Source organism: Saccopteryx leptura, chromosome 1, assembly GCF_036850995.1.
Source record: "Saccopteryx leptura isolate mSacLep1 chromosome 1, mSacLep1_pri_phased_curated, whole genome shotgun sequence".
NCBI classification, from domain to species: domain Eukaryota; kingdom Metazoa; phylum Chordata; class Mammalia; order Chiroptera; family Emballonuridae; genus Saccopteryx; species Saccopteryx leptura.
The window spans coordinates 90,324,866-90,447,946 of NC_089503.1; the positions used below are offsets into that span (position 1 = coordinate 90,324,866).

The 123,081-nt window shown below is 35.4% G+C and overlaps 3 protein-coding genes across 4 annotated transcripts; all 3 read right to left on the bottom strand.

The window, feature by feature from the left end:
• Nucleotides 1–47,445: 47,445 nt before the first annotated feature.
• Nucleotides 47,446–73,994, bottom strand: LOC136395960 (caspase-12-like). Of its 2 annotated transcripts, none has more exons than XM_066371570.1 (11): nt 73,734–73,994; nt 72,467–72,715; nt 71,203–71,268; nt 70,945–71,034; nt 67,416–67,501; nt 66,862–67,035; nt 65,862–66,096; nt 64,923–65,069; nt 59,260–59,369; nt 58,392–58,511; nt 47,446–47,919 (listed from the first exon to the last, which is right to left on the bottom strand). In XM_066371570.1, the coding sequence occupies exons 1-10, from the start codon at nt 73,738–73,740 to the stop codon at nt 58,413–58,415; spliced, it is 1,263 nt and encodes a 420-aa protein (XP_066227667.1). In that variant the 5' UTR covers nt 73,741–73,994; the 3' UTR covers nt 47,446–47,919; nt 58,392–58,412. The 2 variants fall into 2 exon arrangements, with proteins under 2 accessions (XP_066227667.1, XP_066227658.1); XM_066371561.1 differs by lacking the exon at nt 47,446–47,919 and adding an exon at nt 57,659–57,825 and having other exon boundaries at nt 73,734–73,993.
• A 4,372-nt stretch (nt 73,995–78,366) lies between these two features.
• Nucleotides 78,367–98,886, bottom strand: LOC136388949 (caspase-13-like). Its single transcript, XM_066360746.1, has 9 exons — nt 98,774–98,886; nt 93,311–93,559; nt 89,107–89,213; nt 87,074–87,247; nt 84,577–84,811; nt 83,131–83,274; nt 81,823–81,932; nt 80,208–80,311; nt 78,367–78,516 (listed from the first exon to the last, which is right to left on the bottom strand). The coding sequence occupies exons 1-8, from the start codon at nt 98,778–98,780 to the stop codon at nt 80,213–80,215; spliced, it is 1,125 nt and encodes a 374-aa protein (XP_066216843.1). The 5' UTR covers nt 98,781–98,886; the 3' UTR covers nt 78,367–78,516; nt 80,208–80,212.
• A 2,346-nt stretch (nt 98,887–101,232) lies between these two features.
• CASP1 (caspase 1) lies at nt 101,233–115,333 on the bottom strand. Its single transcript, XM_066360748.1, has 10 exons — nt 115,232–115,333; nt 114,365–114,631; nt 111,647–111,715; nt 108,363–108,478; nt 107,128–107,301; nt 106,131–106,365; nt 105,558–105,701; nt 103,110–103,219; nt 102,144–102,250; nt 101,233–101,345 (listed from the first exon to the last, which is right to left on the bottom strand). Exons 1-9 carry the CDS (start codon nt 115,236–115,238, stop codon nt 102,152–102,154), a joined length of 1,221 nt encoding a protein of 406 aa, XP_066216845.1. The 5' UTR covers nt 115,239–115,333; the 3' UTR covers nt 101,233–101,345; nt 102,144–102,151.
• Nucleotides 115,334–123,081: the final 7,748 nt, after the last annotated feature.

Sequence of the window (123,081 nt, forward strand, 5' to 3'; positions counted from 1 at the left end):
TTAGCCTGTAGTTTCTGCATGGTGATCATTTCAGCTACACTGACAGAGCTTTTCTCTTCCATTATTGTTATTTTTTTAACCTCTTATAACTGGTACATTGCTTTCTTTCTCTACGGTTTTAAATTCTATACAATGGGTAGTTTTTTTTGTATGTTCCAGTTTCTTAAACATATTATCTTATCTTAGTTTCTCCTAATTGCCTTCTTTGCCCAAGATGACTAATTAACTGAGTTTGTTTCTTGCTCCTGCATTTTATTTTTTCTTTAATACTTATATCATTAACTTCTATGCCCATTTTAAAAGGGTATTAGTATCATATAGAGAGCTGAGAAGGAAAAATGAAATGTTTTATCTTTTATTGAGTCATTTGTTCTTTTATTATTGAAACATTTATTTAATGGCAGTTATGAGCAAGGTCTTGCACATTAAAAAAGACATGAGATTCATTCCCTGTACTCCAACAACTGATAGACATTGAATAAATTAAACATCAGATTTGGAAGGATATTAAAGACTGTCTGGGTCAGAAGCTCTGTGGACAAGATACATCAGAAGCACCTCTACAGTTTTTTAAAAAATATATAATCATAGATTCAATACCTTATACACTCAGTGAGTATCAACAGGTTTAAAAATGTGTTTATCAAACATCTTATGTGACTTTAGAATGTCAGAATGACAATGAAGAACAATTTGCAGCCATGGATGTAATGCAATCTCTGATTCATTTCTTAAACTTCTTCTGTTTTAAAGTACATATATTACATAATATATAGCTCTGTATTACACATATCATAATATATATTTTAAAATCCACACCAATATAAGTATATTTGTATTTAGGAAGTCAGTAGGTCAAAATTTCTGACTCAGCATTCAAGTTTTAAACAGCTCTGATCAGTATATATTCTTCCTGAATTAAAACCAACAAACCAACAAACCAACAAAAAAACGGTCTCCTTATAACTTTTACCAGATAATCATATTTCTTTCCTTAACTGGATTAAAACTGTTGAACACAACAAAAAAAGATTCTTGTGTCTTTTTATCAGTTCTTTTTAGGTAAAATACAATATTACATTTAAACATGACACATTCCATATGCTTGCAGAATGTTAACAGCTTTTTGAAACTACTATCTAAAAATTACTGTTATTTATGATGAACTTTTCTCACTTATTCATGACTTTCTCTTGCTAATAGATAAGCTGCCCATTTATTCTGCCTAGTAATTCAGCATCTATAGTCATCTAGATGCTGAATTGCTATTATATCAATATAATAATAAATGTGTCACTATTCCCCAGCAAGAACTACATGTTTATATTTTCATATTTTATTTATTCCCACATTTTTTCTATTTTATCCACATAATACAATCTGCTTTATTCAACACATACACTCCTCACAGTTTCACTCAACAAACTTATATAAATAATAATATTTTCTCATAATATTTCAAAAATGTGTGTCTTAGAATTTTATTGGAAAGTAATATATATCTGTGAGTCAGAACAACTATACTAGAGAATAACCAAGGAATCCGACCTGACCTCCTCTGGATCTCTAGCAATATTTCACAACTTATTCAATGTTGTTTGAGTCTCCCTGAACTCTCATGGACAATGGGGTTTGGAGTTTTGTGTTTATGTTCCAAAGCATCTATGCCTGTTAAATACAGAGCTGAGAGTTGTAAGGAATTATGCTTTGTACTCAGACCAGATTTTGCTTTGGATATACAAAAAAAAATTATGCCCTAACAAATTTAAAGGCCCAAGGAAACCTTTCTAACTGACATTACCTTCCTATATCAGCCATACACTTATGCTGAAAATGACAGCACATACTTTTCTGCAGCCACTGCCTCATTTTGCATTCCCACCAACAGTGTTTTAATTTTGGCATATCCTCACCTACACTTCTTGTCTTTTGCTGTTGTTTATTTCTTGTTTTTGTTGTCCTTTGTTTTTTAGATAATAACTACTCTTGATAGTAATTAAGTGACATCTTTTTATGGTTTTGATATGAATTTCCCTGATAATTAGTTGATTAACGAGCATTTTTTGTACACAGTATAAAGACTCCTCAACAATTAAAGATATCTAGCAATACCGCTTTTGACTACAGTAGTACCTTAACACATGAGCACTTTAAATCATGAGCAATGTGAGAGACGAGTAGTCACTTGTGGGATTTTTTGCTTTGAGTCACAAGTGGATATTTAAATCACAAGCTTCCACCACCCTCCACTAGATGGGCTGCTGAATGTTCTGAAAGGGAGGAAGAAACAAACTTTCATGAAAGGTTTTTCTTGAAACAGCCTCTAAGTGAAAGCGAGGAAAGTGTAGAGAAAAAAGCCAAAAGTCCCTGAAGACAATGATGATTAAGCAAAGTAAAAAAATAGCAATTAAGTTTAACAATAAAGTAACATATCATAAGTAGTGTGTAAGTTAAATTTTGCAGTTAAATGTAATGTTAAGTGTGTAAAGAGTAAGTTATGTTAAGCGATAGTGCACAAAATGAAAACCTCTTCCGCCAGCATTTTTGCCTGACCTTGAAGGTAAATAGACTTCATAAACCAGTTTATTCATTTACATACTCTCTTATTATGTGTGTGTGTGTATTTGTTATTTATAAAGTACATTTTCTTATTCAAAAGCATATAAAACAAAAAATTCATGTGGTTTTTGGGAGCCGGAATGGATTAATTGCATTCTCATTAATTTAAATGGTGAAATTCAATTTGACACATGAACAAATTGAGTCACAAGCTCGGATATGAAATGAATTAAACTTGTTTGTCAAGGTACCACTGTATTTATCCCAAATAATTTAAATCAGGGTCACATTCACATTTTTATTAAAACGCCATTCACAATAGCCAAGATGTAGAAACAATCTAAAGGTTCATCAGCAAATAAATGAATGAAGAAAATTATATATACATACATACATGCAGTGGAATACTATTCAGCCTTAAAAAAAAATAAAGAAATTCGGCCCTGGCCAGTTGGCTCAGTGGTAGAGCATAAGGGGGGATGTGGGAAAGAAACTTACATGCTTCTTGTGCATGCTTGTAAAACAAAATGCTTTCTAAATGCCACAGATGACAAACCCAGCCTTAAGGACCAAAAGTCACTTATTTCTTTAGTCTTCCAATCCTTAATGTTTACTAAGTAAAATGACAGTGACTATTTTAGATTGGAAGCTGTCTTACTATATGAATGTGACTCATTTAGAGCATATGTACCTTTATTTTAAAAATATATCCTTAGCCCTGGCGGGTTGACTCAGTGGTGGAGTGTCGGCCTGGCGTGCAGGAGTCCCAGGTTCAATTCCCAGCAAGGGCACACAGGAGAAGTGCCCAACTGCTTCTCCACCCTTACCCTTCTCCTTCCTCTCTGTCTCTCTCTTCCCCTCTTGCAGCCAAGGCTCCATTAGAGCAAAGTTGGCCTGGGTGCTGAGGATGGCTCTGTGGCCTCTGCCTCAGGCACTACAATGGCTCTGATTGCAACAAAGCGATGCCCCAGATGGGCAGAACATTGCCCCCTGGTGGGCATGCTGGGTGGATCCCGGTTGGGTGCATGTGGGAGTCTGTCTGACTACCTCCCCATTTCCAACTTCAGAAAAATACAAAATAAATAAATAAATAAATAAATAAAAATAAAAAAATAATAAAGAAATTCTAATATGTGTGACAACATGGATGAAACTTGAGGATATTATGCTAAATGCTAAAAATAAACCAGACACAGACAAACAAATACTCCATGATCCCACTTAATGAGATATCTAAAATAATCAAATCTATTGAATCAAACAGTGGAATTGTGGTTGCTAGGGCTAGGGGAGTGGAAATAGGAAGTTAAAATCTAAAATCACAAAGTTCCAATTAAGCAAGATAAATTAGCTCTAGATTTCTATTTTATGGCATTATGCCTATAGTTAACAATAACATGTTATATACTTAAAAGTTTTAAGAGGGAAGATCTATATTAGCTGTTCTTAACACAACAAAATTATAAGAAAATGGAAGCACATAAATAAAGGGAAACATATGGCAATTAATAGTTTGATTTCCTTTCTACCAATTTTACTTTTTAGCTAAAGAGAATGTTTAAAATGTGTGTGTATTAGAAATTCAGTAAGAACAATTTGCATAACATGTGTACTGTTCTGATAGAATTAAATACACATTTGTGTTCAGGCTAAAAAATATTGGCAACTCTGTGTATGAGTAAAATGCTTTTATATTTGTATTTAAAATTAACATCACATAATAAACAATAACATTTATACTATTAATTCAATTTTTTCTTACTTTGACAATTTGTGATAAAATTTTTAATTGAACTTTTTATTTTGAACCTGACCAGGTGGTGGCGCAGTGGATAGAGCATCTGACTGTGATGCAGAGGACCCAGGTTCAAGACCCCAAGGTCACCAGTTTGAGCACGGACTCATCTGGTTTGAGTAAAATCTCATCATCTTGGACCCAAGGTCACTGGCTTGAACAAGGGGTTACTTGGTCTACTGTAGCCCCATGGTCAAGGCACAAATGAGAAAACAATCAATGAACAACTAAGGTGTCACAACAAAAAACTGATGATTGATGCTTCTCATCTCTCTGTGTTTCTGTCTGTCTGTCCCTATCTATCCCTCTCTCTGACTCTGTCTCTGCAAAATAAATAAATAAATAAAATAAAAAATAAAAAGTGCAAAGTACTTTAAAAAGCAGCATATTTCTAAAATGAAAACTTTTTATTTTGAGATTATTTTTATTCACATGCATTTTAAGAAATAAAACAGAACTCCTATATACCTTTACTCAGTTTCCCCAATGGTAACATTTTGCAAAATTATAATGCAATATCATAAACTGGATAGTGACATTGGTACAGTTAAAATATAGAATATTTCTTTCCTGGAAGATCTTAAATTACAGATTCAATTTCTTTTATAGTTGTAAGGCTATTCAAAGAATCTATTTTGTATTGAATGAATTCTGGTAGTTTGTGTTTTTCAAGAAAGTGGTCCAATTCATCTAAGATTTGAAGTTTATATGTGTAAAATGGTTTGTAGTATTCCCTTATTTTCCTTCTGATATCTTCAGGGTTTATAGTTATATTCTCTGTTTCATTGCTGATATTGATAATTTAGATTATGTTATAAGACTCTGGGTCTTATTTAATCTTGTTTTAACTGGACTCTGACTTTTTTGATTTCTGAGCATAGAGGTTTGCTCCTCATTTCTGCTGGGTATGCTGGATGGTGATCAGAGTTCTGGTTCGCTGTATGGTCTCCAGTAAAGCCATGGGATGTGGTTTTCCTAACTGAAAGAGCTAAGAGCCCTAGCTCCCCACTTGAATTTCTCTAGCACCAGTGTGTGTGTGTGTGTGTGTGTGTGTGTGTGTGTGTGTGTGTGTGTGTGTGTGTAGAAGGGGCTCCAATGGTGTTGGGACACTTTGTTTTGTTCTGTGAGAGTAAAAAGCTAAGCTCGCTAGTGGGCCTTTAATTAAAATGGGTATTGTTGAGGTTTAGATAATAACTGAGTGGTTATTATCTAAAAGTAGTCTGTTTTGCTAAGTTGCCCTTTCCCTGTCCTGTGGCTAGAGAGAGACTTTTTAAAAATATATATATGCCTTGTCATTAAACCAAAAAATTCAACATAATGTCTTTCCTCAGGTCTCACTTAGCTGAACTGCCTTCCTCTCTACCTTTCATAGTCTGTTTGTATTTGTTGAATAAGTAATATCCAAGGTTCTCAGTTATGCTTGGCAGGAGACATAGTGAAAACTTTATCTACTCTGTCTTCCTGGAAGCAGAAGTTCACAATAACTTTTTATAAGTGAAAAAATATTTTTATGGAAAAACTTTATGAATCTTTAGTAGTATTTTATGATTTTTTTTTTTTTGTATTTTTCTGAAGCTGGAAACGGGGACGCAGTTAGACTCCCGCATGAGCCTGACCAGGATCCACCCGGCACGCCCACCAGGGGGCAATGCTCTGCCCGTCGTGACCAGAGCCACTCTAGCGCCTGGGGCAGAGGCCAAGGAGCCATCCCCAGCGCCCGGGCCATCTTTTGCTCCAATGGAGCCTTGGCTGCGGGAGGGGAAGAGAGAGACAGAGAGGAAGGAGAGGGGGAGGGGTGGAGAAACAGATGGGCACTTCTCCTGTGTGCCCTGGCCCGGAATGGAGCCCAGGATTTCCGCATGCCAGGCCGACGCTCTACCACTGAGCAAACCGGCCAGAGCCAGTACTTTGTGATTTTTGACGGGTTCTTTATTTTCATTTTGCATTAGACCCTGAAGATGATATCGTGGTCCTGCCTGCATCATTAGCATAGACAGAAGGGATTTTTAAGAATCTTCAATATGCCATTTTGAATTTGAAGTATTGTAGTAGTTATTTTTAATTCTAATCTCATCATGTTACTCTCTTATTAAAACTAATGGTTTTTGATCACTCCAAAGACAAATTAAATTTTTTAACAAAGGTGCATGGTTTTATATAATCAAGACTCAATCACACTCTAGCCTATTTTACATCTATAGCTCATTATTCTTCTCCAATCATCATTCCATTCATCATAGCTCCCTTTTTTCCCACTTCTACACTTTGAGCATGCTCTTTCTCCTCTACTGGAAAACTCATTTCTTCCACTCACCTGGGAAATTCTTATTCATCCCTTATTTGTCAGCTGAAAGAATCTGTCCTGAGGGATGACTTCCCTATGTATCAAAATTAGATCAGGGCTGCATGATAACCACCCATGTCATCTGTACATCTCATTGTATATTTGCAGATATTCGTTACCTTCTATACTATAAGCTTTGGGGGCAAAAGGATCCTCTTTCTTTTTTCTCTCTCTCATGTATTGATGTTACTTGCAATATCTAATACTATGTCTATCATAAAATGGTCACACATTAAATATTTATTAACTATGTTAAATATTTTTAAGTGTAAACATAAAATTTACTTTTGAAGTAAAAAAAATATCCCAAACTTGCATTAATTCATTGATTTATTTATTTCACAACTACTTATTTGATACCCTATGTCAGGCACAATCTCGTTATATTGTAAGAGTTATAAAAGTGATCAAGAGAAATTCTACCTTATCTTCATAAATCTTGTATCATATCTTAAGGAGGTAAACAAAAAATACATAACAATAAGAAAACAAGGTCTAAAAAACAAATAAATGGGGTAATAAGGTAAAGCATGATTGGGGGAGGCTGCCTGGTCAGGAAATTAGGTGAAAAATATATTTTAGCTAGAACAAATGCAAAAGTTCAAGTTTTATTTTGCTGTTTATGTAATTTTTAACCGAAGACACTGGGTGAATAGTGGTGGTGTTACCAGACTGAGAATGATAAATTGATCAAGTTACATTGCAGTGACTCAGAGAAAGAAAAAGATTGGAAAATTAGAAATTCTCTTTTGAACATCTTAAATTTGAGCTTCCTATGAGATATCCAATAAGATATGTGAAGTAAAAAAAAATTGTGCATAAGATAGGAACTCAGCTTTTATGCAGTTCTATGTATCTTGTGAAGGATCAAGATACTTAAAATAATCTTCGACACACTTGTCTTCAGTATTAAAATGAGCTGAAGAGCCTGACCAGGCGGTGGCACAGTGGATAGAGCGACAAACTGGGATGCAGAGGACCCTGGTTCGAGACCCCGAAATCGCCAGCTTGAGCTCGGGCTCGTCTGGTTTGAGCAAAGCTCACCAGCTTGGACCCAAGGTCGCTGGCTCAAGCAAGGGGTTACTCGGTCTGCTATAGCTCCATGGTCAAGGCACATATGAGAAAGCAATCAATGAACAACTAAGATGTCGCAGTGAAAAATTGATGACCGATACTTCTCATCTCTCTTTGTTCCTATCTGTCTATTCCTCTCTCTTACTCTCTCTGTCTCTGTAAAAAAAAAAAAAAAAAAAAAAAAAAAAAAAGAGCTGAAGAGCTAAGAAATTATTATTTTTTAACAATTGACTAGAATAGTGCTGAAGGGAAGAAAGTTCTTCAAACTGTAATAAAGATACTAAATCTGTTTCATTTTTACATGGAAAATGGATATTTACTCCTTAAAAATACTTAAGTACCTAAACCTAAATTCTGTTTATTATAGCATTTCAAAATGTCGATAATCTATTGTACATGTCTTTGTTTTTCTAAGAAATCAATTAATGGACAAATGGCAGGTATAATATATATTATATATATATGTCCCCAAACTCTTGGCCATTAAAGAGGTTTATTTTTCACATTTTTTTTTTTAATTTTAAATACCTATAAGTATTTTACTGAATTTTTAAAAAAATATGTCATGATTAGATAAATTGCATTACATTTAAATTTTCTATGTTTTTCCATAATGTAAAATATTTACCCAAAATTTTTTCAGTTTTTATTAAAGTTGTTTTGAATCATTTTAGAAAAAGAAACTAAATGGGAAAAAATATATTTTTTTCTTTTAACTCATTTTAGTTTTTGCATTATTTTCTTCTTGATTATAAAAAGGTTGCTTTATTATTATGGCAGCTCAGTGTGTCTTTTTCATGTTTTCCATCCTCCCTCAGGGCTGGTGGGCCAGAACCTGAAAAAAATAATCTTATCATGTAAGCACATTTCAAGCTCTTTCTTGAATCAGTCTGTTAGTTATTTCAACTACAAAGAAGTTTCTATGGAAGACCAACAGTATGTTGGCCACACACGTTTTTTATCCTCTACTTCTTGAAAATTTGTCTGATTGACCCACCCTTCTGAACTAACTATTGTCTAAGCAACTTAACTAAAAATGTTTCATAACCATTTCTATAAGGTAAATTATTTTAATATATAATTTTTTCTCAAGTTTGAAAGCTTATACTAGTGATTCTCTCCTCAATTTTCATCACATGTGCTCTGTACAAAATCTTAAGAAAAATGAATTCTTGTTGTTGATGATGGAAATTATGTGACATATTCAAGATTTTTGGAATTAGATAGTTTTAGTTAGATACTGTTTAATATCAGTGTATCTATCAACATAATTACACAATCTACATTAGATGTGTGTTTAAACACAACTAAGATTTATTATCTTCTTTAAGCCCAAAGGCAGTTCATACAGGCTTCTTTCTGATCATCATCATTATTTAGATATGATAGAAACTTCATCCTGACACATGGTTTCACCACAGCAGATGTAAGGAACACAGCACATGGTGCACTGGCTCCCAACTTACTCTTTCAATTGGAAGCTCTCATATGTTACTTCTCCTTATCTTCCATTCATGAGAGCAAGTTATGTTACCACATCTAACTAAACTGGATGTTGAGTTATAAAATTCTAACACATTCCTACAATAACAGGATGAAATAGTATCTTTATTATATGTTTTATATATAAGAAAAGAAGACATAAGGCCGTAGATAAACTTCTGAAGCAACACAGCTACAAAGTAGCCAAGTAGCCAGTGTGGAATTTAAATCCGTGTTTCTTATATATGAGAAACTAAGCTTTAAATGATAACATCTCACTGGCATTCCACATGAACTGGGTCTCTGGTAGAGAATACATGCTGACAAACATTATGTCATATTCCCCTCCCTATTGCAATTTCTAGTTGTGATGAAGGTTGATACTATAAAACTAACTGGCAAGCAAACAAAAAAGTGCTTTCCTCATAGCCTTTGGGGTGTTCAAGTCCACTGAGAAATGAAACCATGACGTTGTCTTCTAAGAGACCTTTCCATTGGTAATAAATATACAGTGCTTGATCATCCAAGGTATTTCTATTGTCAGTGGAGATATTAACTAAGACTAAGCAACCATTATATAAATCCAAAATAGCATTTCCTCCATCAGAAATATAACTTTCATATAAAATAAAATGTTTGCATTAATATAACAGGGTCCTTTTCTTTCAGTTGGCTGGCCCAAAGTATAGTCAGATTTCTAAGTCAACAGAGAATCAATCGGCCTGACCTGTGGTGGCGCAGTGGATAAAGCATCAACCTGGAAATGCTGAGGTTGCCGGTTCAAAACCCTAGGCTAGCCTGGTCAAGGCACATATGGGAGTTGATGCCTCCTGCTCCTCCCCCCTTCTCTCTCTCTCTCTCTCTCTCTCTTCCCTCTCTATAATGAATAAATAAAATCTTAAAAAAAAATAATAAAGTGCCTTATCGCCCCTGGTTGGTTGGCTTAGTGAATAAAGCATCACCCTTGTGCACTAAAAGTCATGGATTCCACTGAGAAGCAATGAGTGCACAACTAAATGGAACAACTAAGTGGAACAATGAGTTGATGCCTCTCTCTTTCTTCCCCCCTCCCCAACTTCCCCCTTACTCTCTCAAATCAATGGAAAAATAAAAAGTGTCTTAACAGAGAATCAAGGGGAATTAGATCAATCTCTGAGTAATGATATTGTAAAGCCAGAAGCCAGGGCCACCATCACAGCAGCCTGGCCCATGCAGGTTTGCATTGGATTCGGACAGTCGGTAAAGAAACAACGGAGCCAAAAACTGATGAACCATCTTCTTTAATCCTAGCTTGCACCCGGCAGGCAAGTAAAAACATACACTGGGCTCCAAAACCCACTCACATTCAGTGCTCACAAAGCTACTGACTTATCCGAGTTTCCTAGAATCAAAGGTTTCTAGCTCACCAGACTTATTCACCTCTGTTCCCCATCTCCTTCCTTCTCCCTGCACAAACTCTGCACAAACTGGCCTCTCACTCAACACTCCACCATCTTGTTTGCTTCTCCTGGCCTCCTCCACGTGGCCTTTCTCTGCTCTCTGCTGTGATCTCTCTGCTCTCTCATGCTAATCTCAGGAGCCAAGAGCTCAAGCTCCTGTTCTGCCCCTATTTTATAGTGTAGAAATCCAAACCTTTAATCCAATATACAAAATAGGGAAGCCTCTAATACAAAGTCACTTCTCTGAGGCATGATTGGATTGTACCACCCCACATCAAAAAGGGTGAGAAAGGCTTAATCCCAAAACCAAACCCCAGGCTACAACGATCCTGCCTGCCCCCAACACACATTAGTATCACCTGGGCAACAGCTTCCACATGGGCAGCGTCATCTTTAACAAAGTGAGCATAATATATTTTATCTGCCCAACAGATATCAAGCTAATAATTCTAGTTTACAAAAGAAATATTCTTACTTATGGATAAAGCTACTCAAAGTTTGTTGGTTACAACCCTTTCTATCCTCTCATCATCACTAAATATTTTATAATTTTTTTGCTCAGGCCCTCTCTCACAGGACATAGAAAAATGGGTACTGCCACCTCTTGTCTCTAAGATTTTTGTTTCAATGTCTGTTTAGAAATAATTTCCTTAGATGTGTATTTACATTCAATCTGATTACCAAACCTATTAGGCTCCAGATTTGTTCTTTAATATCATATGTTATACTTTTGCACTATTATATTTTATGTAGTTTTTAAAGTGGTTTGCAGAAGTAAACGGTTTTCCATTAAATCTAAATTTATCTGTATATTCTCATATGTGATAACTATGATGAAGATGATGATATAAAACTAGATTTAAATAGTATTTCAGAACTACATCCAGGGACTTTTGATTTCAGTTGACAAAATATTGTGACAGTAATTGAAGTAAAAAATATATATTTTCCTCTAATTATTAAATCTGTAGTCTATTTACTTAGAAATTGCTTATAGATAGCTTACAAGTTTGTGAAAGATTTCTTTTAAAAGTAAGTCAGCATGTGAATTGGAAATCAAAAACAAAAAGAGAGAGTGTTAAGAAAATGGAGAGAAAGGGAGAGGAACATAGCTTTTAATCTTTTCAAATATTTAGCCTATATTCTAGTTATATCCTGACTATGATACTTATAAGTGTTTCATATTTTTTCCTGTTGCTATACATATTATCTGAACCCTTCTAAATTATAAGATTACGGAGGTGAAAGATTTCAGGAATCATGTCCTTAAGCACCTGAACCATATTTGTTCAGATTCATTGATGTGACTATATATCAAGACTATTTATTTTAGTGCATCATTAAAGAAGTAGATAACAGGGTAATTTTTTTGAGGAAAGTAATATATTTTTACTAAATTATTTTCTTTATTTCATTACATACCTGCTCTTCAAGGAGAAATAAGAAAGTATTGTTCTTTATTTTTCACTTTTCTCTTTTCAGTCTAATTCTTCCTTTCTCCTTGGACCACTTTACAATTATTCTGCACTCATTTTTGGAAGATGAGTGCAGTAAAAATAAGTGTCATTAAAGAAGAAAGAAAAGTCATTAGAAATGGAAACAGCAAAAAAGAGAAAGAACTAATATTATTTGAAGTCAATTGATTTGCACTTTCATTCCTACTTCTGAATTCCAATTGCATAGAACCTTAGGTTTAAAAATTTTGACAAACACTTGGCCCCACAGACCATTTCGATTTTTTTTTTTAGTTTTATTTATTGATTTTTAGAGGAAAAGAGAGAGAGAGAGAGAGAGGAGAAGAAGGAAGCATGAACTCATCCTCTTTGCTTTCTGTATGTGCCTTAACCAGGCAAACCCAGGGTTTCAAATCGGCAACCTCAACATCTCAGGTTAACACTTTATCCACACCACAGGTCAAGCAATTGGGGTTTCATATATGCCATTTAATGTGCTGTCCATCCTAACAGTTATCTTTCTTGGCCATAAATTTGACAACATAACTCCCTGTTTAATATCCTTAAATGGTTTTTCATTGTCCCCAGATAAATAACTTTTATGTAGTTCCCCAGCATACTTAATGTTTCCAATCATTCTCCATCTTTTGCTTTTCAACCATACAAAACATTTTTAACTTACCATGTTTCTCCTCACCCTCATTTTTATAAATACTTTTTCCTTTATCTGATTGAAATCAAGTTCTTTTTACTTGGATTATTTACACTCATTCTTTTCTGGTCTGACTGTAGAAATCACCTAAGAAAATGGAAATCACTAGGAAATCTTTCTGTTTACGACCAAAACACTCCATTCCAGAGCTTAACAGTCTAAGTAGTCTGTTTACAAATAAGTTCATGTCACTAGACTTTCAATTTTTTTTTTTAAGATTTTATTTATTTATTTTAGAGAGAGGAGAGAGAGACAGAAAGAGAGAGAAGGGAAGGAGGAGCAGAAAGCATCAACTCCCGTATGTGCCCTGACAAGGGAAGCCCAGGATTTCGAACCAGTGACCTCAGAGTTCCAGGTCAACGCTTTTACCCGCTGCGCCACCGCAGGTCAGGCTAGACTTTCAATTTAATGAAAATAGGAATTGTGTCTTATTTATCATTATGTATCTAAGACCTAGAACAATGTGTATAGAAGGTTCAATTAATACAATATATCTCAATAATGGATTCTGTTTGGGGAAGATTACAATTCTGGGTTTCTTTGATTAATTGATACTATAATAAATTGTATCTCAGCCTTAAAGAAAAAAAAGAAAAGAAAGAAAGAATAATACTGCCTGAACTACTCAGTTTGGGATAGCAGAGTTGTCCAATTGTTATGTATGTCATTGCAACATCTTTTTCTATCTCTGAAAACATTGTATTTGAACAGAATCAGATAAGACAATCTATAACAAAAACAATTTAAAAGCACAGAAAGAAATGATGAGCCTTACATGGAAAGCACTAGATAGAAGGTGCCAGGTAGGAGAATTGGGGTACAGTTAGAAATGATATACATTTTACTCCATTGAGAGACTTCTGAAAACATTAACTATATACCCGTCTACTCAGCTGTGTGCAGAGCCAAATGATAGAGAAAAAACATAGACCCAGATCAATTATTCTAGCTAAGTTTGATGGCATAAAGACTTTTTTAAAATTAGAATGGTCAATAATATCACTATTTGTTCATGTAAACAGTGCTGGAAACTACAGCATTAAGCCTCTTACAACCACGCATCCCTTAGTTCTGTATTCACAGGCATAGCCTTTATTAGATGGTGCTGTTGTTGATCTTACATTTACTCTTGCTTATGATAAAAGCACTTTGACATATAGGTATGTGTGTGTGTTTATGGTGTACTTAATGAAGAAAATGTTGATTGTCGAATCTCAAGTAAAATGTTGCATATTGGTACAAATCAAAAGAAAGCCTTCAAATGTCAATACTGAATCTAAGCTTTTTTCCATGATATTCAAGGTTTAACTGTGACTGCTTCAGAAAAATGGCTTTGCTCATCGCCCTTACCTTGTGACTGAAATTGAAATAAACTGCGTTCTTAGGTAATTAGAAAAAATTAAAGAACACAATAAAACACTAATGTTATCTTTAAATTACAATTGGGTTAATCAGAAATTGTTTACAGAGTTGATACTCAACAGTAAACAGAAACTTATTTTTTCTCTGATTTCAAATTAAGATTAGGATATCCATAAAAGATTTACATAAAGACAAGACCTCTAATGTAGTCACCTGTGTCCAATTACATATTTCACTTTTTATCATTTCTGTCAGGGTTTTTACCCTTCCCAACAATGTCAATCACCTTAACTGCTAAATTTTTTGCACTACCAATCTGCATTTTCGATTTAGTATCTCAAGAGAGCTACAATAATTTATTTTATATAAAAATATTTATATTATTTTTCTGCTTTAATTTGTAATAAACCCCTTTTAGAATATCTGCAAAATACTTTAAAAAGAATAAGGAAGAAAGAAAATACACTATGAGTAATTTTACTAGTTTTTCCTTTTATATTTGCATATTTTGTAATGATACTTTTTCTACCATGTTCTTTAAAAGTATGGGTATTTTATTCTTTTCTCTTTTAACTATTTTTAAAATTATAATTTTTAATGATTACATAATATTCTATTCAATGGATTTATTATATTTCCCTGTTATTGGACTTTTATATTGGTTCAATTTTTTAATAAAAAGGAGATTCAATAATATATATCTTTGTTATTTGGAGATTTTTAAAGGGTATATTTCAATAAATGGAATTATTCAACCAGTCTGTACGTATTTTAAACCAATTAATAAATTTTGCAAATCCCTTATCTTAAATATAATGGTGGTGGTACTGCTAACATTTATATATGAAATTGCCCAACTCACTACATCTTTCCTTATAAAAACTGAATATAAATTTAACTTTACTTAATGAGTGTGAAAAAATGCATTCTACCTTTTAATCATAATTCTTAATAATTTATATTTTCCTGTATTGTTTGTTTATATTTTGCAACCATATTTTAATTGGACTTTTATTTATTTTAATTACGTGAAATCTACATATATTAATACTATTGTTATGTGCTAGATTACCTACTGACAACTAAGTGTCATTTTTCTGTCTTCTACATGCCCCCTTGCTTCTACATTAAGGTTTGGAAGCCTGGGCACTATATTTCCCAAAATGCCTGCCAGTATGTGAATGAGTTGGAGTCTAGCAATGTGAAACAGTCACACAAGAATTAGAAGGTGGAAAAAAGAGAAGTCATTTTATCAGATATGATATTGAAAAAGATTCATACACCTTAAAAGCAAAGAACCAAAGAACTTTAACAAATCAGTAAAAAAGTCTCATAACTTTGAAATGTCTTAAAAATAAACAAGTAATTCATAGATAAATAAACACATTCAATGAATGTATAGAGAAGTTTAAATCAACTTTAGATTAGTAGTAATTCTAGTAGTCACAGCAAAATAATGTCAATCATACATTACATTATTAATATATGTTAGTCACCATGCTAAGTTATACCATTAAAATATCATAACAGGTTTAAGCATTATCGTAAAACCTGTGTCAGGCAGTGGCACAGTGGATAGAAGTCAGCTTGGGACACAGAGGACCCAGGTTCAAAACCCTGAGGTGGCTGGCTTGAGCACGGGCTCACCAGCATGAGCACAGGATTGTCAGCTTGAGTGTGGGATCATAGACATGACCCCATGGTCACTGGCTTGAGCCTAAGGTCACTGGCTTAAGCAAGAGGTCACTGGCTCATTCCAAGCCCCCGGTCAAGGCACATATCAGAAAGCAATCAATGAACAAGTAAGGTGCTGTAACGAAGAGTTGGTGCTTCTCATCTCTCTCTCTTCCCGTCTGTCTCTCTCACTAAAAAAAAATAAAATAATAATTTTGTCCAATAAATTGACAATACAATAAAAAATTAATAGTGTTCTAAACTGGCCAAAAATATGGAAATAAACCTTTTTTTTCACACTGTCAGGGAAAACTGTAAAGTGGTAATATAATAATTTTTTGGAGGTCAATTTAAAGAGAAGACATAAAAAATTCTAAAGGTGATTTTATTAATCAAGTAATTCCACATCATTTATAATCAAATATTATTACCAGCAAAAATATCAAAGATTAATCTAGAATTGTATTGGTAAAGCACTATTTATTAACAAGAAATAAATAAAAGCCAATTAAAATTAAATTAAGTATGGTTAAATGGGATATTTGTACAATTAATAATGTTAATCTATTCAAATTGTGTCTTAGAAAAATATTTATTACAATAAGTTTCAATGTTTTTATGAGAAAACATAATAAAAAATATAAACTATATTATATATTCACATGCAAAACACATGCATGATGCAAAAACTTGAACACTGTACCTTCAAAACTAATTGTGCTTATCCAAGAATGATGGCATTATAAATGTTTTATGTTTTTCTCTGCCCTTTTCTGGTGTTTCACTGAAGAGAGGGGTAATCTGAGATCACAGATGGAAAACAGCAATATTTGGAGGTGGTTTCATGGAGATTTTGTATATCTGAGCCTAGATTTTGAAACTTGTCTTGATTAGCTGTTTCATTCTCAGAAGCATATTCTCACCACATTTCTGCTTTGTTCAGTCCTGAAGGTTTCACAAGGATGCTTATTTTCTGTGTTTGCAAAGGTTTTCAATTTCTTGACTGTCTTGGAGAAAGCATGAAAAAGCATTATTTGCTATAAAAATACTTTTTGATAGCACTATTTTAAAAGAACTCCATAGTTATTAAGTAATTTGATTCTAATATAATCAATGTGAATTACATAGTGTAAATATCGTAGCAGCTATTTAGTTGCATGAAAGTCTTAAAAAATCTAGATGAAGGTATACAGTTGAACAAAGAATGCTGTAAAAAACCTCATCTGTGAGTGGGTCTGCTGGTGCCATTTGAGAAAAATTATCTTGAGTTTTTGATCCAAGATCTGTACTCCAGAAACTAACCTTGTCACCCTTTTTATAAAATTATACACTTAAAATTTATAAAATTTATACACTTTATAAAATGTATACACTTAAAATGGGAGAATTTTATATATGCAGATTATACCTTAATAAAGCTGTTAAAAGAAAAGAAAACTCTGGTTGTTTTGTTCTTGGATAAAAGATATGTGTTTGAGGAGGAGCAATACATTAGAGTAGAGAACATAAATTGACAACTCACTTATTTTAATCCCTCACAGGCTTCAATGCCAACAAAAGGGAGAGAAATGCCCAGACTAGAGCTATATTATAGATCTGTTTGTGCTGCTCCCTGCTTTTCACATGAGGCAAATTTTTCTCCATGATCATACTGCCTTCCAGTGTAAATTGCATTCTCACACTACTACGTGCCACTGAGAGTGAAAACCCTTGATTTATACTTATTTTGAACATCTGTGGCAGCTATTTTACTCAATAGTAAGCACCATAGTCAATCATACATAATAAAAGTGAAGCCTATAAAACTTAGTGAGATACAGTGAGAGCAACTCCTTTTAAGCTGACAGAGCTTACAAACAACTAAATGGCTGTCATTTTTGAATGGTCTTATATCTTAAAATTTATATCTTTCTTTAATATAAAAGCAGCCAAGGTACTTTGCAATGTTACAAAATTACGAGAATGAAGCGTGGAGGACCTTTTTGAAGTATCCAGTTTAGTGCTAGAGGCATATAGATTTTGGGAGAAAAAACATAGTCAATAAAAAAATTGGTGCAACTTCCATATTAGAATAGGAAAAATGAGTGAGAAGGAGGAGAAGAAAATCATCTGATGGGCATCCAATTATATTGAGATTCTTTCTCATTCGATAACTAGAGTATATATTTCTCCTAAATTTTTGTCAAAATTATGTAAAGTCATTTAAAAGTCTTTGTGTAAATTATAATGAAAAAATCTATTAAGAGCTCTAAATTCATCAACTAATCCTGACTGAACTATTATTGATATTTTAAATCTATACTAGGGATTGTAATACAGGCTGCAATCATGCCAGAAATTCATTTAGATCCTTGCCATTTTGTGAAATCTTGGTGGTCACAATACAAATTTATTTTAGATGTGTAAGGATACAAGTCCCAGCGAAACATAGGATTTAAGGTGGGCAATCACCACAAGCTGGGGCAATAAATTAAAGCTGCACAATAAATTACGGACTTCAAGCCATTTCTGAAAGGACATGTTGTATTTATACAGGAGGACAGGAGCTGAAGTAATTGGCTAGATATCTAATGTAAAAAGGAAAAAAATCAAACTATGTTTGAAACAGTATAATTACTCACTAAAATTCTGTTCCTAATCTCATTTCATATAGTATATAATGATATTTACATTTACTATATAACTAAACAGCATTGTAAACTTTTTATAATACAGAAGATTATCTCAGTAAGAGCATACCTTTACTATTAAAATGATGTAACATCAAATAAAAATTAATTAAGGGATCCACAATCTCACATCACAGATATATATTTTAAAGTACAATATTGAATATTAGTGTATACAGGTAGGATTCCATGCTTTTTATTATTTTTGGAAAATTTCTTTTTTATGAATGTTGGATCTCAAGAAAAGATTTGTTGAGAAATTAGGAAAGTGACTATTATGTAAGAATTAGAATTAAAGTTTAAAAGTCAACACAGAGGCATTACTAATTTGAAGGAAGAAAGCTGAAGTTCAGAGTTCGTGCGTAAGATCATCATTTCCAGTAGTAGACGAAGAGCAGCACTCATCACCTCACCAGTCAGTCTTGTCTGTAGCTTCGCCATGCCAAAGCGTGTGTTTATGACCTAGCTTTTGCTACGGTGAGTCATTCCTGCAAATATGGTGTCCAAGAAGTAACAAGTTTAGGAAACAAAATAAGGTCTTAAAATGACAACTTCATGTGATCCTATGTAGTGCTGTTAACCTTGCTAGGTGATCCTAATGTCACAGTATTTGAATACTATCTAGTATCATGAATGATTTTCAGTATTTGACTATTCACTCTGCACTATAGTTTCCTTTAAAAAATGATAAACTTAAATTTTCATATTTATTGAATAATTTTTTAAAAGATATCTATAATACGTAGTAAGGGGTAGTAAGGATTTTGTGATTATTTTAAGAATAACATAATTTCTGAAATATCCAAGAATTCCTGATAATTCTAAACTTTTGTTCCCAAATTCTGAAGATGGACAAGTGAATGAGACAGGGAGAGATTTAGAAACACTCTACCTTTGACTCTTATAGGAAACATTGTAAATGACAAAATTCAAAAAGTTTATTCTTGACATAGTTTCTAATGGTATGTTCCCGTGCATTATAATGTTATTTTTGGAACATAATTTGTGTCACTGACTCAATTTGAGTTCATTTTTGTAATTCAGCAAATGCACAGCGTTTCAATAGATACGCAAATAAAGGGAGATATGCAAATTGTGTGATTCTTGATCTCACAATTTTTTATGTATTATTTCATTACCTGTCTATTGCCATAATCAAGTTCCATTACATGACCTTTTTTCACTGAAAGCAATGTGAAGATCTAAGGGATAGTTTAATTTATCACGAGATGTTACATTTTAATCCAAATATGAGTTTTTAAGTTTAAATATATATTTTTCAATTGTCTGTTTGGAGATTTCAACATTATCAATTCACACATTATAAAAAGGTTTAGAAAGAGGCTAAAAGAAAACTCTAAGAATTATAAAAACAAAATGCTTTTTGATACATGTACAAGAATGATTTATCACTCAAATCAGGCTATATTTAATATCCTCGCTTGTCTTATAAAAATTGACACTTCATTTTTTTTTTTTTTTGTATTTCCATTTCCAAAGCCCTAAAGCAATCTGCTTTCAGAAGAAGGTCAAGGAGCAAGAATGCTGTCTTCAGCATCATTCTGATTTCAAACCTAAAATTACATCTGCCCTGGATTCTAGAAAACATTTCTTTAGCTAGAAAAATGCTTTATTTAGTAAATTTGCTCTAATTCCATGGTCACACTACCAATTAATATTAAGAAATTTGAGAAATTGTGAGTCACAAGTTACATAAAATGATACTTAATAATGTATATATGGCCCTGGCAGGTTGGCTCAGTGATAGAGCATCGCCCTGGCATATGGAAGTCCCGAGTTCGATTTCCGGCCACGGCACACAGGAGAAGCACCCATCTGCTTCTGCACCCTTCCCCCTCTTTTTTCTCTCTATTTCTCTCTTCTCCTCCCGCAGCCAAGGCTCCATTGGAGAAAAGCTAGCCCAGGCACTGAGAAGGGCTTCATGGCCTCTGCCTCAGGTGCTAGAATAGCTCCAGTTGCAAAAAAAGCAATGCCCCAGATGAGCAAAGCATTGCCCCTGGTGGGCATGCTGGGTGGATCTTGGTCAGGCAAATGAGGAGCCTGTTTTTCTGCCTCCCTGCTTCTCACTTCAGAAAAATACACCATATATATATATATATATATATATATATATATATATATATATATATATATATATATATTTTAAATATATATAGAGATATTATGTTAAAGTTTGTTAAGAGATATCAGGTTTTTAATCAACATGACTCATTGATTTACTAATAATTCACATGACTATCTCCACATGATCAACATGTTACTTTCTTTCTTTTTTTTTTTTTTAGCTTCTGATTTTTTTTTTATTTTTTTTATTTTATTTTTTTAATGGGGCGACATCAATAAATCAGGATACATATATTCAAAGATAACAAGTCCAGGTTATCTTGTCTTTCAATTATGTTGCATACCCATCACCCAAAGTCAGATCATCCTCTGTCACCTTCTATCTAGTTTTCTTTGTGCCCCTGCCCCTCCCCCTTTCCCTCTCCCTTTCCCCCCACCCCCCGTAACCACCACACTTTTATCAATGTCTCTTAGTTTTACTTTTATGTCCCACCTACGTATGGAATAATGCAGTTCCTGTTTTTTTCTGATTTACTTATTTCACTTCGTATAATGTTATCAAGATCCCACCATTTTGCTGTAAATGTTCTGATGTCATCATTTCTTATGGCTGAGTAGTATTCCATAGTGTATATGTGCCACATCTTCTTTATCCAGTCATCTATTGACGGACTTTTTGGTTGTTTCCATGTCCTGGCCACTGAGAACAATGCTGCAATGAACATGGGGCTGCATGTGTCTTTACGTATCAATGTTTCTGAGTTTTGGGGGTATATACCCAGTAGAGGGATTGCTGAGTCATAAGGTAGTTCTATTTTCAGTTTTCTGAGGAAACACCATACTTTCTTCCATAATGGTTGTACTACTTTACATTCCCACCAACAGTGGATGAGGGTTCCTTTTTCTCCACAGCCTCTCCAACATTTGCTATTACCTGTCTTGTTAATAATAGCTAATCTAACAGGTGTGAGGTGGTATCTCATTACAGTTTTGATTTGCATTTCTTTAATAACTAAAGAAAATGAGCATCTTTTCATATATCTGTTGGCCATTTGTACTTCCTCCTGGGAGAAGTGTCTGTTCATGTCCTCTTCCCATTTTTTTATTGGATTGTTTGTTTGTTTGTTGTTGAGTTTTATGAGTTCTTTATATATTTTGGATATTAGGCCCTTATCTGACCTGTTGTTTGAAAATATCATTTTCCATTTAGTTGGCTTTCTGTTTATTTTGTTATCAGTTTCTCTTGCTGAGCAAAAATTTCTTAGTCTGATGTAGTCCCATTCATTAATTTTTGCCTTCACTTCTCTTGCCATTGGAGTCAAATTCATAAAATGCTCTTTAAAACCCAGGTCCATGAGTTGAGTACCTATGTCTTCTTCTATGTACTTAATTGTTTCAGGTCTTATGTTTAGATCTTTGATCCATTTTGAGTTAATTTTAGTACAGGGGGACAAACTATAGTCCAGTTTCTTTCTTTTGCATGTGGCTTTCCAGTTTTCCCAGCACCATTTATTGAAGAGGCTTTCTTTTCTCCATTGTGTGTTGTTGGCCCCTTTATCAAAAATTATTTGACTATATATATGTGGTTTTATTTCTGGACTTTCTATTCTGTTCCATTGGTCTGAGTGTCTACTTTTCTGCCAATACCATGCTGTTTTGATTGTCGTGGCCCTATAATATCGTTTGAAGTCAGGTATTGTAATGCCCCCAGCTTCATTCTTTTTCTTTAGGATTGCTTTGGCTATTCGGGGTTTTTTATAGTTCCATATAAATCTGATGATTTTTTGCTCTATTTCTTTAAAAAATGTCATTGGAATTTTGATGGGAATTGCATTAAATTTGTATATTGCTTTGGGTAATATGGCCATCTTGATTATATTTATTCTTCCTAACCAAGAACAAGGAATATTCTTCCATCTCATTATATCTTTTTCGATTTCTCTTAACAATGGTTTATAGTTTTCATTATATAATGAAACTTTACATTCTTTGTTATGTTTATTCCTAAGTATTTTATTTTTTTTTTGTTGCAATTGTGAAGGGGATTATTCTTTTGAGTTTGTTCTCAGTTGTTTCATTGTTGGCATATAGAAAGGCTATTGACTTCTGTATGTTAATTTTGTATCCTGTGACCTTACTGTATTGGCTTATTGTTTCTAGTAGTCTTTTTGTGGATTCTTTGGGGTTTTCGATGTATAGGATCATATCATCTGCAAAAAGTGATACCTTTACTTCTTCTGTTCCAATATGGATGCCTTTTATTTCTTTGTCTTGTCTGATTGCTCTGGCTAGAACCTCTAGTACCACATTAAATAAGAGTGGAGAGAGTGGACAACCCTGTCTTGTTCCTGATTTAAGGGGGAAAGCCTTCAGTTTAGTGCCATTTAATATGATGTTAGCTGATGGTTTATCATATATGGCCTTTATCATGTTGAGATATTTTCCTTCTATACCCATTTTGTTGAGAGTCTTAAACATAAAATTGTGTTGTATTTTATTGAAAGCCTTTTCTGCGTCTATTGATAAGATCATGTGGTTTTTGTTCTTTGTTTTGTTGATATGGTGTATTACGTTAACCGTTTTGCGTATGTTGAACCATCCTTGAGATTCTGGGATGAATCCCACTTGATCATGATGTATTATTTTTTTAATATGTTGTTGTATTCGATTTGCTAGTATTTTGTTTATTATTTTAGCATCTGTATTCATTAGAGATATTGGTCTGTAGTTTTCTTTTTTTGTGCCATCCTTGCCTGGTTTTGGGATGAGGGTTATGTTGGCCTCATAAAATGTGTTTGGAAGTATTGCTTCTTCTTGAATTTTTTGGAAGACTTTCAGTAGAATAGGAACCAAGTCTTCTTTGAATGTTTGATAAAATTCGCTGGTATAGCCGTCAGGGCCTGGACTTTTATTTTTGGGGAGGTTTTTAATGTTTTTTTCTATTTCTTCTCTACTAATAGGTCTCTTTAGGCTTTCTGCTTCTTCTTGACTCAGTCTAGGAAGGTTGTATTGTTCTAGGAATTTATCTATTTTTTCTAGGTTGTTGAATTTAGTGGCATAAAGTTTTTCATAGTATTCTACAATAATTCTTTGTATATCTACGGTGTCCGTGGTGATTTCTCCTCTTTCATTTTGGATTTTGGATATAGTATTCGTGGCTGAAAGTTTCTCTCTTTCAGGACTTTAAATATTGGGGTCCACTCTCTTCTAGCTTGTTGAGTTTCTGCTGAGAAATCTGATGATAACCTAATGGGCCTTCCTTTATATGTTGTATTCTTCTTTTCCCTGGCTGCCTTGAGAATTTTTTCTTTGCCATTGGTTTGTGCCAATTTCATTATGATGTGCCTTGGAGTAGATTTGTTGAGGTTAAGAAAACTCGGAGTTCTGTTTGCTTCATGAATTTGAGGTTTTAGTTCTTTCCACAGACTTGGGAAGTTCTCATCTATTATTTGTTTGAGTATGTTCTCCATTCCATTTTCTCTCTCTTCTCCCTCTGATATACCTATTATTCTTATGTTGTTCTTTCTGATGGAGTCAGATAATTCTTGTAGGGCTATCTCATTTTTTTAATTTTTGAGTCTCTTTCTTCTTCTCTCTGTTGTGCCTCAAGTTGCTTGTCTTGTATTTCACTAATCCTCTCTTCTATCTGGCCTGTTCTATTAGCTAAGCTTGTTACCTCGTTTTTCAGCTTGCGAATTGAGTTTTTCATCTCTGTTTGATTTGTTTTTATAGTTTCAATTTCCTTGGACATATATTCTTTGTGTTCATTGAGTTGTTTTCTGAGCTCCCTAAATTGCCTTTCTGTGTTTTCTTGTATATCTCGGAGGATTTTTAGGATTTCTATCTTGAATTCTCTGTCATTTAGCTCCAAGGTTTCTAATATATTAAATTTTTTCTCCATAGATTTTTCCTCATCTATCTGTGTTACCTCTCTTTCTTTTGTATCCATGATATTCGATTTTCTCTTCCTTAATGGCATCTGAGGGTGGTTTTGTTGATAGTATTAATGAGATTTAATAAAGAATAAAAAGTTAAAAAAATAAAAAATCAAAAAAGTTGTTTTGCCCTGGCCGGTTGGCTCAGCGGTAGAGCGTCGGCCTAGCGTGCGGAGGACCCGGGTTCGATTCCTGGCCAGGGCACATAGGAGAAGCGCCCATTTGCTTCTCCACCCCTCCGCCGCGCTTTCCTCTCTGTCTCTCTCTTCCCCTCCCGCAGCCAAGGCTCCATTGGAGCAAAGATGGCCCGGGCGCTGGGCATGGCTCTGTGGCCTCTGCCTCAGGCGCTAGAGTGGCTCTGGTCGCAATATGGCGACACCCAGGATGGGCAGAGCATCGCCCCCTGGGGGGCAGAGCACCGCCCCTGGTGGGCGTGCCGGGTGGATCCCGGTCGGGCGCATGCGGGAGTCTGTCTGACTGTCTATTCCCGTTTCCAGCTTCAGAAAAATGAAAAAAAATAAATAAATAAAATGAAAAAAAAAAAAAAAAAAAAGTTGTTTTTTTTAAATTAATAATAAAATAAAGAAAAATAAAATATAAAAATTTAAAAAAATTAAAAAAAAAGGAAATTATTCCCCCCCCTCCTTTTTTCCTCTTCTCTTCTCTCCCCTCCTTCTTGAGAAAATCTTGTGGTGAACTGTGAATTATATTGTATTTAATAGAACAAACAATGCCTGTAATGGAGGGCCTGAATTGGGGAAAAGTAATAAAGGGGCAAATAAATAAATAAATAAATAAATATAGAGAAAGGAAGAGGAAAGAAAAGATAATGGGAAATGTAACACTTATGGGTAGTGTAGTTCAAGGAGAGGAGAGAGTAAGACTAGTAGAGAGTTAAACGACCAAATTGGAGGAGGGGAAAAAAAAATCAAGGATGAAGAGAAACAAACGAACAAATATAATAAAATGGGATAGGTTATAAAGTCTGCGGATTATTCTTGATTTTGAGAGGTTATCTTCTTGCTTTTTCTTTTCTCTCCCTCTTACTGGTCAGTGACTCTGTACCCCGGGTTCTGCCCCTTTGGCATGCTCAGGTAGAGGTTTGCAGTTGATAATTCTCTATGGCGATGTCATGTATTGTGCTTTAATCACGTTGGCAGTCGAGGCTCATTAGCATTTATAGGCTCCGACAGTGAGAGAGTCCGTGTTCCTGGAGCCTCTCTCCTAGTCTGTCCTTTCTCAATTAGTAGCCTGATAATCCAGCTATGGGGTTGCTGCTGCCTCTGCCTGGATCGTAAGAGGCTCAAAGAGCTGGCCACTCCCCACTCTATTCTCACTCAGCACAGGGCTCCTGGTAAGGCTCAGTCAGTCAGAGCTGCTAGCATAATCAGCCGGGGCTTCCGCCCACTCAAAGACCTCTGGCTTTGCCACTCTGTCCGGTAACACGGGTGGGCACCCACTCCCAGGGTGCTTGGAGGAAACTCTCGTTCACTATCTGCTCGCGCAGACCAGGATGTCAGACCAGAAGTCTCGCCCTCTGAGTGAAACCCCCACCCCCACTGAAAAGTTCCAGCGTTGGAATTGGCTCTCGCTCCATCCCCATGTGTGGCTTTTTCAAGGCGCTGGGGCAGCCTGAGATTCCGCTTTAGGCCCACACAAAGGCCCCTGACTCTGCCTCTCTGTGGGAATAACACGGGCAGGCACTGCCGAGGCACTTGGAGGAATCTCTCGCTCACTATCTGCACGCGCAGACCAGGATATCAGACCAGCCAGGATATCAGAGGGCCTCTCCCTCTGAGTGAAACCCCCGCCTGTACGAAAAAGTTCCAGCATTGGAATTAGTTCTCGCTCCCTCCCCGTGTGCGGCTCTCCCAGGGTGCTGGGGTGGCCCGGAGGCTTTCGGCCCACACAAAGGCCTCTGACTCTGCCTCTCTGTGGTACAACATGGGCGCACACTCCCGGGGCTTTGGAAGGAATCTCTCGCCCACTATCTGCGCGTGCCAACCAGGAGATCAGGTAAAATGGCTGCCCTGCTTGTCTTTTCTTTGTCTGGGTTTGGCGCGAGTGTTAGCTGTATTGCCCGGGTTGTCACAGGAACAGTTTTTCCTCGGCTTGGATCTCCGTGCCACAGCCTGGTTCAGCCCTTTGTGCCGCGGCCTGGATCTATTCACTCCCTTTGCCCGCCTTAGTTTCTATATTCTCAGTTTCCAGTGAAAGCCGTCCTGTTTAGGTTAGTGAGGAAGGCGGAGCATTTCTTACTCCCTATTTCCTTCAGGGTTTGGTTATATATTTAGCCAATTTTTCACTCGATCATACCTTTGAGTGTATTGCGAAACATCTGGAGGCTCCAAGGATAGATTTTTCTGTTTCTGGTTGAAGATCTTGTTGAGTTTTGGGGGAGATTTATCAGTATTGCTTCCTACCCCGCCATTACTCTGATGTCCTAACATGTTACTTTCTTAAATCTCAACTAAAAACTAATAATTTGCATTCACTGAATGACCATCAGAGGATGGGCCAGACAGGACCTCAGAGCACCTGTCAGAGTTAGGGGTTGAACTCCAGAAATGAATCTGTGGGTAATTCCGGGTTCTGCTGCTTCTACTTTTGTAATTGTGGAAATTACCTTTTGGGTCACAATTTTCTTATATGTGAAATGAGAATAATAGTACCTAGCTCACTAGATTGTTATGAAGACTAAATGGGTTTTTCCTTGTAAAATATTAAGAATAGTGGTTGGCCTACCACCCATTAATAAACAAATAAAAATAGTTTTTACTTTCTTTGGGAAAAATCATCTCTTAGTAATTTAGTTATTAAATATCTACAAGTAAGGCAATTAGATGGGTCTCTTCACTTTATTCGAACTTAAGGAATACATGTACAGTTACTTGCTAGTCAATGTTATGCAACAGATCTAATTTGGAAACAAGTAAAATCTGTTTCCATGTCTCAGTTTGCTGGTTAAGTTTGAGAAACTATACCTGGAGGACAGATAAAGGAGTTTTCAATTTCTTCCACATCTCTTTTTTCCCCTAAAATAAATGCCTTTGGGTGACTCACCCAGTCTTACTGGAGAGATAAATTTAGTGTTGCATGTGGCCTGTGGATTCATTGTAACCCACCCCAGTTTACTTATAATCATTTTGACAGAATGATGGAAACATGAATTCACAAAGCTGAACAGGGCTTTATGATCATTGAGTTCAAAATTCACATTGTGCCTTCCTTCAGACTCCACACTTAAACCTCTCTTTCCCTTTAACTTTAAGGAGCAGAATCTGGAATAGGAGTCCTGGTCCTTAGCCAGTGCTTGCCTACTGCATGAGTTCCCATTTACTTGCTCTGAGATTGAGAATGTTGAAGGCAATTCAGGACAAGGGCCTTGATGAATATGCTTTGCCAAATGCATGGTGCTTCATGTAACTCATTCCAACCATTGCATAAACATCAAGCCTGAAATATAATTGTAGTAACATAAATCAACGTGAAGCTTCTTTTAGTTCCAAAGAACAGTACAGTAAATATAGATATGAAAGAGCGTCAGCCTGGCGTGCAGAAGTCCCGGGTTCGATTCCCGGCCAGGGCACACAGGAGAAGCGCCCATCTGCTTCTCCACCCCTCCCCCTCTCCTTCCTCTCTGTTTCTCTCTTCCCCTCCTGCAGCCAGGGCTCCATTGGAGCAGGGTTGGCCCGGGCGCTGAGGATGGCTCTGTGGCCTCTGCCTCAGGCACTAGAATGGCTCTGGTTGCAGCAGAGCGAAGCCCCAGGTGGGCAGAGCATTGCCCCCTGTTGGGCATGCCAGGTGGATCCCAGTCGGGCGCATGCGGGAGTCTGTCTGACTGCCTCCCTGTTTCCAACTTCAGAGAAGTACAAAAATAAAAATTAATATAGATGTGAATATTTTATTGACTGAATTCTCTTGAATTTGTTATTTTGTGACCTGGCCTTAAAGTTTTCTGGAATTGGCAATACTTACATCAACATATATATTTATATCTAATTATAGTGGATTCTGAATAATTAGACCTCACAAGTAACAATGTTGAGGTTTGTCATTTTAGATTTAGAATAATGTGCTGCCAAAGATAAAGTAACTAAACATAGTGCATTTAATCCCCAAATAGATGATAAAAATCCGTTCAGTTTAGTGAGAATGTGTACTCTAAGCATTAACAGAAGACCTTAGTACGAAGAAGGCAGAATGCTAGCCAGGGGAAATGTCGTGGCCCAGATAGTACAAATGACAACTTTGGCCTAAGGCAAATAGGCAGCATGCTGTTACATTTTCGATCACAAGACAGGAGGCAATCCAGGGCTGTGGTATTTTTTTAGCCTTTACTCATGCAATTTTAGTGTATTATGGCTTCTCAGAAGGAGGTATCACAGTCTTATAGCACCATTTCAGAAAAGAGATAGATATTATAACTTCACACACCTAAGATATGAGAGAGAAATATTGTTTTGAATCTTAAACATAATGTATTTTTACATTGCTAAAAAAATCAAATAATATATTCGTGTGTGCACACAACATACTGACAGTAATTGGACACAGATCATGCCCCTTATTTGTATATATTCAGATATTATGTAAAAGCTTCCTCTAATATAATAATAGATGGTAATGAAATTTCAAGATAAATGAATTAAGCAATTGAAATGGTGAAGTTAGTCATACATATTCTGTTTATGATTCTTATTCAGAGACACAGAAGACCAAATGAAAATGACTTTTATTTGTTTATTTATTTTTTACTACATATATGAAAGGTTTCTATTTATACATTGATCTTATTTAAATACAGTTTATATAAGTTAATTTACAGTGCTAATGATTACTATCTGTAGGCTACTGTATTAATAGAAGTTATTAAGAATACATATGATTCAAAAGATTAGGAAGTATCATTTTGATGTGTAGACTTGTACTGCCTTATAGAATACAGACAAGCAGACTAGACTCATGCACCCACACTTCAAACAAAGAAACAAAACTGAATTACATTGCTATCAATCACATATGCAAAATAGTGCTTTCTCCTCCTCAACTGCAAGGGTGCATGCATACTATTGAATTAAAAAAAAATCCTGATGTAGGACAGTTATGGCTATGACATAAGGTACTCAAGTTTCTCAGTGAAATGACTGCAAAGTTGTCATTTGAATTACATTGTCTCTTTTGAGATTTCTACATATGATACTGTTATGAATAAACAGGCCGTTAAGAAATAACTCAGTAGGAACATACAGACCTCTCAATTCTTAGAACTTTGTAAGACATAGCTCTCAAATATAGCTAACAACTACATTAGAAGAGTATGGAATTATTTTTCAAATATCTGGAGCTTAATTGTAATTAATGTTCATTTCTTGAAGTATTGGAAAGCAAAATATACAAAAAGTGAAAAGAACTTATTCTAGACTTCAATTTTTTACTGACTAATACTTTGGCTAAGTCACTTAATATTTGGAGTAAATATATTTATTTACAAAATGGGATTTTTTTTTATTTGCAAAATGCTAAATTTTTATCAGGTGGTGAGTTTATGTGAGCATTAAATAAGATAAGAAATATGATAAGGCTTCAAAAATGTTGAAAATCCCATATAAGTATGTCTTATTACAGTAACTTAGATTTTAAAAAATGTTTCTCACTACAGATATTTTATTTAATTTTATCATGTTAATAATTTCAATAATTTTGAAAAGTGCAGTTTAGTTCAGTAGTGTAAGAATTTTAGTGAGTTATAATTGACAGAATTGCAAGTTATTAAAAGTCAACAACATGATTTTAAATGAATACTCATTGTGAAAGTATTTCCCCTTTGAGTTAACACACTAACACATCCATGACCTCATATATTTACTTTTATTTCTGGTGAGAACACTTAAGTTGTAGTCTCTTACCTAATTTTAATTGTACAATACAGTGTTATTAACTATAGTCTCCACGTTTTGCATTAGATCCTTAGGCCTCATTAATCTTGCAAGTGAAAGTTTACATCCTTTCACCAGCATCTCCCTGTTTCACCCATCCCTTGGCAACCACTTTCCTACTATCTGTGTCTGATTTTTTTGTTTTAATTTTTATTTTTAGATTCTACATATAAGTGATGCAATGCAGTACTTGTCTTCTTTGGCACTCATAGTGCCCTCTCAATTACACCATGTTGTTGCAAATGGAAGGATTTTCTTCTTTTTAGAGTCTGAATAATATTCCATATTATATATACTACATTTTCTTTATACATTCATCTGCTCGTGGTTGCTTCCAGTATGTGCCTTGACTAGGCAAGCCCAGGATTTTGAACAGGCCACTTCAGCATTCCAGGTCGACACTTTATCCACTGTGCCACCAGAGGTCAGGCCTTATATGTTCTTCTGTAAACAGATACTTATTAGTAGTAATGCTGTAATGATCACTGGGGTACAAGTAGCTCTTAGAAAAAAATAGTTTTGTTTGCTTTGGTTATATGTCCAAAATGAGATTGCTAAATATATGGTAGTTCTATTTTCAATTTTTGAAGGACTTCTATACTATTTTCTTTAATGTCTTTCTTTAATCATTTTTTTATTTATTAATTTTAGTGAGAGAAGAATGAAGAGAGGGAGAAAAAGAAAGAAAAAGACAGGAACATCGATCTGTTCCTGTATGTGCTCTGACCCTGGCTTGAGCCCACAAGCTCTGTGCTTCGAGACAACGCTCTAATCAAGTGAGCCGTGCGACAACGACCTTGTTTTCCAATTACATTTCCACCAACAGTGTGTAATTGTTCCCTTTCCTCACATCTTTAACAACATTAGTTATCTCTTATATTTGATCTTAAGCATCCTAACAGATGTGAAATGATATCAAATTGGGTTTTAATTTATAATTTCTGATGATTAGTAATATTGAGTACCTTTTCATATACCATTGACCATTTGTATGTCTGAAAAAATGCCTATTCAGACGCTTTGCCCACGATCTAAAACCAGATTGTTTGATAGTTGGCTTTTTTGTTTTTTTGTTTGTTATTAAGTTCATTATATATTTTGAATATTCACCTTTATCAAATAAGTGGTTTGAAAACATTTTTCCCCATTCCGTAAATTGCTTTTTTGTTTTGTTGATGAGCTCGTCTGCTGTACAGATGCTTTTCATTTTAATGTAGCTTCATTTATTTCTTTTTGCTTTTATTGCATTTGCTTTTGATGTCAAATCCAAACACCACTAAAAGACCAATGTCAAGGACCTTACATCATATATTTTCTTCTGGAAATTTTATATTTAGATTTTAAATTCAGGTTTTTAATCCATTTTGTTTGATTCTTTTGTTTATAGAGAAAGATAAAAGTCTATTTTCACTTTCCTGCAAATGGCTATATAGTTTTTCCAACAATACAGGTATTTATTACAAAGTTGATCTTTTTTTTTTAATATATCTTTGGTTCCTTTATGGTAAGTTAATTGACCATATATATGCATGAGTTTATTTCTAGGTTCTCCATTCTGGACCATTGATCAATGTATCTGTTTGTTTATTTATTTATTTATTTATTTTTTATTTTATTATTTTTTTGTATTTTTCTGAAGTTGGAAATGGGGAGGCAGTTAGACAGACTTCCGCATGCGCCTGACCAGGATCCACCCAGCATTCCCTTCAGGGGGCGATGCTCTGCCCATCTGGGGCATTGCTCTGTTGCAACCAAAGCCATTCTAGAGCCTGAGGCAGAGACTATAGAGCCATCCTCAGTGCTGGGGCCAACTTTGCTCCAGTGGAGCCTTGGCTGTGGGAGGGGAAGAGAGAGACAGAGAGGAAGGAGAGGGGTAGGGGTGGAGAAGCAGATGGGTGCTTCTCCTGTGTGCCCTGGCCGGGAATCAAACCTGGCACTCTACCACTGAGCCAACCAGCCAGGGCAATGTGTCTGTTTTTGTGCCAATACCATACTGCTTTGATTACTGTTGCTTTGTAATACCATTTGAAATCAGGAAATGTGATCTTTCCAACTTTGTTTTTATTTCTTCATATTGTTTTAGATATCTAGAGTCTTTCATGTTTCCATACAAATATTAGGATTGTTTATGTATTTCTGAGAAAAATGCTATAGATATTTTGATATGGATTGGATTTATAGATTACTTTAGGAAGTTTATATAATTTAACAATATTGATTATTCTAATCCATGAGCATAGAATATTTCTCCATTTATTTGTATCTTTTATTTTATTTATCAATGTTTTATAGTTTTCAATATACAGATTTTTAACACCTTTGGTTAAATTTATTTCTACCTCTTTTATTATTTTGATGCAATTATGACTTGGATTGTTATCTTAATTTATTTTGTGATAATATACTCTAAGTGTATAGAAACACAATTGACTTTTAATATTTATTTTATATTTTGCAACTTTATTGAATTTCTTCATGAGATTATACAGTTTTTTGAGGGCATTTATAGAGTTCTCCATATCTAATATCATGTCATATAAAGAGAAACAGTTTTACTTCTTCCTTTCTAGTTTGTATTCCTTTTATCTTTTGTCTTGTTTAACATCTCTGCCCAGGATTTCCAATACTATTCTGCATCAAAGTGGTGAGAATGAACATTCTTATCTTGTGCTTAATCATAAAGAAAAACTTTTAAGTTTTACACTATTGAGTATGACAGCCAGGGGTTTGATATATATGGCCTCTATTAAATTAAAGTTCATTACTACTACACCCAGTTTGTTGAGAGTTTTAATCATGTAGGACTGTTTGATTTGTCAAAAGCTTTTCCTGCATTTATTGAAATAATCATATGATTTTTACCCTTCATTTTTTAATGTAATATGTCACATTTATTGATTTATGGATATTGAATCACACTTGCATCTCTGCAATAAATCCCACTTGACAGAAAAGACTTTAAGTCACAATCTAAAATAAGAGAAAAAGGTCATTATATAATAATAAAAGGGTCAGCTCAACAAAAGGATACAACATTTGTAAATATTTACGTACCCTACAGAAGCAGCTACACAAAGCAAAGTTAACAGTGTGAAAAGAACAATAAACAGCAATACAATATAGTAGTAAGGGATTTCAGTATCCCATTTTCAACAATGGATAAATCATACAGATAAAAAATAATCAATAAATAAATACTGAACTTAAATTGTACATTAGACCAGACTGACCTAACATATATATAGAACATTTCAATACACTGTTACAGGATACACATTCTTCACAAGTACACATGAAAATTTTCCATTATAGACTATATATTAGACTATAAAACAAGTCTTAATAACTTTAAGAAGACTGAAATCATATCAATTATATTTTCTTACCACAGTGGTATGAAACTTGAAATCAATTATAAGAAGAAAACAGGAAAATTCAGTTATTTGAGAGTGAACATTCTACTGAACAAACAATGTGTCACAAAAGAAATCAAAAAGCCAATCAAAAAATATTTTAAAAATGAAATGAAGACACTATATATCAAAACTTATGGGGTGCAGCAGAAGGAGCTTTAGGAAGAAAGTTCATAGTTATAAATGACCACATTAAGAAACAAAAAAGATATCAAATAAGCTACCTAATACTACATCTCAATAAGTGAGAAAAAGAACAAACTGTATAAAGTTAATTAAAAAAATAACAAAAATCAGAGTGAGAATAAGTGAAGTAAAGATTAAAATGACATTGAAAGTGATAACATTAAGAGCTAGTTTATAGAAAAGATAAACAGAGCAGAAAAATCTTTAGCCAGACTCACCAAGAATAAAAGAATTCTCCAATAAAATTATAAATGAAAAGGTAAGGTGTTACAACTAATACCAAAGAAATACAAAAGATTGTAAGTGGTTACTATGAACATTTTTATGCAAACAAATTGGGACATCTAAGAAGAAATTAATAAATTTATTTATAAAAATAATTTATATAATCTACCAAGACTGAATCCAGAATAAATAGAAAATCAGAATAAATTAATTACTAGTAAGAAGATGAAATCAGTAATTAAAAGCTTCCCAACAATAACAACAAAAATTATCCAGGACCAAAGGCCTTCAATGCTAAATTCTACTAAACATGTAAAGAATACAAATCCTTCTCAAACTCTACTGAAAAATTAGAGAGAGGAGAACACTTCCAAATTCATTTTATGGGACTGGCATTACTCTGAAAGTAAAGCCAGGTAAGGACACTACAAGAAAGAAAATTAAAGGCCAATATCCTAATTAACATAGATGCAAAAAGACTTAACAAAATATTAGCAAACCAAATTCAGCAATACACTAAAATAATCATTCAACATAATCAAGTGGGATTTGTTTAAATTAAAATTAACATATAAAGTTGAATGATAAATAAATATGGGCTATTTGCCAATGTATCAAAATTCTGTGTATACAGCAGAGGGAATGTTCAGGATGAGAAAAGATCAGAATTCAAATAAACAATCATATTTACGAAGGCACTCTAGGAAAAAAATTAACTTTTAACAGAAAATTATGCATTGTCTACATATAGTACAGCCTACCAGGAATTAGATACTTAATTGTAACATTTCATTGACTTTGAGCTTTTTAACAACACTTTGTAAATTGTAGATCAGTGATAAACATGTAAATTCTGTTTTACCTGGTAGAAGTTCAACTGTCTTCCCTTTTACCATGTGGAAAAAATAGTCTTGCCACCATTTACATATTTATTTTGGTATTTCTGACCTATAAATGGGTCTATTTCTAAAACCTCTTTGAACCTGTCATAACATGTCTGATTCCCTCACTAATGGAGTAAATCTTTAAAATATGTTCATTTTTCTATCTATATGGAAGTCTTGATTTTATTCTTTACTGAAAATTATCTTTTAAATAGACAAGGAAGAACAGACTTCTGAAGTGAGGGCAATTGAATGATTATTCAGAGAAGCAAAAAAGCACAAGGAGTAAGATATACCCCTGAGACCAAGAGAGATAAAGGTTTCAGGAGAGATTGCCACATTGCACAGGGATGTCTACGATGTTAAAAGAGTCTCCTGCATTTGACAACCAAATAACTATTGGTATCTTTGCAAAATAATTTCTATAAAATTGACCATGTACAATGTAGAAATTGAAGAATATATCAAATGTGAGAAAAGAGAGCAGTAAAAGGAGATAATTTTATTGCCTGCATTTTTGGAACCTTATTCTTCAATAACTGTAAAAATAATAAATCATCATTTTAAAAGCTATCACATCACTTTTCTTGAGTGGTTTTCTATATTTCACTATAAGTCCTTATATTCATCTATCAGGATTCCCTATTACTTGTCAATCTCATGTTCTTTTATTCTCTTCCTATGCTCTGGGTACCACCCACACTAGCTGCCTTGCTGTTGTTCGATTAACTTAGGCCTACTCCTGTTTCAGAACCTTTCCTCCTGCCATTTCTTCTGTCTGGAAAGCGAATGTCCCAGACATCTGCTTGGCTTTACACCTTCTTCAGGTCTCTGCTCGGATGTCTCCTTTACAGTAGAGAGGAAGAACCCATTTAAAACAGCAACTAGGCTCTATGTTCTCAAAAACACACACTCCTTAGCATTATTCCTGGTTTTATTATATTTTCGTTCATAGGACACTCACCATTTAACATACTTTCTATTTTTACTAAAAAGTTTACATATATATAATTATATATATATAAGTTATATAAAAATTATCCAAATACATTTAAAAATAAATGTAATCATCACCTGAAATGCCACCAACACTTTTGACCATATTTCCATATGTTCCTCTCAATATGTACAATTTAAAAGAAATTGAATCACACTGTATTTATCTGCTCTTAGGTCTCTAATATAATTATTCAAAAATTATTTATTAGTACTTAATCTCATTTAAACTTTTTATATTTAATTTTAGTACCTTAGTTGAAAAAATGTTGTTTTTTTTTTTGGCAAAGAAAAGTTAAGTAGCAAGTTAGATAATTTGAGTTTATTTCCATGATGATTTAATTTTTATACCACTCATCTGTGTATTATCTTACTATTTAAAAAATGTTTTATTTCATTTAACATTCAAATTATTAGAGGCATGTTAAGAACCTATTATTATCTTTGGTTCCCAATGAGCAAGCTGGGGTTTCATATGATTATCTTACTCAAAGTTACAAAACTAAGTGGCAAATTTTATGTATGCAAATACAAATGAGATATGTATTATTTAAGTCATTCATTCAACAAAATATGACAGGATGCCATGGCCATAAAAATGAATAGGAAATGGCTCTTATTTTCTATCTGCAGTGAAAAGTTTAGTGAGAAAAGCATGTAAATAAGTACAATAAAATCACTCTAACAAAGTAGGAGAAAGTAGCCAGTTCTCCTCCTTTGGTGATAAGTTTAGGGTGTATATCCCAACAGAATAATTGTGTCATAAATAAAGGACAATCCACTTCAAAGGAGGTCTGGTGAGGAATGGGATAATGCCTTTCTTAGGAAGATTCTTTGAGATATGGGCAAGAATATGAAAAAAATACATGATTCTAATAGTTTACTGATTTTAAAAATAAATTATTGAATTTATTGGAGTGACATTGGTTAATGAAATTATACAGGTTTCAGGTGAACAATTCAATAAACATCATGTGTAGGTTACATTGTGTATTCAACACAAGTCTCCCTCCATCACCATCTATTCCCTTCTATTCCCTCTATTTATCCTATCCCATTTCCCTCATCCAATAAATTCAAGAATTTATTGAATTTTAATAAACAAACAGAGCTAAATGAAAGTAGAAGTCTGTGGACTACTTTTTAATGTGAATCTACGATGTGGAACAGTAAAAGTGAGTTAGAGAATTTTAGCAAAACACTATTAAAATATGCATGTTATCTTCTTTAATTTTAAAGACTATGTTTTCTGTCTTTATCCAGATTTGGCTATTGTTAAAGAATAATATTCAGCAAGTTCTAGGAATTTATTTTATTTTTCCCACTTTTACTTTTTTAAATTTTATTGTTTATTGGAATGACATTGTTTAATAAAATTATACAGATTTCAAGCGTACAATTCAATAATACAATACTTATATATTGCACTGTGTGTTGACTACCCAAAATCAAGTTTTCTTTCTTCAGCATAAATTTGATCTTTTTCACTCTTTCCTCCTTCATCCCACACCCCTTCCCTCTGGTAACCAACAAACTGTTGTCTGTAAGTTTTGTTTGTCTTATTTGTTCATTTGTTGCTTTCAGTTTTATATACAAAATATAAGTAAAATTAATTGATTCTTGTCTTTTTTCATATTCTCAAGCTTCATCAGTGTTGTCAAAATGGCAGTATTTTATTATTATTTGTAATGACTGAGCAGTACTCCATTGTATATATGTATCACATCGTCCTAACTCAGGCATCTATCAAAAAATACCAGTTGTTTTCATGTCTTTTCCACCATCAATAATGCTACAAAAATAAGAATACATATATATTTATGACTAAAGATTTTAGTAAGTCCCCCAATGAGGGATTGTTGGATCACATGACAACTCTATTCTTAATTTTTTGAGGAACCACCATACTATTTTTCATAGTGGCTATTCCAGTTTACATCTGTATCATCAATGTATAAGGGTTACTTTGTTTCCCACATTCTCTCCAACAGGTTGTTAATTATGTTGTTGATAATAACCTTTCTAACAGGTGTAAAGTAATATGTCATTGTGGTTTTGATTGGCATTTCCCTAATAGCTAGTGAAGTAGAGCATCTTTTCAAATATCTGTTGGCAATATGTGTGTTTTCTTGGGAGAGGTGTCTATTCAAGTCCTCTGTGCCTTTTTATAAATTAGTTTGTTGTTTTTCTGTTGAGATATATGAGTACTTTATATAGTTTGTATATTAAACCCTCATTGGAGGTGTTGCTTGCAAATATCTTCTCCAATTCAGTTGCATAACTTTTTGTTTTGTTAATGGTTTCTTTGCTGTGCAGAAGCAGGGATTGAAAGAATCAACATCTTTTAAATGATCATGTTACCCAAAACTATATAAAGATTAAATGTGAGGTCCTGGCTGGTTAGCTCAATGGCAGAGTGTTGGTCTGGTGTGTGCATGTCCCAGGTTTGATTCCTGGTCAAGACACATAGGAGAAGTGCCCATCTGCTTCTCTATGTCTTCCCCTCTTGCTTCTCTCCTCTTTCTATCTCTCTTCCCCTCCTGCAACCATGACTCACTTGGAACGAGTTGGCACTGGGCGTTGAGTTTGACTCCATGGCCAGAACCTCAGACGCTAAGAAGAGCTCAGTTGCTGAATAACAATGCAATGCCCAGATGGGCAAAGTATCACCCTCTAGTGGGTTTTCTAGGTCCCCCTGGTTGAGTCACATGTTGGAGTCTGTCTCTGCCTCCCATCTCACTGAATTAAAAATAAGCAAACAAACAAATAAATAAATAAATAACAATAGCAACTCCAAAAAAAGAGAGAAAGATTTAATACGATCCTCATCAAAGTCCCAATGGCGCCTGACTTATGGTGGCACAGTGGATAAAGTGTTGACCTGAAACACTGAGGTTGCCAGTTCAAAACCATGCACTTGTCTGGTCAAGGCACATATGGGAGTTGATGCTTTCTGTTCCTCCCCTCTTTCTCTCTCTCTCACTCTCTTCTCTCTAAAATGAATGAATGAATAAATAAATAAATAAACAAACAAACAAATAAATAAATAAATTTCAATGGATTTTTTTTTTTTAAAACTAGAATAAAAAATTATCAGATTTTAATGGAACCATAAAAACCCTCAAATAGCCAAAGCAATCTTGGCAAGAAAAGAACAAAGCTGGAGGCATCACACACCCTTACTTCTAATTATACTACACTGCAATGATAATCAAAACAGCATGGTATTGACAGAAAAACAGGCACATAGGCCTATGGAACAGACTTGAGAGCCTACGAGTAGCCCACATATATATGGGCAAGTAACTTTTGACAAAAAAGCCAAAAATATACAATGAAGAAAAAAAAATTAATACCACATGTGAAAGAATAAAACTAGACTGCTACTTGTCACCATACCCAAAAATTAACTCATAATAGATCATAGACCTAAGTATAAGACATGAAACAATAAAATACATGGAAGAAAACATAGGTTTTAAACTTATGAACCTTGTTTTTAGATAGAATTTTATAAATTTGACATGAAAGGCAAGGGAATTAAAGCAAAAATAATTGAATGGGATTATATCAAACTAAAAAGCTTCAGGCAGGCCCTGGCCGGTTGGCTCAGTGGTAGAGCGTCGGCCTGGCGTGTAGAGGTCCCGGGTTCGATTCCCGGCCAGGGCACATAGGAGAAGCGCCCATTTGCTTCTCCACCCCCACCCCCTCCTTCCTCTCTGTCTCTCTCTTCCCCTCCCGCAGCCAAGGCTCCATTGGAGCAAAGATGGCCCGGGCGCTGGGGATGGCTCCTTGGCCTCTGCCCCAGGCGCTAGAGTGGCTCTGGTCGCGGCAGAGCGACGCCCCGGAGGGGCAGAGCATCGCCCCCTGGTGGGCAGAGCGTCGCCCCTGATGGGCATGCCGGGTGGATCCCGGTCGGGCGCATGCGGGAGTCTGTCTGACTGTCTCTCCCCGTTTCCAGCTTCAGAAAAAATAAATAAATAAATAAAATAAAAAATAAAAAGCTTCAGGCAATTTTAATTTCTCCTAAAATGCCAGAAAGAACAAGAAACATCAAAACCTGACTTGGTTTAAAGATTGAAAAATGTAATATTTAAGCAGACCACCAAAGTCAGCTGTCTCTGTCAGAAAGTAGAGAGTCAATGGCTGGTAACAACCATAAAAACAGAGAGAACTCATGGAAAATCATAAAAATGGGAGAGAATATAAGAAAAATAAACGGATCTGCTTTGAAATGAGAGCAGCACTACCTTAGTTTATAATTAAATTTTAAATTCATTTCAAGAAAGTCCTACTGACCTACTTAGATACAAAGTCTTTTTTGTTTTGTCTTTACAAAACAATAATTCTTTCAAGGAATCATAAAAATTACAAGGGACATCAGTCTAATCTAAAAATATTAAACTATGTTATATTTAGTTGACAATGTTAGAAATGCACTATCACATAATTAATAGTAATGCATTAATATTGTTTCTTTAAGGAAGCCCTTTTATTATCTTAACACATAAAGAAAATAAATTATGTTTTGAAAACTTGCCATTCAAGACCCAAAGCTTCATTAAGCATCATATCAGAATTGATAACTTTTTCAAAGAACTAACAACCTTTAATTTTTAGACAATTTTAACACAGCTCTGAATAAAATGTCTATGAATTGTAAATTTAGCTTTGTAGAAATGAACAAATAAAAATAAAATATTATATATTATTGTCTTTGACATATATCACTTCTAAGTAAGCTGGTCATAAATAGAGTATTTTGTCGATTGAAGTAGAAAAAGAAGGATGGTGGTTTTTTTTGTTTTGTCTTGTTTTGTTTTGCAATCATGCTATTTTTAACTTAAACAGGGAAACTCATAAGTATATTATTATTTCAAGATTAAGAATGACATTTTGTGCATTAACAACACATTCAGGAAAAATTTACATATAAAAGAATATTTTATAAATGGGGTTAGGGCTATACTTTTAATTAACTTAAAGCTTAATTTCAGAAAATAAGAGCCATCACCGACTAAAAAACCTATGCAAGAAAAATCATTTGTAATTGATGTAACTAAAGGAATTTTATTTTGAGAAGAGTGTCTATTATTTTGAGAAGATTTTATTATATGAATCTCACAAACATGTTATAAAATGCAGTTTAAAATATGAAACATGAAATTCATTTTATACTTTATAATTACATATATTTTATAATTTTAATGTTTAAGCTCTTCAATTTAGGAATAAAAATGTGTAACTAACTGTTAAGTTACTTTTATGTACCTGTTGAAGACACATGTTTTGATCTGCAAACTCAGGTGAACATTTATTTTCACATTATTTTTTATTTATTGTAAATCAACATATTTTCTATTCTGAGCACATTCCCCCAATTTGAATGGAAATTCAACTTTAGTTACTCTTTGAATTGTATCCCTCTGTTTTAATATTTGAGGTATGCTTAAATTCTGAGGTCTCACTTTGAGCGAGACCTTTGGCTATGTCTTGGCAATTGGTCTCTGTTGACACTGACTGTTGCTAGATATCCATTGTCCCGTGTGACTTGGTGAGTCATATCAGATTTGCTACTCTTCTGCTGCTGTGTTAGGTGGAGCTATAGCATGGGTGTCTGGTGAGGCTGGGAGTTCCAGCCCTGCAACCAGAAGTTCTGGCACATCTCACCGCATTGCCATTCCCACGGTGGTCCTTCCACATCTTGCAGGTTCTGGAAGGAACAGTCTCCAAACTTTGCTTCTTATTAGTCTCTAGAAATATTTCTCTTCTCTCACTTCAGAAAATATTTTTTAATTTTAAATATCCTTCTCTCTTTGTATAGTTTCTCTAACTTTTGGAAAAAACAAACAAATAAGGAACCCTTCCACAAACTTTGTAAGCAACTATGAAACTAGGTGTCTGCCTACTTGCTGAAATGGAAGAAATGAGGAAAAAAAAAAGAACACGAAAAAAATTAGCTTAAAAATTATTTCATCATATCCTCAAAAAATAATTTTGTTTTGGGACTGTTTTTATAATCCCCAAGTTTAATAATTTTAATGGATCTGCTATTAAATCTCAACTACAGAAAAATCAAATTGATAAATTTATTAGACTTTGTCAGACCTGAATGTTGTTCAACCAGCCAAATCTGATGTGAATGTAAATATGGACTTTATCTTACCTTGAGTTTAGATAGCATATTTTCTCTCTCTCTTTCTCTCTCTCTCTATATATATATATGTGAGCATGCATAATCATAGTTATTTTCCTGTATGATAATTGCTCTCATACTCAATTAAAATATTTAAAAATTTTCATCAATTTCAACTATCAATTGAGTATAAATAAACATAGGTCTCCGTTTTTATATGTCCTTTATACTACATCTATTCTTCTTGTTAACTTTTTATCAGTTGATTATATGTCTTATTGACATTATTTAGTTTAAGTCTAGAGATAGGTTTTTAATCACATTTCAAATATTTTCCAGATATTAGACAGTGAAAAGCATTTTTGTACTTTCTAAACCTTGATCTCTTCATTTGAAAGTGAAATTATAAAAATTATCCTGTGATGTTAAGATAGAGCACTCTAAAAAATAGGAAATGCAAAAGTTTTAGCATGACATAGTTTGTACTCATTAAATAATATATAGTGATTTTATTTTCCAATCATTGAATTACCATTATTGAATGAATGAATAAATGAATGAATGTAGCATTATCTTCCTTTCTTTATTTTATCTTTTTGCATACTTGGAAACATATATATATAAATATCTGTTTTAACTCAATTCTGATGTCAAAAACAATAATATACTACTATTTTGAATTAGATGGTGAGTGCTAAATATAAATGACAAGGTATCTTTATAGTTGTGACTTTAAAAAATTGATGCTAAGCATGTGTCTGGTTTCATTTGATTTGAAAACACTGTACTAGATCTTTGATTTTTCAATGCAGTTATGTTACAATATAGTTTAAAGTATAAATTTTTATATTGTACAGATAATTGCACAATATATTCCATCGAGTGAATTGTGACATAGCTGAAATGTAAAAAACGACAATGTTGCCTACTTAAATATATGAATCAGTCTTCCCCTTTTATCTCTACTATTCCAATAGAATTTGCCAATAGAATTTTAAGTGAAAACTTTTGGCCCAGTAGATTATATTCAATCTGTAGAGATTCATTTTGGGTTCTGTTTTCTTCTTCTACCTTTCTCATCACCTTGCCTTATAAAGTATTAAGTGGTTTTCTCTAGAAGTTACATTTATGTTTTGTCTTTTTTATAGTATACTCTAACAATAACCGTATACAATAAGAATATTTCAGGGCTCATTTTTTAAACAATATGATGCCTATGGTGTGTGTGTGTGTGTGTATGCTTTTAGGGTAACATTGGTTGATTCATCTTAAAAACAAACTCTGAAATGAAGATTGAACTACAGGAAGTTTATTGGGAATATTCTTCACAAAAAAAAGATATATGAGAGAAACAAAGAAAACAGTATTGGGCTAAGAGAGAAAAAGAAATGCAGTGTAATTTTAGCCATGGCTTCATCCAGTCTTATGTGAGCACATTCAGTCTGGGATGAAACTTTAGGGACATGTAGTACTAAGGCGCTATACACTAGTACTTCACTCTAACCAACAGTTAAATATCCAGGGAGGGGATAAGCTCTTGGTTTTGGCTTTCTTCACTATGGTGTTTTACAGGGCTTCAGACATGGAAGGCAAGCTCCGTAGCTCAAAACAGCATCCCATTGAGCCATTTAGATTTATTTTCTTTGTAAAATAAATTTATTTAGAAACAGTATCTGTGGATTTTCAAGCAATATTATTTTTTATGGGAAAACTTACACACAGTTGGAAGAAGTATAGCCCAGCTTTGTACCTGCTCCAAGGGCTATAATTAATATTCATTATCCCTTTTTTATCTGTTTTCTATCTTCCCTTCACCTTCTGTGAACATCTCTACCAGTTTGGGAGGATTATCTGATGACATGACCTAGACCCACAACACAAAGGGAGTCAAGATTCTGTTCACCAATATCTTTCTAAGCTTCTGGCTGCTTGACTTTTATACTGTACTTTATCTTTTATCTAAATTAAGGAGAGGGGTGCCAAGAGATGCCCAAATGGGCACCTTAGATGCCAAGTGTATGTTCCATGTCTTTTTTTTTTTTTACCAATCTGTAACATCAGCTCTATCCTTTGAAAATCAAAATCATTTATACATACCTCTATTCCTTGTCTGCAAGTTTCTTGGTACAAGGAGCACAAAGTGCCCACAGTAAACAGCTAAAATTTAATGAGATTCTGGATACTTTGGGAGAAAATTTCTCCTCTGGAGATTTCTAGAACCAAATATCTTTGAATTGTAGGGGAAAAAAAAGCAAAACCACCCCCTATTGAGTCATGAATATTAGAAAATGGAGCCACTCTTATTTTCACCAATAATTCCAGGACTTGTGTGTTTTGCTTATTGGGGACAAAGCACCAAAACTGGTTTTTGATTTAAGGTATAGCCCACATCCTAAAGATTAGTGTGCCATTTTTACAGAATATGATATCCAAATTGGCACTTTTATTGCACCTTCAAAAAGACCTTCTATTGTACTTTCAAATTAGTAGTTACTGCTTTTTTCAGCATGTTATAGAATTGGTAGATTTAATAATTATATGCCCATTCTTCTATTTCTTTTGCTATAAAGTCGGTTCCTTGGTTGGTGCAATATTATGTGGAAATTATAGGTAAGCAGAAGTACATAGCCCTTTTGATAATATCCTACTTTAGAACCTCTGGGTAGGAAACCTTTGTAAACTTAACCAAGAATATCTATTTAATCCAGTATGACAACTCACTGTTCCTTCCAGAATAGAAGGGATCTAGTGTAACTAACAATAAGGCAAGTGATTTGGAATTATTCTCTGAAGATAGTGTTGTATCAAGACATTGGTCTTTATTGATGAAAGATTAGATATTTGACAGTGACAGCAGTCTTAATTATTTTAATATTTGTGAATACTTGATAACTTTTTTGGTTCATTTTTTAATAAACGTGCTCTGAAAATAAGAGGATCTAGCACTGAATGAGCTGACACATTGCTGAATTTTTTTTGGTAGGAGCAGGCAGAAGAATATTAAATTCCCAAAGAAAGAAAAGATCAAACTGAAAAGATAGATTATGAAAGAAATATTCAGTGGTAATGTGTGGAATGAAATGTTCTGTGATGGATAAAATAACACTTTCATTTGTCTTTCTTAAAAAGTGAAAAAAACTATCAATAACTTTATCCCACTAATATTCATAGTATACATTTTCTTGGGGGCTATTAAGAAGGGCTTTTCTCCTGCCTGAAAGCTAGTTTTATGCAAAAGTAGTTTTAACACAACAGAGTAGATGTCACTGTACTGACAGCACTTTTTTGAGCAGCATTTAATAACTGGACCTTATATTCTAGGGAAAGGTATTATACCTTCTTTGTTGATTTCTCTGTAGCACATAGCAAAATACGTCAAATATATACAGTTTCTACTTAAATTTTAATGAATACAGCAATATATTTCTAGTTTTTATACTCTCTAGTTGAATGTACATATATTTTATTTCATTCTGAATGAGTTAGAAAAAATAGTTTGTCTAGGTGTTTATTGAACCTATATCCTGTTTTAGGCATTATTCTAGCAATCAGGGGTAGACAGTGTTTTTCTTATATTTTAATCTAACAGAGAGGTATACCATTAAGTAACAATTAAACTATGAAATGATAAATACTCTGATGTTATTGGCCTTCAAATGCCTTATACTGTAGTTGAAATAGGAGAATCAGAAAAGGTTTTACTAGGAAATAATAGATTAATATTAAGAGAGAAATGATGATAAGTTATTTAAATAAAGTGGGAACAGTGATACACAACAAGTGGTCATCACATGCAAAGGGGTGGTATTTGTCTTTGAGAAAGCAAAAGCAATGAAGAGATAAAGAGGATTGGTTGTACTGGATATTAGAGTACAAAGGACAGAGTAGGTAGAAACTAGGTAAAATCAGAAATTACCTATGAATTATCTGATAATATAGTATAATGGGTTTTATCTTAATTTCTCCTAATGGGAAAATATCAGAGACTACAAGGCAGAAAGAATATTACAGAGGTAAGGAATCCAGTAAAGAGATATGAAAATTGTTTCTTATGAGAGATAATATTGATTTAATGAAAATTCTGGCAATGGAGATGGAAATAATAGGGAGCCTTGAGAGACTCAGGATTTAAAGATTGATTTGGCATAAAGAGGGATAAAACAAGGAGGGTTTCTTATTTCTGGGCTTTATGCCCATACCATTAACTTCAACAGAGAAATCAAGATATTTAACAGGTTAGTTACTCAAAGATAAGATGATATCACATTTGAACCTATTATTTCTTTCAATACATTCACTGGATAGATAGAATAAAAGTTGTATTTTGGGTCTTGAGCTCAGGAAATATAAATTTTTGGAGCTGTATCTGTATAAATGTGGCTATTAAATCCTTAGAAGTGAATAAGATATTCTAAGTAAAAGACAAGTAATCCTAGAAATAAGAGTTGGCAATACCAAATATAAAATGAGTTCCAGAAGTAGAATTTGCCTTTGGGGAAATAATTATTAAAGTGTAACAGAGTCCAAAGAGTACAGGAGGTTAAAAAGCAGCCCTAAAATTTTGTGTAGATAAAAGTCAAGTAATTAAAGATTTTTACTTCGGGTTAGGAATAATTGCTTACTCTGACAAGAAAATTTTCTGTGTAGTTGTGAAAGGAGCAGACTACAGTAGTTTTAGAAATTAGGAGACATGAGAAAATAGAGAATATAAATTTTGACAACCTATTGTAAAGGAATTTGAAATTTTTTCATTGAAATAAATGAGGCCACAGGAAGAAGATGTCAGGAGAAGAGCAGAAGCTGTGGTTCATAAGACACCTACACAAGAATAATGCAGGAGCCCTGTGTCTCTCAGTGAAGATAAGGAAAAATGGAAGGACAGCATTCTATGTTCAAAAAGTCCTATTTAGTTTCCACTGTCTCCAAAGCAAGTTACATCATATCTATTCTCTCTCATTCTTTGTGTTCTTGTTTATTACTGTGGGAACATTGCCTTGTTACCAAACTCAGGTTCATGAGTCCAATGATTCAAAAGGCAAAAGCTCAAAATGTCAGAGTTTGAAGTAAGAAAATATTTATTGATCAAGACAGCACCAACAAAGAAGATGGAAGACCTAATGGTGCCTCAAATCCATCTTGCTCACTGGACTATATGCGGAAGCACTGGTGGGGCAAGTTTTAATTGGAGGACCTTAGAACTTGGCCATTTATGGTAAAGGGGTGTCAGCACCAGATCTTCTTGGACAATGGACCTTTTGCTTCTGAAAAGATTCGGTTGTTCAAGTTTGTTATGTCCTGTTCCTTTGTTTCTGTGGGAGGGAGTGATGGTGGTTGACTGGTTCTAGCATGCACCGCTGCCCATGCTTTGTCTGCAAGACTTGCAGTTTTGGTCTGTTGTCTCTTAAGAGCAACTCAGTATCTCATTAAGCTGCACAGGACCATTTTGAGCTGTTATTGTGGTTACAGCTCCATTTCCTTCATTATTGACCAGCCTTTGTATTTGAGGAGTAAAATCTCATCAGATAATTCATGATCCTCCTATGTCATCATCTTCAACTATAATAAGAGACAAAAAAAAGATCATTATATAATGATAAAAGAATAAGTCTATCATATGCTTGCATCCAACATAGGAGCACGGTGGATAAAGTGTCGACCTGGAATGCTGAGGTCACAGGTTCAAAATCTTGGGTTTGCTCTGTCAGGCACATATACGAAGCAACTATTATGAGTTGATGCTTCCTGCTTCTTGCCCTTCTCTCTCTCTCTCTCTCTCTCTCTCTCTCTCTCTCTCTCTTCTCTTTCTCTTTTTCTCTCACTCAACTCTTTAAAAGTCAATAAATAAAATCTAAAATAATACTAACAGACCTGAATGGGAAAATAGAATTGTTAAGACTTTTGTTATACCATTTTGAACAATGAATAGATTATCCAGACAGAAAATAAGTAATAGAACATTAGACTTAAACTATATATTCAACCAGATAGCCTTAATAGACATTTATCAAATATTCCATACACGTGTTTCTCAGAATGTGTGATGCCTCAGCTTTGTATTTACTACTCAAAATGTATTTGGCTCTTTGGGGTAGTCTGTGGTTCCATATGAATTAACAAGGCTAATATATATGATATATAAAACTTTAATTCAACTCAATAGCAAAAAAATGGTTAGAAAATAGGCAAAGAAACTAAAGAGAGATTTTTTTTTTCTGTAAGAAGACATCTAAATGGTCTACAGGTGCATGATCAAGGTACTCAGTATCAGTAATCATCAGAGGTATGCAAATCAAAACCACAACAAAATGTCACCTCACATTTTTTAGAATGGCTATTATCACAATGACAAGAAATAAGTGCTGGTGAGCATGTGGAGGAAAGAAAACCCTGTGCAGTGTTGATAGGAATGTAAACTCATAGCGCCACTATGGAAAAATTAAAAATAAAACTCAGAAAATTAAAAATACAATATAACTACCATATGAGCCACCAGTAAGCTTATTTCTGGGTCTTTAACTGAAGAAAATAAAATTACTACATCAAAAATATACCTGTATCCCTATGTTCATTTTAGCACTATTTATAATAGCCAAGAAATGGAGATTACCTGTGTACACTGACAAATGAATACATAAAGAAAATGTAGGTTATATATACTACAGAGTATTAGTCATAAAAAAGAAAATTCTTCCATTTTTGACAATATTTATGAACCTTAAAGTCACAATACTAAGTAAAATAAGTAAAACAGAAAGACAAATTCTGAAAGGTATGACTTAAATGTGAAATCTAAATAAAAAGTTAACTTTTAGAAATAGAATGTAGAGAAGTGTTTGTAGAGACTTGGGTATAAAGAAGTAGAGAGAGAATGCTAAAAAGGTACAACCTTTCAGTTACAAAAAAGGATCAGGTCTGAGAAAGTAATGTAAAGCAAGAGGAGGTAGAGTGTTAATTAGCTAGATGGTGAAAATTCTTTCATCATATATACATACATCAAATCACCATGATGTACATTTTAATTATCTTGTGATTTCATTGTCAATTATATCACAAAAAAACTGAAATTAAAAAAATAATAAATAATTAAAAACCCTGCCTCATAGTGATTGGCATAGAGAGATGACTTTTCATTTTTATCTTAAAATTAATGTATTTTCATGTATTTTATATATAAATTTTCCATTAAATTCTAAGTTAAATGATGAGATATATTATTTCTTATTTTTTCTCCTTTCATTAATGTTTAATACAATGATTAATAGTTCATTAAATGAATAGAATTAATATTAAAATGGCCCATTTATGACTACTACATTTACTTCTGCAAAAAGATGGGTGACTAAATGATTGAAGATATTTACTAATATGAGATATCAAATTGCTCTAAAAATTGAGGAAGCCATTTTCTCTGTATGTTATGTACTTAAGACTGGTACAGTTTGATAAAATAAAGGGGAAAAACAAATTTTCTAAGGAGAGCATAATTTTTATCAATACTTCAATCATTGTGGACTTAAAAATATCTATACCATTGTTGGAAATGTTAAGGGAAATACTTAACCAAGTAACTTAGTGGTAAGGCAAATCTCATTAGTATCATTTCTTCTCATTTGATATTTAGAATAAATAATAATAATACCACTTTCTTTCAGTGCTACTTCAATTAACATAAAATAACATTGGAATCATAATTGAATCTTTGATAATAAAACTGAAAATACTATCTAAAGTAAACATCTTCTCACAGATAAAAATGTGTATTTTTCTTTTTCAACGCAATAATGAATAATAAACAATCTAATTTAAAAATGGACAGAAGACCTAAATAAATAATTTTTTTCCAAAGATGACTTGAACAGCAAACAGATAATTCAAAAGGTGCTCAATATCCCTAATCATTAGGGATATGCAAATCACAAACACAAAGAGATATCAGCTCTTACCTATTAAAATAGCTTCTATCAAAAAGATAAATGATAACCTATTGTTGAGGGTATGGAGAAAAAGGGATTTTTGTACACTGTTGGTGAGAATAAAAATTGGCATAGCGATTACAGAAAGCAGTATATAGGTTCCTTAAACACTTAAAAATAAAACTATTATATAGTCTAGCAATCCTTCTTCTGGGTATATACCCAAAGGAAATCAAATTAGTATCTAGAAGAGATAACTGTGCTCCCATGTTTTTTTGCAGCCTTATTTATAATAGCTAAGATATGGAAACAACCTAAGTTGTCTATCAACAGATAAATGCAAAAAGAAATTAAGAATATCTATATACCTAAAAGCTTTTAAAAGGAGATCCTTTCATTTGTGACAACATGAATGAAATTGGGGGACATTATACTAAGTGAAATAAACCAGAGACAGAAAGAAAAATACTACTTGGTCACACATTTATGGGGATTTTAAAAATGTTTGATAAGTAGGAGCAGATTAAAATGTTAATTACCAAGGGTGGGGAGAGGAGAATGCAGCCATTTTGATCAAAGGCTATTTTGGAGCTGCATTTATGTAGTATGAATATGTCTAGAAATCTAATGTACAGCTGATGATTATAATTAACAATACTATAATATTGTATACTGAGAATTTGCTGAGACAGTGGATTTCAGGTGCTTGCCTCACACACTCGGAAAATGCCATATGATGAGATGGGTATGGTAATTAGCTTCAATGTCATGATTATTTCAATATATATTTAAAATATGTTATATACCTTAACTATATAAAATATTTACTAAAAATTTACAATGAATAAAAATGTATTTTGATTTTATTTTTGAATTCATATTGAAAATTTGAACTTGAAGTGAAAACTGTTTTTAAATATTATTTTAGTAAAGTGAAAACCAATGATTACAGGAGAACAATCATACAAATACTATTTATAGAATGAATGATGTTTTGTGGTGAAGAAAAGAATGCATTATGAATTTCTAACAAATATAAATGTTTCTGAAAAAGATTCTAGAAAAAAAGTGGAGTAGGTTTGATAACATAAGGGAGAAATCCTGGACTAAAACAAAACCTAAGTTTTGTATTACCCCAAAAAAGTTTGTATTGCAAAGCCATTTGCAAAGTATATTACATATTTAATCTCTTTAGCTTCACAGAATATTTTTCTAGATAAAGTCATTTCTCTATTTAAAAATAAATAAATAAGTGCCTTCTCTGTGCCAGGCAGTTTTAAACTCTGTAATATCATACCAAACAAAACAAAGTTATCGTCCACATGGAGGTTATATTTTCATGGATGAGATGGGCATATAAATAGTAAACAAATAACTATGTAGTGTGTCATAAGGTAATCAGTACTGTGTGAAGTAATGAAGCAGGGTAGAGAAGTAAGGAGAATCAACCAGGAGAGCTCATGCTGTTTTATTTAGAGTGGGAAGAGAAAGCCTCACTGACAAGGTGTTAGTTTAGCAGAGACCCAAAGAAAGGCAAGTAACAAGTCATGTAGACATGGGCATGGAAGAGAGGATGTCAGAGAGAGGGGTTGGAAAATTCTTAAGTGAGAATGTGCCTGTCAAGTAAGAGAAACAGCGCTAGCAGGGCTTGAAGCCAGGGAGATAATATCAGGGGCCAGTTCCTGTGACTTTGAGGCCACCCTGTGTAGACCTTGTGGGCAAAAGGGAGCACTTATGTACAGTGAGTAATAAGCATAAGAAAGTATACTTAATCAATTTATAAAGCAAGGAAATAAAAACTAAGTTTATTTATTTTGTTTTTGGCCTGACAAATTAATAAGATTGGTTATGCCTCTTGTTGGTGAATATGTGAGAAAATGAGCCATATTACATTCAGCTTGTGGGAAGTGCATATTTAGACAATTTTTTGAGCAATACTCTATAAATAAAATTGATATTTTAATGCATTTGATCCTGTTATTTTGTTCTGAGTGTTCATTTCAGTAGTTACCAGAGAGAAACTTAAAGATAAGTTTACAGAAAAAATTTTACTATAAAATTGCTGAATAACAAATTTGGAAACTACCTAAATTTCTAATGCATTCTAATACATCAATTAAATAGAATATTAGGCAGCCATTAAATATGAAAACTATTTATGACAGAGAAAGCCATTTGAAACCCCATATATTTTTTCTTTTATTTCATAATAGAAACCCCATTTTTTTAGTTAGGCATATGACAGCATGCAATAAACACTTCATTTTTCAGCTTCCTTTGCAGCTGCAAGTTGCTCTATGACTAAATTATGGTTAATGGCATATAAGAAAAAGCAGTTCTCTGAAAGGGAGGGTTCATATGCTTTTTCCTGTCTTTTTCTTTCTTGCTAGCTTGAGTGCTATGCTTTAATGATAGTAAAGGCTGCAGCTCCAGCAGCCACATTGAAACCATGATCTTTGAAATACGAGACACTGAGGAGTAATAGAAAGGATTACTTGGTGAGGACAAGGTGGAGACCTCCCCTCTTCTCCACCACCAAACCAGCCCTAGATGGCTTTCCCCCAGATTTTTAAGCATAGGCTATTTGTATGCTAATGCTTACATCTTTGTTACTCACTTTAATCCCAGGCGAATATTTTTTTTTTTAATGCAAGTCATGAGTAGTTTGTACAGTATGTTTCTAAATATATCTGAGAGTCTGTAAGGTACAGAGCAAGAGAAAGACAGTAAGATGAAAGACAATGTAAATCACTTCATGCAACACAGATCTTCACTTTCTCTGTATAACTTTCAAATGAAATGGGATATTTTACACAATTTTAGTGTTCTGAAGATTAAAACAAAATAAAGCTTTTTTAGTGCTTGTATAAATTGGCTTTCATCTACAGATTGCGAGTTAAAATAATGAATAATTACAGACAGACATATTAGTTCCGTAATCTTTTAAAATTTTAACTCTGATAATTTTAAAAGCCACTACTGAAGAATACATTCAGATTAGGCTTTGTATGTTTTTATTTCTTTTCAGTTCTTTTTTTATTGTTAACTTATAAGTAAGCTCATGGATAAAACATTTTCAGATAATTTAGGGCTTATTAAAATTATGACTCATAGCTCATTGAAAACATGTTATTAAAAATAGCCAATGGTAGCCCTGGCCGGTTGGCTCAGCGGTAGAGCGTCGGCCTGGCGTGTAGAAGTCCCAGGTTCAATTCCCAGCCAGGGCACATAGGAGATGCGCCCATTTGCTTCTCCACCCCCACCCCCTCCTGCCTCTCTGTCTCTCTCTTCCCCTCCCACAGCCAAGGCTCCATTGGAGCAAAGATGGCCTGGGTGCTGGGGATGGCTCCTTGGCCTCTGCCCTAGGCGCTAGAGTGGCTCTGGTCGGGCAAAGCGACGCCCGGGAGGGGCAGAGCATCGCCCCCTGGTGGGCGTGCTGGGTGAATCCCAATCGGGCGCATGCGGGAGTCTGTCTGACTGTCTCTCCCCGTTTCCAGCTTCAGAAAAATACAAAAAAAAAAAAAAAAAATAGCCAATGGCCAAGTTAGAAATAAATCATTTAAATCAAATCAATATATATCAAAATTAAAATAAATAAGAATCCAATCTATAATTATAAATATGGGCATTCTAAATCAAATTTTAGTCATATTTCAAGTGGAAAGTCAATGAATAATTTTAGGTGGCAAAGAAGATGTTATCCTAAGAATATAATCATTCTTAATATCAGGACTGATCAATGTAATATCAGTAGTTTAAATAGAAAGATAATACCTTCTTTCTATTTACTTTATTCTATGTAAGGGCCCAAAATAACATTCAATTCTTAGAGGGAGACAAATGGTATGAAAAATAACACTGTAAATATACATTTTATTATTAAAAAATATAGCTTAAATCAACAGGAAATATTATAGTTATTATGAAATACTGGAGGTCTTTCATTAAAACAACAATTAAGGGTGCCCAATAGTATCACCATTTTAATTGTTTTATTCTACCTAGAGGTATATAATTTATATAGAACTTCATGGATATAAAATAAAAGCTGTGTATATTGAAAAGGAGGAGACAAATCTCTGATTTGCGGTTGATAAATTTTCATATGTAGAATTTTTAAAAGAAAACCTAAGTGAAATATCATCAGTGAATTCTGAATTAGTGAATGTTCAGTATAGTTCCTGCATTGCATTCATATATATATATATATATATATATATATATATATTTTTTTTTTTTTTTCAAGTCAATAGTGCCAGCCATTTCATTTTAACACTCACAGCAATAATTAGTTGCAAACTAGAGGAAAAAAATTCTCATGCAGAATAGTATGAAGATACGATTTGTCTAGGAATATCCTTATCTAAAAATTTGAGGAAATTGTATAAAGAAAAACATAAACTTTTGTTTAAAAGTAAAAATAAAAGAACATGGAATAATGATTACATAAGATATTGCCGTAGGCAACCAAATGTACATGTTTACACCTCATTCAAACCTCATTTTAATTGTCAAAAACATAAAGGCATTCTGAAATTCACCTGGGAGCATATACAAAAATAACAAAGAAAAGTGTGAATAAGGAAAGATTAGTGAAGATTATAAAACTATAGTAACTAACAGTATGAAGTGTCATATCTCTGAAAGTTGAATCAGTGCATGTAACAGTAATGACTTCTGCCATAGGCAGCTGTGCATTATGTGACAGGTATTGCAACAGGGAACCAAGAAATACAGAGACCATTGCTCCTGTTCTGTTTGAATCAAGTGTTAGGATACCCACTTTATACCTGGACATTGATATCAGAGAAGTTAACCAATTTATTTTTAAAATGTCACAATTAATATTTAATAAATGTGGGATCTAAAAGAAGGCATTATTCTATGCTGGATATTATAATCAAAGAATTTTTTTTTCACACTTTATATTTTCTAGACCAGATTTCCAGACACCTACCTTTTTTTGCTTTCTCTTTGAGTGCATATCAAATTACTACCGTATGCTTACATTAAGGCCATTGACTTGTTTTGGGTTTTTGATGCTGGTTGAAATAGATTTTAATCCCTATAGTCAAAGATTCCCTAACATGCATACCAAAATCTAATACCTTTATTGTATATCCACAAAAAACAAACAACCCAGAGCACATTCTAAGCTAATGAAAAAGATAATGTTACAATTTGTTAAAAATATGAAGCATGAGTCATGTATTCTATCTTTTACATTCATTGAAAAAATATCCATATTCTCAGTAATAAAAACCCATAGTTCACAGCAGATAACTTACATTATATTTTAAAGAATATAAAAAATCTTAAAAGCAATTACTGGAAATTATAGATGGAGTAGTACAGTATTTAGATTTGAATAATAGAAACAAACAGAAAGAAATGTAAATGAATTACTAAAAATTTGAGTTTTATATAATATAATACAAAAAAATTATTATCAAACAACTAAAAAATATTTGCTAATATATGACCATGAGCTAAAATGTTATTATGCAGAAAGTATTTTTAAAAACAATGTTTGCAAAGTTAATAAGAAAAACACACAAAACTTATAACAAAATAGAAAGATAAAAAAATTAAAATAGAAAAATAAAAATTAAATTTTTACATAAAAACTAATAAAAATGTTAAAAGTTCAATGATCATAAAAATATGCTAATGAATTGACTATTTTTTTCTATTACACATTAGTAACTTTATTATTTATTTATTTACTTATTTATTTATTTACTTTGCTGGCAGAGAAGAGAGAGAGTCAGAGAGAAGGACAGATAGGGACAGATAGGAAGGAAGAGAGATGAGACACATCAATTCTTCATTGCGGTTCCTTAGCTGTTTATTGATTGATTTCTCATATGTGCCTTGACCGGGGGACTACAGCAGACTGAGTAACCCCTTGCTCAAGCCAGCAACCTTGGGTTCAAGCTGATGAGCCATGCTCAAACTAGATGAGCCCACGCTCAAGCTGGCGACCTCAGGGTCTTGAACCTGGGTCCTCCATGTCCCAATCTAATGCTCTATCCACTGCGCCACTGCCTGGTCAGGCACATTAGTAACTTTATTAAGAAGATACATTTAAATTCTTTGTCAGTCATCTTAGATTTTTTATATGTATTTAATTTGGCATAAAATTTTGACAGTAAAATGTATATTTATACTTGCATCCAGAAATTTTACTTTTACGAATACATTATAAGAAAATAAACAGCCCTGGCTGGTTTGCTCAGTGGTAGAGTGTCGGACTGGCGTGCAGGAGTCCTAGGTTTGATTCCTGGCCAGGGCACACAGGAGAAGCACCCATATGCTTCTCTACCCTTCACCCTCTCCTTCCATTCTGTCTCTCTCTTCCCCTCCTGCAGCCAAGGCTCCATTGGAGCAAAATTGGCCCGGGCGCTGAGGATGGCTCTATGGCCTCTGTCTCAGGCGCTAGAATGGCTCTGGTTGCAACAGAGCAATGCCCCAGATGGGCAGAGCATTGCCCTCTGGTGGGCATGCTGGGTGGATCCCGGTCGGGCGCATGCGGGAGTCTGTCTAACTGCCTCCCGATTTCCAACTTCAGAAAAATACAAAAAAAAAAAAGAGAGAGAGAGAGAATAAACAGACTCTGACTGGTTTGCTCAGTGGTAAAGTGTCAGTCCAGCATGTGAAGTCACAGGTTAGATTCCCAGTCAGCGCAATTAGGAGAAGCAACCATCAGCTTCTTAACCCCTCTTCCTCTTTTTCTCTGTCTCTCTCTCCTACTCTTCTGTAGCCATGGCTCAAATGGTTTAAGCTATTTGGCCCCAGGCTCTGAAGATGGCTCCATAGTCTTGCCTCAGATGCTGAAATAGTTTGGTTGCTGAGCAGTGGAGCAATAGCCCCAGATGAGCAGAGCATCACCTTACAGTGGGCTTGCCAGCTGGATCCCTGTTGTAGAGCATGTAGTAGTCTGTCTTTGTCTCCCTGCCACCTTACCTCTCAATAGTAAAAAAGAAAGAAAATAAACATATCTAGACAAAGTATAATAATAAAAATATTCATCATCACACACTGTAGGAAATAAATATTGAAAAGGACATTAAAAGCATATAAAAGTTTAAATAATATGTATTATAATGATTGACAGAATATTACAAAATCAAAAATAATATTTAGGGTATTTTTATTGTATTAGTGATGGTTATCACAAAATATTAAAAGAAAATAGAAACAGAACTGATTGTACAAAATTAAAGAACTTTAAAATATTAAGTTGAATTTATTAAAAATAGAGTTACAAAAAGGTTAAGAAGTATTGTTTTTTATTAAAAATATTTTTATCTTTCTCTATACTTAAAAATTATTTTTAATGAGCATGACTTATCTTTATGATAAAATAAGAAAACAAAAAATGCTTTTAACAGAATTTTATTGAGCATTAACTAAACAGTATAATAGTAATTTTAGCCTTGCATTTATGGTGGGTGCACAGTGGGAAGTTAGGTACAAAAATACTCTTGATCAAAAATTGACCTTTTAAAGTAATAGATTGAAAGAGACCATAATGCCTTCATTTTTCCTGGAAAAAGTAGAAAAAGAACATGACAATTAGTAACTGGAGGTAAGATATTAGTAGAACTAATCTCTGCTGTGAGACATATTTTCACAAAAGAGCTATTTATCTATCATGCCCAAATGAGAAGATCTGTATTAGGGCCCCACTGCCTCAGCGTAGATTCAGTAGTAGTCAGCTGACAATGTGGTACTAGCAGGCCTCATCACAAACAGAAAAAAGATGTAACATCTGGGAAGGAAGCCAAACACCAGCTGTACAGAACGGGTACAATTATTTTGTTTTGTGCATGCATCGGAACTAAATATTTTCTACTCACTGAGTAGGGTTTTGGGAGAAATAAGTACTGAAGGATTTTATAGCTGGACTTATCATTTTTTATGCAATTATTATACCATGGTCAAAGGTAAATAAAGCCAGGATTTCCCTAAGGACCATTAAAAAAAGGCAGATAAGGTGAACCTTAGTGATGATTGGGCAGAGGCACTCTATCATTATCCTCCATTCTATCTAGACTTTATGAACAGACTCTGAGCAGGAAGCAACCAAGTCCACTTCTTGGATACAGTTACCTGAGACACAGCATATGAGGCTTAATTCCCAGGGAAGAGGTAGAAATACCGTGTCAGGGATACTCTTTCAATCGTGGGCATCTGGGTCAGTACATTTGGTGTCTCAAATGAACGTTGAACCTAAACTAAGCAAAGAAAATCCTTAGAAATATATTTTTTAATTAAGTGAGAGAAGGGTAGGCAGAGAGACAGACTCCCGCATGAGCCCTGAACAAGATCCACCCAGCAAGCCCCCTATAGGGTGATTCTCTGTACATCTGGGGCTGTTGCTCCATTGCTCAACAACTGATTGATTTTTAGTGCCTGAGACAAGACCAAGGAGCTATACACAAGGCCAGGAGGTCAACTCGCTTGAGTAAACAAACTGAACCAAGGCTGCATGAGGAGGAATAGAGAAATAGAGTAGGGAGTAGGAGGATGGAGAAGCAGATGGTCACATTGCCTGTGTACCCTGACCAGGAATCAAACCAAGACATCCACATGCCAGGCTGATGCTCTACCATGAGCCAACCAGCCAAAGCCTAGAAATTTTCTTAAAAATTTTGAACTTTTCACTTAGGAGTGAGAAAAATTATAGTATATATTAAGACCACTGCCAGAAAGTATAAACAGAAGAAATTTTTAATTCTTCCTTGGATATAGTGCATACACAAGGGAAATAGAATCCTTAAAAGCATTCCCTGAATAAGTAAGACTATCAGAATCAGAGAAAGTCATACTGGTTCTATGTAGTACTTCAAAAAACTTCCTCTTTAAATAAACTTGGAGTGCAGGAAGAAGCATCAAGCAGAATTGGGCTTCAGGATTCTTAAAAACATTTTGCAAGTGGTTTCTGGAGCATATGTTAAAAGAACAAGAAAATTCCTACCTTTCGAAAAATCTCTTCTAAATGATGACACCAGGAATACTCTTTGAAGTGGTAGATAATTTGGGCAATAAAAAGAGAGCCATTTCCATCCATTCTCCAAGAACTATTATCTGTAAATAGAGAGCATAAAAGTATTGGGAGTTGTGGCCTTTGTTTAAGTGTGGAAGACCCCTAAAGCTGTAGCTTTCAGACAGAGTTTTGATTTTGGCACTTTGGAGGAGAAACAGAGGTCACATCTAAATTAAGGTTTTTATAGCAGCCCAAAGAAAACCATCATAAACCTTCAATCATAAGTCCCCTTGACCGTCTTAGTGGCAGAGCCAAAATTATGGCCCTTACGATTGCAAGTAGAGGAGAAGAACTCAAGTCCTTTCAGCACTTAATAAATAATAGAAAAAAGAATCCAGGTTTTTACATTCTTTGATTCTGGGTCTTCTCTTCATCCATATTGTTTCCTAGTATAATTTTTTACACATACAATTTAGTTGTGTGAATATCTTTCAAATTTCTACTTCTCTTTACTATTGCAATGTGATCAAATCTCTTCTATCATAAAAAGCAAATGTTCTAATAATTTATCTGCAGCTACTTTCCTTTCTTCATTTTTATACTTAAATTTCTCAGATATGTCTCTACTCACCATCTTCATTTACTTCTAACCTTCTCATCCCTGTACCTCTGTCTAGCTTCTCCCTCCCACATTATATTTACTAAATGACTTTCTGCAAGGTTACTCATGTCCTCCAAGTCATTATGTCTAATGGTAATTTATTTGTCTTCACTTTTACCTTACCTCTCATTTACATCAGAAACTATTGGTAACTCCAACAGAATCTTTCTTGTTAACTCTGACAACACACTCTTAGTTTTCTTTTTTATTTTCTTACCATACTTCTATCTCTGATGTTGAACTTCTTCAACCCTCAAATGTACTATCTCCTCTCATCTGTTCTCTACTTCTAGAAAATGTCATCCTTTTTTAGGTAATTAAATATCATCCTTAAGCAAGCATTTCCTAAAATTCTCACATAGGTCTCTCTATGAAAAATACAGCTATGTAACTTTTACTCTTCTTTTTATCTTGAAATATGCCAAAGACATCTCAGCCTGTCTTTCAGGATTCCCATTTTAATGAATGCATCACAGTCATCTACTTGCAAACTTGAGTCACCTCTATTAGCCCTTCTTCTTTATCTGCTATACCTACCAAACCACCAGGTCATATTAATTTATATCTACTAATTATTTCTTGGATCCAACAACTTACCTCATTCTAAGACTATCATGATTGCCTGTGGCTTGTAATACTACAATAGCATTTTAACCTATCTCCTTATATCTACTCTTACCAATTGTAATCTGTTCCCCAAAAAAGCTCTAAAATAATCATTTAAAAATCAAAATATTATCATTTCCTTTCTTAAATTTTATTAAAATGTCCTATTACTATTAGCATAAAGCATTATATTCTCTTTTGGCTCCTTGCTCAGTCCTCACTGGCCCATTTTCCAAACTGTTTTCTTTCTCAGGTCCTATATGTACATTTCTTTTTCCACTTGGAATATTTCTCTCTCTACCTTGACTTGGTTAACCCCTCCTCTTTCAAATGTGAGCACAGTTTTTTAAAAGCACTATCACAGATGGCAGTCATTATTTCTTTGTCATGTGTATATCCCTCCCCCAATTAATTTCTGCTGTTTTAAGCTGGCTGTGTACATGCTGTAAGGTCTAGTGACTTTGTCTATTATAATTGTGTATCACATGTCTGCACCAAGCCCAGTCCTGGCACCTAGTTATGTATATAAAAAATGATTGCAAAGTCCAGGCTGGTTGGCTCAGTGGTAGAGCGTCAGCCTGGCATGTGGAAGTCTGGGATTCGATTCCTGAACAGGGTAGATAGAAGAAGCACCCATCTGCTTCTCCACCCTACTTCCTCTCCTTTCTCTCTATCTCCTTTTCCCTCTATGAAGAACTGTATACCAAAAAGTAAGAAAACCTAGGTGAAATGGACAAATTTCTTGAAACATATAATCCTTCAAAAATCAATCTGGAAGAATCAGAAAACCTAAACAGAACAATTACAACAAATGATATAAAAAAGTTATTAAAAACTCCCAACAAACAGGCCTGACCTGTGGTGGCACAGTCGATAAAGCATCGACCTGGAAATGCTGAGGTCGCCGGTTCGAAACCCTGGGCTTGCCTGGTCAAGGCACATATGGGAGTTGATGATTCCAGCTCCTCCCCCCTTCTCTCTCTCTGTCTCTCTCTTCTCTCTCCCTCTCTGTCTCTCTCTCTCCTCTCTAAAAATAAATAAAAATAAATAAATAAACTCCCAACAAACAAAAGCCCTGGGTCAGATGACTTCAGTGGTGAATTCTACAAAATATTCAAGAAATAACTCCTATCCTAGTCAAGCTATTTCAAAAGATTCAAGAGAAGGAAGACTTCCAAGCTCCTTTTATTAGGTGAGCATAATTTTGATTCCAAAACAAGGCAAAGCAACACAAAGAAAGAAAATTATAGGCCAATATCCCTGATGAATTTAGACGCTAAAATCCTCAACAATATACTAGCAAACCAAATCCAGCAATACATGAAAAAAATGATACTTATGATACTTCATGATCAAGTGTGATTTATTCTGGGGAGGCTAAGATGGTATCATATTTGTAAATCAATCAATGTGATTCATAAACAAAAGGAAGGAGGAAAACCACATGATAAATTCAATAGATGCAGAAAAAGTATTTGATAAAATCCAGCACCCATTCATGATCAAAACTTTTAGCAAAGTGGGAATACAGGGAACATACCTCAACATGATAAAGGTCATCTATAACAAATCCACAGCCAACATCATAATCAATGGGAAAAAATTAAAAGCAATCTCCTTAAGATCAGGAACAAGGCAGCGGTGCCCCCTTTTACCACTCTTATTCAACATAGTACTAGAAGTCCTAGCTATAGCAATCAGACAAGAAGAAGAAATAAAAGGCATCCAAATTGGAAAAGAAGAAGTAAAACTATCATTATTTGCTGATGATATGATACTGTATATAGAAAACCCTAAAGTTTTCAGTCAAAAAACTACTGGATTTGATAAATAAATTCAACAAGGTGGCAGAGTATAAATTTAATACACAGAAATCAGAGGCATTTTTATTCACCAACAATGAACTGTCAGAAAAAGAAATTAAGGAAACAATCCCCTTCACTACTGCAACAACCAAAAAAGTAAAGTACCTAGGAGTAAATTTAACCAAGGAGACTAAAGACTTGTACTCGGAAAATTATAAAACATTGATAAAAAAAAATCAGGAAGATACAAACAAGTGAAAGCATATACCGTGTTTATGGTTAGGAATAATAAACATCATTAAAATGTCTATATTACACAAAGCAATTTATAATTTCAATACAATACCAATTAAAATACCAATGACATACTTCAAAGATATAGAATACATATTCCAAAAATTTATATGGAACCAAAAAAGAACATGAACAGCTTCAGCAATCTTGAAAAAGAAAAGTAAAGTGGGAGGTATCACACTTCCTAATATTATGTTATACTACAAGGCCATTGTACTCAAAACAGCTTGGTACTGGCATAAGAATAGGCATATAGATCAATGGAACAGAACAGAGAACCCAGAAACAAACCCACACCTTTATGGACAAGTGATATTTGACAAAGGAGGTAAGAGCATACAATAAAGTAAAGACAGTCTCTTTAATAAATAGTGGTGGGGAAATTGGACTGCTATCTGCAAAAAAAAAAAATGAAACTAGACCACCAACTTACACCATCCACAAGAATAAACTCAAAATGGTTAAAAAACTTAAATGTAAGTCTTCAAACTATGAGCATCTTAGAAGAAAACACAGGCAGTGAGCTCACTGACATCTCTCAGCAATATATAAATATTTGCTGATTTACCTTCATGGGCAAGTGAAATAAAAGATAGGATAAACAAATGGGACCATATCAAACTAAAAAGCTTTTGTACAGCTAAAGACAATATGAACAGAATAAAACGACAAACCACACAGTGGGAGAATATATTCGACAATACGTCTGATAAGGAGTTAATAACCAAAATTTATAAAAAACTTGTAAAACTCAACACCAGGAAGACAAACAATTCAATGAAAAAATGGGCAAAATAAATGAATAGACACTTCTCCAGAGAGGGTATACAATGGCCAATAGACAGATGAAAAAATGTTCAACATCACTAATCACTAGAGAAATGCAAATTAAAACCACAATGTGATACCAGTCAGAATGGCGCACATTAACAAAACAACACATGACAGGTGCTGGCGAGAATTTGGAGAAAGGGGAACCCTTCTGCACTTCTGGTGGGAATGCAGACTGGTGCAGCCACTATGGAAAATAGTATGGAGATTCCTCAAAAAATTAAAAATCAAACTGCCTTTTGACCTAGCTATCCCACTCTTAAGAATACATTCCAAGAACACCATATCACTGACTCAAAAAAAAGAAATGCAGCCCCATGTTAATGGCAGCATTTTTCACAACTGTGAAGATATGGAAACAGCCCAAGTGTCCTACAGTGGAAGAGTGGATTAAAAAGCAGTGGTACATATATACAATGGAATACTATGGGATCATGAAAAAGAAGGAAATATTACCTTTTGCAACAACATGGATGGACCTGACAACTATTATGTTAAGTGAAATAAGCCAGGCAGAGAAAGAAAAATATCATATGACCTCACTCATTTGAGGAATCCAAGAAACAATGTGAACTGAGGAACGGAATTGAGACAAAGGAGGAGTCAAATGGACCAGAGGAAAGAGGACAGAGGGAAAGGGGATGATAGGATGGGATAAACCTGAAGGGAAGTAGGGAGGGCACTGTTGGGAGAGGGGCAAAGGAGATGTTGAGGGGAATACGGAGGATGCATTCAGGACAACACTAGAAACTATGTAAACAGAATTAGTTAATTAATTAAAAAATAATAAAAATAATAAAAAAATAAAAATTGCCCTTATTCTAAATGCTTGCTAAAACAATATTTTTGATGGTTGTTAAATAATTTCCTACAGACCAAACCATGAACAATCAGGAATATCTTCTATTTCTACCTTCTATCTATTTCTACTTTCTATTCTTGCACCATGACTTTTCTACCAAAGAATGATTTTCAATTATTGGCTACGTTATCCTGAAATCAAGTCAGGATAATGTTAACTGATCTCCTAAGACTGTCTTCAAATAACAGTTCAAGAGGTTCTAGGATGTGTGGAATAAGTATTATAGTTTTCCTGGTTGATTCATTTAATGGCTAGTAAATAATTAGGTGTACCAAACCATGATAAGATGATAAATTTCTGTGCCACTAGGTATGTAACAAACAAATAAACAAAACCCCAAACTCTTATTTTATTTATAATTAGACTATTTTAAGTCTAGATCATTACCAAACTCTTGTTTAGTTTGAAAGTTTCCTCTAAAATCAACACTTTTAACATTCAAGTTATGAAAATTTTAATATTTTAATGGTCTTTTCCCCCAAAATATTTCATTAGAGAGAAAATGTAGATATTTGAATGATAAGATATGATCATAGCTTAGCCTATAATCTAGGAATAAATAGATTAAGAAATCATTCTATCTGAAATCACTTACGTGGAGTTGAAGATTTGAATGCGATGAAGTCCTTTTCTACATGGGTTTTTTTAACAGCATCACTCCAGAAGGGACGCTGAAAAGTATAGTCGTATGTACATGTAGAAGCTCCTGCCATGTCAGGCACCCAAACAGCCCCATCACCTCCTGAGACATACATGCCATATAAAAGATGTTATATTTGAACACACACACACACACACAGATACACAATCAAAATCTTATTTTATCTTTTTACCATTATACCTTATATCAATTTATTTTTATGGCATTTATTAAAAATGAAAGGATATTACAACTAAAAAAACTGCCTTGCTGACTGTGAACCACACAAATGCCACTTAAGTTTAGAATAAACCTGTTGACTGTCTAGTCATAAATGGCTGGGGCATTCCTAATTATTCTGGATTACTTATCATATCTTTAGAAATGATACAGACTTATTACACATTCTGGGCTGGATATAAGGGTAGTACTAAAATATTGTTTTTCTCACCCATCTCTAGGAAAAGTAAGGCTGGATATTAGGCTAATAAAAAAAAAAAGTACAGGCGCTGGCCGGTTGGCTCAGTGGTAGAGCATCGACCTGGCATGCAGTAGTCCCGGGCCAGGGCACACAGGAGAAGTGCCCATCTGCTTCTCCACTCCTCCCCCTCTCCTTCCTCTCTGTCTCTCTCTTCCCCTCCCACAGCCAAGGCTCCATTGGAGCAAAGTTGGTCCGGGCGCTGAAAATGGCTCTGTGGCCTCTGCCTCAGGTGCTAGAATGGCTCAGAGCAACGCCCCAAGATGGGCAGAGCATCATCCCCTGGTGAGCATGCCAGGTGGATCCCAGTTGGGCGCATGCGGGAGTCTGACTGCCTCCCCATTTCCAGCTTCTGAAAAATACAAAAAAAAAAAAAGTACAAGATCATTCCCTGGGTTCTCCCAACTCATACTTACTGCCTCTGCAGGCTTGCATGATGATGATTTTGGGTTTGTCTCTTAGATTCTCACAGTTACGGTTGTTGAATATTTGGAAGATTGTGTCATCATAAAGTACATCTGGTATATTGTGTCTGTACTTTGTCCCACAAATTCCTTCCAGGATGCCATGTGACATAAACACCAAGATGGTACTGTCTGAGGACTGGTGCTCTGGGCGGGCAGCAAAATCACGTAGTTCTGTCTCCATTTCCTGGAAAGAAACACCAGAATTACTCTGAAGGAACTCTGCATATGCAGTTTGTACTCAAATAGTAGACAGAGTTAACAAAAGGAGCAGACACCAAGAAATCAGGTGATTCGAATGTAAGAAGGTGCTGAGAGATGAAATGTAACGAGAAGAATGTGACAGGACAAGTTTTCAGTAGGAAGGATTAGCTTTTATCTGTTTAATATGTTGGAGTTTCTATATGTTTTCAATAAGAAGCAGAGAATTCTCTACTGTCAAAATTTATAAACACTTAACAAATTCCTTTATCATGGAACAGCGGAAAGGTTTAAAATAGGCATGGCCAGAATGACAACTATCTAATGTGTTTGTGTGTGTATGTGTGTCAGTGTGTGTGTGTAAACTTTTTCTTTTATACTGCATATTTGGTTTTACATTTAGATAAACAATAATTGAATTTATAAATGTCTCATAAGCTCATTCTGTATATGTCAAGCAATTTCAGTGCCCAGGCCTTTTGTCTCACTATACTATCAAGTAATAGTTGTCTCTCAGAATGAGACATTTAGAAAGATCCAGCGTTAATGAAATACTACTACATGGAGTTACTCTAAATCTTTTAGATGAGACTGTGCATTCATTCATTGGAGCAGGTTGAAGTCTAGAGAACCCTACTTAGAAGCAAGCATAATTTCTATAACATATATTTTGTTCTTATAGCTGCTTAAGAAAAAAGTTCAAAACTATTTAAGATGGTAGGAAGCTTGTCCCACTCTCCTGAATCATTACCAGAGCTGTAAGATTCTTTCTTACAACCACCAAGTATCCCAGATTTTCAAGCAGGTCTTGCATCCCTGAAAGGTCACATTCAGAACCATCTCGGTTATGAAGATAATCAAATTTTTCATTGAAGATGATGAGGGCCAGTCGTGTTCTGCCCTCCTTGTCCATCACTGGGTATATCTGCAATTAACAGAACCAGAGTGAGTTGCCCAGGCCTCCTCCCTTTTGCCTCCAAATTTTATACAAAACAGGCCTTTACAATTATAGAGTGGATGGCTGGAGAGCTTGGGAATGAAACTATGTCCTCATGAAAAAAGAGGCAGGATCACAAACTGAAAACATGTAGTAAAACCTTGACTTTTGTTGGATGGTGGATAGGAGTTTAGAGAACATTGCAGGATTGGATGAAAAAGACAGGAAATTTAAGATAAGTTCATCCTACATTATGCCTTTTGGTTTGATTCTAAAGCATTTATAACAAGAACTAAAATTCCCAGTGAGTCTCCAGTATCTTGTTTGAGTGGGCAAATTGTGTGTCTGCCTATTCCAAAGCAAAATACCTCCTCTGCCTTTGTTGTCTTCAGTTCATAGCAATCATCAGGAGGACAAAGCTTCAACTTATGATTGCGTTGGAAAGCCTGAGGAACTAAGAAAGGAAACAACAAAACAAACAAAAATCTCATTAAGTGGTAATATCCATTGTTTTACAATTATGCAACCTTTTGAGTGGACTCTCACTCCTTAAAAATGCTTACTGCCATTCCAGTAAAAAGTTTAATATAATAAAAAATATTTTATATTTAAATGACTAAAATAAAAACTTGAGTAGTCCTTCTTTTACCTTTCTGCCTCTTAACTAACCCTACCATACATTTCTGTTTTTATTAGTGGTCACGACATTAACTAATCTTTCAAACCGAACGCATTAAATTCACATAAACATAATATCTAAGATTCAGAAGGAAACCTAATATTCATTTAGCCTAGTCAAGACATTATTCAGATATTTGAACTTCACTTACAATACCCTTACTTTATTATTATCACTATCTGAAATATCTCAACTAATAAGAAACTTAAAATATTCTAAAGTATTTTTAAAGAGTTAGAAACATGATGAAGTGTGAACCTTCTAAGTATCATTATGTATTTCACACATTGGGACCATAAAAAAAAAAAAAGTTCAATTCTTTGCCCAGTGAAAGCCCATGGATTTTTCTATGACTTCAAAATATTTTTCCATTATTTTATATAAATGCTCATACACACAATTTTATTTTATGTTAATTTTGTTTATTGTACTGTAACTTTACTTTGGACGGGAGTTATTTTTAATGTTTGTATTTTTAGTATTTAGCAAGATATCTTGCACAGATAAATGATATCTGTCACATTTTTTAAAATTACATTTTTTTTAGATTATATTTATTTTAGAGAGGAGAGCCAGAGAAAGAGAAAAGGGGGAGGCGCAGGAAGCATCAACTCCCATATATGCCTTGACCAGGCAAGCCCAAGGTTCTGAACCAGCTACCTCATGTCACAGTTTTTAACTGCTTGTTAATGAATAGTTATTTTCAACATGAAAATACCTATAAAGTATCTACTGGTTCTTTGTTTTTCCTGATGCAACACTCCCCTGTTTCTTTTAATATTTTTTCATAAGAATGATTTCATCTTTTAAACAACAAATCCATCTAGATCTCTACTTACCTACACTATTTTCCTCCTACTACAAAGAAAGGTATGTTCTTCCTCCTGTATAAGGGTGATACCTCTACTTGTGCTTTTATTTCCATTCCCTGCCACCCACAGGATTTCACTCAGACACTATTCAGCTTGCCTTCAATATCATCAATTCGCCTTGCTCTTCTGTGTTCTCCCATTGACATGTCAGCATGCCTTCCTATCAAGTTATCAAGTTACCTTTTTTATAAAACCTTCCCTTGACCCTGTTTCCACGCCAGCTGCTGTTCCATTTCTCTGCTTCACTTCTCAGCACAGTTCTTTAAAGGCTTTGTCTATTTTCACTATTTTTAATTTATCAACCCATGTTTTGTTTCCTGGATGCAATAAAAACTGGCTATTATCTTCAGCACTTAAGTGAAGTACTTGTTATCAAGGTTACCACTGACCATTTTTTTGTTTTCTTAGATTTTAACGTGGTTGATCAGATCTCGTTTTTCTTGACAAATGTTTCCTAGGCTCTTGTGATGCTGCATTTTCCAGGCTTTCTTTCCAAATCTGTCTTTATTGCTGGCTCTTCCCCTTCTGCCATACATCCAAAAGTAGATTGTTTTATGTTGGAACCTCTATGATTCTCTATCAATATTTCTCCCCCGTCCCATCTTCCTGTCCCATCACTTTAAATTCTGTCTACATGTTGGTGAATCCCCCAATTTATTCCCATCCCTGGTTCCTCTGTGAACTTCTCAGTTGAAATCTATCTGTTTATTCAACATCTACCCTTGGATGGTACAGCACATGATTCAAACAAAACATGTGCAAAGGACTCCTGATACTTGTCCACACCTGCAAACCTGTTTCTCCTGAGCGTATGCTCAATCACAAGTTTTCTCTATCTCAGTAATTGGCACCTAGTTGCCAACCCCCCCCCCCCCCACAAATCTAGAATCTCCGTTGATCCCTATATTTCTATTATTAGACCACATCCAATCCATCCACAGTTCCTGTTGACTCTCCCTCCAAAATAGATCTCAAATTTAACTCCTTGTCATCATCTCTATTACTACAACTACTATCTAAAACCTATTATATCTTAACTGACATAGGCAAACAGCTTTCAGCTAGCTTGTCTGACTCTAGGCTTGTGTATCCCTCCTCTGGCTAAAAATTTTTAAAGGTGTTCTATTGTAAGTAAAATCCAAACTCTTTCCACCACTCTAAAAAGCCCAAAATGATACAGCAGCAACAAGTCTGACCTGTTTGCAGTCCCTCCTACCACACTCCGGTAATTTCCCACTCTCCAGCCAGACTGGCCTTTTCTAAGACAAGACCATTCCAGACTCGGAATCCTTGCTCTCATCACCCCCTTCCATGGACTGCATTTGCTTTAGAGTGTGGCACAGCTCCCTCTCTCTTGTTCATATATGCCCTGAAATACTAGCTCAAAAGAGTTCTCGTAACTATCCACCTGATTTGTGCGCCTCTCACCCGCCCCAACAACTTCTTTTTCTATGGCCTAATCCTCTTTTCTCTTGTATGTTCCCTGAACTTATATCATTTAGTTGAACTTATGCAAAAAGCAGGATCTTTATATTGCTATTGTTATACACTTGGAAATTAGAATAGCATACGGTAGGTTTCCAATTAATATATGTATGTATATAATATATGAATGGCTATGACAATGAATAAAGATTACAGAATTTTTATTCCTTTGTTGGTCCAGAACCTCAGAATATATGGTACTCAGAAATCAACACTATCTCTACTCCTTTTCTAGATACTATCATTCTTTATTATGGCCTGATTTTCAACAGATTCTTTGGTAACCACATAGTATGTATGATTCATACTGTTTTTTCCTTAAAACTTTTCTTAACCACATCCTTATTATGTTTTGAGCAGTTGGTAGTTGCTTATATCTTAAATGTTTTATTAATCCCTTTAAAGATACTGTTAACCCCATTTAAAATGTGTACCAGAAAAACCGAAATACACGTATAGCCATCAGAGAACATGGTTAATTAGTGGCAGATGGGCATAATACATGGATTTCTTGAATTTCACTCCATTTATCTTTCAAGACACCATAAGGTCTTCCTTATATGCCTTAGCGTAAATAAAGTCATTATTTACCTGCCAGGGGTAGAAGAGAGCCTGGAACAATCCAGCTTGCTCTTTAGTTTTAGCATCTTCATTTTTACTGCCAGATTCTTAAGAGAATTAAAGCTTAATCTTAGTTTTGTTCATCTTAATTTTGAGGGACTTTGTTATGGGTAGATGAGAGAAATAACAAAATTTCTACACCTACAGTCTTTCACTATAGTATAGGGTTCCCATATAGCTGTGTTAGGCCAAGTGATGCCTGAGAGTTCCCAATGAGCCACAGGGTTTGATGGCAGTTACCTGTTGAAGGAACAGCCAGTGCCTCGGCTGATTTAGCTTTTTCCTCATCTTCAAGTTCTTCATTTTCTTCTTCACTTTTATTTTCAGATTCTGGAGTGAAATAAACAAAAAAATTAAGCATCAATTCTCTATTCTGAAGGTTATTTCCAAGATGAAAGTTGGCAGAGAACACAGGTTTCCTAAGTCTTTTCCAAAATATATTTGGACACTAGAAGCCTAAAAGTTTTCACCTACGATGTGAGAATTGGAGGCAGTTACCTTCTGAAGAAGATTTGCTGTTCTCAGATTCATCACTCTCATCACTCTCATTTTCAGAATGAGATTCTGAAATACAATAAAATAAAAACATCTTAGCAGAAGTAAATTTCTAGAACCTACCCATTTCAAATTCCCTTGCTTTTACAAGGAAATGCCCATGGTCAGCATGGGTCTACTGCATGAATAGAGATTTGGCTTGTTCTCTAAACTCTAGGTCTGTTTTAGAAGAATGTTACATTCTGCAAAGTGAAGGAGAAGACAGAGTTTTTATAAAACAAGGAAAGGCTAATTATCTTCTTGTTTATATAAGCAAAGAATAATTTATTTTTTAATCAAAGCTTTTCTGCAAAAGCATTTTTATTCTGAAGAAGAATAATTCATCTCTTTATCAAAATTAGTCTCTCAGCAACAAAAATTAATCCCCAAGAGAAGTTTCAAGGATTTTGAATATAGCCATGTATATATTTTTTTATAAAGAAGGGAGTAGCAAACTATGGCCTGTGGGCCCAACTCAGCCTGTCACCTGTTTTTATAATAAAGTTTTATCCACATTCATTTTATACTTATTGTATATTGCTGATTTTATGCTACAACAGTAGTTGTTCAAGTTGTTATGAGAGAGACCACATGATCCAAACAGCTTAAAATACTATCAGTCTTTACGTCTTACCCTTAAATTGCCTGTGTCTTCCTTTAAGAAGGAGAAATATAGGCCTTATGATAAGCCATAGCTAAGCTGAAGATGATGGGGTTTTTCTATTAAATATTTCATATATGGGAATAGCTCTGAAGTCCACAATATAGGGCAAGAGTAGCACAGATTAGCTAAGAACTCTTATTAAACTTAATACAACTCCAGCATCATTGATTCTTTTAACAAATATTTACTCAGAACCTGTCAGGTGCCATTTCTATGAGTTTGGGATATACTCCTGAACAAAGAAGACAGATACATAATGCATAGAGCTTACATTTTTATCAGGGGTAGCTATACTATAATGAATAAGTAAATGTTATGAGATGATTGAAGGTGACAGTCTCTAAAAAAAAGAAAATGTGCGTCAGTGTAAAGTGCTTTGAGATGTTAGACAGAGACTAGTGTAAATCAGGGTATTTTGAAATATTAGATAAGAAAGCGAGGCAAAGAAAGTACTAGAGATATGGATAGTACATTCTCCACATACAAACCGAAATAAGAAATGAAATGTGTCTAAATATAGTAGATAAAGAACAAGTTACTAGCCCTTTGGCCTGAGATACTCACTTATGCTCAGTTGTTTCTTGGTGTTGAAGAAACGGTCCATAAGTATTTTGCCTACCGTTTCAGTTTTCTCAGTGAGATCTTCAATTAGGCTTCCACTTCTATTCACGATGATGTTTACTCCATCTTCTAATCTTTCTAACTCATCCTTATTTAACACTTTCTTTTTTATCAAATCATCCATAAAACCATCAAGCATGTTCCTGGCAACGGACTTCACTTTCTCGATGGGATCTTCTTCCCGTCTCTTGTCTGTGAGAAATATAGAATTTCGGATGTAGATAGAGCCTTAGACATCTGGTTCTCGGCCAGTGTTTCTCACATTTCCACATGCTGAAGACGTTTCTGAAAAGCTTGCTAACCAGGGCTGCCTCCACCCCATTTGAAAAAATTCGAATTTGATAGATCATGGTGGATCTAACAAATTTTTATTTCATTTTATTTCATTTTTTTTTAATTTCCATTTCTAACAATTGCTGAGGCAATGCCAATGATCACACTTAAAATAACATCTACCTTGTTCAAGCCTGTGTTTTCTATGGGGGGGGGACTAAAGTTGAAAACTTGAAGCCACTTTACTAAGGTTAATGACAGCTGACTCCATCTAGTCTCTGTATCACCCATCATCTTTCTACTTCCTGTCACATGCACCCATGCTTAATTTAAAAGCACATTAAATTCAATATGTATAGCTGTAAAACATAAACATGGTACACCTGTAGAAGAATGTATTTTGTTTCTGTGGCAGGCCTGTCCGCAGCTGTATATACAGAGATTAGGACCTGGTTACTTATTGCTGCAAACGGAAAGTTCAAACAGAAAGCAGAAACATGGAGGAAATGCAATTTCATGTTCTCTGATCTACAGCATGGCCTCTCATCCACACAAGAGAACACTCATAAAACGGGTCAGAATTCTGGCTTAGTGTGAGTCCAACGAAGAGCCTTACATCACAGGAAAAGTTTAGAAATATAGTACCAGATTCTTTTCACTTTACTTTTTTTTCCATAAAGTTGTAAAATATTAATTAAAATATTTATGTATAACATATTTAAAGAAAAACTTATTTTCCAAGAAGCTGTAGTGTGCTAACTAGAACATTTCATGCTAGCATAGTTATGGGATCCAAGCTCCCATCACCCACGTTCTCAGAGTAAAACAGTTTTTGTTTAGTGAGTCCCCCTTTCATGGCTCTTCTCCTTTCTCCCAGCCCTACTCCTGAAACCCCCGAAACACAACCATAAACAATGAATAAACAGCAGTCACTCACCAGCCATTGTTGCTCCGTCTTCCCAGAAAGGAAAAACAGTGAAAATGAAAGCAACCTTCTCTCTTCCGGAAGTGCAAGCGCGTGTTTGTACTGCTTAAATGAAAAGCTGCAGCTCCTCAACTTCTCTCATTCTTTGCCAGAATATGATTTGAAATCTTCCTCTGATCTGTAGCTTCTTTTCTTTGGAAAAAGAAACAAAACCTTTCTTTTCACTTTGATAGAAACAAAGTGAACAGAATGAAACACACACACACACACACACACACACACACACACACACACACACACACACACACACACTATTTGGGTTCTGTTTTCCAGTCTATTTTTAACACAGTTAATAAGTCAAATTGACCTTTACTTGTCTCTGTGTCACCCCTCAGCCAACAAATGGGAGGGGAGAGTCACTAACTGATCCCTGAAAGTGAAGTGTTAATGTGGAAGTGTAAGGAGTGCAAGAAACTGAATAATAACTGCCCAACTTGATAGGAGATCACTGTTTTAAAAACCCCAATAAATTATCTCTTTTCTTCTCTCTCTTTCCTGGATATCCTCAGTTGTCAGTTCTGGGTATTGTTTATTCATGTACTTGTGTATATTTTTTATTTATTGAGTGTATTTTTTATTTATTGAGTCCACATAATTAAAAAGATAAATAGCTTGACATTAAAATGAAACAATAGAAAATTTTATAATATGTTTAGTTTGCATATTTGGTGATCTTTTCCTATTCTTTTGAAAAAGCAATACAATACAGACTTTAAATGTCCCCAATCATTGGCCTTCTTGGTTCTGTGCTAATTGCCCTGACTACAGACAGGCACAATGACTTGTTTTTGTCCAATAAGATGCAGCAGAGGGACATTTTGCACTTCTGAGATGAGGTCTTTGGAAAGATTATGGAACTCTCTACAATGAGCCTCAGTTCAAGTACCATATTTCCCCATGTATGAGATGCTCCCATGCATAAGATACACCTTAATTTTGGGGCCCTAGGTTGGAAAAAAAATGTATTACATAAAGTTATTGAACTCAGGTTTTATTTATCATAAAATTCATACAACTCCTCATTATTGTTAAAACTCCTATCCATTAGCTTGTTCTCTTCTGTGACTGATGATGAATTACTGTCTTCAACAATGAGTGCAAAAACAAGCACGAAAAAAGTGGGAAATGCAAGTAAAAAATGTCCAACCGCCCTGGCCGGTTGGCTCAGCGGTAGAGCGTCGGCCTAGCGTGCGGAGGACCCGGCCCATTTGCTTCTCCACCCCCCCACCCCCCCACCCCCCCACCCCCCCACCCCCCCCACCCCCCCACCCCACCCCCACCCCCCCCCCCCCCCCCGCCGCGCTTTCCTCTCTGTCTCTCTCTTCCCCTTCCGCAGCCAAGGCTCCATTGGAGCAAATATGGCCTGGGCGCTGGGGATGGCTCTGTGGCCTCTGCCTCAGGCACTGGAGTGGCTCTGGTCGCAACATGGCGACAGCCAGGAGGGGCAGAGCATCGCCCCCTGGTGGGCAGAGCGTCGCCCCTGGTGGGCGTGCCGGGTGGATCCCGGTCGGGCGCATGCGGGAGTCTGTCTGACTGTCTCTCCCTGTTTCCAGCTTCAGAAAAATGAAAAAAAAAAAAAAAATGTCCAACCACTGCATAAGATGTACCCAGTTTTTAGACCCTGAATTTTTCGAAAAATCGTGCATCTAATTTATAAGAAAATATGGTAAGCCTGGGCCAGGTAGCTAAATAAGAGACAGCACATGGAAAAGAGCCCAGTTGTCTTGGACCAGCTTCAAGTCAGATGCTTTTCAAATATATGAGATCCCAGCAATGTCAGTAGAGATCCCTACGCTACATGCAGGTGATCTGACACATTGATAATTCCAGAAACAAGAATCACCCAGTTGACTAGTTGACTTGTGAACAATATTAAATGATTATTCCTTTAAGCTACTAAGTTTTCAAGTAGTTTGTTACTCAGCAATAGGTAATTGATAATATATATTTCCTTATAACACTTTTCTCAAATTATCAATAATTTTTAATTGACAATAAATAAAAAATATTTAAAAAGTCGACACATTATTTTATTTATTTTTTAGGTTTTGTTTATTGATTTTTAGAGAAAAGAGAGGAGAGAGAGAGAGAAAGAAAGAGGTGGGGGGAGAAGCTGGAAGCATCAACTCATAGTAGCTGCTTCCTGTCTGTGCCTTGATTGGGCAAGCCCAGAGTTTTGAACCAGCAACTTCAGTATACTTTATCCACTGAGCCACTTTAGGTAAGGCCAATTTTTCTTTTCTTTTTTTAAATTAAAAAAATTAAATTTAATTGGATGACAGTGATCAGAAAGAGTACATAGGTTTCAGTTAAACATTTTTAAAGCATTTGAACTGCTGATTATGTTGTATACTCATCATCTAAAGTAAAATAATTTTCATCACCATATAATTGCCCCTCTTTGTTTCCTCCTCCACCCCCTCACCCACAACCCTCTTCCCCAGTAACCACTTTATTTTTATCTATGTCCACGAGTCTCATTTTTATATCCACCTATGTGTGAAATCATAGTTTTTAGCTTTTTTTTTATTTTATTACACTCAGTAAAATGTTCTCTTTTTTCTGACTTCTCAAGTTGAATGATTAGTTTGTTCTTTTTTTTTTATTTCCTGTTTTTATACAGCTAGTGCAGGTATGTGCAATATTAATATATGTGTGCATGTATGTGTATTTTTTTTTTGTTTGTTTGTATCTTTCTGAAGCTGGAAACGGGGAGAGACAGTCAGACAGACTCTCCCGCATGCGCCCGACCGGGATCCACCCGGCACGCGCCTGGGCCATCTTTGCTCCAATGGAGCCTTGGCTGCGGGAGGGGAAGAGAGAGACAGAGAGGAAGGGGGGGTGGAGAAGCAAATGGGCGCTTCTCCTATGTGCCCTGGCCGGGAATCGAACCCGAGACTTCCGCACGCCAGGCCGACGCTCTACCGCTGAGCCAACTGGCCAGGGCCTGTATGTGTATTTTTAAACTATGTGGTGAAGTCTGAAAAATTTATGGTGTTGGGTTCCTAATATTATCTCACAGTAATAGAATAAGGTCCCTATTATATATATATATATATATATATATATATATATATATATATATATATATTATATACACACATCTTTGTGATGTGTCTCATGTTTCCATATGGACAAGCTAAGTCCAGAAATATAAACATCTGAATCTTTGTCATGTTAGTTAACCCTTACAATTCAAAATTCAGTTAAACCTTACAATTCAGAACCCTATAATTTCAGTTTTAAATTGCTTTGGAGAGGTGATGCAATACAGTGGTTAGCAACTCAGCTTCTGGAGCAAGTTGAAGTGCATTCAAATCTTGATATGTCCACATACTAACTGTGTGACTTTGGGAAAGTCATTTAAGCTCCATGTTTTTTGTGTTATTATCAGTAAAATAGAGATATTAATAGTAACGCTTTGTAGGGTTTCTGTGAAGGTTAAATTAGTTACTTATTTATAAAATCCCTTACAATAATCAAAATCCTTAAATAATCCTAATACAGAATTAATATATATATAAATAATTACAATTATACTTATATTGACAATCAAAGCATCCTCTAATTTTAATTCAGTTTAGTTATGTACTAAACTATTTATTCAACTTCTATGTCAGGGGTCAGAAAACTTTTTGGCTGAGAGAGCCATGAACGCCACATATTTAAAATGTAATTCCATGAGAGCCGTACAACAACCCGTGTACGTTACACATTATCCAATAAAAATTTGGTGTTGTCCCGGAGGATAGCTGTGATTGGCTCCAGCCACTCGCAACCATGAACATAAGTGGTAGGAAATGAATGGATTGTAATACATGAGAATGTTTTATATTTTTAATATTATTACTTTTTTATTAAAAATTTGTCTGCGAGCCAGATGCAGCCATCAAAAGAGCCACATGTGGATCATGAGCCATAGGTTCCCAACCCCTGTTCTATGTGTATGCAACAGTAGTGCTACATCTCCTCAGTAGCTCTGAGAGCATTGTTACCAACTTCTTTTACTGATTTTCACCCTTCCTGAAATTTTAACAATCTCTCTTCCTTTGCTGACACTATCCTTTCTCTTTCTGTCTTTTATTTAATATTTGTATTTTTATACAAGTACAGTAGAGTTATACCATTTTGAATCAAATGACAAGTTATTTTAGACAATAGCCAAGTACTTGTTAAGGCATAAAATTTTCCCGGAATTTGAAAATATGCAGACATTTAGGAAGAAAATAATCAAAAAGAAAGTGAATAAACTTAGTAGAAAGAAAGAAAAATACATGGAATAATTTGCTAAAATAATAATTTACTGAGGAAAATAATTATTTGAACGTATGATATTGGTTAAGTAATGAATGAATCATAAAAGTTCTCTGGATCATTCTAGACATTGGATTTGATGAGCCTACAGATGAGGAGCAGACTAATTTAGAGTGCTTGTCTTCCATCCAGGCACCATCTACTTTTACCCTACTGCTGAGGGCTAGTCATGCCAGTTCCCTTCACTCAGTGAAATGCAGATATTACATGAGATATTAGCTAGAAAACCCAGGCACCTTCCTTTGATTCATTCTCATTCACCCACCATTTTAATTGAAATTCTGTTCTCTATTAAAAGACCCAAAGAGGCAATTTATTTATTTTCATTTTTATTTAAATGCAAAATGGTTAAATGTGTGTGCCATATTGGTAAAGTTGCTTCTGGAAGTTGACGAAGAAGGACGGGGTTGCTTGTAATTTCCTGAAGAAGAAAAAAGAACAGATGGTCAAGATGGTAATTCCCAGAAACCTTCAATCCATCCTTTATCCTGATTCTTTTTCCATCCTTTTCCATAGCCACTTTCCTTGGCTTCTATGACACTTGTAGTATAGCCACAAAAAGTATTCAGTGATCTTTGTAAAATCTAATTAGAAGATCTCATTTCTCTGTTCAAAAGAACTCAAAGGATTTCCTACCTTATTCAGGATAAAAATATTAACACATTTACCATGTGATCGCAAAGCCCATGCAATCAGGTTTTTCATCCCTTTCCTGACTTGGTCTCTGCCAATTTCCCCATGTTCTGTCTCTTCCAGTCCACTGCTTTTTGCCAGTTCTTTGAACATATTAAGCACATTTTAGCCCCAGGGTATTTGTACTAGCTAATCCCTCTGCTGCAACACTTTTTCTGCATAGAATCACAAGGTTCACCACCCCACTATGTCCACTCTCTGTTCTGATTTCATTATTTTCTCACATCAAAGAGGACTTTCTTTCTTGAGTAATCTATTATAGTACGCCTGTCTCTTATCTCTTTAACCTCCTTTATTTTTTTTTCTTAGCTCTTATCACTCTCTGATATATACTTACTTGTTTGTGTATTTAAAGTCTGCCTCTACTCACTAGACTATCAGCTTTCTTAGAGCAAAGATTCCATTTATTTTGTACACTGGTAAATACCAAGATGCTAAGACAAAACTTGGAACACAGTAAGTGCTTAATAAATATTAGTCAAATAAATAGCTCAATCCCTAAATGTGGTTTTATTGGACTAATTAGGCAATAAGAGCTATTCTGATCTATGCAATTGTACAACCAGGGAGTCAGAAACCAAGGACAGAAGATAGTGTGTAAAGATTTAAAGTACTGAGATATACTACTACAACATATAACTTGAATTATGCTGCTGAGAAGGAGATTAATAATATACTTATAATATAGTATGATATAAAGCTGTTATGAGTGATTAAAGTAATTATTGGGTCTAAACTCAATAAGCCCATTCTAAAATATTTTGACAAAAAAATGAGTATTAACATGGGTGTTTGAAGGGATTTCTGAGCAGTAATTAAGGATCTAAGGACAGACTCGAGTGTTCTGTGATCTGCTTTGTGAGAACAGTCAGAGAACCAGTCTGCATCAGCACAAACATTACGACCCAGGATATATTTTACACTGTCTGGCAATAGGAGCTTAATGTCAGTAATATGATGTTCACACTCAAAGAACCAATGCCCTGCTTCTTCCACAGTCAGCTCCTCTGTTTTCTGTTATTTTTTAGGATCTACAGCTTTTGTTAACTATGTATGTTTGTGCGTTTGTGTGTGAGTGAGAGAGAGACAGAAAAAGGTAATAATAGAAACATGTGTACATTTCTGTTTTACTAATTGCTACCCTCGGTCCTTCATTATTTATTATTACTTTCTGTCTTAGTCTGTCTTGTCTCCTTGATTGACTGACTGATTGATTGATTGATTGATTGATTGATTGATTGCAGAGATGGTACAGGACCCAAATGTAAATAAGTAAAATGAAAAATAACATCTAATCGAACTTCATCAACAAACAACACTAATTTGACTACCTAAGCAATTGGCTGTCATTGGTCATTGAACCTCACCACCAATATTACTCTCTCATTTACTTCACCTGCCAACAACTCTGATACTTACTATTTTCAATTGCCAGGAAAAAGGTAGAAATACCGTGTCATGGATAATCGTTCAATGGTGGGCATCTGGGCTCTAACATCTGGTTTTTCAAATGATAGCTGTACCTAAAAACAAAAAGAGGATCTAGATGAAACATAACTCTTATCCATTCTCAGAAAACATTTGCACAGTGAGCCAAAAAATTTTGGGAATGAGGATCGCTCCTAAAATTGATAAGACCAAGCCCACGCATATTCTAACGCTCTGTCACTGCTACCCTACTTTTTAGAAGTAACACCTTATGTCAAAATATACTTTTCACTTCAAAATAAAGACCTTATGCTTAACTCAAGGCCTTTCAAACTACATTTCTTCTATTTTCTGTTTCTGATCCACAGATATGAACTGATCCCTTGGGGTCAGTTCATAAGAACCAGCTTTCAAAGATCCTCTACCTTCAACTTGAAGGTTAACTCCTTAATTTAATAAGCACAAAACCCAAAATGCTGTCATTAAGACTTGAATGCAACAACTTTTACTTTCCCACCACCAAGCTGATCTCTGAAGTTTTTTGTTGTTGTTTTTTACCATGGACTGATAAATGAGTTCCTATTTTTAGATTTCTCCTATCAAAGCCCTGGAAAGTACAATGTATAATTCCTATTCATCCAACAAGACATCCTAAGTTTTTATTCACAGAGACCCTAACTCATATTACAGTGCAATATTCTCCAGTTTACTAAAGGTGTATTCCTCTTTTCCCACCAGAGTGTTACTGTTCTCCACAGTTTTTAATTTAATAACAATTACACTTTCCCAATTCTTTATACCAATGCCTTTCTTTCTGAAGAAAAAAGCAGGTGATAGTATCTGTTCATTTATTCATGCATTTACTTATTGAATGAATATTAATTTTTATGTGCCAGCGTCTTGAAGTGTTGAGCAAATGCCTGCCTTCATGAAGTTTGCATTCAAGTAAGTCAATGCAGGCAAAAACAAACAAGATATATACCAAATAAGTAGTTGTCAAAACTGTGGAGGAAAACAAATTAGGTGGGAAGGAGGAATAGGAATTTCCTGAGTTGGAAAAGAAATACCAACTTCCTACTGGACTGTTACATTCAAAAACTGTTTTTTTTCTGTATTTTCTTTCACATGCCCTAGATATTTTTTGTTATGGACCCTATAAAAATCTATAATGATCCATTTGTTTGTTGGCTTACTTGTTTAGTACCCATCTCTTTCAAAAAATGTGGGCACAAGGGAAATGTATGATGCAATGTCTCATTTACTGCTTTGTCACCAGGATAATAACAAACACTAAGTAGACCACCCAATATATATTTACATAACCATTAAGCAATAAATATTAATTTAAAATAATTTTCAGTCTTTGGATTTTAGGAATTTATAATATATAACATATTATATTATTTCATTCTATTTTTTCTCCTGCTGTGGTACATGGACATCTTTTATTTTCTAGATCAGATTTTAAACCCTGGATTACAGAAACCTGGCACTGCTTTACTTCTGATTCCCTAACAAAGTCTGTCATTGTCACTTGAAATAAAATAATAGTGAAGTTTTTCAACACACACTCAAAAAATAATTAGAAAGAGAAAAAGAAGCTTACCTTCCTAAATACTTCCTCTAGGTGGCAGCGCCAAGAATACCGTTGGAAGCAGGTGATCAGTTGGGAAATGAAGAGGGAACCCTTGGTGATGTCTCTCCATGACATGTTATCTATGAAGATAAAGAGTGCTAAGCCTTGGGCTGTGTGTGTCTTCAATTATATTTTTAATACGTTTTTGTTCTATTTATTTTTTTAAGCATAGCTTGGAAATGAACTTGACATGTTTAGTGGAAACATATCTCTACATTACTGTAACTCATTTTTCACAAAGAAAAAAAACCCAGCAGAGGTTGAACTGAAGAAATAACTCATCAGAATTACATAATGACTACATTAGGTTTTTGGAACTGACTCTTACTATGTGCTTCATGTTCGTTCACTTGGCTTCGGTCGACACTTGAGAGATACCTGGAATTATCTCGTTTTACATAGAAAAGAATAGACACTCAGAAAGATTAAAAAAAAAATTCTCCACACTTATACGGTAAGCAACAAAAATGACCTTCTAGCTCCAAGGTTTTTGGTTGTTTACAGACTATATATCATACTGTCTTTCAGGATATAAGGGAGTAAATCAACAAATTAAAAAAAAACTTTTTGAGGGGAGGAATATGTTTATGGCATGGATTGTGGTGATGGTTCCACAATGACATATCCAAACTCAGTATGTCATTTACATTAAGTACATACAGCTTTTGGTATGCCAATTAAACCTCCATGAGGTGGTTTAAAAAAAATTTCAAATTAGAAGAATTCAAATTTAAGATTTCTTAAGATGACTACCTCCAGGTCAAGGACTAAACACTGATCCCTTGTTATTAGGCCTAATTGGCTCCATAGTTTCATTTTCTATGCTGGGAAGAACTGAAGCGTTAAAAGGCAACACTCTAAATTGCATCAAATAAGAAATATGGAGAAGGAGCTTGGAACTGATCATTTGAGAAAGGGCAACCAGTCCCAGGATCCATAAAAACTCTATGGAAAATGTTATATAGACTTAATAGAAAATTGAGTCAATAATTTGTTTTTAAAAGGTGTAGGGTAAATAGAGTTCCTTGTATTAGGTTGTTTTAACATTTGGTATACCTTTGACTAAAGTCAAACATTTATAATAAAAATATAATTTTAAGAAGGGAAGTATAGAATGTTTCCAAAGAAAATATAAGATAAATGTAAGTTATTTTGACAACACTCAAAGTATGTCTCAGAAGAACACTGCATAGAGCCTATTGCAATATTCTAGAACCATTCAAATGTGGCCTCAAGCCCACGCATCCGCATCCTTGTCTGTAACTGGAAGATACGTACGTGGGGTTGAGGAGCAGAAAGCAATGAAATCCTTCTCCACGTGTGTTTTGTGAACAGCATCGTCCTCCAGGTTCTCCGGGGGCAGCGAAGTACTGTCTGCCAAGGCCACTGGAGAGTCCCTGACCCACAGATCACCACGATTTTCTGTAGAGACATCAACTTTGTACACACTGTGTGCCTCCCTCAATATGGCTGTCCTAGTGGCCCACCTCATTTATTTTATTTTATTTTATTTTATTCTTTTTATTGGATTTATTGGGATGACACTGGTTAACTAAATTATATAGATTTCAGGTATACCATCTTATAATACATCATCTGTATACTGTATTGTGTGTTCACCACCCCAAGTCAAGTCTTCATTCCTCAACATTTATCCCCCCTATACCCTCTTCTACCTTCTCACTCCTGCACCCCCTGCAGTTAACACACTGTTGCCTATGTCCATGAGTTTTTTTTTCCTTTTTTGCTTAATCCCTCTGCCACCCCATCCATTCCCCCAACCCCCACCAGTTTTATACAGAAAAACATATACACACACTAAACTCCTCCCCCTCCCCATAACATGACCTCTCTCTAGTGTCTTTGAACAATGTGCCAATTAATAGTGACAGCATCTTGTCAGTAAATAGTGACAGTATTGTATAGCTGGAAAAACCCATTGGCTAATAAGGGCAAAGGGGATAAAGCATGGTCTGCATAATTTCAGAGCATGTAATCTTTTTTTAGCTAACTTATTTCTGCTTATTCTCCCAAACACTGATTCAAAAAGCTAAGAGGCAATTGGAAGTCAGAAAAGACAAAGAAAATTTTGACAGAAATCTCAAGAATCCTCATCTCCTTACTCATGTCTCTTTCAATAATGCATGAGGGGAAAAAAAAGGGTGCTGCAATTACAGAATAGCCCCGCTTTCAAATGAAATTCTCCTCAAGCCAGAGAATGTCAAAATGTGTAGAAAACATTTACTAGTAAAGCTGTCATTAAAATAATTTCCTTCCAAGGTTTAAATACTTTTTGTTAAACTTTGATTTAGGCATTCCAAAGATCTCCTTCACCACTTACCCTGGATTAAATTGAATAGATATTTCTCAGCTGAAAAGAACAATCCCCTAACTGGAGTTTCCCAAAAATTCAATCCACTTTATTTCCACTGAATGGGGTCTAAGATTGTTTCCCCTAAAAGCAAAACATATATCACAATCCTTGACAAACATCTCATGACCTTTGATTTTCTTTATTTTTATATTTTCTTTATTCTTTTTTTTAAAATTTTTACTTGTTGATTTTAGTGAGAGAGGAAGAGAGAGAGAGAGACAGAAATATCAACCTGCTCCTGTATGTGCCTGAGATTGAACCAGCAACCTCTGTGCTTTGGGATGATGCTCTTAACCAACCGAGTTATCTAGCCAGAGATTGGCCTTTAAGTTTGTCATATACGAACTCACCACCTCTGCAGGCCTGGACAATGATGACCTTAGGTTTGTCCTTTAGACTGAGGCAGTTACGATTGTTGAATATCTGAAAGATCGTGTCATAACGTAGCACATCTGAGTTTTTAACACTATGCAGAATCCCACAGATTCCATCTAGGATGCCATGAGACATGAACACTAAGAATGTGCTGTCTGAAGTCCTATGCTCTGGGCGGGCAGCAAATGCCTTCAGCACTGACTCCATCTCCTGAAAAAGACCACAAAGTCTTACTTTAATAATGCAAACATTAACATTAATGTGACCGCCTCTTTATCATAAGCAGTACAAGAAGAATCTGTAATATTCTAATCACTGTGCCTTCACATAGTGGTTGTTCAATGATAGTTTTCTTTTTCTTTCTACAAGAAACAGGGTGTTCAACTCTCTGCTCCTGCTTACATTATAAGAATTGTCTTCTTGATGTATTTTACACTTGCTTACTTTAAAAAAAAATACTTTTTTAAGAGAGAAGAGGGGGGTTAGAGAGACAGATTCCCACATGCACCCAAAATGGGATTCACCCAGCAACTCCCACCTGGGGCTGATGCTCAAATCAACCAAGCTATTCTCAGCACCTGAGTTCAACACTCGGACCAACCAAGCTAACCTCAGTGCCCAGGGCCAATACTCAAACCAATTGAGGCACTGTTTGCAAGGGAGAAAGAGAGAGAGAAGAGGGAGAGGGAGGGAAAGAGAAGCAGCTAGTCTCTTCTCATGTGCTCTGATGGGGGATTGAACCTGGGACATTTACACACCGGCCGACACTCTATCCACTGAGCCAACTGGCCAGGGCACACTTGCTTATTTTTAATTACATAATTTTTTTTTCTGTCTCTGTCCTTTAGGTCATTATTTAATAGGAAACTTGTGTCATGAATATTATCAGACCACTTCCCTTCAAAAACCCTTCTCATATTAGAATAAAATTAAATTTCTGACACACATATACTCTCTCCCACCATTCATCCTCCTCCTCTAGACTCTAGTCACATTGGTCTTTCTGAGATTTTCATGTGCCAGTTCCATATTTAGTTTAGACTTCTCATTTGTAGTCATCTCTCTTGAAATGTATTTATTCACGTATTACCAGACCTGTCTTGTTACTGGTAGCCATCTGTCAGTCATATTGTCTCCTAACAAGGTTTTTCTTGACCATTCCATCAAAACAATTACCCCTTACTCACTAATTTGCTCTTTTGTTTTCTTTTTCTTTTTCTCTTGCTTTCACCTTCCTTTTCACTCATACAGAGAGATACATAGACACAGCAAACCTCTGAAATGTTTTGTTTTGCTTTTAGTTTGATTGCCCCCCATGAGTAAACCTAAATCAATGTGATCTTGGAACATCCTGTCCAGTGGTGGAATTCAAATAATTTAACAACCGGTTCTCTGTCCTAATGACTGTTTCAAGTATAAAAAAACTATATACTGAAAGGTAGTTTATTATTTCATAAATTTAGTACTTAAAGAAGAACAAGAAAAGAGGTACACAATACTAGATTAAAAGAGTTTCAAAATATTAATAAAAAATATTAGGTAATGCCCAAAACAAAAACAATAAAACTGTTATATTTAAGATATTTTCATATTGCTTCTAGATTGGCATCCTCACTTGCAGTTATTTTCACCTATGGACGGAATGGACATTACTACAGGTGCTTAGAATATGCTGTTGTGTGGATAGCTGAACATTAAAAAAGAGTAAGGAATATAAATTTGTGATTTCCACATTGAGCAGTTGCCCAGGTGCCCACCTTTGAGAGAATTCTGATTACGGGTGCCATTTTAACAATTGGTTCACCAAACTCAACAAAATATTAGGTATCAGTTCTACCAAACTGGTGAGAACTGGCTGAACCCCACCTCTGGTTCTGTCTCATTCTCAGACCCACCTGCAGTACCAGGAGTAGGCCCTGTGACAGTCAGGACTCAGTAATTATATGGTGAGTTCATGCCTGCTAAACCTTCACTACTTTAGAATGTTCTGGGAATAAATAGTGTGTCTGCAATCATCTCTTTGCAGTTAAGAATTGTGTGGATATACATACCGTTCACTCTTTGTCTAGTTGTATGGAATTGAGGCTACTTGGAACTCCAAAAAGACAGAGATGTCACCTGTCTAATAATTTTATTTTATAAACACACATACATATGATGTGTGGCATAAGATTGTTTAAGTACAGTGGTACCTTGACACATAAGCACTTTAAATCACAAGCAATTTGAGAGACAAGCAATCACTCTGGGGATTTTTTGCTTCAAGTCATGAGCAGATATTTGAATCACGAGCTTCTGCCACCCTCCACTAGATTTAACACACAAGCAAACTGAGTCACGAGCTCGGCCATGAAATGAATTAAACTCATGTGTCAAGGTACCACTGTATTTGGCTAACATTATAAAGTTAACTTGTTAGTAAGAGGTTGTGTGTTGAACATGTACATATTGGAGTAGGTGAGGGGCCCTTACCTTGGCTGTGAGTTTCTCTTCTACATCCACAGTGTAGCCCAGGCCCTCAAGCAGCCCCTTCATTCCTGTGATGTCAATCTCAGCTCCTTTCCTGAGCGGAAGATGATCAAACTCTTTATTGCATATGATCAGAGCCAGACGAGTGCGGTCCTTTCTCTCCTTTATTGTATAGATCTGCAGGAAACGGATCTGCAGTGAGTTTGATTTCCCTAAGTCTCTTTTAAATCCTCATATAGTCACTGTTGCCCTGTCAAGAGCTCATATAGATAGATTCTCTCTCCCCTCTTCTGTACAGAAACCCTGCCTTTTCCATTTTTTTGTAATGGATTGAATTGACAATAAAAAAAATGATAATTGAGAGTGATTCAGACTCTTTAGATTATATATATATTTACTTTTTTCACTAAAAAATGAAAAAGAAAATGATTCATTTTTCAAAAGCCTAGAACTGGACACAACATATTTGGGATTGTTACTCAAGAACCTTGAGGCCTGGCCTGTGGTGGGTCAGTGGATTAAGCATAGACCTGGAATGCTGAGGTCACTGGTGTGAAATCCTGGGCTTGCCTGGTCAAGGGACATACAGGAAGCAACTACTACTAGTTGATGCTTCCCACTTCTCCCTGTTTTCTGTCTCTTCCTCTTTCTTTCTCTCTCTCTCTCTCCCTCAAAAAAAAAAAAAAAAAGAAAAGAAAAGAAAAGGGGATAAAAAAGAACCTTGAAAATACTAGAGCAATTCCTACTCTTTCTCCTCCTTCTTCTCCACCCAGACAAATTATTCTTAGTATTCACAGTTCAGGTCAAATTTCAGAAAAATTTCAAGAGATATTTGCTATTGGCATCAGCTAAAAATAAATACATCAAAGATCCTTTGCCTTTGGTAACATTATTTCAGTATTATTATTATTATTATTGTTATTGTTATCGTTATTATTATTATTTTAGGTGAGAGGCAAACTCCTGCATGTGCCCCGACCAGGATACACTATGCAATCCCCTCTGGGATCAATGCTGGAGTACCTAGCTTTTTTTTTTTTTTTTTTTTTTTTTGTATCCCTCCGAAGCTGGAAACAGGGAGGCAGTCAGACAGACTCCTGCATGCGCCCCACAGGGATCCACCCCGCACGCCCACCAGGGGGCGATGCTCTGCCCATCCGGGGCATCGCTCTGTCGTGACCAGAGCTACTCCAGTGCCTGGGGCAGAGGCCAAGGAGCCATCCCCAGCGCCCGGGCCATCTTTTGCTCCAATGAAGCCTCGGCTGCAGGAGGGGAAGAGAGAGACAGAGGAAGGAGAGGGGGAGGGGTGGAGATGGGCGCCTCTCCTGTGTGCCCTGGCCGGGAATCGAACCGGAACTTCCGCACACCAGGCTGACGCTCTACCACTGAGCCAACCGGCCAGGGCCTGGAGTACCTAGCTATTTTTAACACATGAGGCTGATGTGTTCCAACAGAGCTATCCTCAGTGCCTGGGGCCACACTTGAACCAATTGAGCCACTGGCTGGGGGAGATAAAGAGAAAGAGGAGAGGGGGAGAAACAGATGGTCATTCCTCCTGTGTGCCCTGACTGGGAATTGAACCCAGGACCTCCATACGCTGGGCCAACACTCTTTCCATTGAACCCCTGGTCATAGTCTAGCATAATTTTTAACACATCAATATAAAAGGCATTTCAGGCTTAAATTATATTTTTTAAATATGTTTATGTCTAGGCTTTTCAACTAGAATGCAAATAACTACTACTCATCCATGTTATTTTATAAATATTTTGAATCTATGATTAATTACAAATGTAATAAATCCCAAATGGATATGAGAACAAATAAAGTGAGAGATCTCTGTATTTTATCATGGGGTTGAAAGAAAATCGGAATCTGTTTGAGGCTACATGATTTTCTTCTTGCTCAAAGAATCTATGAAAATATTACCGCTGTCCCTACCCTACCACTTCACAATTAGTACTTTGAGAAATTATACATTCAGTGAAAGCAATTGGTTCTCTCTCTTTTCCTACTTTATATATTGAATGCAGTACCTCTCCAGCCCTTTCTTTACACAGTTTCAAGAATTGTTCTTGAGGACAAAGCTTGAGGGTATCTGTATATTCTTCTGCCTCAGCTGGTCCAGCCATTTCAACGGGAACTGTAAGACATAGTACAGGACATCACATGATATAAATTTTAATATTTGCATCTGTGACCCAGTTATCACCTAGAAGTACTGACAGAGAAGGTAAATCCCGAGAAATTGTTTCTTTTATTTTTCTTCTTTCTTTTTTTTTTTTTAACTTCTTTTCATGTAGAAATTATATAGTTGTATCTAACCTGTAGTATAAAGAGATGTATTGTGACTGGAAAAGAAGGGAGTAACCCTTGGTAACAGAACCGTCCCAAAATCTAATAATTGATGCTGAATATTATGAGGAAAACACCTCAGTGATTTGGGTCAAATTCAGCTCTTTTTTTTTTAGCAGAAACAGTTTGAGTTTTGCAAGTTTTTACTCTAGAATACTCACTTATCTAAGTGGACTTTTAACTGTCATTGAACAAGAGTTTATTGAACAAATTGTTATTAGTGTGATACATTAGAAATATAATTGAGTCATCTGTGCAATTAAATATTTTCTGATGTCCACATTAAAAAAGGAAATATAAACAAATAAAATTATATTTTATTTAACAGAATGTATCCAAACTGTCATCATTTGAGCATGTGTTACTAGCCACAATTTAAGCACTTAATAGTTACAGTGTGGCCAGTAGCTATCATATTGGATGGTATAACAGCCCTAGTCTTCTCTCAGAACACACAGACACATACACACATTAAATATTCAATAGAATCTTGAATCCTACACCATCCAGGTAGTATTTTTTAGCAACCTGAGCCTGAATTCCTAAATTTGTTAAAGGAGATGGACATCTATTTTTACTCACTAAATTGCCAAGTTAGCTATTTCAAGGAGAAATGTTATCTAGTAATCAGAGTGCTGATTCCAGGGTCAGATGGAGAATATTTTAGTCAGAGATTTCAAAACATACTGGATGTCCTTGCCTCCGAAGTACTGAACAACCAGCAGTAAATTTTCAACCCATATTTTGAAATGTGAGGGATAACTCTTATCGGAAAAGTTTGTTTCTGACTCATTCTGACCTAATCCTTAGAGAAATGGAATAATGCCACTAGGCGTCATTTGAAAGAGATTTTGCAAGAGCCTGGGAAAGTCCAGAGCCTTCCTCTGTATGAGGAAGAAGGAACAATTCATAAACAAATCGCAAGCGAGCTTTACCAAGATCTTAAAAAGGTTTTTTTCCATGATAGGAATAAACCTTGATGTTTAGTTACATGAACCAATCAAGACACTCTGATTTTATTTTATTTAAAGTAAAAAACCTATATTATCTTGTATAAAATCTTCAGCTTTTATATTTTTTCTATTTTACTCATTTATTTCCCTTATTTTATTTCATAATATTTTTGATAAATGTCTTTCTAAAATGCATGCTAAATACTTGAGCTCTGGTGTGCAGCAAATTGTAAGGTTTTAAGGAAACTAAACTTTCTGAACGTTTTTCTTTTTATATACAGATTAAACAGTGACACATTCTCCTTCTTCATTCCAGAAGCTTCTGGCAATATAAAGTCACCCAAAGTCCTGAGATATTCTTTCCTCAGAGAGTAGGTTTCTTATCAAAAATCTCCTCAATTTTCAGTTTATTTACAAGTTTGGTGAATTTTCTAACTTAAGAAACATCATTTCCCAATGACCATGCATCTACCTTTATATGAATATAGTGTTTGGAGTTAAAATTGGGAATTAATATTTCTGTTAATTTAATGGTGAAATTAGCATGAAAGGAAATGCTTTCATTACAACACAGACACGATAATGCAGCCTGCTGCCCACAAGGGGTTTTTAGCAGCCTGGCAGTGCAGCAGAAAGAAGTGAGAGAATTAGGAGATTGGATAAAGCTGTCATATTTCAGTTTTACCTGTTATCTGATAAAAGACTCAGGAAATCCCTTCAACTGATACAAAAATGAGACAAATCCATCCCTCTTGGAGGATAGGAATTTGAGTATTTATCTTTCTAAGTAACAGTGCTTGGTACATAGCGTGTGTGTGTGTGTGTGTGTGTGTGTGTGTGTGTGTGTGTGTGTATTTGTTAAATAAAACAAACAAATACTTTGTATCCTTCCTACTCCCACTCCATTACCTCAATTCACTAGTTGCAATTTTCAGAATTATAATGATATGCAAAAGGCCTGGCCAGGGCTGTTGCTTATTCTAATAATTATCTTCCCCTGCTTCATGGCTTGCTGAGCCAGTGTACTTTATGTGTCTTAGGATCACCTTGAAGTCTCCATGTGCAGAGAGAACCTTGCGATCCACTGAACATATCAGGTCATGGTCTATACTTGCCCCCTGCCTACCACTGTCTCTGCTGGTGCAGTAGTTTGCCTCAGCTTGGTTAATGCTCACCGTGATTGCTAAGATTGCCAAAATTATTTTCAAGTTTCCACTACTTCAATTCTGATTCCCATTTGCTGATCTCTTATTTTTGAAAAAAACAACAAACAAACAAATAAAACTACAAATTGTTCCCATCCCTTCCCAGATTTAAGAAAGAGTAATAAACTTGCACAAAGACCAGTTTAAATATTAATGAGAATCTACAGCTTAGGTCACAATCTTGGATATCTACAAAAAAGGCATGCACTTCCTGCCAGTAGGAATGTCCCTTCTACCTAGAGAAAGGCTTATTAATGAAGCTTATTTGAATGGCTGACACTTGGGGGCCAGAAATGTTCTGTGATCTGGGACTCACTGATGTAGGCTGGGAATTTACCACGGATCCTCATACCAAGAGCACCAGGGAAGCCCCACCTTCAACATCACTGTCACCATGACTGTCAAGATGGGCAAAGACAATATCCATAGTGGATGGATCAACAGAAATGTTATGGAATGCCCTCCCACCGGCAGTATTCCCAGTACTGACCTTGTCTTTCTTTTCTCCCAGGACTCCCCACTGCTTTTATACCCTTCTCCTCCCCATACTCATGTGTACACCATTTTTATTTCTGGAGCCATTACCCTACACACCTTATTGCTACCAAAACCACATGGACTGGGGGCCGGGGCTGGAAAGACAGACTCTTGTCCTACCCATACCCCTCCTGTATGTGGTTGGAAAGCTATTTATTTATTTTTTTAATAAAAAGGAATCTACTAAAAAAGGGAGCTCTACTATTGATGCATGCTAGTATTCAGGGCTGGGATTTCAGGTTAAATTCTGTAGAAAATAATCTGTCACCAGTGAACTTGGACCTGGGGATATTTAGACTAGTAATATTCATAACTCAATCTGGGTTAAAAGTTTTGAAAGATTTTAATATATTAGATATGTTATAGGTGTTCTCCTGATCATATTTTACAATTTGCAGAAATGAGTAAGCACTAGACATTTTTAATTATAAGCCAAATAATAATAATAACTAATACTTATTGCATACATGTTCTTTATTTGTGTATTTAGCTTATATTTATTATGTGCCTGCATTTTACTCATCACTCTGCTAAGAGTTATTATTCATTGGCCAAAAAACAGTTGTACTGTGGATTAAGAAAATTGTTAGATTATCGTTCTAGCGAGATAGAAAATAGAGTGGAATAGACTTGGTGGGGGGATCGAGTGTGTAATTTTAGACACCTTAGTTCTCTGAAGCAAGAGGAATATTTGAGTGACAATGTTGAATATGCAGCTGGAGCTAAATGTATCTGAGGCTCAGAGAAGAGTGCTGGATTAGAGCTTTAACCTTAGGCATTGTCAGCACATGCTTATCTTTTTCTTAGCCTTACAAACTCTGCGAAGGTACTGAAAAATCGTCCCATTTTACAGATGCTGAGACTGATGCCTAAGAAGTTTAAGAAACTTGAAGAAAGTTATATAGTTTCTAATGTGACAGACCTTGGGTTCAGGATCATGTATCCCCAACTATACAGTCTATAAAATGAGCTATTTTCATGAGTAATCTAAACACAAAGACTCAGCTTCTTAGGTAACTGGAAATGGAATCTCCTCTCACAAAGAAAAATGTAGCCTCTAATGGGTAATGAGAAAGTTAGTGAAAATAATATTGTAGTAATTTAAGGATAGAGGGCATTTATAGAGGGGTTTTGGAGCTGAATAGAGTCTGGAAAATTTGAGATATTTGTTGTTTAGGTTCCATTCTTACCTTCTGTGCCAGTGGAATTCTTGTCCACGTTAAGGAAGTTTTGGACTAGGATTTTACTGGTTTTCTGATGTTTCTGTCGCACAATATCCAATAAGACCGAGGCCTTGTCTTTAGAAGTGGCATCATTAAATTTTTGCTTTTCATCTTCCTCCAATTTCAGAACATTTTTTTTCACTATGCCATCCAAAAGTTCAGTTAAGAGTTCTTTACCAACAATTTCCAGAGCCTTAAGTGGTTTTCTGTTGTGTTCTGTCAGAAATACAAAAACTCCTTCAACTATTGGCACAATTTAAAAAGTTTCACTCTGTATTTAGAAAGCTTCCTCTAATGTGCAATACTTTCTGACTATTTCACCATTTTCCCAGTAGAGTACATTATTCTTTCATTATACCTGTGGAATTCTCTTAGTATATCAAATATATACCAAGCTTTTTAAAATGATTCATTGCCACTTAAAGATTTTTTGATAGCTTCTCATCTCCTTTCTGTGACATTGGACCTACTGTCATCCTCTCTTCTTATATTTCTCTATTTTTTCCTTCTTACAGTGATGATGGTGATCCACCTGTAATGCATGCTCCAAGGAAAGTCCATTCTCTGGTTTATACTAACAATTCTTCTTACTGTGCCATAGAATCTATTCTCTCTCTTCTATATTTAGTTTCCTCGTTGAAAGCCCTGTGCTTTTGAATTAACATTTTTTGTATCTACATCCTCTACCCACATCTTTGTGCTTAAAATACTTGGCTCAGTGATAGAGTGTCAGCCTGGCATGCAGGAGTCCTGGGTTCGATTCCCGGCAGGGGCAAACAGGAGATACGCCCATCTGCTTCTCCACCCTTCCCTCTCTCCTTCCTCTCTCTCTCTTCCCCTCCTGGAGCCAGGGCTCCATTGGAGCAAAGATGGCCCAGGTGCCAAGGATGGCTCCATGGCTTCTGCCTCAGGTGCTAGAATGGCTCTGGTCACAACAGAGTGACGCCCTGGATGGGCAGAACATCGCCCCCTGGTGGGCATGCCAGGTGGATCCCGGTTGGGCGCATGCGGGAGTCTGTCTGACTGCCTCCCGGTTTCCAACTTCAGAAAAATACAAAAAAATATATATATAAATGGTGATGACAAAGACTTGACTTAGGGAGGTGAACACACAATATGGTGTACAGAGATGCGTTGTAGAATTGATTACCTGATGTAAACCAGTGTTGCCCCAATAAATTCAATTATGATAAAATAAAATAAATAAAAACAAGATTTAAATAATGCTTAAAAAGTATTTATAAGTTTACTGAATACATGAATTAATGAATAAGTAAATAAATGTATCTAGAGTCTTAATATTTTAGAATCTTATCTCAATTAAAATTTAGAGTTAAAATTAATCTAATGATTAATCTTTCAATATGGTAGATTAATTTGAGACCTCATTAATTTATTACTGTCTGGGGTAATTTGAATTTTTATAGAGAATATAAAAGTCAAACTAGTAAATCTTTTTTTAACACTACAGGTATGATTTAGACATATATATAAAAAGACAGGATATCTCATCAATTCTTATTAATTAGAAGATAATTACCCAGTCCATCTAGATAGAAGAATAGTCTTGACACAAAATGACACTTACTAAAGAAAATGTGTCAGGACATTTAACAAGAACATGGACCTTGTTTTTCATGTTATCTTGAATTATTCTTTCAATAAGTGTTTATTGGTCAACGATTATGAGAAAGAAACAGAAATTATAAAACATGAATTAAAAGTTACTTAATGTCAATTAACTAAATAACAGCTAAAATCTCTTGCCTTCTTAAAATGATTAAGAAATACATACAAAGCAATGAAAATCATCATTATTATTGTTATCATTATTATATACAAGTCTCTACTAAATATAATTATTAATATGCCATATATTTTCAATAATCCAATGTGATAACTATTATTTTCCTTATTTTATAGATCATTTGCCCCAAATCACACAAATTAGGATTCACATCCTGTTCTTACAGAATAGTTTTAGTAATAATAGTTAATTATCATTGAACCCTTAATGGTGCCAAGTGCTATACATGAATTGTCTCACTTAAACTTTACCAAATCTTGGCCCTGACCTTGGCTCAATGGTAGAGCACAGCCAAGCATATGGATGTTCCAAGTTCTATTTCTGGTCAGGACACACAAGAGAAGTCACTATCTGCTTCTCCAGCCCTCCTCTCCTCCTTTTTTCTCTTTCTTTCCCTCCTACAGCCACAGCTAGATTGGTTTGAGTGCATTGGCCCTAAGAGCTGAGGATGGCTCTGTGGAGCCTCTGCCTCAGGTGCTAAATATAGTTTATTTGTAAGCATGACTCTAGATAAGCAGAGCATCAGCCCTGAATGGGGGTTTCCAAGTGGATCCCAGTTGGGGAGCATGACAGAGTTTGTCTATTTCCCCTCCTTTCACTTGGAAAAGAAGAAAAAATAACTTTGCCAAAACTTCATATAATTAGTATATTAGTAATTTTATTATATTAAAAAACAAACAGAGTGCAGTTAGTTAAGTAATTGACAAAAATAATATACATAGTACATAGTATATACAGTAAATGGAAAAAAGAAATCCAAACTCAGGAGTTCAGAGCCCCTCATTTTCAAATCATCAAACTACACTGCATGATCTTGGTAAAGGGTTATTAAAATAATACATAATGCTGCAGGACCATTACAAAGACTGAATAAATTTCTGTAGTTGAGGTCTCAAAGGCTTCTTAGAAAAGATAGCAGAAATACCAATATGTAATATAATATACAGATATTAGAACAGAGAATTTGAAGAATTGCAAACAGTATGCAGGTTAGTGTATGAAATATTAGTCTGCTTGAGTTCTGGGTTTCAGTTTTATTTACCTATGAACTCAACAAGGTGGTATATTGTTGAGTGAAAGAAAGGCATAAACCCTAGAAAAATATGGTAAACAATACAACCAAAGAGTTTTGGTCATAGGTCCTCTTCTTGCTATCTATACATTCTCATGGCTTCATTATAAATTACTCTCATAATTACTCTCAAATAAATTTACTAACTCATTCCAAATGTGGTACCAAAATCAAGACTCATGTATCCATCTCTTCTCAATAACCCACAAACTTGTTAAATTCATCTTTATAAAGTTACTGATCATTTATATTCATCTGTTTTGTTACCTATACTAATGCATGATACCTAAATACCAAGTACATCAAACCAGTAATACATTGTAATAGTAAATCTCTTCTGTTTTCTGAATAACTTATTTTGTATCTCAGATCAAACTGTATTGATTTTATCTACTAAATGTGGAATCCAGTTACTTCTCTCATTTCTAATTGCACTTTATTCTATTTTAGGTCAACATTCTTTTTAGTTAATTCAAGAATCTTATACATCAACCTTTGCCCCCTTCTAATCTGTTCTCCACAATGAATTAGTGTTGGAAAACCTAAATTAGACAATGAAACATCAGGGCTTAATCAAATTTAGGTCTTCTCATTTACCCATCTTCATGCTCTGCCATCTTTCCAACTTGTTTGTTACATTTTAAACAATCTGAGTTTACCACCTCAAGTTTCCACACAACACAAGATACTGATGATGTATTATAGAATTGTTTGCCTGAAACGTATATACTTCTATTAACTGATTTCAGCCCAATGAATTCAATAATGAGTAAACAAATAAATAAACACCCTGCCCTTCTTTCAGTTTCTAGAAACTTTTTACTAGGAATCTCTTTGTGGGCAGTCTCCCACCCAGACATTTTTTCCTATTCCCCTGCTGCTGGGTTTGTCTTTTAACTCTCAGATCAGAGGTCACTTCTTCCTCAGAATCCTACCTGATGCTCTGAGACTAGACAGAATTAGAGGTATATGCTCCCAGGGCACCTTGTTTCTGGTTAGGCTGGCGATTTTTGTCCTTATAGTTGTTAATTATGTAATAATGGCTAAACAAACTCTATTATTTATACTTATTGAACTGTTTTACTTGTTTTTGTCCAGTGCCGTTTAGTTTCTCATACCTATTATGTAATGGGACACTGAGTCCAGTCCAATAACCAGTAAGGCCATCCTGCCTGGCCAAAGAGGCGGACAGAAGTGTGAATTTAGCTTATTATTCTTCAGCCAAATGTTGTATTAGTGTCATAAAGAAGACAAAAAAGAAAACAAGCAGTTCTTGTATTTTAGGAATTTAAGTTAAATGTTATGAGTTTAGTCATAAACCCTAGAAAGAATTATACCATGAAAATAATCAAAGAAATAAAGAAACATAAGAATGAGGAAGTATGAGTATGGTAAATTCAGTAAATATAATTTTTTGGTGAAGCTGACGTTGTATTTTAGAGTGATTCATGGAAAAAAAAAAGATAATTATAATATATATTTAGAGGTAGGAAAACCTGTTTGAAAAGTTCAGACATTTTTAAAGAGGCAATGGGAGTCATTCTAGTTTACGAGTAAAATAACTAACATGTATAGATACCTAGAATATGACAACTGAAACATAACTAACTAATCATTTTTCTCAATGGTTCTAATCTGCAAACAAACTTATGCCAGACTTGCTATATAAAACTTTTTCTGCAAATCTTTAAAAGGTTATAAATGCCTAAAGTCTACTGAAGATTGAGAAATTTAGGGTCAGGATAATCTGAATAATGTGAATTTTTAAGAAATTACTACATGTTATTCAGATTTGTTATAAAGTTTAGAAAGTGCAAATGTAATCGAACCTCTTCCTTTTCAAATACAGAAAATGAAACCAAAAAAGCGATGTGACATATTTTAATACCAGCTGCATAAGTAGCTAATGACTCTACCTCTTAGACATTTTTAGCTTCTGTGTATGAGAAACAGGACCTGAAAGTAGTGTACAAGGTGAATAAAAGGGTTAAATCCTAGAGGGAGGGAAACCAGTTAAAAAATTGTGATAGCAATCTAGGAAAAACTGCACTACAGTTGGCACCAGGAGTAGAGAGAGAAAAATAGAATCACTTTAAAAGACCAAGTATGTAATTCAATATAGGGGATGGTAAAGGGGGCGAGAATTCAAAACTCACTTATGAGATTATGGGAGCATATTTATGATGCAGATAACTGATTTGGAATCAACAGGAAGCAAGGAGATTTCAGAGTGCACTTAGAATTTTCAAGAGTTGTCTCACACACAAATAACTTACTCTCTTTGTCTTCGCCCTCTCCTCCATTACCATAAGCTAAAAGAAATGAATTAATTCTTCCTGGGTCTAAAATACCTGGAAACCTCACTTTCCCTTCAGCCTCTCTAAGGCAGTGTCCCCTGATGATTCAAGTTGCATAGAGCTAATAAGGGGAAGAATTCAGCTTCCAAACCATTGGCTTGTTTCCCTCTTGTTATTTCTGTTTGTCACAGAGCAATAAATTGTTTCCTAAGAGCCAAGTCCCTGACCCTTAATCAGAAAAGACCCCTACTCACCAGCCATGAGTGTCAAGCACCTCAGCCCCTTCCTGCTGCTGTGCAGTGACCACAGGTTTAAAAATGAAAGCTACTGGGACATTGCCTTAGTGCCGTGGGTGGGGACATGCAATCATAGATTAGGAAACTGCGGTTTCGAACTTCAGAGTTCACTGTCTGTTTGGAATTTCCCAGTAGAGAACAAATGGGTTTCCCAGTGTTTAGAAAGAAAAGCTTTTTACTTTAGGAAGAAAACAATTGTCAAGTTTTTGAAATATTTTCCTATGGGCTGGCACTTCTCATTGTTTTTTCTTCCTTCTCCTTCTGTCACTTCATTGCCCCCACATTTCCTTCTCTCTGTCCTCTTTCTGATCTCTCAGTATTTCTCATCTGTTCATCTAAAAACAATGGAGCTAAAACTAACATATCTCCTTTTATTTCCGGATAAGAATTATCCAACATAACTTCTGTTTCCTGTTTCAGCTGTGCTGGTATCTTCCCTTCCCTGTCTCTCTGTCCATCTGAGTTTTTTGTTGTTGTTGTTGTTTTGTTGTTTGTCTGTTTGTTTTTTGTTTTTTTCTGAAGTTGGAAACGAGGAGACAGTCAGACTCCCTCATGCGCCCAACCGGGATCCACCCAGCATGCCCACCAGGGGGCGATGCTTTGTCCATCTGGGGCGCTGCTCTGTTGCAACCAGAGCCATTCTAGCACCTGAGGCAGAGGCCATGGAGCTATCCTCAGCGCCCAGGCCAACTTTGCTCCAATGGAGCCTTGGCTGCGGGAGGGGAAGAGAGAGACAGAGAGGAAGGAGAGGGGGAGGGGTGGAGAAACAGATGTGTGCTTTTCCTGTGTACCCTGGCCGGGAATCGAACCTGGGACTCCTGCACACCAGGCTGATGCTCTACCACTGAGCCAACTGGCCAGGACCTCAATCTGAGTTTTGATGGATAAATTCTGAAGAAATCTTCATTTCCACTCCCTTCATGCTCTTCTTTAACTGCCTAAGCATGCCTTCACATTTCAGTTTTATAGAGGGTGACTTCTCACTCCCCCCTTTTTTTTTCACTCCCCCTTTTAAGATATTCTCTGAACAATAAGTGATCGTGGAGGCAGTCTCAGGCTGTAGTAGAACAAATGCATGGTAGTATGAAAGGGATATAGTTGTGCACCTAAAGCCTGTATAATTTTATAAGCAATGTTACCCCAGTAAGTTCAATTAAAAAACAAAAACAAATAAAGGGTAAAAAGAGATATGTGGAACAATTGGTGAAAAAAAAAAAGATTGGGTCATTCAACTCTGAAGGTCTTGAAGGTCTTCAGAAGGTCAGAAATCCACTTGCTCTGCTAATGGGTTAGGATTGAAAATGCTCATATTTCTAATTGCAAGTGAATGGCTGTCCTTCCAGTCTTTTCTAAGTATAATATCACTGAGTGGAGGATTTTACCCCAAACCCATTACCATGGCACCATGCACAGACATTATTTTGTAAACAACACATCCTCACACTAATTCACAATGTGTCATGTACTGGCAGCTAATTGTTTTATATTTATTGACCAGCTTGTCTTTGCAATAAGACTGTAAACTACTAGTTGTTAGCTTGGGGTAAAAATCATAATTATTTTGTATCCCTAAAATACCTTAAAGAAAGATAGAAATATGTAATTTCTGGCTAAGGTTTGGTAGTAGTAAGGTGACCAGTCCTTCTTTTGTAAGTTCCATCTTCCCTCAAAAAGTGTCCCCCTTTTTGATATTGGAAGACTAAACTGTAAATTTCCATGTTTGATCAAAGCATAGTCAATACATTGCATGTGATGTGACTTATTTGTATCTAAATAAGTACTTTTTTTACAATTATTATTAAATATTAATAGGCATAATTACAATAAAAATATTCCAAATGTTCTTATTTTGCATTTATCATATTAAAATGTATTATTATTGCCTGACCTCTGGTGGTGCAGTAGATAAAGTGTCCACCTGGGAACACTGAGGTTGCCGGTTCAAAACCCTGCACATGTCTGGTCAAGGCATATATGGGAGTTGATGCTTCCTGCTCCTCCCCCCTTTCTCTCTCTCTCCCTCTCTCCTCTCTAAAATAAATAAATAAATAAATAAATAAATAAATAAAATGTATTATTGTTGCAATGAATAAAATGTTTCTTTTATTTACAACATTGTTTTCTTCAATTTATTTTTGTCCTCTTTTTCATTGTGAAAAAGTTGGTCACCTTTGTAGTAGTAAACACTTGGATTTTGGATAAGTATCTTATCACATTCTTCATCTCTCCAAATTCTTTGAAGTCAAGTATCTACTGCAGTTTGCATCTAGATTTCTAAAACCGAAAGCCCAGAAAATAGTTTCTAGAATAATAGTGCTGTTAGGAAATTCAGCTCTCGTGGATCAACTCTAAAGACTTCAAATGCATTACCTGCTCCAAATTCCACCCCCCGTCTTTTCATAGTGAAAAAACACCCATGACAACTTTTTTATTTTTTTTATTTCAGATTTATAAAAATGTTTAAAGAAATGTCTGTTTCCTGCAGACGTAAGTCCAAAAACAAGAACAAAATGGCAGAACTCTTGGCTTCCTACAAGAAAAAGAAATAAAACAAACATAAAAATGGGTTTTGCTAAAAGAAATGCAAGTTAAATGATCACTCCACTTAGGAAGACATACATAACTTGTAAGAAGGAAGAGCATATGTTATGTCTAAATATTGCCCCACTGGGTGCAAAGGGGAACTTCTAAAACCCAATTTTTAACATTTTTTTGTATTTTTCTGAAGTTGGAAATGGGAGGCAGTCAGACAGACTTCTGCATGTGCCCGATCGGGATCCACCCGGCATGCCCACCAGGGGGCGATGATCTGCCTATCTGGGGCATCACTCCACTCCATTGTAACCAGAGCCATTCTAGCGCCTGAGGCAGAGGCCATAGAGCCATCCTCAGTGCCCAGGCCAACTTTTGCTCCAATGAAGCCTTGGCTGCGGGAAGGGAAGAGAGATACAGAGAGGAAGGAAAGGGGGAGGGGTGGAGAAGCAGATGGGCGATTCTCCTGCATGCCCTGGCCTGGAATTGAACCCGGGACTCCCGCACACCAGGCCGATGCTCTACCACTGAGCCAACTAGCCAGGGCCTCAATTTTTAACATTTTATGACCACAACTCAATCTATATCATTTACCCCTAAGAAAGAGCCATTCAATTCTGCCAGTCTTTAAGAGAAGAAGAATGTAGTCTTCGTGGAACCAGCAGAAAGGCACCTTTTTGTACCTCTCATTTATTACACTAGACCATGAGACCTTATTTGGATGAAATTTAGGCCCTCTTTCCTGAACTCTGCCCACCTCCACCACACACACATCAATGACACTAATACAACTTACTTATTATGTTAATATCCTGGAAAGAGGTAGAAATGTCTTGTCAAAGTCACCCTTTCAGTGGTGGGCATCTGTGCCCTACCATCTGGTAACTCAAATGAAAATCGAACCTAAAAGAAAAATAAAGTCTATTTTTTTTTCTTGAAGGGAAGAATCTTTACTTAAGCTGGAAAAATTACAAACAGTACAGCAAAATAATCATAAAAACAAAAAGATTGTGCATCTTTAAGAATCATGATCATCTAAGCATGGAATGATGGGACTTTTAAAATCTGTTGTTAGATCTAATACCTATAAACACAGGCAAATTGGAGACTACTCATTTGTCTACTTAGAGATAGAGGGTAGTTAAAATAAATTATTTATTTATTTATTATTTTTTTTTCTGAAGCTGGAAATGGGGAGAGACAGTCAGACAGACTCCCGCATGCGCCCGACCGGGATCCACCTGGCACGCCCACCAGGGGGCAACGCTCTGCCCACCAGGGGGCGATGCTCTGCCCCTCCCTGGCGTCGCTCTGTCGCGACCAGAGCCACTCTAGCGCTGGGGCAGAGGCCAAGGAGCCATCCCCAGCACCCGGGGCCATCTTTGCTCCAATGGAGCCTTGGCTGCGGGAGGGAAAGAGAGAGACAGAGAGGAAGGAGAAGGGGAGATGTGGAGAAGCAGATGGGAGCTTCTCCTGTGTGCCCTGGCTGGGAATCGAACCCGGGACTTCTGCACGCCAGGCCGACGCTCTACCACTGAGCCAACCGGCCAGGGCAAATTATTATTTTTGAGGAGTTGATTTATAGATCTTAGCTGATTAGAGCTGGCTTTCAGGTTTGCCAAGTCACCAAAAAACCTTAAAGTTTGTTTGGGAAGAAGGCCATTTTTGGAAGATAACCGTTTCAGGAGCTGCTTACCAGGTTTCCAACTGAAATAGTCAAATATCCAGAGAAGTAAAGTATTAAAAACATATAGAGCCTTACCTTTCGGAAAATTTCCTCCAAGTCACAGGAACAGGCATTTTCTTGTAACTGTTCGATGAGTTTCATAATAAAAAGAGAACCCTTCTCAGGATGTCTCCAAGAAACATTATCTGTGAATAAAACACATTCCAAATCTCATGCAAAACTTTTGTCTCACCAAAAAGATAGAATGCTAGGGTTTCTACTCCATCTGAGGAAGCCTGTTAAGTTCATCATGTTTTCTATACACTGCCATTATTACTGAATAAACTCAAGATTTAATGAATATATTTTATACTGATACTTGATCATCATTGATGTCATATAAAGGATACCATATATGGTGCAGATGTTATGTTGGCATAGTCTCTGAGTTTAAGGATCTGTAGATTTATTTAGTAGATAAGAAGGGAAAGGCAGAAGGGGGTGGAGGGAAGTGATGAGGCTTTGGGGAAGTAATACCTAAGTGTGGATCCCAAGAGTGCTATTTACTGATTCTGATTTAGGTTAATTATACTCTCTGAAATACAATGATCTTGACTACAAATGGTGGGGTTATCATTTCTGCTACAAAAATGTATTTAAAAATTAAATATAATACAAGTGTCTGGGAGAATACAGGATATGTTATACCCAGCCTATACAAGTTAATTATATTAATAACTTTTTAAATATTTACCTTACTTTGCAAATAATTAAATTCAAATCAAGTAATATTGATCATAAGGTATTTGTACAAAGAAAATATTAACTAAATCTATAAATGGTAGCAATATGAAAGAAGTACAAACTTAATTGAGGTTTAAGAGGAAAAGATCATATTCTACTGGAGAACAAAACAAAGTCTTATAAAAAACAAATATTGATGGATGATTATATAAATAAGAGTCATAGAAATCATAAAGCTATTTTAAAAGTATACAAAAAAATATACAAGATATAAACAGTATAAATAGCTATGTTCAATGATGAACACAGGTTTTCACAAAACATTTTAGCCAATAATAATGGTAATAAAATACATAATAAGAGATGAAAATTCTATTTAAAGCTATAGCTGTCTTATGAGACTGGTTCTAGGAAAAGGAAGGAGGTGGGGACAGAAATATCTGCAAGTGCTTTGTGAAATTAAGAAAGTGAATGGTCATGTGTCTTCAGGAGAGCACTATAATGTATCAATAGTTGAGATTAACACCAGAGACCGTGGGGTTCAGTTTACTGTCGGAAGATGACTAGCTGAAGCTAATGGAATTGACATTTTTAAGAGTCATCTACAATGGAGGGGTAAGAAAAGTGAAAGAAAAGGAGAAAAAAAATTAGTAAGATGGGTGTTGAGAAGTCAGGGGTCTATAAAGAAGCCAGAGGTAAATCTTTTGTGGAATGCTAGAATGAAAAAGATTTTAAAGAATAGTTATGTCTAATACTAAAGTCTGCTAAATACATTCAAGCTGTAAATGTGTGGGACTTCTTGCCTAGTGTCATTGATCTTGATTTTTGAGAAAAAAAATAATTGATTTCTATATTAACACATGGTCAACACAATGCAAAACTAGGCTATCTCCTGAGAGATGATGTCTCATTACCAGAAAATAATGAAATCTATAAATTAAACTATTTGAACAGAGGTAAGGCCTTAAGGTCATAGGAAATCAAAAAAGTGTGAATGGCCTCAAAATTCACAATATAGTGGGTGACTTTTATTTAAGCCATGATACAGAATTTCACTCAAGGTAAAAAACCTTGAGTAAAGTTACAGATGGAAATATATTTAATAATAATTATTTAGTGTGTGCTTTACTCTGTATCATTCTCAATATTTCATATATATTATCTCATTTAATCATTAGAATAATATTTGTGTTTACATATACCAGTGAGGAGGAAATCAAAGAAAGCCCAGAGAGGCTAAATAACTAAAACCAGTTTACAAAATACTAAATGGTAGGGTCAGAATATAAGTGACCCTAGTCTTACTCTATAGCCTAGATTTAGAAATCATTAAGGTTTCATCTTTTTCATCCAGTCTATACTTCTAGTTAAAACCAGTTTAACTTAGAGACTCAATGTGCCTCATCTGCTTTTCTACCTTTCCTTGCCCTTTTAAATACTACTTTTATGTAAATACCTAATGTCTAGGCAAATTGACCAACTGACTGATCCCAACATTTAAACCTTTCCTATGTGGAGTCAGATTCTAATTTATTTCAGTGTAAATATTCTATCTATCTCTCACAGTTTCAGGAAGATGTTTTTGTACAATGGGAATTTACTAATTACTGAGTTAATAAAAATATATGTTCTGTCTATCTCTATAGATAAGGGTAATTGAAGGTATAAACTGGGAGGACCACTTGAGTTGTCCTTTAGAAGTCTCATGGAAAGTTCAACACACATCCAATCTCGACAGAGTGTGTACGAACTTCTGCAGTGGTAATGCCCACAAAAGTGTCCTCCAAAGGCACTCATTACCTGGTGTTGAAGAGCAGAAAGCAATAAAATCCTTCTCTATGTGGGCTTTCTTAACGGCATCATACTCCAAATCTTCCGGGGCCAGTGAGGAGCTCTTTTCAGCAGCTTCTGATGAATCTTCTAACCATACTATCCCTTTGCTTTCTAGAAAGACAATATTTGGTTTCTTGTTACTACCAAAAGGCAAGAGCATTACGTTTTCCCTCAAAACACTGTTCAACCATATTTACTAATTTATTTGTTCCTATTTTTCATTCATATGCACATACATACACATATTCCAGCAGCTATCTTTGTAACAATTCTATTTTTGCTAAATCTTACATGAATTCTAATTACATCAAAACATCAAAATCTTAAGACTGAATGTGGGATCTCTTTAGTTTAAAATGAAATAAATATACATATCTACTACCATTTATACAACTCACAGAAGCTACAATTTTGTTTGGTGACAGTAGGTGTTCTTTGACATTAAGGAGCAGAAATAAACAAATGAAAAAATACTTGATGTATATAAATGATGAGGTCAAAACTTGTATATCTTGATTTCTAACAGACATCAGCACTTACCACCACGGCAAGCCTGGATGATGATCACCTTGGGTTTGTCCTTCAAGCTGGGACAGTTCTTAGTATTCAAACTTTGAAAGATGGTGTTGATGCTTAATATATCTGGAACTTCCTCTGAGTGTTTTGTTCCGCAAATGCCTTCTCGAATACCATGAGACATGAACACCAAGAAAGTACTGTCAGAGGTTTTGTGCTTCTCGAGGGCAGCAAAATCCTTCACCTCTCTAGTCATGTCCTGGAAGAAACCATACAATTGATTTTAAACTATGAGCTTCATTATCATAGCACATTGGTATATCAATAAAAAACACTTAAAGAATTTCTGGTTGATAGAAAAATCAAAGGGATATGAAAGGAAATTTAAGTTTCAATTCAAAGAAAGATGCCTGACCCAGCAGGGTTGCAGTGGGTAGAGCATCAAACTGGGATGTGGAGGACCCAGGTTCAAGGCCCTGAGGTCGCCAGTTTGAGAGCAAGCTCATCTGGTTTGATCAAGGCTCACCACCTTGAGCTCAAATTCGTTGGCTTGAGCAAGGGGTCACTCGGTCTGCTGTAGCACCCTGGTCAAGGCACATATGAGAAAGTAATTAATGAACAACTAAGGTGCTACAATGAAGAATTGATGTTTCTCATCTCTCTCCCTTCCTGTCTGTCTGTCCCTATCCATCTCTCTCTCTGTCTCTGTCACAGAAAAAAAAAATTCAAAGAAAGATGATATAAGGTTATAGGATGCCATTCAGGAGTTTCTAGTAAAGAAGAAAGGGTATTACTGTGTTAATAGAACAATTTCCAAAGAAGTGTTTCACTAACTCTTGCTAAAATACAAAAACAAACAAACAAACAAAATAAACAACAACAAAAAAAACTCTGTTAGAAGGGGTTACTGTAGCATTAAGGACCCTCCAAGGACAAATTTAAATTTTAGATTATTAAGAGATTAAGTGGTTTTAGACATATGAAAGGCATGATCATTGTCTCTATGTTCTGGAAAACTTACCAAAGCAGTGAGATTTTCTCTTAAAACCACAGTGTATCCAAGATCTTCCAGCAGCATCTTCATACCTCTGATATCAGCATCAGCTCCGTCTCTCCTGGAAACCTTGTCAAACTGTGTGTTGCAGATAATGAGGGCAAGACGTGTGCGAGTGGACTTCTCCATTATTGGATAAATCTGTTGAAAATGCACATTGCATAAACAGTCTTGTTCTCTTTGATTAAATAATCATCTTGAGGTTATACTGTTTCTCCGCCCCTAGTCCTATCCAGAAACCAGATCTCAGGAAGCATAGATAAAAACAGAAAAATAGAGAAAACAAATGAATCTCACTCTAGGAGTTGGAATAGAGTTTACAAATGCCCAGATGACAACTTCCCTCTTGATATAATTGTTTTTGAGAGGTAAGATTGTGAAAGAACAGACTTTGAAACAATAATTATAGAATCTTAAAACTGACTCTTCAGGCCCTGGCCGGTTGGCTCAGTGGTAGAGCTTCGGCCTGGCATGCAGGAATCCCAGGTTTGATTCCCAGCCAGGGCATACAGGAGAAGCACCTATCTGCTTCTCCACCCCTCCCCCTCTCCTTCCTCTTTGTCTCTCTCTTCCCCTCCCACAGTCAAGGCTCTATTGGAGCAAAGTTGACCCGAATGCTGAGGATGGCTCTATGGCCTCTGCCTCAGGCACTAGAATGGCTCTGGTTGCAACAGAGCAACTCCCCAGATGGGCAGAGCATCGCCCCCTGGTGGGCATACGAGGTGGATCCCAGTCAGGCACATGCAGGAGTCTGTCTGACTGCCTCACCATTTCTAGTTTCAGAAAAATACAAAAACAAATAAACAAACAAAAAACTGACTCTTCAGGTTGCTGATTTTGCAATATTTTATAATCTATTCTTCAGTTTCCTTCTTGATCTATAAAATAAACTAGTTTGAGGCTTCAAGGTATTATTATATGCAACATGCTTAGTATCTGATTCAGTATCTGATTCATAATAAGCATTCAACAAATGTCATTGTTGTTATTATTATAATTATTTACTTAGGATGTTGAAACAAACTTGGATCCCAATACATAAGCTTGGAATTCTAAGAGGTAGAAATCCTTTAAGTAAGGGATGCTGCAGGATAATTTTTTCAGAACCTCACAAGGAAATTGGCTCTAAAAAAGTGCCCCTGCCCTTTAAAATGGTCTCCACTGTTTTTTTCACCCAGATCCTTGTGTTCTGAACACAGTACCTCTGCTGACTTTTCTTTCCATATTCTTTGGGCTTGTTCTGGGGTGCAAAGCTTGAGGCTCCCTCCTGGTCCTGGGAATGTAAGCTTAGCTGGGATGTCTTTCATTGTAGAAAAAACTGCAACAGACAATAAATATTATGAATAATGACACTGTGAACATCCCACTTGGTGCTTCTCACAATGTCTTATTTATATGAAGACACAGAGGAGAAAATAAATACTTAGAAGAAAGACTCTAGGTTAATTGTTAACACTACTGAATGAGTCACTTCTGTTGGAACATATCCCAAACCAGAGGAGATTTTCAGTGGAATGATACAAGGATCTACTTTTGTCTCTTGGGATGAGTATTTTTACAAATATTTTAAATTAAAAATTTGTAAAGGGAATTTTTCAAGGCCATACATAATAGACCTTTCAGGAAACAATATGTTAAATAAAATTGTTAAGATATAAATTTATTTCAAAAGCCTTAAAGTTGAGAATAAAGTTTAATGGAAATAGAGCTTAATTACTCTACTGTAATATTTCTTAAAATGTTTATGTTTATTTACTTATTTTTATATTTACTTAATAGGCATGATAGTAGGTATTAGAGATGAACAGATGGAAGAAAGAAAGAAAGAAAGAAAGAAAGAAAGAAAGAAAGAAAGAAAAGGAAGAAGGAGGAAGATGAAGAGGACTGAGTGAGAGGAAATAAAGAAAGACAGAAGTAAGGAAAAAAAGTAGGAAAAATGTGTTTTTGTCCTGTTCTTCAGGATCTCTCTACTGTATGTGTATATGGGGAGAAGGATGAGGAATATTAAATATATTTACTAGAATGACTATAAAATAGAATAATAATGCTAACATTAAGATGCATACTAGATGGAGTCATAGCACTACACATTGATTACACAAATATATGAGGCACAGTGGTTTATATAAGTAAAGCCTTTATGGTTTATTTTATTACAAGTTCAATGCCATCTAACAGTATGATGCATATACTAAAAATTAAAATAATCTGTTTAAAAATAAATATGTTTTTTAAATATTTAGAATATCTTTCAGAAGCTATTCAAACAAGAAAATTATATTTAACTTTAAAGGGAAATTTGAAAAAATTATAGTAAATTCACTTAGGCAAACCAAGGCAACATGAAATATGTTTATTAGAAGTAAAGTAAAAAATAATTAGGTAGCTATAAAAATTAGTATTAGGTGGAAGAAACATTCTATTTCTTCATAAAGGAAACTGGAGAACAACAGAATATACTAAAGAGAAATACTTGGATATTAGAGCTAATTTTTCTCAGTAAAGAAATAAGGTATGTTTCCTTATGGTTATATAGTGTGTGTCCCATCCATGAAATATTTAAGAAAACATGCATGGGCTACCACCCTTAATAGATTTACTACAGTAGTTTCTAAATTTGGTAAAATATTTGTTTGTAGAGCTTCTAAGTTTCCTTCAAATTTACAATATTTTAATTTAAAAAAGTGTCTTCTTTCTTTAAAACCTTCACTTTTTTTTTATCAAACCCCCAACCCCCTTCCCTTCCAACAGCTGTCTGTTCTCTGTATCTATGAGTCTATTTCTATTATGTTAGTTTATTTTGTTCATTAGATGCACATGTAAGTGAAATCATATGGTACTTGTCTTTCTCTGACTTGTTTCATTTAGCATAATGCTCTCCTGGTCCATCCATGTTGTCGCAAAAGGTAAGATTCCCTTCTTTTTTACAGCTGAGTGGTGTCCATTGTATAAATGTACCACAGCTCCCCCCCATTTCCCACCACCACCAGAGGAGAGGACTGAAATATTTTTAAGATCTTTGTCATCTTGGACTTGGGATTTTCTTGTGCCACCTTCACTTTTTGAAATGAAACATTTTGCATTTAAATTTTTGTTGCAGAGACTAGCTAGCTATTCAATAAGACACTGTCTTCTCCTTCCTGGGCACATAGCGAGTCTATGTTGTCAACCACTGTAGCAGTTAGATGTGGGCATGTGACTGAGTTCTAGACAATGGAATGCAAGCAGAATTATGGTATGACACAGCCAGGCCAAGCTTAGCACAATCTCTCACAAATGATTTTCCATATTTCTTCCAATGCCATTATCTAGATGATTATGACCACTGCTGGTTTTGGCATTGTATATTACAGATAGTAGAGTTCTATGATGGAAGAACTCTAGTTATCTGAGTTAGCTGTTGGTGGAGAGTTGTCTACTGATGAAATATACTCATTCATGAATGAGACATAAGTTTCTATCATATCTGCACCATTAAAAATGTTTGATATTACTGCAGCAATCCATATCCTCTTAATTGATTTGGGTGTGTGTGGTGTTGTATCCATCTAACATTTTTAGCTAGATTTAATGTAGTGATAGAGATTCTTAAATACCTCACCATTTATAACTTGTGAACAAAAACAGGACTGTTATTTATCTTATTTATTACTTTCTAAATAGTCCATAGAACAGGGTCTTTAACATAGTAGACATGTGCTAAATATTTTCCAAATAGTCTAGCAAATAATAGAAATTTTGATAAATCATGTAGTAAAATACTATTTGAACAAATATTTTTGCATGCACACTATGAGTCAACTACTGTTAGATGGAATCATACTTATGAATAAATCAAACATCTCAAATTTTCTCAAAAAGTTTAAAGTCTACTGTGGCAATGATGAATTTATTATTAAAAATACAAGACAAAATATAATGAGAGTTCTGGCTGGAGAATCATAAAGAACTGTGGGAATAAGGGCCGTGAACTATAGTAATAGAAATAAAAGTGACTAGACAGAGATGAATTTGAGAGAAGACTCAATAAGACTTGATTGCTGTTTGAACAGTGAAAGTGATGGAGAAGAAAAAGCTCCAGTACTAATTTCAGGTTTCTAGTTTGAATAACTTGGTGGTGTTATGTAACCAACATAGAGAAAACTGTAGGAGAAACAAGACACAGAGAAGGGCGGATGGCAAGTTCAGCTCTGACTATGTATAGAAAAAGGGGTCTGTGGGAGATATGACTGCATTATGTACAGAAAGACTAGTCATTCAAGTGGGCAGTCAGAATTTGAGACACAGATGCAGAATTTGTTAGTATAAACATGGTAATAAAACTGCAGAAGTCACTTTTGATGAAGCAGAATATATTAAAAAAAGAAAAGGCATAAGTTCTATTTAAGAAAATGGCCCATTGCCTCCTCACCCTGGGTTTATCCCATGAATCTGTAATTAATGTCAAGAAAGATGGGGTTCAAAAATGTTCTTGCTTTGATCATACCATTAATTTCAGAGGGACGAATTGCTGCTTGGGGGTCCTGTGTAGCATGATCATTTTCTGATTGAGAACCTGAGGAGAGATAAAAGACATTAAAATAGTCACTTACCATCTCTGAAAAAAATTTCCTCAGTGGGATGAAAAATCCCTATTTAAAATAACTTCCACAAGCTTTGATTCTATTCAAAATGTGATCTACCTAGAACCACATTCATCACCAGGGACCAAAAGCCTCTTCATTTGAGGCAGAATGACAGTGTCTATAAGTGAATTCCTTGATTTCCTCTTTCTGATGAAAGTGCAACTGAGATTCCATAAACTATAAAACAGAGAATTCTCTTAATATGCATGTTTCAAGGTGGCTCCTGAAGTGACCACTACTGCATAACAGGTATGTGCTAAGTGAAGTTATCTAACTCAGAGCTTACCTAGACTTTGGCGAAAACTAAGAAGAACAGGGGGCTCTTATCCTTGCCAAGATTAATCAGAGCAGGAAGCGATGATGAGGTGACTCATGGGTCACCCTCAATCAGTGTTAATTTAATTTTCAAACTTCCAAAGAACAGGAAAGTATAGAACTAGGATATAAACAGAAATCTGTCAACTATTAATCTTGGGTTTTTGTTCACTGAAGTCCTCTGACAGCCCACAAAGGGCACTCTGGATTCATGCTGGGACAGGAGCCCTGACTGCAGTCACTGTAGTCTGTACTTGCCCGATTCAGTGGCACATTCAGAGGAGAGAACACAGACAAACCTGTTACACCATTTGGTTGCATAAAGTCACTCAAACCTATTAATGTATCCTCTGAGGTCATGATGCATTTCAATTTTGAGGACAAGAATCAGATTTAAAGTTCTTTTATTTTATAAAGATCTCAATATAACAGTATGCACCTGAGAAACTTATTCTAGAAACTTCAAGAATTTTCGTGAGCTATCTTATGTGAAATACCCTGAGTCTTCATTCCATAAAAGATTTCCATAGACAAAATATGGTTCATTTTTCTGCTCTGAATGAGGGAGACCCATAGGCTGTCCTTGAAAATGTCCAGCCCAAGACAACAAACTGCAGCTTGTCCTGTCCTTCCCATCTAGACTGCTGGACTAACTTACACATCAATAAATTCAAGAACATTTCTGGAAAAGTCCATGCTATCACAGTAGTGGACATGCCAACAACTTTCTTTTAGAAAGATCTCTTTCACTAGAGTCATTTAAGTAAGATATCTAATTACCATAGTCTGTGGCCCTGGAAGAAATTGATAAAGAAATGAGGGAGAGACAAGGCCATGACAGCTGTGACTGAGGAGGCAGACGCCAGCTGTTAGAGTTATCGTAGTGGGTTGTACATGCATCTAGAATTCAAGGACTGTGAATTGAAAGCAATGGGTCTATGGGAGAAAAAAACTTTGGCTTTGTACAATTATTCTGAACCTTATTGTTACTTATTGCTTGCCTTTATTTTGGGGCAAATTGTTAAAAGAAAAAGAAGTAATGAAGAAAAAACAAGAAACTACCTATACACGAATTTTGCTACATCACTCAGACAGGCAGAGGTTCCCCCAGTCCCTAGGGGAAAAGGTCTCTTACTTTCAATGAATAACTTTTGCTTCTGATGGATTTGGGAAGTATGAAAGTGACCAGTGGCTGGTAGTTCACCTGAGCTCCTGTCTTTACTGTGTAGAAGGGACAGCTCAGATGCCTGAGTCTTGTATCATGGCCTCAAGAGGATGGGAAGTAGAGGAGGTAAACCTTTCACAATGGTCCACAGACTAGTTCCATGCTAGTGGACAGACAGTGTCACCCAAAATAAAATGTGAGAGGGCAATTGAAAGAAAGAGTTCACTTTTGAAATCCTAGCTTTTCTGTAAGCAATGAATTTATTCTCTGAGTGCTTCTCACATTGAACTATGTTTTATTCTTCCTGGAGAGCAAAATTTGGCAGAAAAATTATAAAAAGTATTTGATTACAGACTTTAAGTCTTCATGGTAGGTAACTGTATGTTTCTAAAAATTACTAGATTTAATTAACCGACTTACTAACAAACACACAAGCAAGCAAACAATAACTACATAAATAAATAATGTGCCTAACCCGGAGGAACTGGAGAAGGCACTATGAAGCTTTAAAGATTGTCCTCAACCAGGTGGAGGCTCAGTGGATAGAGCATTGGACTGGAACGCGGTGGACCCAGGTTCAAGACTCCGAGGTCGCCAGCTTGAGTGAGGTTTGAGCAAAGCTCACCAGCTTGGACCCAAGGTCGCTGGCTTGAGCAAGGGGTTACTCTCTCTGCTGTAGCCCCATGGTCAAGGCACATATGAGAAAGCAATCAATGAATAACTAAGGTGTCGCAACAAAAAACTGATGATTGATGCTTCTCATCTCTCTCCGTTCCTGTCTGTCTGTCCCTATCTATCCCTCTCTCTGACTCTGTTTCTGTAAAAAAAAAAAAAAAAAAAAAAAAAAGATTGTCCTCAAATTTAAACAACTGAGCTACCACAGACTCAGGCTGAGAAATGAGTTTTGATCCAAAGAAGGCTCCTGAGGCTAATGGCATAAGAACAAAGAGGAAAAGAACAGGGGCATACCACAGTGTCACTGACATAGAAATAGGGCCCCGAAGCTATCTGCAAACTAACCTGACCAATAAAGAAGTGATATGTGGGTACAAAGACACAGGGCTCACCTGAGGACTTCACTCTGAGTTGTTGACCTTACCTGAGGAGAGTTCTATCTTCTCAGCAAGGCAGGAATCCTCTTCGCAAATATAAGTGATACACATTTGGCTTGCCTTCGGCCCTTTCCGAATGATCACGTCAATCAAAGCTCGGGCCTTATCCATGATTGTGACATTTTCATTTCTTATTTTCTCAAACTCCTCCTCATTTAGCACTCTTTTCTCTAATAGTTCATCGAGCAAGCCATTGATGGTGCCAGGGCTCACCGACTGGATAAATGTCTTCCTCTTCTCCTTCAGGGTCTTGTCTGTTTGAAGCACAAGGATTTCTCCTGTCACTAAAACAGTCTCATTTTCCCCTTCTGTCAGCAGTAAGGAGCTAGCCTTCTTTGTATTTAATCCATAAAATGTACCTCTCCCCACAGTTCAGTCATCCAGAACATCTCTTATTCTTCCCTCACTATGATCCATGATTGCTCAATGAATGGCCCGAAGTCTGAAATTTACATTCTCTAAGTAAGTGCCTGAAAATCAGAGATCTTCCTGACAGTGACTCAGGTTTAACTCTGCATAGTAAAATAATGAACTAGTGATAGCCCATTTCCTTTGGGACAACAGCTGCTGGTACCCTTCTTGTTGCAACTGTACACCCTCTGTCAGATAATTCAGTTAAGATGGCAAAACGATAGCAGAATAGCAGAGAAGCAACAGTTCCTTTCTGAAATTTGCCTTTCCTTTCCAAAAGCTGTAAAAGTCTTCCCTACTCTTCTTTCCCACTCCCTCAGCTCTGCTCATCCAAACATTCACAGAAGCTTACTACAGCTTCCACCAAAACTACCCACTTCCCAAATCGTTTCCCTAAGACATGTTCTCTTAGACAGTAATAAAACTAAACAGCAAGAACTCACCAGCCATGGCTGTTCTCTCTTAACCTTGGTGTGGTTTTGAAACTGAAAGCGTGTTCCACCTTCCTTTTTAGTAGGGTGTGTACACATGTTAAGAAATGCCAAATGCTTGTTTTAGGAACTATGTGGTGCTGAGGAGCAGTTCTGCTATGAGTAATGAAAAGATCTTTTCACCAGAATCCACTGGTTTCTTCTGATGGCTCTTTTTTGTGGGACACTGTAAAGACCAACAGTTCAGATTTTGGACTCAGAATGTCTGATTTTGCATTTTAATCTTCCATTCTTGGGGAAAATATTGCACTTTCCAATGTTTTTATTCCTGTTTGTAAAATAATTTAATTAATACTACATACCTACACAGCTTTGAGCATTAACTGAATAAAAATGTGAAAACTGCAGAAAACATTGTCCAGCACATTGTAAGCACACTATGAGATTATGTGTTATTACTATTAGTTTTAATTTAGATATTTCTAAATTTAAAATAAAATAATTAGCCAAGGTTACTTATTTGCAAATTATCTATCTAATTTTTTCTTTTGTGAGAATCCTCTTGTATCTCATTCATTTGTTCACTTAGTAAATATATAGAGATGATCTATTCTATGTCAGATGCTCTTGTGGGTGCCAGGGGTTCAGTCACACAAACTATATATAGTCCTTTGCCTTCATAGCCTCACATTCAAGGAGAGAAGACAAGCATAAAACCCAAAATGTAATTGGGATAATGTTAGAGTGTGGTAAGACTAGGAGAAGAAATTAATAAGGAAAGTGGTTTATGAAATATTGGAGGATGTTAAAACTAAAGACAGAGAGCCCAGGAAATCCTAATGAAGTCACTGCTTTTTGTAAACAAGTGTTCAATTGCTTGTCCCAGAATAAACTCAACATAACCAATTTATAGTTGATGGAAAATGGACTAATAACAAAATGCTTATTAGTCTCTCAAAGTTATCAAATTATTTACTAAGGCCCTGGCCGGTTGGCTCAGCGGTAGAGCATCGGCCTGGCGTGCGGGGGACCTGGGTTCGATTCCCGGCCAGGGCACACAGGAGAAGCGCCCATTTGTTTCTCCACTCCCCCCCCCTTCCTCTCTGTCTCTCTCTTCCCCTCCCGCAGCCAAGGCTCCATTGGAGCAAAGATGGCCCGGGCACTGGGGATGGCTCCTTGGCCTCTGCCCCAAGTGCTAGAGTGGCTCTGGTTGCAGCAGAGCGACGCCCCGGAGGGAAAGAGCGTGGCCCTCTGGTGGGCAGAGCGTTGCCCCTGGTGAGCGTGCCGGGTGGATCCCGGTCGGGTGCATGCGGGAGTCTGTCTGACTGTCTCTCCCCGTTTCCAGCTTCAGAAAAAAAAGAAACAAAAAGAAGAAAAAAAATAAAAAAATTATTTACTAAAAATAATGTTGGAATTATTACCTTAGCTTTTTAAGAAAATAATAACCCAGAGTTACTAAAACATTCACTGTGTGTGTGTGTGTGTGTGCATACATGCAGAAAATATCTAAATTAAATATTAATAAGTATATTATTATTGTTTTAAAATTCTATACTATTAAAAACATTCATTTTTACATGAGGGCCAGGAGCTTCTCCCTGTGCTCTGTTAAATTTATTTTTTAATTAGAATATAATTAACTGTGTAGACTTTCATCTAAGGGTTTATTCAGGGTGGTTGTATCTTTTCTTTGCAGCCTACTCAATCCAGCTTGCAACAAAATTTTGTGCTCCTTGCCACAGGGGGAAATGTTGTTGGGAAAAAAGCAGAAATTCAATGTATGCTGTTACCTTTCCACATTTATATCTATTCATTTATTTCTGAAAGCATGTCACTTCAAGGCAGGTAGGCACACAGACCACTGAGGTAAAACCTGCTGCAGTGACATTTGAGCCACAGAACAAATGGCCAGGCAGTAAGCCTGGGTTTGTAGAACCGTAACCATTGATCCTGGAAAAACTACGTTGGAGAGTCACTGCATAGTAAGGGCCCATGTGTTTTCAAAAATGAAGATGCTAAGAATGGGAAGCATTCCAAAGATCTGTCATAGGTGCATGCAGAAACAAACTGCAGTAAACGCATACACTGGGATACTACTCAACAATAAAAAAGGAGCAAGTTGCTGATACATGTATGTAACAACACTGACAAAAACTTTATGCTTGTATTATAAGTGAAGAAAGCCACATGCAATGAAATAGAGACCCTATGATTCTAATTATGCAAAGTTCTAGAATAAGAAATACTAATCATTTTAATAGGAGTCAGATAACTATTCTCTTGAGGAGGAGATGGAGAGAAATTGAGTGCAAAGGGAGTTAAGGAACATTGGGGGGAGATAGAAAAGTTTAGCATCTTGATGGTGTTATTCTACATTATACATTAGTCAAAAAAATATATATATAGTATCCTAAAAAGAAATACATTTTATGTTATGCAAATTATAGCATAATAATGTTGAATTTCAAAAATTAAAAACAGTAGTTATAATGACAAACTGAATGGAAAAAATCTTCTGTCCTTGTGTTTATGAACATACTCAAGCCTCAAAAAATCAGAGAAAGAGCTTGCGTTCTGTACTGACTGAAACAGAATTACCTACCATTGGATGGGGATTTGTGGACAGAATGGAAACAAATTATAGAAATGATATGTCTATATACTCAAATATGTACCTAGAAAATAGTATTACATAAATAAAATTATCATAAAATAAATTAATGAAACTGTCCAGTTACAAGTACTGTTTTAAAGAAAGTACACTTATTTAAAATCCTCATGTCAGAATTTCCTGTGATAACTTGTACACCAAAATCATTTTTAATAAGAGTAGATAATATGAAAAGTTTTTACATAGAAGGCAGAAGACCCCTGTGCTTGTGTTCTGGGTCATTTTCAATGCCTATAAAGCTACTTACACAGTCAGTTTATTTATCTCTTGTTTTTCTGTATTATATTAGAGCTGTTAGGACATTTTGGTAAAGACATTTTAGTAAGAGCACTAACCATCCCATGTTACCTTATTTTTTTCTTTGTCTAAAACTTTATCTATGCATAGCTTATCTACATGGACTTTGAGACTCAACAGCCACTGGTATCAACTTTCATTCATTAGCTGTAGACCTTGGGCAATTTATTTAACGTTTCTATGCTTTGGTTTACTCACCTGTGTGTGTGTGTGTGTGTGTGTGTGTGTGTGTGTGTGTGTGTGTGTGAGAGAGAGAGAGAGAGAGAGATAGGGGGTGTTCATAATTGTTCTTACTTCCTAGAATGGAATGGTATGGGTAAAGGCCATGCCACAGTGCCTTCTGCGTACAGTAGTCATGTCAGGAGCTGTATTTCAGAAGCCGGTAATGTCAAAATATATTTCTTTGTGAAGTGCTTCCAAATGTTTCATATTCTTTCTTTCATGGCCTATCATGGCAATTATTTAAGTTAAATAGCTTAAATAAGCATTTATTCAAGTTATGAAAATGTAAAAAATATTGTTTCAGAAAATCAGCAAACACAACTTGGAGGACTTGAGTGAAAATTGAATGCTCCCCTCTTCATTCAGTTCAGTCATGTACCACATAACAGTGCTTCGGATGATGACTGACTGCTTATTGTTCCACTTATTTATGCATTCATTAGTTGATTCTTGTGTGTGCTCTGACTCGGCATAAAACTTAGTATATGGGGATGGTGCTCTAACCATTTAAACTACCTAGTGAGGGCCACCTTATGTCTTTTAATTAGAACATTTAATCCATTTGAACTTAAAGTAATTATTGATACATTTGCATTTATTACCATTTTATTATTTATATTTTTAATCTTTTTTTAATCTTCTTTTTCTTCTTTTATTTCTCCTTTTTCTTCTTATTCAAGAAAACCCTTTTTATAATATTGGTTTGGTGATGATAAACTCCTTTAGCTTATCCTTGTCTGAGAATTCTTTATAATTATTTTTATTCTAAATGATAGCTATGTTGAATAGTGTAACCTTGGTAATAGATCTTTGCTTTTAATCACTTTGAATATTTCATGCCAATTCCTTCTGGCCTATAATTTTTGTATTGTTAAATCAGCTGACAATCTTATGGGAGCTTCCTCGTAGGTAAATAACTGCATTTCTCTTGTTGTTTTTAGGATTCTCTGTTTGTCTCTAACCTTTGTCATTTTAATTATATTGTGTCTTGATGTGAGCCTCTTTGAGTGCATCTTTTTATAAGACTGTTTTTTTCTAAATTTTTTCTTCACCAGCTTAATAAAGTTTTCTGCCACTATTTTTTAAAATAGTTCTTCAATTTTGCTCTCTCTCTCTTAAGATGAGGTTATTTTGGAGATGAGAGTAAGCCTTTTATCCATTATGACAGATGCCCTTGTAAAAAAAAAGGAGAGATGCAGGAACAGAGATAGAGAGAATAATGTATGAAAACATACACATGCAGAAGAAATACAGCAATGATGATGAAATCAGAGTTTGGAGATGAGCAACTATAAACCAAAGAGTGTCATGTATTGCCAGGAACAACCAGAAGCAATCTCAGCCTCCTGGATTTTTGATGTGTTAGAACAGAAATCAGAAATTGGTGACCTAGAGTCTCCATCATGAGTGAAGATGTCTTTCCTTTGACCCTCATAGCTAAAATTTCTTTAGGTTTGCTAAACAGACATTAAAAAATGTGAGAGTCCAAGGAAAATTTTGAATTAGAGTTTTTTCTTATCTGAGTTCCACATGACAATACTTATCCGAAACAGTCCATAATATTATACTACATTCAAGATTCATATGCTCTCCCATTTTTCCTGTCCTTACATAACCTGATAAACTTATTTATGTTTCTTGCCAAGCCTCTACAGTATTAACATTTATAGCTTCTGCTGCAGAGATTACAGGTCAAACTTTGGACTCAGCCATTTTTAATATTTTCAGCACTACCTAGGTTATTATTGATATGACTCGTTTCTAACTCAAGTGTCAATTACCTTATCTGTAAACTGGCTGCCTTGGAAAGTTGTTAAATTAAATTTAATACTTGAAAATTAATATCACCTGTTGAACAATAGACATCCAGCAATGATAATTATTACCTTAATATAATTCTTCAATTATCTATAATACTAGTAGAATATGAGCAGTGCCTTAAGAGAAAAAATTTCTTGGAGAAAAACAACATATTTCCTTTCATCAGTTTTTAAAAGAGTAAACAGTTACATCTATTTAAAGGATGGGAAGAGACTACAGTGATGTGCAGATTATATTAATTAAAAAGGAAAAGAGCTTAAACAGGTGGTGGCACAGTCGATAGAGTGTTGGACTGGGATGCAGAGGACCCAGGTTTGAAACCCCAAGGTCGCCAGCTTGAGCATGGGCTCATCTGGTTTGAGCACAGCTCACCAGCTTAAACCCAAGGTCACTGGCTTGAGCAAGGGGTCACTCGGTCTGCTGTAGCCCCCCAGTCAAGGCACATATGAGAGAGCAATCAATGAACAAAGGTACCGCAACAAAGAATTGATGCTTCTCATCTCTCTCCCTTCCTGTCTGTCTGTCCTATCTGTCCCTCTCTCTGTCTCTGTAACAAAAAAAAAAAGAAAGAAAGAAAGAAAGAAAGAAAGAAAGAAAGAAAGAAAGAAAATTAAGACATACATAATATAAGTTTAATAGGGAATGTAGTGTATGGGATTAATTTGAATGATGAATTTGAAAATCATTCTACATGCCACAGGCCACTAGCTCACCTGATGAATGCTGCAATGGTAGGGCATTCCCTGGATGTGGCCCCTGCCCCAAATCAAGCTACTGTGCCCCAGGTTCTCTCTGCTTTTCTTTCTGAGCATGTTCACCAAAGTGCTGAGGGTTGTGCACTATGACACCCAGAAAATTAGGCGTGGGTAAGAGCTCGCCTCCAGGGGAAAGCTTGAACCAAAGGAGGAAGTAGTCAGTTGATGAATGCCCCCCTCCACCAATTCTTCATCTTCTAGAAAGGTAGAGTCTACACAACTTCAGAGGATTCTCAGGTAGATTGAAATCTTATTGCTAAGAACAGTGATGAATTCATTAATGCAGTTCTGAAGGGCAGTTTTTTCCCTTTTATCTCCCTTCCCCACTCCCTCACTTCTGCTTCCTGGGAACCATTTCCAAATAAGTTAACCACGTGCAAGTTCCCAGATCTCTCTTTATTTACAGAAGCATTTAAATTGAGACAGTTGAGATCATTATCATCCTTATCTTTATTGAGTATTTTTCAGTATGGAAAGCACTATTAATTTCCTACATATATCATCTCACATAATCCTTACTACACTGAAATTGGTAGTATTAACTCACCTCACAGATAAAAGTCTGTAACTAAAATTAACATCTATTAAAAAAATGACCACTGGAGACATTACTTTATAATGGAAGCAGACAGTTTTTCTCCCACAATGAGTAACAGATTCTCCCTTCAAAGTGGCTTTGGGAAGAGCTGATATTCTAGTACTGATAGCCCACCAGAGATCACATCTTCACGCTATAGAGGAAGCAAAGGGTTATAAGAATGGACTAACCTACTGACATATATATGTATGAATAAAACAGAATAAAGAGCCCAGAGATAAACTCATGCCTTTATAGTCAAATAATATTTTCCAAAAAACACAGAATAGAATAAAGATATTCTATTCAATAATTAGTGTTGGTAAAATTGGCAGATACATGTAGAAAAATGAAGCTAGATCAACTTCTTATACCATACTAAAGAATAAACTCAGAATGGATTAAAGACTAAAGTATTAAAATTGAATCCATAAAAATCCAGAACAGCACATAAGTAGTAAAGTCTCAGACATTTTTTGTTGCAATATTTTTTCTGATATATCACCTCGAGCAAGGGAAACAAGCAAAAATTTAAAAAATAAAACTATGACAAACTAAAAAGTTTTTATACAGCAAAGAAAACCATCAATGAAATGAAAAGAAAATTCACTAAATGAAAGAATATATTTGTTGATACATCTATAAGGACATAATATCCAAATTTATAAAGAACTCATACAATTCAACATCAAGTAAAACAAACTATCCAATTTAAAAATGAGCACAGTTCCTAAATAGACACTTCTCTAATGAGGACATACAGATGGCTAATACACATATAAAAAAAAAAGCTCAATATCACTAATAATTAGAAAGAGGCTATTTAAAACCAAAATAAGATATCACCTCACACCTGTCAGAATGATTGTCATCAATAAATCAACAAACAACAAGAGTTGGCAAGGATGTGGGGAAAAGCAAACCCTCCTGCACTGCTGGTGGGAATGCAGATTGGTGAAGCCACTGTGGAAAATAGTATGAAGTTACCTAAAAATTAAAAATAAAACTGTCTTATGACCAAGTATGAGCATTTATCCAAGGAAATCTGAAAACTAATATGAAAAAATACGTACACCCTTATATTCATTGTAGTGTTATTTACAATAGTGAAGATTTGGAAGTAGCCTAAATGCCCATCAGTAGATGAGTGGATAAAAATATCTGTGGTACATTTACACAATGGAATACTACTTTATGGAAAGAAGAAGTAAATATTACCTTTTGCAACAGCATGGATGGACCTTTAGATCAGTATGCTAAGTGAAATAAGCCAGTCAGAGAAGACAAGTACCATATGATTTCACTCTTATGTGGAATCTAATGTACAAATGAATAGAGAACAGGCTGACTACTGTCCATGGAGGGGGCAGATATGGATCAGGGGGGTGGAGGGATTTAGCAAAAAAGGAAAAACAAAAACAAAAGAGGGAGAGATAATGGATCACTTCAGCTACCAGTGCCTGTGTTATGGGAAAGGGGACTTGGCCCTTTGAGTTTGTCTAGGCCAGCCAGTAGTGTG

Bases quoted from the DNA above. Each gene is read 5' to 3' on its own strand.
- LOC136395960 (XM_066371570.1), bottom strand. The intron at 67,502-70,944 runs GTAACTGCCATC...TTCCTTTCTTAG, and splicing joins ACTGGCTGTTCCTTCAACAG to TTCCTCAGGCTTTCCAACGC. The intron at 67,036-67,415 runs GTATTTTGCTTT...TGTTAATTGCAG, and splicing joins AGACAACAAAGGCAGAGGAG to ATATACCCAGTGATGGACAA.
- LOC136388949 (XM_066360746.1), bottom strand. The intron at 87,248-89,106 runs GTACTGCATTCA...CGTTTCCTGCAG, and splicing joins GTAAAGAAAGGGCTGGAGAG to ATCTATACAATAAAGGAGAG. The intron at 81,933-83,130 runs GTACGTATCTTC...TTATCTTCATAG, and splicing joins TTTCTGCTCCTCAACCCCAC to ATAACATGTCATGGAGAGAC.
- CASP1 (XM_066360748.1), bottom strand. The intron at 111,716-114,364 runs GTAAGGTCAACA...ATCTCTCCTCAG, and splicing joins GAAGATAGAACTCTCCTCAG to GTTCTCAATCAGAAAATGAT. The intron at 106,366-107,127 runs GTAAGTTTTCCA...GGTTTCTTCCAG, and splicing joins GAGAAAATCTCACTGCTTTG to GACATGACTAGAGAGGTGAA.